The sequence below is a fragment of the Bubalus bubalis genome, chromosome 1 (genome assembly GCF_019923935.1).
Source record: "Bubalus bubalis isolate 160015118507 breed Murrah chromosome 1, NDDB_SH_1, whole genome shotgun sequence".
Classification (NCBI taxonomy): Eukaryota; Metazoa; Chordata; class Mammalia; order Artiodactyla; family Bovidae; genus Bubalus; species Bubalus bubalis.
The window spans coordinates 64,599,335-64,743,513 of record NC_059157.1 but is presented as its reverse complement, the minus strand read 5'-3'; the positions used below and the strand labels follow the sequence as shown (position 1 = coordinate 64,743,513).

At 41.1% G+C, this 144,179-nt stretch overlaps 2 protein-coding genes and 1 non-coding gene across 8 annotated transcripts; 1 reads left to right on the top strand and 2 right to left on the bottom strand.

The window, feature by feature from the left end:
* Positions 1–48,885: 48,885 nt before the first annotated feature.
* CXADR (CXADR Ig-like cell adhesion molecule) lies at positions 48,886–113,676 on the top strand. Of its 5 annotated transcripts, none has more exons than XM_044939928.2 (8): positions 48,886–49,188; positions 72,961–73,127; positions 79,292–79,496; positions 87,491–87,646; positions 88,564–88,686; positions 89,489–89,627; positions 90,637–90,873; positions 113,552–113,676. In XM_044939928.2, exons 1-8 carry the CDS (start codon positions 48,954–48,956, stop codon positions 113,553–113,555), a joined length of 1,266 nt encoding a protein of 421 aa, XP_044795863.2. In that variant the 5' UTR covers positions 48,886–48,953; the 3' UTR covers positions 113,556–113,676. The 5 variants fall into 5 exon arrangements, with proteins under 5 accessions (XP_044795863.2, XP_044795855.2, XP_025137962.3 ...); XM_025282170.3 differs by having other exon boundaries at positions 48,911–49,188; positions 90,690–90,873; XM_044939920.2 differs by lacking the exon at positions 113,552–113,676 and having other exon boundaries at positions 48,893–49,188; positions 90,637–95,138.
* A 618-nt stretch (positions 113,677–114,294) lies between these two features.
* BTG3 (BTG anti-proliferation factor 3) lies at positions 114,295–133,347 on the bottom strand. 2 transcript variants are annotated; one of them, XM_006057433.4, is made up of 5 exons: positions 133,190–133,347; positions 129,584–129,762; positions 125,004–125,141; positions 119,833–120,040; positions 114,295–114,960 (listed from the first exon to the last, which is right to left on the bottom strand). In XM_006057433.4, exons 2-5 carry the CDS (start codon positions 129,754–129,756, stop codon positions 114,721–114,723), a joined length of 759 nt encoding a protein of 252 aa, XP_006057495.1. In that variant the 5' UTR covers positions 129,757–129,762; positions 133,190–133,347; the 3' UTR covers positions 114,295–114,720. The 2 variants fall into 2 exon arrangements, with proteins under 2 accessions (XP_006057495.1, XP_025137975.1); XM_025282190.3 differs by having other exon boundaries at positions 133,119–133,344.
* TRNAK-UUU lies at positions 125,800–125,872 on the bottom strand. Its single transcript has one exon. It is a non-coding gene; the product is annotated as a tRNA-Lys (tRNA).
* Positions 133,348–144,179: the final 10,832 nt, after the last annotated feature.

The following is a 144,179-nucleotide window of genomic DNA, read 5'->3' as shown; positions in this document are numbered from 1 at the left end:
CAAGTTTTTAAAACATGCAAAATAAACAGGAAAGAGAGCCTTTTGGAATTGTTGCTGGGTGACATTTAACAGTCAAGAAAACCGAGGATCACAGAAGTTAAGTATCTTGCCCACAGTCACACAGGCTGGAAGAACAAGGTCTAGCCTGGCATCTAAAGTGAAAGTGAAAGCATTAGTCACTCAGTCATGTATGACTCTTTGCGACCCCATGGACAGTAACCCGCCAGAACCCTCTGTCCATGAAATTCTCCAGACAAGAATACTGGAGTGGATTGCCATCCCCTTCTTCAGGGGATTTTCCCCACCCAGGGATCGAACCTGCATCTCCCGCATTGTGGGCAGATTCTTTACCAGCTGAGCCAGCCTGGAATGTAAAGCAAACTCCAAATCTTTGTGATTCAAAATTTGTTCTTCATATGCAAATATATTTCTTGCTTCAGGCTATGTGATCATTGTAAATAATCGGGTAGGGATGGGAGTAAGGCAAAAGCATTGAGTAATGCCCCAAATAACCAAAGTAAATTGCTTCTAAATAATGAGAGTTCTCATAAAACACTCCACCTGGAACTTCCTCCAAAAGCAGGCCATCAATAAAAAAACAGCAGTGCAAACAAAAATAAAGCCATTTTGCAGAGTGGAAAAAGGAGAGTCATAACAGGTAATCAGAGCTGAGTGCAGCAAACAGAAATATCTAGAACCAATAGCATAATGTGGGTGAAACGTCTGTTTCCAACTGAACTTTGTACAGTTGTACACTGTATACAGTTTCTGCATTTAGCCTGATAGCAGGAAGTTCCGAACCTGGCATGAACCCCTATGATACAGCCTAGGATAAAGACTGGAATAAGAGTTTCAAAAGGATTAGCAGGTGAATCAGAGCTAGAACAATCGAGAGAACAAGTACAGAACTGTTTATCTCACTTTCAATTACAGGTTTTTCCAACACCCTGCTGAGAAAGTGTTGACAGTCAACACCTTTGGGGTCATACATAGTCTAGCTATCTTGGTTCTCATATGTATCCAGAACAATATATCTGTACATGTATTTACATGTCCCTGGTGGCTCAGATGGTAAAGAATCTGCCTGCAGTGCAGGAGACCTGGGTTCGGAAGAATCCCTGGAGAAGGGAATGGCTATCCACTCTAGTATTCTGGCCTGGAAAATTCCATGGACTGTACAGTCCATAGAGTCTCAAAGAGTCGGACACGACTGAGTGACTTTCACTGAAACTGAGTCAGGTCTAGGTTAAACTATAGGCAAAGAGAGGAGCTTCCTGCATAGCTCGGTTGGTAAAGCGTGAGCCTGCATTGTGGGAGACCTGGGTTCAATTCCAGGGTTGGGAAGATCCCCTGGAGAAGGAAATGGCAACCCACTGTAGTATTCTTGCCTAGAGAATCCCATGGAAGGAGGAGCCTTGCGGGCTACAGTTCATGGGATAGCCTAGGTATTTCCCCATATCTGTTCCTTATGTATCATCGAGGAGCTCCAGTTTCTTCTATTCCTTCAGAATTGTTCTAGAAGGGACTAGAGACTATTTTCCATATCAGCTTGGTTTAGTTCTTAGCACCATTTTTTTCTCTCTCCTACACCAACTCACTGCAGTTATTAGAAATGTCTCTGGTCACTTCCAATCTGCTAAGTAGCAGTTGTGATGCCAATGTTTGCTGAGGTTGCTGCCACTGCTGTTGAACTTGCAGAGGTATGCTGTTTGGTGGCCAGTGTCTGCTGGAAAAGGCGACATCTCCTTTTCTCTATTCTTTAAGTCAGATGGCCTAAGTTCAAATTCCAACTTTGCCATTTAATAGGTATATTAATACTGACAAATCTTTGTATATTTATCAAATGGGAATTTTAATAGCCCTTACCTGATAAAGTTGTGGTAATGATATGACATAATGCATAAAGAAAGCTGAGCGTCGAAGAATTGATGCTTTTGAATTGTGGTGTTGGAAAATACTCTTGAGAGTCCCTTGGACTGCAAGGAGATCCAACCAGTCCATCCTAAAGGAGATTAGTCTTGAGTGTTCATTGGAAGGACTAATGTTGAAGCTGAAACTACAACACTTTGGCCACCTGATGTGAAAAGCTGACTCATTTGAAAAGACCCTGATGCTGGGAAAGATTGAAGGCGGGAGGAGAAGGAGACGACAGAGAATGAGATGTTTGGACGGCATCACAAACTCAATGGACATGAGTTTGGGTAAACTCCGGGAGTTGGTGATGGACAGGGAGGCCTGACATGCTGCCGTCCATGGGGTCGCAAAGAGTCGGACACGACTGAGCGACTGAACTGAACTGAATGCATATAGAGCAGTTAGTTAACATTTATTGAGTGCTTATTTTAAACTGTTTTAATCTGTTGGGGCTACTATAACAGAATACCACACACTGGGTCATTTATGGACAACACACATTTATTTCTCATAGTTCTGGAGGCTGGGAAGTCTGAAATCTAAGCGCTCATAGATCTGGTGTCTGTTGAGAGCTTGCTTCCTGATGAGTTATCTTCTCATTGTGTCCTCCCATAGAGGAAGCTACAGGGAACACCTGAGGTCCTTTTTATAGGGGCATTTATTAATCTTAATTTCATTCATGAAGAGATCTAATGAGAGATCTCTCATGATCTAATCTCTTGTAAGAGGACCCACCTTCTCATACCATCATATTGAGGGCTAGGATTTCAACATAGGAAATTTGAGAGGACATAAGCATTCTATAGAATGATTTAAGCAGTATACTGATACTGTCATTATTGGTAAGAAGCAAAGGGAACATGCCACTCTTATACTATATGAGATGCCACTCTCATACTATAAATCTCTGTGTTCTGATATGAAAAGATTACTAACATCAATAAGTTTAAAAAGTAGGTACAAAAAACGTCTGTAGCATGGTCTCATTTACTCGTATGCACAAACATTTTTATATATTTGGGCTTATAGATATAAAACAATTCTGGAAATATAGAAATTACCAATAGGAGAGTCAGTGGCAATAGCTATTTCAGATGTTTTGAAATACTTTGCCAACTTTGATTTCCATAAAACTGTGAATGGACACAATAGACAAAGGACAAACCAATTATTTTTACAAGCTTTAGGAATCAAAATGATACCCAAACTTCTTCCTCCTGACAGTTTACTTATTTTAAACAATATTTAATATGGCAAAATTCCAATGAAAGAACTTGGATAAATCTCTAGGAGTTTGTTATAAAAAGGATCAATGATTATATAATTTTAGGGAGAAAAGGTGCTAGACATTATGGTAAATTCTGTTTACTAAACCTGAACTTAGTTTGTCTTCTCTGGGCTCTTACTAATAGCCCAGAACTGGTAGGGCTACATAGTTATTTAAGCATTATCCGTTTCTTCATGTTCACAAGAGCTGAGAAATAAATTACTTGTTTGTAGTGAAATGGCAACCCACTCCAGTGTTCTTGCCTGGAGAATCTCAGGGATGGGGGAATCTGGTGGGCTGCAATCTATAGGGTTGCACAGAGTCGGACACGACTGAAGCGACTTAGCAGCAGCAGCAGCAGCAGCAGTGCTTCAGACGTGAGAAAATTGAATGTTACAATGAGTTATTTAATAGTATTTCTATATCCCCTCACTTTTGTTTGTCTGACCAAATCATATAGGGACATATTTTAGAACCTCATAGTATAAATAAGGCTGTATATGGTCACCCTGCTTGTTTAACTTATATGCAGAGTACTTCATGAGAAACGCTGGGCTGGAGGTAGCACAAGCTGGGATCAAGACTGCTGGGAGAAATATCAATAACCTCAGATATGCAGGTGACACCACCCTTATGGCAGAAACCAAAGAAGAACTAAAGAGCCTCTTGATGAAAGTGAAAGAGGAGAGTGAGAAAGTTGGCTTAAAACTCAACATTCAGAAAACTAAGATCATGGCATCGGGTCCCATCACTTCATGGCAAATAGAGGGGGAAACAGTCGAAACAGTGAGAGACTTCATTTTGGGGGGCTCCAAAATCACTGCAGATGGTGACTGCAGCCATGAAATTAGTCCTTGGAAGAAAAGTTATGACCAACCTAGACAGCATATTAAAAAGCAGAGACATTATTTTGCCAACAAAGGTCCATCTAGTCAAAGCTGTGGTTTTTCCAGTGGTCATGTATGGATGTGAGAGTTGGACTATAAAGAAAACTGAGCACCGAAGAATTTATGCTTTTGAACTGTGGTTTTGGAGAAGATTCTTGAGAGTCCCTTGGACTGGAAGGAGATCCAACCAGCCCATCCTAAAGGCGACTGGTCCTGAGTGTTCATTGGAAGGACTGATGCTGAAGCTGAAACTCCAATACTTTGGCCACCTGATGCGAAGAAGTGACTCATTTGAAAAGATCTGCTAGGAAAGATTGAAGGCAGGAGGAGAAGGGGACAACAGAGGATGAGATGGTTGGATGGCATCACTGACACAATGGACATGAGTGTGAGTAAACTCTGGGAGTTGGTGATGGACAGGGAGGCCTGATGTGGTACAATCCATGGGGTCGCAAAAAGTCGGACACGACTGAGTGACTGAACTGAACTGAATATACATAAGAAAATGTCTTACAATTAAATTATAAAATAGTTTAATTAAAATATAAAATGAATAAATTAAGAACTTCAGGTAATATGGCCAAATAACAGAATGATATTTTGAAAAGAAAGAAATATTGCAGTCCTAAAGGTAAAAAATTAGAACCAAAACAGTATTAAGTTTCAACTAATGAATTGATACTAAATGGCAAGGGGTAAGAAACACAGGTAAAAGTTACATTACTAAAAGAGATCATTACAGTGAAAGCCCAATGAAAAAGCCAAAGATAGAAGCAACTAGATAGGGGTGAATAGATATGGAAGATAAAGTATAACTGATGTTCTTAAAGTAGAGAATCTAAGAATGCAAGGAACGTTTATTCAAATGTGTAATTCAAGAAATATCCCTGAAGTGAGCCAGAAACTGAAACCACGGAACAAAATATCACCTCCAGAGAAAATCTGACATAGAACATTCAACTCACAGACAAACGAATTTTTCAGGCATCTAGGTCTTGAAAGTGAAAGTGTTAGTCTCTCAGTCGTGTTGGACTCTCTGTGACCCCATGGATTGTAGCCCACCAGGCTCCTCTGTCCATGGAATTCTCCAGGAAAGAATACTGGAGTGAGTTGCCATGCCCTCCTCCAGGGGATCTTCCCAACCCAGGGATCAAACCCAGGTCTCCTGCACTGCAGGTGGATTTTTTACCATCTGAGCCCCCAACAAGCATTCTAGGTTTTAGAGGTAAAGTACTAGTAAGGAAGAGAATTTAGACTGTCTCCTGACTTCTCCATGATAACACTCAGTGCCAGAAGGAAAATAGCAGTAGCAGTGAGCCTCCAAGAAGACCTTCGATGATCCCCATCTCCTGGTCTTCACACTTCTGTGTGGTCCACGCCCTCATTTTAACAAGGTTGGTTATTGTGACCAATAGAAGCTGGCAGATGTGGTGATGTGTCCTTTCCAAGGTTAGGTGACAAGAGGCACTTCAGATGGTGCCCTAGTTTCACTCACACTCTCTCTCGGATGACTCATTCTGGGGTAAGCCAGCTGGTACACAAGGGCCAAGGCAATGAGGAACCACCCAGAAAGGAAGAGTCTCCTGACAACAAATGCCTGAGAGCCATCCTGGACAGAGATCTTGTAGGTCCAGTGAACCCTTGAGATGCCCGCTGCTGTGACCCACAGCTTGAATGCATCTGAGAGATTCTGCGCCAGAACCACACAGCTTAGTCTCCCCCAGGCTCCTGATCCTCAGAAATGATGTTTAATAGTAAGACTTGATATAAATGGCTCACATTTCAAGTAATTTGTTGCACAGCAGTGGATAATTAAAATAATCCTCAAAAATGGAGACAGAGTATGACCCAAGGATAATACCCTGGGTAACCTAAGAACAACCTACTCTGACAAGATGTTATTCAAGAATAAATGTAACAAGCAAATATTTTCATGAAAGAAAATCACGAAGCAATCCAAGCTCTATTAAAAGAACTTGGTAAGAAAAAAAATTCAGCCAGTTAAGAAATTAAAGCAAAAAATTCAGAAACAAAAATCGTGGTGAAAAAACTTGACAGTGAATATTAATTCTGCGAAAATGGAGGCATGACACTACAGACATTTTGCTACAGACTGGAAAAATAAATGTTAAAACTCATACAATGTATAAACTATAATAACAACAACAATAATAACAGTATAAATAACAAACAAGAAGAGTGGGACAAATTGCAGAAGTGGTAAGGTCCTTGATCTTTCTCAGCAGTATGAAAATAAATAAAGGAAACCTCATTTAAAATGAAGTTGAGGGGTTTCCCTGGCAGTCCAGTGGTTAAGAATCTGCCTGCTAATGCTGAGGACACAGGTTCGATCCCTGGTGCGGGAAGATCCCACATGCCGTGGAGCAACGAAGCCCGTGTGCCACAGTGACTGAGCCTGTGCTCTAGAGTCCATGCTCCGCAACAAGAAAAGCCACAGCGAGGAGAAGCCCGTAGACCGCGACTGGAGAGCAGCCCCGCTGGCCACGACTAGAGAAAGCCAGCGCACAGCAATGAATAGCCAGCACGGTCATAAATAGATAAATATCTTTTTAAAATAAAAAATAAAATGAAGTTGGGAGACCCTGAAGGGGATGCTCTCATGCATATCAGTCACCCAGATTACAGATCCGAACAGGAAAAAACACTTCCTGACCCAGCAAGAGTAAGCTGCTTCTCACCTGCAGCCAGGGAGTAACCACCACAGTCTCCCCAGTTTCCTCTGTTCCTCTGTAAAAGCAAGTCACGATCCTCTGTTCTCCAGACCTGCTTATGGTTTGCCACAATTTGCTTGTCCCAAAATGATATTACTCTGTTCTTCTTTAAAAATTCATTTTTCTGACTCTTTTTCTTAAGGCCAATAGCAGGATATTAATTACTATCAGCTAAGATGCAAAGGCTTTCCTGGTGGCTCAGAGGGTAAAGCATCTGCCTGCAATGCAGGAGACCCAGGTTTGATCCCTGGGTTGGGAAGATCCCCTGGAGAAGGAAATGGCACCCCACTCCAGTATTCTTGCCTGGAGAATCCCATGGACAGAAGAGCCTGGTAAGCTACAGTCCACAGGGTTGCAAAGAGTCGGACACAACTGAGCAACTTCACTTTCATTTTTCAAGATGCAAAGGGGCTTCCCAGGTGGTGCTAGTGGTGAAGAACCCACCTGCCAATGTAGCAGACTTAAGAGACGTGGGTTTGATCCCTGGATTGGAAAGATCCCCTGGAGAAGAAAATGGCAACCCATTCCAATATTCTTGCCTGGAAAATCCCATGGAGAGAGGAGCTTGGCAGGCTACCATCCATAGAGTCACAAAGAGTTGGGCACAACTGAAGCCACTGAGTACACTTGCAAAATATAAAGGTTTTATTACAAAATAAACAAGACTTCAACTTCTTTGGATTTTTCAGTGATTCCATGTTAACCTAAAGAGAACTTTTTAGAAAATATTCTCTCTTGTAGTGAAGAACTATGTTTTTAACCAACAACTTAGAGACTTCATTGAAATAAAAAGATACTTAGTTAGGATTTGTTAGGACTGCAGCCCAGGAGACACAAATTTAAGAAGCACTGTTTTCAGCCTGACTCCAAAATGGAGGAGGCTTATAAACGCAAAAGTCTCAAGGTTATAGCTCATTACATGAGTTTTTTATCAAGAATTATAATTGAAGCTGGCAAGAAGAAAAGATGCTTTTAAGTAAGGATTGGTTGGGGTCTAAACAGTTGCATAGTTACAAGAGGAGACCTTGAAACCATAAGGTTGCAGCTGACAGATGTTCTGAATATGCCTGGCGGTGTCCTTGGGTCTGGTACGGTTCAAAGAGAGTTCAAGTTCTCAGTGGTGCAGAGACATGACCCAGACCAGATCCTCAGTGGCTGCCCAACTCCAGTTTTGTATGCTTGAACTGTGATTACTGCATTATAATTTTAACTTGTCAACAACGTCCTGATTTTGAATCTCAACAATTCCTTTAGTTTCACTTTTCTTATATTGTATATTTGAATTAAATTGTATTTAGAAATAGGATTATATAGTCTCATTTGGAGAGAAGTTTATATTTTAGTCTTCCTTCTTACTTTAACTATAAAATGTTTTAAGTGAGATTTGTTGTTGTTGTTTAATCACTAAGTTGTGTCCAACTCTCTACAACCCCATTGTAGCCTGCCAGGTTCCTCTGTCCATGGGATTTCCCAGGCATACTGGAGTGGGTTGCCATTTCCTTCTCCATAAGTGAGGTTTTTGCTAATTGCTAAGTCACTTCAGTTGTGTCCGACTCTGTGTGACCCCATAGACGGCAGCCCACCAGGCTCCCCCGTCCCTGGGATTCTCCAGGCAAGAACACTGGAGTGGGTTGCCATTTCCTTCTCCAATGCAGGAAAGTGAAAAGTGAAAGTGAAGTTCCTCAGTCGTGTCCAACTCTTAGCGAACCCATGGACTGCAGCCTACCACACTCCTCCATCCATGGGATTTTCCAGGCAAGAGTACTGGAGTGGGTTGCCATTTCCTTCTCCATAAGTGAGGTTTACTACTGTGATATTTCTTAATGCCAGAATTTGATGATTTTTTTTTCACTTTCATACTTTTCTGCATTACATAAATTCTTTGTAATATGTATATGTTGATTTTATAATAATAATTGAGTAATTTTTAACAGTAACATAAAATACTAGAAGCATATATAATATGTTTAGTGATTTATTGTAAATGGGAATATTTGTGTTTGTGATTTTCCTCTTTGTATTTTTCAATATCTCAAAACGTGAATGAATAAAGAGTGATTTTTCAAAAAGCAACAAGTATTCAAAAGATTTTTCATAACATGCATGTAATTACTGAAATTTTTTTGTACATCCATTTTATTGCCATATTGACTATAAAAGCAACACATGGTTAGTCTTTAAAAAATGTATACAGTGTAAAAATGTAAACTATAGAAATGCTTTAAAATGTAAGAAAAAGATGTAAACAATCATGACAGTTTATATTCCAGAACATAGTCGTAGGCCCTATAAATAAGCATTTTCTTCTGGTTTCTTATTATGTATATAATCAACTACTATGAATGTCCTCCTGGAGATAGAAAGTGACAATCTGCTCACTGCTGTATCCCCTGTGCCCAGAACAGTGCCCACACATACATGGCACTCAATTAATACTTCCTACTTCAAGTTACCGTGTGAGCTAGCAAGCCCCCTCCTAGGCATATATCCAGAGAAAACTCTAATTCAAAAAGATACATGTGTCCAATGTTTATGGAAGCATTATTTACAATAGCTAAGACATGAAAGAAACTTAAATGTCCATCAAGAGATGAATGGATAAAATAAGATGTGGTTTATATACACAATGGAATACTACTCAGCCATAAAAAGAATGAAATAATGCCATCTGCAGCAACATGGATGGACCTAGAGATTATCATACTAAATGAAGTATGTCAGAGAAAGACAAATACCATATCACTTATATGTGGAATCAAAAATATGATACAAACAAACTTATTTAGAAAATAGAAATAGACTTACTGACAAAGAAAACAAATAATAGTTACCAAGGGGGAGACAGGGAGGGATAAATTAGGAGTTTGGGATTAGCAGATACAAACTACTATATATAAAATAAATAAAGAACAAAAGCTTACTGTATCACACAAGGAATTATATTCAATATGTTGTAATAAACAATATAGGAAAAGAATATGAAAAAGAATATATATGTACAAATGAATCACTTTGCTGTACATCAGAAACACAACATTGCAAATTAACTGTACTTCGATTTAAAAAATAAATAAAACACTTCCTACTTTAATTAACAGATGGTTTTAAATTAAGATAATGCAGTATCTATGGATTTGCATTTCCCTTTATTCATCTATTTCATATATCTAATAAACTATTCCCCATGTGACTAAACATTTTATTGAAACATTTTTATGTCTGCTAATTGCCAAGCATACACAATTCATTTATTTCATGATTTCCCTCCTGTTACACAGTTAAACTTTTTCTAAAATCTGATTCTTACAGAAGTTCAAGAAACAGCCTAGGACACAAATTTTCTGCATATCTATTCCTGATTATTTCTCAAAAAAGATTCTAAACATATAGAATTACTAAATCAATGAACATAAGCATTTTTTAGGTACCATGATTTATTAGTTTATGATATAGTTAAAACTAATATTTGAGAGCTTACATTTTACCAGACATTTTACCAAGATCTTCAGTTATATTGTCTCTCTTAGCTATTACAGTGATACTACAATGTTAATACTATTACTATTCCTATTGTGCAGACAAGAAAACTGAAGTTGAGAGTGACTTTCCTATAAGTCACACAATTAGTAAGTGGTGGACGCAGGACTGGAGACAAAGCAAGGTGACCCCAGGGCCTAACTTTGTCCTCAAAAGTGAAAGTTTGGGAATGTTTGCCTGGGTTTGTCTCTCACACCCACAATTTACTAGCTGTGGGATCTGTGCAAGTTACTATCTCTTTGGCTTTGGTTTTCTATAAAATTGGAGTTTGTAATATAGTACTGTCCATGGTGAGAATTAAATGAGATGATGTACGTGAAAATCTTACTAGTACTGATACATAAGAGGAGCTCTTTTTTCCCCAAGAGGGCCAGAACAGAACTATAATCTTTATCAAAAGTTGACTGTTTACAGAAATTACATCCAAGAAAAACATTTTATAACAAGTACATTAGGGGATCTTTTAGCAACAGACTAAAAGTCTCTCCTGCAGCAAAACATGAAAAGCCTGACCAAAACCTGACGTAAGTTAGTTACCCAGTTGCTATCTTACCTATAAAGTTTTGAATATACCTTGCACATTTTCTATCAAAGCCTCACACATTACATTTCCACCAGAAATGTTGTCAACAGATTTATGCAGCTGAGGATTACACTGGGTTCCAAGAGCGCCAAGAAAAATAATATACAAAGAGATGACCAATATATATAAACGGAACATACTTCCTTTTGCTTGCACAACATAAATGCATCCTAAAGGTGTTATTTGAATTTCCCACACTAAGCTTCCTTTCTATGGCACAGTATTCATTTTGGAAAGAGGAATGTAAGTAAGTAAAGTGGAGAACTGACAGAGTAACCGCGGTAAATCAAACACTTAAAATCAACGTGATATGAAACCTCTGGTTAATAAAGGGCAAAACTGAACTTGTGTGAAATTTTTGATAATTTCATCTTTATTCTATTTTTTTTTCTATATATACAAGAAGCCAGGGGAAGAGGAGAAATAATGGTATTCCTAAGACTCTGCTCAGTGTCTGAACCACTAAGAAAATAGAGGCATATTTAATTTATACATTACTACTTATGTCATTCAATTTTCTCATTCTTATTGCAGTCAAATCAAACATTTTGATGTTATAATCAAAATATTCTCATAATTTATAGACAACTGGCAGTAATGATCTCAAAACTTTTTAAAATGTAACTATATTCAAAGTATTCAAAATTCGATGATGAAAGTACAAAATGTAGAAGATTGGATAAGTACATCCATGAAAATATGGAAATTAAATTAAAGGTAAAAAAAATCAAATAAAATTTCTATATTTTTTAAAGTATTCAAATATGAAAAAATATTCAAAGATGTGTTGAAGTTAAAGGTAAAATACAAACTAGAATTAAACAATATCACAATTTTAAATTAAAATTATTTTTAAATATGGAATTTTTATTTACTGTTTGGAAATTTAATTACATTGTATTCATTGTTTTAAACTAAGCATTTTAAACTAATTCACTGTTTTAAACTATGGACCTAACAGAAGCAGAAGATATTACGAACAGGTGGCAAGAATACACAGATAAGGCAAGGTAAGTCACTCAGTCGTGTCTGACTCTTCGCGACCCCATGGACTGCAACCTACCAGGCTCCTCTGTCCATGGGATTTTCCAGGCAAGAGTACTGGAGTGGGGTGCCATTGCCTTCTCTAAGAATACACAGAAGAACTATACAAAAAAGATCTTCATGACCCAGATAACCACAATGGTGTGATCACCCACCTAGAGCCAGACATCCTGGAATGCAAAGCCAAATGGGCCTGAGGAAGCATCACCACGAACAAAGCTAGTGGAGGTGTTGGAATTCCAGTTGAGCTTTTTCAAATCCTAAATGATGATGCTGCTTAAAGTGCTGTCCTCAATGTGCCAGCAAATTTGGAAAACTCAGCAGTGGCCACAGGACTAGAAAAGGTCAGCTTTCATTCCAATCCCAAAGAAAGGCAATACCAAAGAATGTTCAAACTACCTCAAAATTGTACTCATCTAGCTAGCAAAATAATGCTCAAAATTCTCCAAGCCAGGCTTCAACAGTATGTGAACCGTGAACTTCCAGATGTTCAAGCTGGATTTAGAAAAGGCAGAGGAACCAGAGATCAAATTGCCAACATCTACTGAATCATCAAAAAAGCAAGAGAGTTCCTGAAAAACAGCTACTTCTGTTTTATTGACTATGCCAAAGCCTTTGACTGTGTGGATCACAACAAACTGTGGGAAATTTTCAAGAGATGGGAACACCAGACCACCTTACATGCCTCCTGATAAATCTGTATGCAGATCAAGAAGCAACAGTTAGAGCTGGACATGGAACAACAGACTAGTTTCAATTGGAAAAGGAGTACGTCAAGGCTGTATATTGTCATCCTGCTTATTTAACTTATATGCAGAGTACATCATGTGAAATGCTGGGCTGGATGAAGCACAAGCTGGAATCAAGATTGCTGGGAGAAATATCAGTTACCTCAAATACACAGATGGCACCACTCTAAGAAGGACTAAAGAGCCTCTTGATGAAAGTGAAAGAGGAGAGTGAAAAAGTCGGCTTAAAACTCAACATTCAGAAAACTAAGATCATGGCATCCGGTCCCATCACTTCACAGCAAATAGATGGGGAAAAAATGGAAACAGTGACAGACTTTATTTTTTGGGCTCCAAAATCATTGCAGATGGTGACTGCAGTCATGAACTTAAAAGACACTTGCTCCTTGGAAGAAAAGTTATGAAGCATATTAAAAAGCAGAGACATTACTTTGCCAACAAAGGTCCATCTAGTCAAAGCTATGGTTTTTCCAGTGGTCATGTATGGATGTGAGAGTTGGACTATAAAGGAAGCTGAGCACCAAAGCATCAATTGCTTTTGAACTGTGGTGTTGGAGAAGACTCCTTTGGACTGTAAGGAGATCCAACCAGTAAATCCTAAAGGAAATCACTACTGAATATTCACTGGAAGGACTCATGCTGAAGCTGAAACTCCAATACTTTGGCCACCTGATGTAAAGAACTGACTCATTTGACAAGACCCTGATGCTGGGAAAGATTGAAGGCAGGAGCAGAAGGGAACGACAGAGGATGAGATGGTTGGATGGCATCACCGACTTGATGGACACGAGTTTGCACAAGCTCCAGGAGTTGTGATGGACAGGGAAGCCTGGCGTGCTGCAGTCCATGGGGTCGCAAAAAGTGGGACACAACTGAGCGACTGAACTGAACTGAATGGAAACTAAGCCTAATTCTAGCATTCACTGCCTGTCAAGTTACCAACGTAAAGAATCGTTATCCCATGTCAGTATGTCCAGACATATGTATGCACTTGTATGAGTAACACGAATTCTTCAACCTCACTTGTCACTCTTCCAAATACCATGTGAACACCAAATGGGAACATGAACAGAAGCAAGAAAGCAGAAGCTCCCCAGTAACTGGAAAATGACACATGCATTAAGCAAGGATCTATTGCATTCACACAATCTGAAGGGAAGGACCTGAGAATCTATCTTGTCTCTTACCTGGCATTCCTGCTCTGTGACTCCTCCTCACACCATAAGGCAGAGTGTTTTCCCAAGACTGACAGCAGCAGACCTCAAGGCTTCAGTTTGATCACAGGTGGTCTTCAGTTTCAAGAAAAGGAGGCAGGAGAAGTATCTCTATGGAGCCTGAACGATGTCAGCCACCAGAGTGAATTTAGGGTCACGGACCTCATGGAACCTCATGCCCATGATAATGATAAAGATGCTGTCTTGGGCAGTTCAGGCTGCTACACCAGTGTATCTCAAACTCGGCAGGCATGAACAACAAACATGTATTTCTCCCAGTTCTAGAGGCTGGAAATCTGAGCTGAGGGTGCCAGCATGTTTAGGTCCTCACCAGTTCTTCCTTGGTGCATGCACAGACATTAATTCCTTCTTTTTATAAGGGCATTCATCCCATTGCCATTTCCCCTGCCTTTACTCATCAAGGTCATTTTGAGACTTGCACATCCTCCAAGACGCAGGTACCTGAAACAATATGATGCTTGTCCAAGTTATTTTCCAGGGACCTGAAGTCAGCTGTGACTAGTTGGAACTGAGCTGGTTGAGACTGGATAGGACCACCAACTCTCCAACTGCTCTGCTCAGTGACCTCATGACATCAGGGGACCAGAGATGATGGTCAGGGGACCACCCCCAGATGATGCTGAATGCCCCCCTTTTTTAATGTGCTCAGGCCTGTAGCTCAGGCCTGCACAGAATAACAATTGCCACATCTTTTCCAAACAGCTTTCTCCATGTCTCCATGTTCCCGAGGCCTCAGATAGCTCTGCTTCACTATTTTTCTAAATCTGATCATTTTATTTTATATATTTATCTATTTGGCTGTTTTGGGTCTTTGTTGCAGCACGTGGGATCAAACTTCGGCCCACTGCATCAAGAATGTGGAGTCTTAGCCACTGGACCACCAGGGAAGGCCCCTGCCTCATTATTTTTTACCCCCAAAATACCTCAAGCTCCTTGCCTTGAAGGAAGTGGATCTGAGACTTGCTCTCCTGTCTCCTTATTTGGGTTTGTCTGCCTTGAGTATAAATCCTCTTTTGGTTGCAAATATTGGCATCTCTGGTGGCTCAGACAGTAAAGAATCTGCCTGCAGTCTAGGAGACTGGGGTTTGATCCCTGGATCTGGAAGATCCCCTGGAGAAGGGAATGGCTACCTACTCCAGTCTTCTTGCCTGGAGAATTTCATGGACAGAGGATCCTGGCTACAGTCCATGGGATCGCAAAGAGCTGGACACAACTAAGCAACTAACAGTTTCACTTCACTTTTGGCATCTCAGTGTTTTGGCTTGCTGCATGTCAAAAATGAACCTAGTTCAGTAGGTTCAGTAGGCAGTTCACCCTAGTTCAGGAGGCAGCACCCTCAGGACCTCATTTAACCCCAATGCTTCCCAAAGTGCCTGCGTGTGTGTGCTCAGTCGCTTCAGTGGTGTCCGATATTTTGTGACCCCATGGACTGTAGCCTGCCAGGCTCCTCCATCCATGGGGTTCTCCAGGGAAGAATACTGGAGTGGGTTGCCATTTCCTCCTCCAGGGCATCTTCCTGACCCAAGGATTGAACCCAAGGCTCCTGCAGCTTCTACATTGTCAGGTGGATTCTTTACCACTAAGCCACCTGGGAAGTCTCACAAAGATCTGATGCTACATACCATCACACTGGGGGCTAGGGTTTCAGCATATGAATTTGGGAAGACACAAATATGCCATCCATAGCAGGTACCCTTGTGTTCTTCAAAAATAATTTGTGGATATTTTTGTGACATGTGTGGCCCTCTCCAGTGCGGGACCCAGGGCAACAGTGACTCTTGACCAGTTCTGAGAGTATTACTGCAAGGGAGTGACGATTGCTCCCACCATCAGAGTTTCTGTCCGGAACACCCAAGTTGAGATTCCTAGAGTTAGAGCTGCTAGCACAGAGCCCTTTGACATTCTCAGTAGGTCCTCAAGGACAAGCATTCCTTCAGAGGCCAGAATCTCCAGTGAGAGTTCAAGGGGTCAGCTCTTCCGTTCACAATAACAGCAACTCAAAGAGCAGGAGACCCCAGAAGAGCCGGCTCAGGACAGACAGCAGGGCGAGTCCCTCAGATGCCCTACTTCTCCTGTTTAGTGTCCGAGGCAGCTCCTTGCTCCCACATCTTAGTTCAGAGGCCCTGCTGCATTATTTGTACCTGGGCCTTGGTTGGGACCACCCTCATCCAAATTTATGAATCTACCTGAAATCAAACCTCAGGGAGAAAATGGGGTGGGGAGGGGCAAGGATTGAAGTATTTATCTCTCCCTTTAAGATCCTTGGGCTCCTGATGGAAATGGTTTCCCTCAGAAACGGGCATTAAACGAAATCCTTCTTTTTACCTTTCTTCTGGGCATCACTCATGTCCTCCTCGTATTCAAAAGGCACAATGAACTACCACCATCTCTACTGGTACAAGGAGGGAGTGGTAACATTTTTGCACAAGAAAAGGAAGAAAATATTTATATAGTATCTTCCAGGGTATAAATTTGGCAGATAATCCTATTTGGCAAGTCAGTAAAAGCTTGATATTTATATTTTTGTAATTGAGGGAAGGACTTCCCAGGTAGCTCGGGGGTAATGAATTCGCCTAGAATGAGGGAGACATGGGTTTGATCCCTAGGTCAGGAAGAGCCCCTGGAGAAGGAAATGGCTACCCACTGCAGTAGTCTTGCCTGGAGAATTCCCATGGACAAAGGAGCCTGGTGAGGTATAGTCCATGGGGGTGCAAAAGAGCTGGACATGACTTAGTGACTAAACAACAGATTTAGGGAAACCCTTCAAACAATTCTGAGATATTATCATAGTAATTGGATACATTTGGTAATTCAATGTTTTATCTAGTTAGTGTTCTTGGAGAGTCTCTTTATGGTTTTTCAAAACTAATACCTTGGTTGTTTATTAATGGTTATTATTGATTAATCCCGATGTTGAATGCTTGTCAGGATTCTGGATTTCACCACAGAGAGGCAATCATAACATGTACGTCTTTAAACGTGAGTAGGAAATTTCTTAACACTTAGACAAAGAAAAAAATGAGTCAGTATTTTTATTTCTTCTTGTGTGCACCTCTCACATAAATAGAAATCTTTACTGCGTAGGATATGGATGTTATGCAATCACATTATAAAACACTTTAAAATTATTTTTATTACCTATAATATTTTTTCTGGTTACAAAATTAATGCTCTTTACTGAAAATCTGGAAAATATAGAGGAGCACAGAGAAAAATTAAAATCATCCACATTTTAAAATTCAGATATAAACCTCTCCACATTTTGATGTAATACCTACTAGTATTTTTTCTGCATATATATGTGTACATAATTTATTTTAAAAACTGTGTTCTGAGTATACATTCAGTTTTACAGTTTGCTGTCTTCACTTACTACATCGCAAATTTTTTCATGTTATTCAATATCCTTTTGTGATATTTTATAGTTACTTATTTATTTATTGGCCACTCTGTGCAGCTTGTGAGGATATTCATTCCCTGACCAGGTATCGAACCCAGGCCCTCAGCAGTGAAAGCACGGAGCCCTGACCATTGAACCACCAGGGAATTCCCTGTGATTTTTTTTTTTTAATGGTTGAAGAAGATCATATCATATAGCTCTACTGTTTAACCAATCCCTATTTTTAGACATGTTAAATTATTTCTTATGTTTTACTATTATTAACTCCAAGCAAATTTCTAGAAGTAGAACTTTTGAGCTTAAGTATCTATACATGGTCAGGTTCCGGATATGTACTGCAAATTGCACACAGCCAACCACCAGTACCTTTCACTACACATTTACCTGAAAGTCCTTGTATACTCTTATAAGAAATGCATATTTCCAGCACCTTCCATCATGGAGTGTTACATGCTTTTCAGTACTGCCAATTTCTTTAGTTATTAAAGAGGGGTCTCTCTTTTTTTCTTTTTTATATATTTAATTGCTTTTTGTGTATACCATTTTATTTGAGGTATTTAAGTTTCTTAATGATAGTTTTACTCTGAAAAAATAAACATTAATTATCCTTGTCATATATTTGTAAACTTTTTCCCGGTTTATCATTTTCTCCGAAAATTTTGACATTTTTTGGACATACAGATGTTTTAAATTATTTGTGCTGTCAACCTTATCAATATTCCCCTTATGTTTCCTTCCTTTGGTTTTATGTCATTACACAGAACTGCTCACTCAGTGCAAATTTATCCAGCACACTTATGATCTGTGCACTTTTCCATACTGATATTTCAAAAAAATTTACCACAGATAGTGGAGATCTTCTCTAGTCTATAACATGCATGTGTACACACACCCAATCACACAAATATATATATATATATTTTTTTTTTAACTTTTGAAAATACTTATTCATTTATTTGGGGCTGCGCTCTGTGTCACTGCTGCCAGCAGGCTTTCTCTGGTTGGGGCAAGCGGGGCCTACTCTGTAGCAGTGCTCCGGCTTCTCTTTGAGGTGGCTACTTTTGCTGCAGAGCATGGGTTCTGGGTGCTCGGGCTTCAGTAGTTGCAGCTCATGGGCTCTGGAGCACGTGCTCAGTAGATGTGGTGCGCAGGCTTAGCTCTTCCTCGGCGTGAGGGATCTTCTCGGACCAAGTATTGAACTGGTGTCCCTTGAACCACAAGGTGGATTCTTAACCACTGAACTGCCAGGGAAAATCGGATTTTTCTCCTACTTCTTTAATCCATTTGAGTATATTGCTGTAAAGGGAATTAACTAAATGCATTTTTCCAAACTGTCAATTAATTTTAGCAAAATAATTTTCCTTTGAATAGGAATAAGTTAATACCTATTTCTCACCAAACCTAAGCATCCACATAGGCAAAATGAGTAAGATGGATGGATCTCTTGGCTTTTCTCTGTGTCTGAAGTTCTCTGATACAGTAATATACATGTTGGAGAATAACCTATGGTGATTTAAAATCATAAGCTGAGGAAACACTGAAATTAAATATACTTCATCTAACAAGTCCAGATAGACGTGAATAACCAACCTAACAGCAATTATGTTCAGATTAGCAAAGTCTCAGTTCAGTTCAGTTCAGTCGCTCAGTCGTGTCTGACTCTTTGCGACCCCATGAATTACAGCACACCAGGCCTCCCTGTCCATCACCAACTCCTGGAGTTTACTCAAACTCATGTCCATCGAATTGGTGATATTAAAAAAAAAAGATGCACCTGAAGGTAGAAAAACTGTTTCTTCCAGGCTTGTAAGGGAAGTGGTCCAGGGAAGAAATTACCAGAAGAAGCCAATCTAGCCACACAGCAGCTGAGCAGTTCTTTATTTGAAGGATGACCTGGCAGCATGACAGGACCTTCTCTTCCTTTGGGTAATGGAATTTTCATCTGGTCCTGTGGTTCCTGCACATCCATAGATGCCCCCATCAGCTTCTGACATTGATTTTGGTAGCATGGCAGAATTTGACCTTTATGCTGTTTGTTGTTGTTCAGTCGCTAAGTCATATCTGACTCTTTGCTACTCTGTGGACTGTCGCCCGCTAGGACCCTCTGTCCATGGAATTCTGCAGGCAAGAATCCTGGAGTAGGTAACCATTTCATCCTCCAGAGCAGTAAGGAGGGACCCTACAAATTCATGGAGGCAGCGATGCTCCCATGTAGCTAGAGAATCACCTTCCACCATGGTAACCTGAGGTCCTCTTAACTCTTTGGTCCCTAGAACACGAGGCTTCGTGAATTGGTATACCTACTGTCTGACCTAACACTCAGTGTTAGTTGCTCAGTTCCATCCAACTCTTTGTGACCGCATGGACTGTAGCCCACTAGGCTCCTCTGTCCATGGAATTCTCCAGGCAAGAATACTGGAGTGGGTTGCTGTTTCCTTCTCCAGGGGATCTCCCTGACCCAGGGATCAAACCTGGGTCTCCTGCATTACAAGCAGATTCTTTATTGTCTGAGCCACCAGGGAAGCCTCAACACCCAGGTGTTCCAGGAATTCTAGGTACCAATGTTTATTGAAGACTCATACAGCCTTTAATATTATTGACAAAACAACCCATATTTATTGCTAGGGGTAGGGGTCAATAAAGAAATCTACTTTCCATTTACTACTCGGGACAGACTGCCATTATCAACTAACACTGGTTTTCTGTTAGTTTCTTTAATCTCAGGCATCTTTTATAAAAACTCTAGTATCCCTTGGTGTATACTTCTGCATGGGTCTCATTTTGGGTAAAAGAAGTTAGGAGTGAAAAAATGAAAACTGAACAGTAAGACATAACTGTGCTGTTTTGACTATATTACACTCAAGGGATCTTATAATGAGTTGCATTTTCTACCAAATCAAGGCCTGGTAATCTACTCCAGGAGCACAGAAAACTTGTCTGTCCCTAGCTGTCTGTCCCCAGCTCCCTAATTTACTACTAATGTATGTAATAATATCCACCACAAACTTATTGAGGGGAATAAAGGGTATTTTTAAAGTTTATTTTCTGAATAGGTAATGTATACACACAGTTCAAAATTCAAAAGACACTACACAATATACAATGAAAACAGTTTTTCTCCCATGGTCTCCCAGCCACCCAACTACCCTCCTCAGAAGCAATACCTATCATCAGTGTTTTTCTATAATTTTTCAGAAATAATGATCATAGGCATATACATACTCGTATACATTTCACAGGACTTCCCTGGTGGCTCAGACAGTAGAGTGTCTGCCTGCAATGCGGGAGACCTGTGTTTGATCCCTGGGTCAGGAAGATCCTGTGGAGAAGGAAATGGCAACCCACTCCAGTACTCTTGCCTGGAAAATTCCATGACTGAAGAGCCTAATAGGCTACAGTCCATGGGGTCACAAAGAGTCAGACACAACTTCGCGACTTTGCTTTCACTTTCACTTTCATACATTTCATACAAATAATGGTATATGATAGACAGTTTTGTACCTTGCTTTCTTCAGTTAACAAAAAGATCCTTGATACATCATTATTGCACAAAGAGATAAATATTATTGCATAAAAAGCTGCCTCAATGAAAGATATTTTGGTTTTCTCTCCTAGTAAATATATGAAGTTAGTTAAAACTGATTTTGCCTTCCAGTGAGAACAATTTTGTAAACTAAAAATATGATTAAACAAAAAGATTTGAATTTCCAAGAAGGCAATAAGAGTCTAGAAATTAAATGACTTCCTGGATTGGAGTATATTCTACAATTCAAAATTCTTCCAGAATGCGCTAGGTTTCAGATGGATTCAAGTAGAGTCCTCTCAAAGATCTAAGAGGATATCTCTTCCTCTGAACTTCTGAGTGCTAAAAGCCACAAGTAGAAAGTGCCTACCTAAAATAAAGCCAAACTGAGAAAACACAGAGCCAAATGATATAGCTAAGTCATGATGTGTTCATTTGAACCTCTGGATTCAGCCATGCCTGAATCAGGTCAGGACTAGGGTGAGGCAAGTGAGGCACTCATCTCTGGAGCAAAAGTTGAAGAGGATGTGAACAAAACGTAGTAATCAAAAAAACCAGGATTTTATGCAAATCAAAACTAAAATAAGGTATCATCTCACACTGGTGAGAATGGCCACCATCAAAAAAATCTACAAACAATAAATGCTGGAGAGGGTGTGGAGAAAAGGGAACTCTCCTGTATTCTTGGTGGGAATGTAAATTGCTACAGCCACTATGGAGGACAATATGGAGATTCCTTAAAATGCTAGGAATAAAGCTATCATATAACCCAGTAACCTGACTACTGGGCATATACCCTGAGAAAACCATAATTGAAAAAGACACATGTACCCCAATGTTCACTGCAGCACTTCTCACAACAGCTAGGACATGAAAGCAACCTAGATGTCCATCGACAGACGAATGGATAAAGAAGCTGTTACACATATATACAATGGAATGTTGCTACTCAACCATAAAGAGAAACACATTTAAGTCAGTTCGAAAATGAGGTGGATGAAACCAGAACTTATTATACAGAGAGAAGTAAGTCAGAAAGAGAAAAACAAATATATATTTATGCATACATATGGAATCTAGAAAGATGATACTGACAAACACATTTGCAGGGCATCAGTGCAGATGCACACACAGTGAAGAGACTTGTGGATACGGTAGGAGAAAGGAGCTGCTACTGCTGCTACTGCTAAGTTGCTTCAGTCGTATCTGACTCTGTGAGACCGCGGAGACGGCAGCCCACCAGGCTCCCCCGTCCCTGGGATTCTCCAGGCAAGAACACTGGAGTGGGTTGCCATTTCCTTCTCCAGTGCATGAAAGTGAAAAGTGAAAGTGAAGTTGTTCAGTCGTGTCCGACTCTTAGCGACCCCATGGAATGCAGCCCACCAGGCTCCTCCGTCCATGGGATTTTCCAGGCAAGAGTACTGGAGTGCGGTGCCATTGCCTTCTCCAGGAGAAAGCAGAGGGTAGGACAAATGGAGAGAGTAGCATGGAAACATATACATTACCATATGTAAAACAGATAGCCAGCGGGAATTTGTTGTATAACAGAGGGGGCTCAAACCAGTGGTGGTCTGGGACAACCTAGAGGAGTGGGATGGGATGGGAGGTTGGGAGAGAGGTTCAAGAGTGAGGAAACATGTGTTTACCTATGGCTGATTCATGCTGATGTATAGCAAAACCAACACAATATTGTAGAGCAATTATCCTTCAATTAAAAATAAATGTTAAAAACCAGTATTTTAAATAATATTTTTAAGAATCAAAATTAATATAAAAAATTCCTGATGGAAAAGAATATTGACTTTTTCAATAAAAATAGGATCCTACTCTGTTTTTACACCTACCTCACTTTCTTCCCTCCAATCTCAGATCTGAGACAACCTGCTTAGGTGAGCAGGTAAATTTCTAGAAGTTCTTTTTTTTTTTTTTCACCCAAGTTAATTTTAGTTCCATCATGTCCAACTGGAACAGTCCTGTCTAAAACAGCACTTCATAATGGTATGGCAAATATTGCATGATTTTATGCACACACAGAGCTCAGCAAGTATTTGGTGCATATGTATATATGCGTGTTAGTCACTTGGTCGTGTCTGACTCTGTGCAACCCCATGGACTGTAGCCATCCAGGCTCCTCTGTCCATGGGATTTTCCAGGCAAGAATACTGGAATGGGTTGCCATTTCCTTCTCCAGGGGATCTTTCCAACCCAGAGATCAAACCCGGGTCTCTCGCATTGCAGGCAGATTCTTTACCATCTGAGCTACCAGGGAAGCTGTCAATATAGATGTCAGGTGTTTGGGCTGAAGTTATTCCCTGATAAGTCACCTCTTCTCCCCCACCATCCTGAAATACTCCAAACTCCTACACAAATTTACTACATATATTTTCAAAATTGTAAAACCAGCCCTGTCTACATGGTATCTAAGGGACATTCCCAGGTTCTGTGAGCTGAATTCAACACCATGTGAGTTCCAAAGTCAGGCTGCCCATGAGCTGCTCCCAGCCAATGGCCCCATGTGGTAGGGAAATAAGGTAGGCTCCTTCCTCACCTGGTGACTTTCTCTTGAGGACTCCCCACTGGCTTGGCCAAAGTTTTTGAACCCCACTGCAGTCCAAAACTCTTTCCATCCACCCTTCCTTCCCTCTCTCCTTCACAGAAATCAGATCAGTGTAGTTGTCTGAGGCTTCTCTCAGCTTCCTCTGTTCCATTTCTCTTCATTCTCCCTCACAGGTATTTTCTCCAAGAAATACCATGTGCTTTTAACCCTGATTTGACACCTGATTCTTGAAGGACCTGAATTAACACAGGTCATAATCTGTCTTTTCATTCCTGTCTGCATATTTCTCCCTAAATGACTCAGGCCAAATTTAACCATCAGACTTGTTACACACACACACACACACACACACACACACACACTCAGAATCAAAGGCAGGAAATTCCCTTTCAGTCCAGTGGTTAGGACTTGATGCTTTCACTGCTGAGGACACAGGTTCAAAATTCAATCCCTGGTTAGGGAACTAAGATCATGGAAGCTGTGAAGTGTGGCCAAACCAGAGGCCAAAACTCCTTGGCCACCAGGTCAGCCTTAGAGACTTGGAGGTGTTATATAGGGGAAATTGGGCTGTGGTTAAATCAGACTCTCAGGAACCATGAGTACAGGAGAATTATCGAGAAGCTGAATCATGGGCAATTGTTCCTCCACCTCTGTCTTCTGCTTTTGGCCATAATTTATCTACTTAAATTAGTTAAGAAGTAGGAGTAACCACAGGGTATTCTAGCTTATTTTTCTAAAACACCTATATTCATGAAAGTGTTAGTCACTCATTTGTGTCCAATTCTTTGTGACCCACGGACTGTAACCCACCAGGTTCCTCTGTCCATGGAATTCTCCGAGCAAGAATACTCAAGTGGGTTCCCATTCCTTTCTCCAGGGGATCTTCCTGACCCAGGGATCAAATCCAGGTCTCCTGCATTGCAGGCAGATCCTTTACCATTTGAGGCACCAAGGAAGCACTACTTATATTCTTGGCAGCCCCAAACTGACCCATAAACCAGAGTCCCCATTCCCCACCACCCATCTCCAGTTACTAAGGCACCACATGGAAACCACAGGTCAGGGGTCCCCAATCTCTGGGATCTAATGCCTGAAGATCTAAGGTGGAGCTGACATAATAATAATATAAATAAAATACTCAATAAGTGTAATGTGCTTGAATCATCCCCAAACTATCACCCCTGCCACAGTCTATGGAAAAAATGTCTTCTGTGAAACCAATCTTGGTGCCAAAAAGGTTGGGGACCACAGATGTAGGTCCAACACGTTGCCACCTTTTACTTTCCTCTGGATCTGTAGATCCTCTTGGAAAACAGACACAGAATTCTTATACCTTCAAGAGTTGTTTTACAATGCCTACACTGACCAGCATCTGTTTAACAGAAAGTCTGTCTCGGCAGTGAACCAGATTGCTGCTGCTCTAGCCCCACAAGGTGTATCAGAAACACGGAACTGTGTGCTACTTCCTCACCAGGAGCTCCCCACACATTCCTTAAGACATAACCCAGCGACAAGAGATAGCCAGTGACCCCTGATCCACCACAGCGAGGGAAAGCATGCATACCACATGTGCCAGGTCTATGCCATGCCCTAAACCTCACCAGTAAACCCAAAAGCCTTCTTCTTAACCTACAGTGGGCAGGGAGGGCTATATTTACTGGTTTTGTGGTGTGGCCTTTGCTTCAAAGTCATGATGACACCCTGGCAACTGTGGATATTGTTTCGATAATGGTTCATTTTTCCTAGGTACTGAGAAACTACCAACACTATCATACTTGAAACTGATAATGGTTACTACTTCCGGAGAAATTAGAGATGATTAGCAGTCAGGGCATAAGTCATGATTTTTATTTTTATAACCTTTTATAGTAGACTGAAGCGATTTAGCATGCATGCATAGTTATTGACAACCCCTGTAGCTCAAACAGTAAAGAATCTGCCTGCAATGCAGGAGACCAGTGTTCAATCCCTGGGTCGGGAAGATCCTCTGGAGAAGGGAATGGCAATCCACTCCAGTATTCTTGCCTGGAGAATCACATGGACAGTGAAGCCTGGAGGGCTACGTTCGTGAGGTCGCAAAGAGCTGGACATGACTGAGTGACTAACACACACACACTCACACACACACACTTAGTTACTGAAGTTGGGGCTATATAGTTGCATTATCCACTCAACAAACAAACTAAAATAAAATAGGTGATTGTGCTGTTCCTACAGGAATTTCAGATGGTCTTACTAAAATCAAACCAAGACTCAAAATTCACCCACTAGGGAAGAGACTCACCTTGGTCTGTTTGGTCTGCAGTCACAGACTAAAAGGCTTAAACAACAAATATTTCTATCTTACAGCTCTGGAGGCTGGGAAGTCCAAGTTCAAGGTACCAGAAAATTCAGTGTCTGGAGAGGACCCGTTTCCTAGTTCAGTGATGCCTTCTTCTAGCTGTGTCCTCACAGAGTAGAAGGAGTGAAGTAGATCTTGGTGGTCTTTTATTAAAAGGACTTTAATTCCATTCATGAGGGCTTAACTCCCATGACCTAATTGTCTCCCAAATGCTGCACTTTCAAATACTATCATATTAGGGGTTGGGGTTTCAACAAGTGACTTTGCAGGCAACACAAACATTCACTCTATAGCAACACGACTCTTCAGTCACTAGTATCTCTCTGGCACCACACTTTACAGTGTCTTATTTGTGCCTCCTGCTACAAGAACACATGGGTCTTCCCACTTCACATCTCTGAATCCCTCTAATAATGGCCTTCATTCATCCATCTAGAACATGCTGTCTCAAGAAAACTATGCTTTCTCCCATAAGACTTTCCAAGATAGATAATTCCCTAGCTGGCCCCAGTCACTCTGTATTCACCTTTCAGCAGACTGAGACAAGGTGAAATTTTTCTATAGATCAGCATAGATCCCCAAAGATAGAGCTTCTTTAGCACTTGAGTGGAACTTTACAATCCCAATAAATTGAAAAATGCACTGATTACTTTTTTTGAATCAAATTCTCCAAGTGATTAATAACTGTGAAAAAATCTTAAGAGCCATGCAAAGTACATCATGAGAAACGCTGGGCTGGAAGAAGCACAAGCTGGAATGAAGATTGCCGGGAGAAATATCAATAACCTCAGATATGCAGATGATACCACTCTTATGGCAGAAAGTGAAGAGGAACTAAAAAGCCTCTTGATGAAAGCGAAAGGGGAGAGTGAAAAAGTTGGCTTGATGAAAGCAAAAGGGGAGAGTGAAAAAGTTGGCTTAAAGCTCAACATTCAGAAAACGAAGATCATGGCATCTGGTCCCATCACTTCATGGGAAATAGATGGGGAAACAGTGGAAACAGTGTCAGACTTTATTTTTGGGGGCTCCAAAATCACTGCAGATGGTGACTGCAGCCATGAAATTAAAAGATGCTTACTCCTTGGAAGAAAAATTATGACCAACCTATATAGCATACTGAAAAGCAGAGACATTACTTTGCTAACAAAGGTACGTCTAGTCAAGGCTATGGTTTTTCCAGTGTTTATGTATGGATGTGAGAGTTGGGCTGTGAAGAAAGCTGAGTGCCAAAGAATTGATGCTTTTGAACTATGGTGTTGGAGAAGACTCTTGAGAGTCCCTTGGATTGCAAGGAGATCCAACCAGTCCATTCTGAAGGAGATAAGCCCTGGGATTTCTTTGGAAGGAATGATGCTAAAGCTGAAACTCCGGTACCTTGGTCACCTCATGCGAAGAGTTGACTCATTGGAAAAGACTCTGATGCTGGGAGGGATTGCGGGCAGGAGGAGAAGGGGACGACAGAGGATGAGATGGCTGGATGGCATGACTGACTCGATGGACGTGAGTCTGAGTGAACTCTGGGAGTTGGTGATGGACAGGGAGGCCTGGCATGCTGCAATTCATGGGTTTGCAGAGTCGGACACGACTGAGCGACTGAACTGAACTGAACTGAACTGAACAGATAATGTAGGTGCCTGGTCTATACATATCCTACATTTACTGTCCCCATATGTCCTAGCTCAGTTGGTAAAAAATCCGCCAGCAACGCAGGAGACCTCAGTTCAATTCCTGGGTTGGGAAGATCCGCTGGAGAAGGGGTAGGCTACCCACTCCAGTATTCTTGGGCTTCCCTTGTGGCTCAGCTGGTAAAGAATCCGCCTGCAATGCAGGAGACCTGGGTTCCATTCCTGGGTTGGGAAGATCCCCTGGAGAAGGGAAAGGCTACCCACTCCAGTATTCTGTCCTGGAGAATTCCATGGACTGCATAGTCCATGGGGGTTGCAAAGAGTCAGACATGACTGCGCAACTTTCACTTTCACTTTCTATTTCCTATGGGTAAGAACCAATGGCTGACTGACTGCCTAAGGGCTTCTCCAGGTATGGAGTGTGCTAGGCCCCAAAAGGGCAGATGGGGAATGTTGAGGATTTACTGTCTCCAGGAACAGCCTTGAGCCATTGACAGATGAGAACTTGTGAATAAGCACCCCGGCTCCTCACCCATCATATAGGACAACTCCAAGACCTACCCTCCGTATCTTCTAAGATCTTCCATTAAGATTAACTCATTATTCACAGAGCCAATCTTCTCATCAACATACTTTCTACTGGCTTTTTCCCATGGTTGTCTCACTTCCCCATTTCCCCTCTTGTGTGTCCTGTGACCTACTGAATAAAAACCTATACTCAAATCTGTACCTCAGGGTCAATCTAAGTCAAACCACTACCCTTTTGGTTCCCATATAGCTAATCCATTATGGCCGTCATTTGGGTCATCTATACTCCAGCCAATCAATACTAAAATCAGAAGGCCTGTTAATGGGCCTAGTCCTATATCCATCTTAGGAAGCCTATCCGCATCTCCCTCATCCTTCCTGAAGTGGTTACATTAGACCCTACTTCCTATTCAACCTCACCACGTTCCACACCACACAAGGTAACTTATGGGAAAGTACATTATTCTTCCTGTTATTTTAGGCTTCTATGCATTGCATCACTACTTTAAAAAATCTCAGCAATCCTTTGGGGGCTGAGGATAAAAATGAAAGGAGTGTAAAGGGAGCTGACCTAGGGTATCAGGAGGCTAAGTGTTTATTCCCTCATTCCTTTGAAGATTACAGCCTACTTTGGTTTATTTGTTTCTTTGACTGGAGACTCCTCCTTCTTGCTGCTGTTACTTGGCTCTCACGCTTCCTAAGAAATTAATAGGAGTCTTAGTAGCATTCCAAGAAGTTGGCCCCTGGAATCTGCAGGCGTGTCTTCTGGCAGATGGTTTTTTGCAGTTCTGCAGACAAAACCTAATTATCCTCTTTGAGTTGTCATCTGAGTTTCCATGTGAGTTGCCAATGTTTGTCCATTTGATTCTTCTCCTGTCCATTAAGCAATTTTAGTGCATGAAAGAGCATCTGCAGAAAAAGAATGTCAGGAAACCAACAGCTATTTATTGAGAGCCACATGGGGTACACTCAGACATTCACCAGAAATCCATTTATTTTCTTAATCAAGCAAGTGGGAAACACATAATAATAGAGTAAAGAACTCAACAAAGGTATTACCTAGCACACCTACAGGTCAGTTTGGGAAAATCCTATCATGTTAACAGAGTCCAATGTATGCGCCAAATGCATTTCTATTTGGTCAAGCAGAGTGTACGTAATCTCTATCAAAAATAGCACCACACTATAAGCTATAAATTGGAGTTACCTAAATACTTTGAAATAAGTGCATATTAAATATGTACAAATGCCCTTTCCTCAGTTTTGTTATGTTTCAACAAAGGGCCAACTGCCACCTGGCTCCCTACCCAGCATCTCTTGTTTGTCTAACTCACAACAAAAATTAATCTTCTTTCACTGATTCTCCCTATATTCCTTCCTTGCTTTAGCAACAGCAGCACCAGGAAAACAGAAAATAGACAAGCAAAAAACACCTTAAAATCAGCCAGTTTATTTTTATATACAACAAGGTTTAATATGAAAGTGAAATCACAGAACTTCCCTGGCAGTACAGTGGATAAGAATCTGCCTGTCAATGGAGGGGACACAGGTTTGATCCCTGGTGTGGGAAGATGCCACATGCCTTGGGCAACGGCCCATGTGCCACAACTACTGAGCCCATGTGCTGCAACTACAGAAGCCCAAAGACCCGAGAGCCCACTTTCCACAATAAAAGAAGCCTCCAGCATAAGAAGCCTGCACACCACAACCAGAGAAAGGCATGTGCAGCAATGAAGACCCAGAGCAGCCAAAAAAAAAAAAAAAAAAAAAATGAAATCACAATTGTCAGCGATGACAAGAGTACTTTAAAAAAAAAAAATAAGTGTTAGTCACTCAGTAGTGTCCTAGTCTTTGCAACCCCATGGACTGTAGCCCACCAGGCTCCTCTATCCATCGAATTCTCCAGGCAAAAGTACTGGAGTGGGTAGCCATTCCCTTCTCCAGGAGATCTTCCTGACCCAGGGATCAAACCTGGGTCTCCGGCATTACAGGCAGATTCTTTACCATCTGAGCCATTCGGGAAGCCCATGAAATAAATAAGAGGACTTCTTAAATCTTTCAAGTGCTTTTGAATCAAGGATGCTTAGCTTACTTTTAAGCCCATAAAAGTAGGGACAGGTGAGATCACCTTGACAGCAGGCTCACCTTCACAGTAGTAAGGTTCCTCCTAGGACATATTTCCTAGGTCTTCAGAGCTTGAGTTGTAAGTTGGGATAATTTGTTCTCAATACAAGCAATCCCAAACTAGAAATATCCAATATACCTATGAATGGCTGTCCTAGATAGGGAGTCACCTGGTTATCCAAAGAACAGGCTTTCCCTGCCTATCCCCACTGCCCCTGGGCCCTCTCCACATCATCTTTCTTGTCTTCTTCACTACTGATTAGCAGAACGGGTGGCTGATAAAGGTTCTGTTCCCCAACTCCAGTGTGCTTGTATGTGTGTGTGGATGCTCAGCCGCTCAGCCTTGTCCAACTCTTTGTAACCCCATGGAGAGTACCCAGTCAGGCTTCTCTGTCCATGGGACTATCCAGGCAAGAACACTGGAGTGGGTGGTCATTTCCTTCTCCAGAGGATCTTCCTGACCCAGAAAGCGAACCCAAGTCTCTAGTGTCTCTGCTACCAGGAAATTCTCTGCTACCATTTGGGTGTCCTACAATTCAACTCAATTCTGACACTGTTTACCTGGATAGGCATCAGATTCCACAGGTTAAGAGCTCAGTCCTTCAAGGAGTGCCCCTTCTTTTCCCAACACACACGCGCACACACACACACACACACACCCCCTTCAGAGGCTAGTTGAAAGCTCTTATTATCACCCATGCATCTTACTAACTGGCTATAACCACCTCCATGATGGGTTTAATTAATTTGCTAGAGTAGACTGCAGATGCCAGTCACAAACCCATGTTGTCACCTGTACTTCTGATCAACTGACTATAAAGCAGAGGTTTCCATACCACCCTCCTTAGGTTTGCTAGTGTGGCTCCCAGAACTCAGGAAACCCACTAGATTATCAGTTTACTACAGAAGGATATTAAAGGATATGAAACAACAGACAGATAAAGAGATACAGAGAGTGAAGTCCTAAACAAAGAAGCTTCTGTCCATAGAGTTTGGGGCCTGGCACAAAGGCACATGAAAGAGTTTTGTTTCACCAAGAATTCTTTTGGATTTTTATGGAGACTTTATCACATAAGCAATGATTACATCATTGGCCATTGGTGACTGATTCTACCTACAACTCCTCTCCTCACCCCAGAAATCAGGGGATGGGACTGAAACTTCCAACCCTCTATTCATGGTTAGTTCCCCTGGTAACCAGCCCTCATCTTTAGGGGATTTTCATAAGTCACCTCATTAACATAAACCAAAAGGTGGTACAAAGTTGCTTGTTGAGAAAATCAAGACACTCCACATTTATGCCTTTGAAGCATTTTCAGGAACTGAGAACAAGAAATCAAATTTTGTAACAAAAGATTCTCCCATTGTTCTTATTGCTAAGGAAAATTTCAAGAGTTTTGGAAGCTGTTTAAGTCAGGTACTGTGGACAAAGAGCAAATCTATATGAGTTATATATTCTGATCATCTGAATGATATATACTAAGTTGATTCAGTCGTGTCTGACTCTTTGCAACCCCATGGACTGTAGCCCTCCAGGCTCCTCTGTGCATGGGGTTCTCCAGGCAAGAATACCAGAGTTGGTTGCCATGCTCTCCTCCAGGGGATCTTCCCTGACCCAGGGACTGAAACCTGGCCTCTTGTGTCTTCTGCATTGGCAGGTGGGCTCTTTACCACTAGCGCCACCTGGGAAACCCCATATACATGTAAATGTGAATCACAATATTGCAACTGTTATTGTCCCAAACTCATCAACAAAGTCTCCAAAGCTGCCTGGGATCTGTGGTCCCAGGCTTTCTATTTTTCCTGATTCGCCACTCCTGCTAGTCACTTAACTCTAACGAGGGTCCTTCACTCCAACTTTCCACAGCATCCCCACGAGCATCTAGCCATGTTAGATCACTTATCCCCACCCCAATGATCTACCAATTCTCTCCCTCACTTCTTTAAATGCAAATATAGTCCTCTCTCCCTAAAACTACAAGCAGTACTAGTCTACATCATAAAAATGTGACTTGCTCTTAAACACTGTATGCTCCATTATCCCTGGAGAAGAGAATAAGGTTTGGTATAGAAGTCTTCTCTTCCCTGATGGCTCAGATGGTAAAGAATCCACCTGCAATGCAGGAGACCCAGGTTCGATCCGTGGGTCAGGAAGATCCCCTGGAGAAGGAAACAACCATCCACTCCAATATTCTGGCTTGAAGAATTCCATGGATAGAGGAACCTGGCCAGCTATATTCCATTGGGTCACAAAGAGTTGGACACAGCTGAGCTACTAATAAACAGAATTCTCTCTCCCAATTCTATAATCTGAGCTAGAGATGTTGCTCTACAGGGGTCCTGGGTTGGCCTTGTAAATTCAAGACCCCATAGAAGCATTCTGATGAATGACATTTCATCTGCTCTATCAGGAACACAATAGTCTAAATGGGTGTTTGTGGGCTTTCTGGGGAAATGAGCACGGCCGCTATGGGATTTACACACACTATAAAAAAGAAACTAATTCCTCAAAGGAGTGTAATCTAGGTTCCAAAATCTGGATCTCCAGCCAGGTCGTCTCTCTTTCTGGCACTTCCATTTAGAAGTCCACAAGGTGCCAAAAAGCTAACATTTACACTGCACCAAACCTGCCTGTCCTCTATTCCCTGTTTAGTTAATAGCACTTTATCCACTGATTGTCCAAACCTAGAAACCCGAGATAGCTGTCTGGTTTCCTGTTCCTCACAGGCTCACATTCTGCTAGGCCTTTCCCTGAAATGTGTCCCAAAGCTTGCTCACCCCCACAGCTTGAGTGCAGACTCCAGCAGCCTTTTCTGTGACTATGACAAAAGTTTCAATGATTTCCTTCCTTTGTTTCTCCCTGCTTTCTTCAGATCTACCCTTGGTACTGCCTCTTCCCAAAGTACAGGATTATGACAAGCCCCCACCACACACACAAACACACACCACCTGCTTTCAGAAGATTATTTTTTTTTTAGGTATATGACAGTGAAAGTTGTTCAATCACGTTCGACTCTTTGCAACCTCAGAGACAATACATGCCATGGAATTCTCCAGGCCAGAATACTGGAGTGGATAGCTGTTCCCTTCACCAGGGGATCTTCCCAACCCAGGGATCAAACCCAGGTCTCCCACATTGCAGGTGGATTCTTTACCAGCTGAGCCACAAGGGAAGCCCAAGAATACTGGAGTGGGTAGCCTATCCCTTCTCCAGCAGACCTTCCTGACCCAGGAATTGAACCGGGGTCTCTTGCAGGCAGATTCTTTACCAACTGAGCTATCATGGAAGCCCCTTTTAGGTGTATAATAAATTTTTAAAATTTTATTTTATTTTTTGGGCTCCCTGGGTCTTCATTGCTGTGTATGTTATTTCTCTAGTTGTGGTGTGAGGGCTCCTCATTGCAGTGGCTTCTCTTATTGTGGAGCACAGGCTCTAGGGTGTGAGAGCTCAGTAGTTATGGCATGTGGGCTTAGTTGCCCCATGCTGTGTGGAATCTTCCAAGAACATAGGTGGAACCCATGTCCCCCGCAGTAGCACTTAACCACTGGACCACCAGGAAAGTCCTAAAATAATTTTTTTCATTGAAGTATAATTGACCCGTGGGCTTCCCAGGTGATGCAGTGGTAGAGAATTTGCCTGCCAGTGCAGGAGATGCAAGAGATGTGGGTTCGATCCCTGGGTCAGGAAGATCCCATGGAGAAGGGCATGGCAGCGCAGTCCAGTACATTGCCTGGAAAATTTCATGGATAGAGGAGCCTGGTGGGTTACAGTCCATAGGGTCACAAAGAGTCAGAAGCAACTGAGCGACTGAGCACACACGCATAATTGACCTAAAATACTAAGTAAGTTTCAGGTGCACAGTGTAGTGATTCGATATTTCCATATGTTACAAAGTGGTCACCATGTAGAGAGATTACTGCCCACACCATGTCACTCAACTGGTTAGTACCTCTGCAGCTTTTGCTGGCAAAAAACCCCCAAGCTCTGACGTGAGTCCTACAATAAGGCCAGGGAACAGATGGCTTGAATGCTTCTAGTCTCTCAGTCTTGCTCTATAGTGAGCCCCTCTTGACGGGTCAAATGAAAATGACAAGATGACTGGAGGCCACAGAGACAAAAGGAAATACAAAGAAGAGACCAGTTCTTGGGTTCAAGTGGGGACTCCTGCTACAGAAATAATCATCTGGCTTTTTCGTCTAATCTCAGATTTCCAAAGACCAGAGAGAAATGTTGTGTTGTGATAGCTCCTCTTAATCATAGTTTTTATGCATTCCCCCCTTTCACCACTTTCCTGATTTGTCTCTGGTCATATTGTTAGAATTTAAATGGCTTCAGTTTGAATTAAGTTATTAAAACAGTCTATATATTTTGCTATTCAGATAAATTAGAATAACGACTTAGAATGCCACCATTTTCTTTCTGCTCAAATTCTGTAAGAATTTTGTTCAAATTCCTAAAATTCAAATGAATTCAATAAACAAATATATGTTGAGCCCATATTTAGCAGCAAGCACTAAAATTGGTGCTGGGGCTATAATACTAAGGAGACCAGGTGTGTTTCCTGCCCTCCTGGAGCCTACAGTAGAGAGAGTTGAATAGGCACTTGAGAGTTGGACTGTGAAGAAGGCTGAGCACCGAAGAATTGATGCTTTTGAACTGTGGTGTTGGAGAAGACTCTTAAGAGTCCCTTGGACTGCAAGGAGATCCAACCAGTCCATTCTGAAGGAGATCAGCCCTGGGATTTCTTTGGAAGGAATGATGCTAAAGCTGAAACTCCAGTACTTTGGCCACCTCATGTGAAGAGTTGACTCATTGGAAAAGACTCTAATACTGGGAGGGATTGGGGGCAAGAGGAGAAGGGGACGACAGAGGATGAGATGGCTGGATGGCATCACTGACTCGATGGACGTGAGTCTGAGTGAACTCTGGGAGTTGGTGATGGACAGGGAGGCCTGGCGTGCTGCAATTCATGGGGTCTCAAAGAGTCGGACACAACTGAGCGACTGAACTGAACTGAAACAATCACATAACACGTTCAAGCATAAAACCACAAGTGCTCTGAAGGGGAGGAGCCTGGTATTTTGAAAAACTATAAAGCTGAAATTTTACTCATACCACAGGTCTCCTAGGTAGGGACACCTGATCTGAGGCAGGAAGGATGACTAGGAGATATCTACTTGAGAAAGTCAAGTATTCTAGGCAGAGAGAACAGCTTCTGCAAAGTGGGAGTATGACATGAGCTTGGAGAGGTGGGTAATAGCTCATCCCATTCATAGGTAAGATGTATCTATCATTATCATAAACACAATGGAAGCCCTTCAAGAGCTAACTTTACTGGGAGGGAATGTGCCCTACCATGTGTGATTATGATCTAATCAAAGGGAGGGGAAAGTGCAAGTGTTATTCACTCAGTTGCATCAGACTCTTTGAGACCCCATGGACTGTAGACTGCCAAGCTCCTCTGTCCATGGAATTCTCCAGGCAAGAATACTGCAGGGGAGAATACTGGAGTGGCCATTCCCTTCTCCAGGGGATCTTCCCAACCCAAGGGTTGAATCTGGGTCTTCTAAGTTGTAGGCAGATTCTGAGCCACCAGGCAAGAGAGGGGAACTTCGGAATTCTATCTCTGGGATGCATTGTTTACCCTATAATGCCTCCATGACTCAAGTGTCTTTACCTATAACAAGTTTACTTCAATGAGTGCAGTCTCAAGCTTTGTGAGATATTTTAAGAAACAATGAGTCATAATTGCTGAGCTCTTTGAACTCCTTGGATGAAAGATGCCATACAGCCTATAAATGTAAAGCATTGTTATTACCCATCAGACAGAAAGCTGTCTCCAGCCAGAAAGAAACCAGCAAAATATAAAGTATTTGAGGCTCCAACTACTTATACAACACATTCATAATCTGGGTATAAATTAAATAGGTTTAATGTTGGGTAAACTCAGCATCTTTGATCTAAAATGCCCAGAGCACTCTGCAAACATGAGGTCATCTCTTCTTAAAACACCAGCCACCATAATTCATTCCTGAGAGTTACGACCGAGTTCACCAAGTTTACATTTCTTTTTAAAGGTCGTCACCCAAGGCAGGGTAAAATCCGCAGAAGAGGATATAACCTCCTGGCTTATTCTGCCAGTCCTGTTTGTTTGTTTTTCACTCAGGTAAACAAAAATACCTCAAAACCAAAATATAAACTATAGAACATGGAGATGGGACTTCCCTGGTTGCCCAATGGTTAAGACTTCACTGTCCAATGCAGGGGGTGTGAGTTTCTGATCCCTGCTCAGGAAGCTAAGATCCCACATGCCTCATGGTCAAAAAAAATCAAATGTAGCACAGAACAATAATGCAACAACTTCAGTAAAGACTCCAAGAAAATAGTCCACATTTAAAAAACATTAAAAAAAAAAAAATGGAGATGAAGGAAGAGTTTAAAAAAAAAAAAAGGCAATAAACTTTCCCCCTAGGTAAATGTCTTCTCTCAGTGGATTGCTGTTTCTTTCTTCAGGGGATCTTCCCGACCCAGGGCTTGAACTCGTGTATCTTATGTCTCCTGCACTGGCAGGCAGGTTCTTTACCACCAGTGCCTCCTGGGAAGCCCTTATGTCTTTCTTTAGTACAGGGAAAATTAATACCTTATGTATTGTTGCGGCGTAAGAGGAAAAGTAGAGAAAAGGAACTGTAGATGAAGAGACAATGAGGATAGAGACTTTTGGCAAAAGAAGTAACATAAAGACAGAGATGAGAAGGAAGTCTGCAAGCTGACTCCTCTTCTTTCCTTTCAAACGAAACCTTTAATATTATTGGTATCTTCGGAACAGCTTATCTTAGGGGTGAAGAAAGGGAGGGAGAGAGAACCAAGGCCCAGAGGAGTAAACTTTTCCAGGGCCTGTGAAAATGTTTTCAGTTCTTTTAAAATGATCTAGTCTGGATTAAATTTGTCTCTATATCAACACAGCCATAAAAGATAATATAAATTTTTTTTTTAATTGGTGGGAGAGGTTCATGGAGGCAAAAATACCCAGGGCCTGTGAAAGTTAGCATGAGGCCTTAGAAATGCATTAACTTAGATATTTTAAAGAAAAATTGCTGAGAAAATCATTGACAAGGATTTATTTATTCTACCCAGGCACTGGAGAATCTCATGAAAACAACTGAATATAACGTTTTTCAAGTGATTCAACAAACTGAAAGGAGCCAGCTAAATGAAAACATATGGAGGGCAATCAACAAAGGAAGACATGGTCTGATTTCTCTATATAGCTAATCTAGAGAGCACAGGGTTGTTATTTTATCTAAAAGGGCTATTGAAGCAATGCGAGTGATGAGTCTCATTGAGAATTTATAACTTCAAGCTCTTCCTCGTGCTGGTTTCTGACCCTAATTTACATTAACTGTGCTCTCTGATAAACCTATTGCAAAAAATTATTTTTTAAGTTTTCCTGGATTGGTAGTGCCCCTAAGATCCCAAAAGAAGCTAATACAAATTATCTCTCAAGTAAGGTATTTAAAAAATCCCTCAGATGATTCACACTGCTACTACTGCTGCTTAAGTCACTTCAGTCGTGTCCGACTCTGTGTGACCCCATAGACGGCAGCCCACCAGGCTCCCCCATCCCTGGGATTCTCCAGGTAAGAACACTGGAGTGGGTTGCCATTTCCTTCTCCAAAGCATGAAAGAGAAAAGTGAAAGTGAAGTTGCTCAGTGGTGTCCGACTCTTAGCGACCCCATGGACTGCAGCCTACCAGGCTCCTCCATCCATGGGATTTTTCAGGCAAGAGTACTGGAGTGGGGTGCCATTGCCTTCTCCCGATGATTCACACAAACTTCCACAAATAAGAAGCCAACGATAAGAAATAATCATAGAACATGAAAAAAGAAGCCTAAAATAAGCAAGAACCCGTATAAACAACAAGGAAAAAGATGAGACCCACAGATTTCAAATACAGTAATTACTGTACACCTAATCTATATTCAATATACTTAGAGAAATATGAGAGGTATTTGGAAGTATGGGTAAGGAATAAGAAACCAAACAAATAGGAAAAAAGATTAAATGTCTATAAATGAAAAATGTAGTTGAAATTAAAATCCATTAGGAGAACTGAATAGAAGACTCAACACAATTGAAGAGCAAAGTTGTTAACTCAAAGACAAAATTGAAAAAATTACCTGAGATTTAGCTCAGAATACCAAATACTTGAAAAATAAAAGAGAGTGAGATATGAAAGTTCGAATGAGGAAGTATAATATATATCTAACTGATATCTCAGAGGATGATAAAAGAATATGGGGAAAACAATACTCAACAAAATTTTGAATACTGAGATTTTTCCAGAATTGAAGGATGACAGTAATTCAGGTTCAGGAAATCCTTGGCTGGATAAATAAACAGGAACTCCGAACTTGACATACTGTAATGAAATTAACAAATTCAAGAGAAGATCTTAAAAACAGCCAGATTAACTACAAAGATCATTAGATTAACTTCATTCCAGCAGCAAAGGAAGACAGAATACAGTGGAACAGAATTTTGAAAGCACAGACAGAACAGACTGACAAGACCAAATTCTATACCGAGAACACTACTTTTTAAGAAGGAAGGCAAAATAAAGACATATTTTTAGATAAACAGAAATCATTTCTCAGTAAACAAAGTTTCCTCAGTAAAGGAATTTGTAAAGGACATACTTCTGGAAGAAGGAAAAGAAGTGGTTTGCCTTACAAGAAAAAATGAGGAAGAATGTGAGAATTGTTGACTAAAGAAAAATGCAGAACCTGAGAGTTGTGAGTGAGGTTTTATTTGTGGACCATACTGAGGACTATAGCCTGGGGAGCAGTCTCTCAGAGAGTTACAGGTATCTGTTCTGAGGAAGTAAGGGGAAAGCTAGGATATACATTATACAGCAATTTTCTGTTGAAAAAGGAAAAAAAAAATACACGTGGTCAAACATCAAAATATTACTATTAGTAACAAAAAAAACAGACATCTCAAGTTAGTAATTTTAGTGCTTTGCTATATGTGGGAGGAATATTAATAACCTCAGATATGCAGATGACACCACCCTTATGGCAGAAACTGAAGAAGAACTCAAGAGCCTCTTAATGAAAGTGAAAGAGGAGAGTGAAAAAGTTGGCTTAAAACTCAACATTCAGAAAATGAAGATCATGGCATCCAGTCCCATCACTTCATGGCAAATAGATGGGGAAACAGTGGAAACAGTGGCTGACTTTATTTTGGGGGGCTCCAAAATCACTGCAGATTGTGACTGCAGCCATGAAATTAAAAGATGTTTGCTCCTTGGAAGGAAAGTTATGATCAATCTAGAGAGCTTATTAAAAAGCAGAGACACTGCTTTGCCAACAAAGGTCTGTCTAGTCAAAGCTATGGTTTTTCCAGTGGTCATGTATGGATGTGAGAGTTGGACTATAAAGAAAACTGAGCGCAGAAGAATGATGCTTTTGAACTGTGGTGTTGGAGAAGACTCTTGAGAGTCCTTTGGACTGCAAGGAGATCTAACCAGTCCATCCTAAAGGAAATCAGCCCTAAATATTCATTGGAAGGACTGATGCTGAAGCTGAAACTCCAATACTTTGGCCACGTGACTGGAAGAATTGACTCATTGGAAAAGACCCTGATGCTGGGAAAGATTGAAGGCAGGAGGAGAAGGGGATGACAGAGGATGAGATGGTTGGACGGCATCACCAACTCAATGGACATTAGTTTGAGTAAACTCCGGGAGTTGGTGATGGACAGGGAGGCCTGGTGAGGCTGAAGTCCATGGAGTCACAAAGAGTCAGGCACGACTGAGTGGCTGAACTGAACTGATACATGAGAAGATGCAAGAATCTGGCCTCACTGAAATTATAAGTTAGATATGTTCTTTACTACCCAGGGCCTATAGCCAAAGCACAGAATGCTTCCTGTTTTTCTCCATCCTGAACTACCCTCCAGGTGTACATTGGCGGGAGCGGGGTGAGGGGTAGGGGAGGAGGGTAGTTGCAGTTGTTGATGGCTTGATCCTTGTAGAACTGGAATGGCAGGCAAAATTCTTTGTTTACTGGAATGGCAGGCAACATTCCCTTTCCACAAGACAAATCTAATTAAACAGCGCTATGTAGCAACAACAAAAAAAATGGCAATATATAATTATGAGTTAGACAGAACAAAAACAATGGATTACAATAAATTAGGAGAGGGATTTGGTAGGAGTTAAACCAGTCTAAGATCCTCGTATTATTGGAGAAGAGTAAAGATGTCAATTCTCTTCAGGCCTTAAAATTTTCAATATGCATGGAGACATTTAGCCCCAACTGAGGGCAGACTTTTGAATAAAGAAGGAGAATTAAACACATGCATTTGCCTCTACTCCTCCCAAAAGAAAATCTCAATAAATTATAGTAAATGGAACTTTTAAAAAGGCCTCCAGGCATAGGGACAAAGGTAAAAGCACAGAGGTTAACAATACCAACATTTTAGAAACTGAAAGCAGATGATCAAAGTTTACAGACTGACTGCACTCAAGAAGGTTGAATTCCAAGCCAGCAGTGGTCCAAGTGAAGCTTCAAATAGTTTTGAAACCAAACAGAACCCTGTGGCGTCCTCCTGGGTACAAATACTTTTTGGTCCTCCTGGGTACAAATGTGCCCCCATTCCCTGTTTGTAGGAAATAGGCATCATTCGCTGTCCTTGACCTTCCCTGAAGTCCAAAAGGCAGATTCAAACAGTTGCCAATTAGAAAAATGAGGGAGGGACTTCCCTGGAGAGTCCAGTGGCTAAGACTCCAAGCTCCTAATGTAGGGGGCATGGGGTCTAATCCCTGGTCTGGGAATTTGAACCCACATGCCATAACTAAGGAGTCTGTATGCCACAAGAGTTTTCCTGTTGACACTAGAAGACCCTATGTGCTGCAATTGAGATCCAGCCAAATAAATACATAATCTTTGAAAGAAAGAAAAGTGAGGGAATGCAGAGACAAAGGAGGACCAATCAAGAAACAATAGTGTAGGGCTTCCGTGGTGGCTTAGTGGTACAGAATCCGCCTGCCAATGCAGGAGACATGAGTTCAATCCCTGTCTGGGAAGATTCCACATGCCTCTAAGTAACTAAGCCTTCGAGCCGCAACTACTGAGCCCGCATGCCCTAGAGCCTGTGCTCCACGACTAGAGAAGCCACTGCAAGGGGTGGCCCTCACACTGCAATGAGGAACCGGCATGGCCAAAAAAATAAATGAATAAAATTATGTGTGTTCAGCTCAGTTCAGTCACTCAGTTGTGTCTGACTTTTTGTGATCCCATGGACTGCAGCACGCCAGGCTTCCCTGTCCATCAACGACTCCCAGAGCTTACTCAGACTCATGTCCATTGAGTCAGTGATGCCATCCAATCATCTCATCCTCTGTTGTCCCTTCTCCTCTCACCTTCAATCTTGCCCAGCATCAGGGTCTTTTCCAATGAGTCAGTTCTTCCAATAACGTGGCCAAAGTATTGGAATTTCAGCTTCAGCATCAGTCCTTCCAATGAATATTTAGGGCTGATTTCCTTTGGGATGGACTGGTTAGATCTCCTTGCAGTCCAAGGGACTCTCAAGAGTCTTTTCCAACACCACAGTTCAAAGGCAATTGCTGCTTCGGTGCTCAGCTTTCTTCATGGTCCAACCGTCACACCCATACATGACAACTGGAAAAACCACAGCTTTGACTACACAGACCTTTGTTGGCATAGTAATGTCTCTGCTTTTTAATATGCTGTCTAGGTTGGTCATAGCTTTTCTTCCAAGGAGCAAGCATCTTTTCATTTCATGGCTGCAGTCACTATCTGCAGTGATTTTGGAGCCCCCCAAAAATAAAGTCTGTCACTGTTTTCACTGTTTTGTCATCAATTTGCCATGAAGTGATGGGACCAGATGCCATAATCTTAGTTTCTGAATGTTGAGTTTTAAGTCAACTTTTACATTCTCCTCTTTCAGTGTTATCAAGCGGTTCTTTAGTTCTTCTTTGCTTTCTGGCATAAGGGCAGAGATACCATAGGGGCAGAGATGCCAAGAGATACCAAGAGTAACAGGCAAATTTGGCCTTGGAGTACAAAATGAAGCAGGGCAGAGTTTTGCCAAGGGAACACACTGGTCATAGCAAACACCCTCTTCCAACATCACAAGAGAAGACTCTATACATGGACATCACCAGATGGTCAATAATGGAAATCAGACTGACTATATTCTTTGCAGCCAAAGATGGAGAAGCTCTATATAGTCAGCCAAAACAAGACCAGGAGCTGACTGTGGCTCAGATCATGAACTCCTTTCATTGTCAAATTCAGACTTAAATGGAAGAAAGTAGGGAAAACCACTAGGTCATTCAGGTATGACATAAATCAAATCCTTTACAATTCTACAGTGGAAGTAACAAATAGATTCAAGAGATTAGATCTGATAGACAGACCGCCTAAAGAACTATAGACGGAGGTTCGTGACATTGTACAAGAGACAGTGATCAAGACCATCCCCAGGACAAAGAAATGCAAACAGGCAAAATGGTTGTCTGAGGAGGCCTTAGAAATAGCTGAGAAAAGATGAGAAGCTAAAGGCAAAGGAGAAAAGGAAAGACATTCCCATCTGAATGCAGAGTTCCAAAGAAAGCAAGGACAGATAAGAAAGCCTTCCTCAGAGATCAATGCAAAGAAATACAGGAAAATAATAGAATGGGAAAGACTAGAGATCTCTTCCAGAGAAGGCAATGGCAACCCACTCCAGTACTCTTGCCTGGAAAATCCCATGGACGGAGGAGCCTGGTAGGCTGCAGTCCATGGGGTCGTGAAGAGTCAGACACAACTGAGTGACTTGACTTTCACTTTTCACTTTCATGCATTGGAGAAGGAAATGGCAACCCACTTCAGTGTTCTTGCCTGGAGAATCCCAGGGATGGCAGAGCCTGGTGGGCTGCCGTCTATGGAGTCGCACAGAGTCGGACACGACTGAAGCAACTTAGCAGTAGCAGAGATCTCGTTAAGAAAATTAGAGATACCAAGGGAACTTTCCATGCAAAGATGGGCACAATAAAGGACAGAAATGGTATGGACCTAACAGAAGCAAAAGATATTATGAACAGGTGGCAAGGATACACAGAAGAACTATACAAAAAAGATCTTCACGACCCAGATAACGACTATGGTGTGATCACTCACCTAGAGCTAGACATCCTTGAATGTAAAGTCAAGTGGGCCTTAGGAAGCATCACTACGAACAAAGTTAGTGGAGGTGATGGAATTCCAGTTGAGCTATTTCAAATCCTAAAAGATGATGCTGTGAAAGTGCTGCACTCAATATGCCAGCAAATCTGGAAAACTCAGCAGTGGCCACAGGACTGGAAAAGGTCAGTTTTCATTCCAAACCAAAGAAAGGCAATGCCAAAGGATGCTCAAACTACCGCACAATTGCACTCATCTCAAACATTAGCAAAGTAATGCTCAAAATTCTCCAAGCCAGGCTTTAACAGCACGTGAACTGTGAACTTCCAGATGTTCAAGCTGGATTTAGAAAAGGCAGAGGAACCAGACATCAAATTGCCAACATCCATCGGATCATCGAAAAAGCAGGAGGGTTCTAGAAAAACATCTATTTCTGCCTTATTGACTATGCCAAAGCCTTTGACTGTGTGGATCACAACAAACTGTGGAAAATTCTTAAAGAGATGGGCATACTACACCACCTAACCTGCCTCCTGAGAAATGTGTATGCAGGTCAAGAAGCAACAGTTAGAACTGACGGAACAACAGACTGGTTTCAAATTGGGAAAGGAGTATGTCAAGGCTGTATATATTGTCACCCTGCTGATTTAACTTATATGCATCATGCAAAATGCCAGGCTGGATGAAGCACATGCTGGAATCAAGATTGCCGGGAGAAATATATATATGAAACAGTAGTACAGCCACGGGGCAGGGTCCTGGGGCCTCCTCAAAGGATATATATAACAATATCTTTGAGTTCTTCTGCAGGATAAGGCGTCCATGCAGGTGGAGGATGGTAACAAGTTTGAGAACAAGATTTCTAGATTACCAACCTGCTGTTTAGTCACTAAGTTGTGTCCGACTCTTTTCAACCCCAAGGACTGTAGCCCACCAGGCTCCACTGTCCATGCAATTCTCCAAGCGAGAATACTGCAGTGGGTTGCCATTTCCTTCTCCAGGGATCTTCCCGACCCAGGGATAGAATCTGGGTCTCCTGCACTGCAGGCTGATTCTTTACAGTCTGAGCCACCAGAGAAGCCCAACAAAGGCTGATCTCGTCCCCAAATGACAGTTAGCTTCCTTTTTCTCCCTTTAAAAGTTTTCTTGGTTGAGCAGAATCTTGGGAGTTGGATACAAGTCTGCCTTCTCCCCAGGTTGCTGGTCTCCTGAATAAAGCAACCTTTCCTTTCCAACCAACACTTGTCTGTGAGTGCTGGGTCCCTTACTAAGAAAGGGCAATTCATTTAACAGCTGTGAGTTATCTGTAAGCTAGGTTTGAGGATACCAAACAATCCATAATTTGCACATTCCAGAACTAATGAGATTATCTCACTGCCCATTCTAGGAACATAATTTTCAAGCAGACAGTAACAACAAAGGTTTTTAATGTCAGATTATTTAATAAATTTCAGATTATTGCATAATTTCAGCTACTGCTTATATGAAATAATACACTAGTAAACCAAAGTCTAAAAAGGACTTCAAATAATTTTTTTTTCCCTTTTCTCCAGTTTTAATGTAATTTCTAAAAGAAAAATACTTCACTAAATAGGATAAACGGCTCATTTTAAAGTTATTTAATTCTTAGATATACTCAAGTGTGTGTGCTCAGTTGTGTCTGATTCTCTGTGGCCCCTTGGACTGTAGTTCGCCAGGCTCCTCTGTCCATGGAATTTTCCAGGCAAGAATACTGGAGTGGGTAGCCATTCCCCAATCCAGGCTATCTTCCTGACCCAGGGATCTAACCCTCATCTCTCTCTTACATCTCCTGCATTAGAAGGTGGGTTCTTTACCATGAATGCCACCTGGGAAGCCCTTTTTACTAGTGCTACCTGGTAAGCCCTTTAGAGATGATTCATTTGGAAAAATCTATGTTCAGTAATCTAAAGAAGAAAACATTAATTTAGTGAAATTTACCTTTTAGCAGTACATTCTAAAAGCTATATTAAGACGTAATGATTTGTGAGTTACTGTATGGATATTTACATACTCTATTAATATAGTCAATATACTAATTAACATATGAATCAATTGAACAAATCCTAGGGAACCTACTGTGGGCTATGCTCCCCAGAGTAAAAAAGATGAGCAATGTGCCTTTTGGCCTTCTAGAAATATTCGGGAAAGAGAAGTGATTGATAGGAATGAAAATGCCTACCGCAGAAGGAGGCAAAAAGCAAGAATTGTACGACAAAGTACCAGAATAAAAGAGATTAAGGTAAAAATAATTTGGGGTAATTTCTAAAGATTTCCTTTATAAGTGACTGAGATGACCCTGGAGGGTGCGTTTGATTTCTATGGAAGGAGACACTCAAGGTATTAGCAGCAACTTTATAACAAATGTGTGCTGTTTGGAAGTGATTCACTAGAAGAGTCCTCATAAACAGTCTGAAACTTTAATACGTCCCTGGTGGCTCAAATGGTAAAGAATCTGCCTGCAATGTGGGAGACCCAGCTTCCATCCCTGGGGCTGCCCAGCTGGCTTCCTCCATCCAGGTGGTAACAGTAGTAAAGAACCTGTCTGCCAATGCAGGAGACATAAGAGAGGTGGGTTCGAACCCTGGGTCAGGAAGATCCCCTGGGGGAGTGCATGGCAACCCACTTCAGAATTCTTGCCTGGAGAATCCCATGGACAGAGGAGACTGGCGGTCTATAGTCCATGGGGTTGCAAAGAGTCAGACATGACTGAGGGATTAACAGGTCACAATTTTTTCTCATTTCATAAAGTATAATATGAAGTGAAGTGCCAATTGCTGGTGTGGGTTGCTGTTTCCTTCACCAGCAGATCTAGCCAACCCAGGGATGGAACCGGGGCCTCCCATATTGCAGGCAGATTCTTTACCTTCTGTGTCACAAGCGTGCATGCTAAAGTATAATTTGGTGCATAAAAATTCAACTTCCAAATATTTTATACAGTACCTTCAATTATGGGCTTCCCTGGTGGCTCAGTGGTAAAGAATCCTGAGATGTAGGAGACAAGGGTTCAATCCCTGGGTCAGGATGATCCCCTGGAGAAGGAAACGGCAACCCACTCCAGTCTTCTTGCCTGACAGAGGGGCCTGGCAGGCTAGTCCATGAGGTTGCAAGAATGGGAAACGACTTAGAGACTAACCCATCACCATCACCTTCAGTTATATCCAGTAGAATTCTTGTTTCCTCAACTAACAGGAAGGCCTTAGCCGTTACTCTGGACTCTTCTTAGATCCGCCAAGATTCCACTGGAGACAAGTTAAGCCAGGATTGCCAGACTTGGTGTTCAGGTATTTGTATTTTATAAAAGTTCTCCAATAATTTTAATGTGCAGCCAGGGTTGCAAACCACCCACCTAAATTGCAGGGGGGCAAGTTTGGCCTTCCTGATAACTGTTTCACTTTCTTTGCTGGTTTGATAAATAATAAGACTTTCCCGTCACTTCTTATTAGCTTCCACTTTGACGAGCACTTACTATGTGTCAGGCAACATGCCAAGCATTCTTTCGTGAATTATCTCATTTAATTTTCATAGCTACCTGTGAAAGTATTAGTCACTCTGTGGCGTCTGACTCTTTATGACCCCATGGACTGTATCTTACCATGCTCCTCTGTCCATGGAATTCTCCAGGCAAGAACACTGGAGTGGGTTGCTATTCCCTTCTCCAGGGGAATCTTCTAGATCCAGGGACTGAACCTGGGTCTCCCACATTGCAGGCAGATTCTTTACCAAACCAGCCACCAGGAAAGACCCCATGCTGCTGCTGCTGCTGCTAAGTCGCTTCAGTTGTGTCCGACTTTGTGTGACCCCATAGATGGCAGCCCACCAAGTTCCCCCGTCCCTGGGATTCTCCAGGCAAGAACACTGGAGTGGGTTGCCATTTCCTTCTCCAATGCATGAAAGTGAAAAGTGAAAGTCAAGTCGCTCAGTCGTGTCTGACTCTTAGCGACCCCATGGACTGCAGCCTACCAGGCTCCTCCGTCCATGGGATTTTCCAGGCAAGAGTACTGGAGTGGGGTGCCATTGCCTTCTCAGAAGACCCCATGAGGTAGGTGCTACTTCTAAGTTACTTGCCCAGTTATGCCCCATTCCAGAGCCCAAGAACTCACCCACTGTTTTTCTCCTCTAATTCACTTCTGATAAGGAACTCCTGGGAACACCAAAGTCTCTCAGTAGTTTATTGTCAGAGACAGTAAAACTCTGCCTGCAGTGCAGAAGACCTAAGTTCGATCCCTGGGTTGGGAAGATCCCCTGGAGAAGAGAATGGCAAGCCACTCCAATATACTTTCCTGGAGAATTCCACGGGCCGAAAAGCCATGGTTGGCTACAGTCCATGGGATCACACAGTCAGACAGGGCTGAGTGACTAACATTTTCACTTTTAGTTATAAATAAACATTAGTTGCAAAGACCAACCAAGGAGAAGTAGCAAAATAACAGAAGAACAAGTATGGCCAGCCCCGGAGGCAGAAGCAACATCACAGGGCTGACAGGGAGAGTCTGGTGATTCAGACCTCATTCCCAGGTCTCCCAGTCACCGCCCTCTTCCCCACCCCCAAGCCTTTAGCCGTCCCTGCTTATCTCCACTTTTCAAACTCACTGATCCTTGGCCAATCTCAGGGCTGGAATAACCTTTAAATACAAGGGAGGAAACCCAATCTGGGTATTTCCCAAATTAGCTCAGTCATTATTGAAGACTCGGAAAAGCCTCTAGCCTTCTAGTACAACAGCCCAAAGGACCCTACCTTATGGGAGCAAATGCCCAGGGGCTGCCCAGTTGGCTTCCTCCTCCGAGGTGGCGCTAGTGGGAAAGCTTCCCTGGTGGCTCAGACTGTAAAGAGTCTGCCTGCGGTGCGGGAGACAGGGGTTCGAGCCCTGTATCGGGAAGATCCCCTGGAGAAGGAAATGGCAACCCACTCCAGTATTCTTGCCTGGAAAATTCCATGGATGGAGGAGCCTGGTGGACTACAGCCCATAGGGTCCCAAAGAGTTGGACACAACTGAGCGACTTCACTTCACTAGTTTTAAAGAACCCGCCTACCAACGCAGGAAACATAAGAGAGGCGGGTTCGATCCCTGGGTTGGGAAGATCCCCTGGGGGAGGGCATGGTAACCCAGTCCAGAATTCTTGCCTGGAGAATCCCATGGACAGAGGAGCCTGGCGGGCTACAGTCCACAGGGTCGCAAAGAGTCGGACAGTTCAGTTCCGTTCAGTCACTCAGTCGTGTCAGTCTCTTTGCAACCCCATGAACCTCAGGACGCCAGGCCTCCCTGTCAACTAAGCACAGAAGCCCACTGCGGGAGCCTTAGGTGGGAGAGCCCGCCTCAGCAGCAAATCTCCAGAGGTAGGAGGCGTGGCTGGAGGCTCCTGCCCCTTCTCCCCCGAGGGTGGGTTAAGTGCAGGCTGGGCTAACTGCTTTAGCAGCCCTTTTGCGTCTGGGGTCAGGTGGGCGAGGGTTGTCTCGTGCCTTGCCTTTAAGCAAGGGTGCGACAGCAGTTTCAATCTTCTGGTGAGAAGAGATGGTCCGACCCACGTGCACCAACCCGCTTTAACTGAAGGCATGGAGGCGTGGATCCAGGCTCCGGCTTGGGGCGAGTGGCTGCTGGAGCACCTCAACTCCCGAGCTCCCGAGGGCAGGAGTGCTTTCCCGGGAGGGTTCCCGGGGCTCCGCGTTGCCATAGCAACCCCACGCACCCGACGGGGATGGCGCGGGCTGTCTGGGCTTCGCTACTACCGGAAGTGACGTATTTCACCTGCCGAGCGAGGGCGGGGTGGGACCGCGCTGCGAGGTGCGGCCGCCGCCAGCCAGTCGGGAGCTCGCGAGGAGACGGGAGACTGAGGCCCCGGGGTGAGAGCCGCCTACCTGCCGTCGTCTCCCACGGCCGGGCCGCCACCATGGCGCTTCTGCTGCGCTTCGTGCTCCTGTGCGGAGTGGCGGGTGAGTCGCGGGGGCGGTTCTGTCTCTCGGGTCCTCCTCGCCTGGCCAGCCCTCGGGCGCTCGCTGCCCGCGGCCACCCGGGAACAATGAGGCGTGGGGGAGGGGGAGATTTGGGGGCGCTGCGGCCGGCGGTGGCGGTGCGCGCCGAATTGCGCCGGGGTGGTTTTGCAGGACCCGACGCGCGAGCCGCGTAGGTGGGGTCGCTGGGAGGGGAGCCAGGCGGGGACGTGGGGTGCCCGGTGGGGGAGGGGAGGGCAATGTATTGGGGGGGTACCGAGCCCCGGGAAGAGGGGGCGGCGGCGGTGGAGAGGCGCCCCGGGCGCAGGCGGGTGGGCGCGGCGTACTGGGTGCGCCTGGCGCTTCTCCCTGACTATTCTTTGCTGCCGGTACAGGCTTTGCTTTATTTGCTCTCGCCGTTTCCCATGTTGGCTGCTGTGCCGTGTCCGTCCAGGGTTACCCGATTTCAAAAGCCTTGGGCATCAGCGGATTTTCAGGTGTCGAGCTGCCCAAGCCAGGAGACCGAATCACAAACGCCATGATTAAATGTTACACTGAGCTTCTCAGCGCCTCTGATCCTCCAGGCTACCTCCAGGAAAGAGGCGCAGAGCGATCTGTAGGCTGAGCATTCTCGGTCTCTGAGAAAAGGAGAGCTCGAGCTGTACAACTAGACGGTAACTCGGAGAAGTAAACCGTGGAAAATCGGAAGTAGGTTCCAGAAAAAAAATGCAGTATTGATTTCGGCAGTCGCCGGGCCGAGTGCAAAGGAGAAATTAGTAACCTTGAGTATAATGTTTTGATTAATGTTGATGATAAGATAGGATGACTTATACGGGGTAATTCCGAAAGGATCCGCCAAGTACATGCTCGACTGAGCCTTTGTCAAGGGAGGGGGAAAGGGCTTTTAAAATAATGTGGACAAAAGACGTGGTCATTTGATAGTTTTAAAAAACGGATTTGTTTCCATGTCCGTGCTTTAGCCTACTGATCTTGTTATGTCAAAGTAAGCGCTTGTCGCATTGTAGAACCAAAAGATTTCAGTAAACCACCCACAACAAAACATCCATCGGTGGGACCCTAGGACGCACACTTTGTGTAGCCCCGGAAGGATAATTTTAAAGCGCTCTGAAGCTGGATGGAGTGGCCCGTTGTGTTGGGATGGCTCTCTGCTTCCTGTTAAAACGTTAATTCCATTGTTGGATGCCACAGCTGTGAGCATTACTCATGGGATCAACATTCTATTAACAAGTCTAATTTTCGATCTGAGTCTATATAGCATTACCTCCACCTTTTTAATGTTTGTCATTTCGACATGGCTGAAATGTAAAAGCTTCCGGAAAAAGATGAAAGATCAGTAACCATTTTAGGTGATAGGTTTTCACCTTGTTTTGGTCTACAACTAAACCGAAGAAGTTGAGAACATTGTGATCTCTGTGGAAAAAAAGGAGAAAAATGTTTTAGGCTACATCTAAAGCAGAGGAGTGGAGGAATATAAACTTTATAGAGGATTCTCCCTCCCCTTCCCCCAACCCCCGTATGAGGATAATTTCATTTTTTCTGGATGCCTCACTTTGGTAGGCACAATCTAAACCCAGGATATTTTGATAGGTATAGAGTCCTGCTGCTTGTAAACTGCACGCTATGGTACAGTGTACATCTCTTTAAAGGACTATTGTCTTCAACTAAACTAGTTGTACTTCAGTTTTCCTGTTTAAGCAACAACTCAAAAACTGTAATTAATATATGGCTTTGAGTATTTCTTCAGATACTTCTCGACACAAGAAATTTATTGCCATGAACTCAGTTTGAGAGGTAACACAATTGGAATCTGTTTTACAGTTGGCAACATAAGGTGGAGGCTGTCATTAAAAATGAGCCACTAGTAGATCTTCCTCTAGCGTTGTCTCTGTGGAGTGCCAAGTTTTGTGGCGTGCTCTGGTTGCTGGTGGAACACTTTTCATTGCCTTCCGAGTAGCAAGTCGTTCCACTAGTAGTTGCGGTAGGAAGAGTAGTAGCAGTAATAGTAAAAGTAAGGCTTGCTTTTGCAGTTCTTAAATGCCAGGCACTGTTGTAAGGGCTTTACATACACTTATTTAATGTACCTTGCAGCCCTGGAGGATATGTATTGTAATGATCCCAGCTGCACAAATGGAGAAACTGAGGCACAATGTGGTTGTATAACTTTACTTGCCAAGATCGTAAATTTCCTCCTGAATCCCTGCTTTTATCACTGTGCTATTACTTTCCTCTTTGATTTCCTCTGATCAACACCCTAAATTAATGTCACTGGTTACCTGTCATTTATTAAGAACTTGCTGTTGGTTTGACCACATGCCAGGTATTGAGGCCTTTTATTAATAATTTCATCTTAGCCGAATATTTTCGGACACTCTAAGAACACGAGGATCCAGGGCTTGGACTGGTGTTGCAAGCTTATGGCGCATGCCCCAGCGGCATTGTTGTCTCCTAGGGATGGCAGTGTTAAAAATTTGAGGTGCTGCTGCTTTTCACAGTATCAGTCTGAGTGAGAGTAAAGCACTGGCCAATGAGTCTGGTCTCCAGACTACTTGTTAGCCATTCAGTGACAGCAGGACCCTGTTCTCTGTGAGCCTCAGTTGGTTTATGTGTCAAGAATACTTATTGCTTTGCTTTACCAGGAGTATTTTCCTTTACTTAAAAAAAAAAAAAAATGAAGATTATTAGATGTGAACTTTATCCCCTCCATATGCCTGTCTCTTAAGTACATTCCTGTATTTACACCACCACTAAAAGTCCCCATTATACCTGGGCAAAAGTTGCTTTTCCTCCAAGGCAAGCCACCCAGCATTGGCTCCTTACCCTAACTGTTGTGGGGTTTCCGTAAAATTACCCAATATATCTCACTGCACTGGGTCGTGGGCCTTATCTGTGTTGCTGTTCACTGTTACAGTCCCAGTGTTGGCTTGTGGTGTAGCACATAGCAAGTGTTCAGCAAATGTTGAAAGACCAGATGTTTTCAGCCTCTTTGCCACTAGGCTTAAGGATATGATTCAGCTGTCATCAGTTACATCCCTCATTTTCTCCTGGTCTCACCCCCCTACTTCAGTAGTCAAAGGTATCAATCATCATGTGCCAAATCCATCCATTTCTTTGGAGCTCCATGACACCTGTTTGGGCTCCTTCCCACTGTGTTCTCCTGCCCTTCTCTGCCTTCTTCACTGCATCCCTTAAATGTCAGCCTCCCCCATGATTTGACCCGTAGCCGTCTTCTCAGTCTCCATCTGAAACCTGGATGACTTCATCTATCCATCACTGCATTCTCAAAATAGTCACTAGGGACTTTAAAATGTTGCTGGCTCACCTCTCCTTTGATTTCTGGGCCACTGTTTCCAACTGCCTTCAACATTCAGCCTTCCACTTTGCATGCGCTTGAGTACCTGAGACTCTGCAGGTCCTCATCTGAACTTAGCGTTAGTTAACTGATTAAATGGTCCAGTCATTCAAATATTTATGGCCTGCTGCATACTGTGGTTGTGCTGGATATCCCAACAATTGTACAGGATTTTGCAAGATGCGCAAGATTTGATGGAGCATTCCCAGCAGATAGAGATCTGGAAGGAAACTCAACTTGCCTTGGGAGCTGAGATGTTCAGGGCAAATAAGGCATCTAACTAGCCCTTCTTTTGATGTTCACCTGAGTCAGAGGGACGTGTGGGGTGGAGCTTGAGGTTTTGCATGTTAACAGGTTCCACGTGATGTCATTGATGACTGCACTTTGGGCAAAGGCCTGGAGACTGTGTAGAGAGCTTAGGGGAGAATCGCTGTCTGTCACATAAAGTGTTGTCTTGCCCCTGCCGCCCAGGAGTGGCACTAAGAAGCTGGTGGAGGTGTTAAAGAAGAGAGCCTGTATACTGAGAGTGATTCTCTTGAAGAGTGTAGAGCTCCACAGTAGATCTGGAGGCAGGGAGAACCACAGCCCCAAGGCAGGAATCCATTTGGGATGACCTGGACATGTGCAGCCCCTGGAAATACAGCAGGAGTGGCGCTGGGCCCCCTCTTTCATCTGAAAAGTTGTGCTGAGGGAGATGCAGTGGAGCCCAGTATCTGGTTGAATGAGTGAGCAAGAAAAAGCTGGAGGCAAGGAGTAAGGCTTCTGGCTTGAGTGAGTGGTGATGTCACTAATCTACAGGGAATCAAGAAAAAAGAGGCAAATCTTGGATGACTGAGCTTTGGACCAGTCGTATTTGCCCTGGATGCCTGAGGGGAATGGAGATGAAAGAAATCCAGTGGGAAGATTCCAACAAAGGACTGGATCTCAGGAGAGAGGCGGAGATGGGTGGTACAGAATTGAGACTCACTGCTGATAGTTTGGCATCTATGTCAGGTTAACCAGGAAAAGCAGGTAGGAGAAGAGAAGGTGAAACGTGAAGCTGGGGAACATCAGGGTCTTGCTAGATGGCGGGAAGTGAGGAGCTGGGGACGGGAAGGAATGATGGGAATGTCGGAGAACTAGAGGATGAGGGGGTCCCAGAAAGTGATGAAGAAATGAGACCAGTGGGTCTTACATTAGGAAATTGTTGAGAACGTTTGGGAAGTTACTGATTCTAGAGAGAGGACAGTTCCTGTACTGAGAGTAAGGCTAGATTTTAGTACGTTGAGGAGTGGACATCAGGTAAGTAGAGAATGTACTTAGAGATGTGCTTTTCACTTGCCGTTGGTTTGATAGTGCATGTTGCTGGGACTTTGCTGGCGGTCCAGTGGTGAAGACTCCATGCTTCTATTGCCGAGTAGCAAGGGTTTGGTCCCTGGTTGGGGAGCTGACATCCCGTATGTGTGTGTGCATGCTCAGTCATGTCCGACGCTTTGTGACCTCATGGACTGTAGCTCTTCTGTCCATGGGGATTCTCCAGGCAAGAATACTGGAGTGGGTTGCCATTTCTTCCTCCAAGGGATCTTCCCAACCCAGGGATCAAACTGGCGTCTCCTGCATTGGCAGGCAGATTCTTTTACCACTGAACCACCTGGGAAGCCCTTTTCAGATCCCACATGCCACCAAAAGACAAACACAAAAAAGTAAAAACAACAACAAACAAACAGTGCCTGTTGCACATGTGGCCTTAATTTCAGGGGACGTAGCAGACTCCATGGGAGAATGTAGAAACCAGCAGATAAGGGCTCTAACTTGTAAGTGTATGTTTAATAAAGCGTGTGTTTATACACACACACATACACATACACTTTTTCATATTCTTTTCCATTCTAGGTTATTACAAGGTACTGAATATAGTTCCTTGTTCTATACAGTAGGTGTTTTTTGTTTATTTAGAACTCTCATTTCCAACCACCCCCACTTGGAACCTTGTTCACATGATTCTTCCTTGAAACAGTGTATTCCTCTTTACACTCACTTTAGGACTCTGAACCCTTTGGCTTCCCATCTCATTTGTCTCTTATGTAAGGATTCCCATCAACTTTAAGGAAGCTTGAATATCCTTCCTGACATGCCCTCAACCCTTATATCCGTTATATCCCTCCTTAAGCACTCCCCTGTCTCTCTTTTCTCCGCCAGATCTCTTGAAGGAGTTTGCTGCATTTGCTGACTGCAGTGACTTCCTCCATGCTCATTCCTGTAGAAGCTCATTTTCACCCCCCTCCCCCTGTGAAACTGCAGTTGCCTCCGTGGCTGCATCGCGCAGCGGGCGTGTCGCACTGTCACCCTCTTAAAGCGAGGATGGCTCTGTTGACTAAGCTCTTTTCCCCTTGAGTCGTCCCTCATCGTCCTTAGCAGATCCACTCTCCTCCCTCTGCCTAAATATCCGTTTCTGGCTTCAGTGACCATTTCTGTCCCTACAGCCTCCAGGTGGTCTCTGCTCTCACTCACCCGAAGCTTTGCCCATAACGTCAAACCACTCACTCAACAGCGCTGCTTACACTTCGCACGGGCACCACCAATCAGTCGAACCTGTCTCCACACCACTGTTCTCTCGCACATTAAATGGCATTTTCAGCCATCAGACTCCCCAGGCAGAAGTCTAGGCACCTTACTTGACTTTTCCTATTCTCTCCCCAACTTACACCCATGTTTCTAGGTCACTTGAATCCTTCCAGCCACCACTCGTAGTTCAGAGTACTGCCATCTCCTAAGATGGTTGAAATAGCTTTCTAAGTGGTTTCTCATTGAGTGAATAAATGGGGAAAGATGGACCAGGCAGGAATTTGTGCTTGTTGGCTTCAGAAGAGACCTGGAGCAGGGGCAAGAGCATTTGAAGATCCAGAGTGGATGTGTCATTTGAAGAGGTGAGCAGTGGGCCCCGTGTCCTGCACAGGCTTGCTTTGTGTGTCATTTCTGCCGTGTGGGCAGTGTTGGGCTGAATTTGTATTACTCTTCCAGTCTCATCGTAATCCTCTGCTTGCAGCCTGTTCTCCTCCTCCCTTCAGTCCCTCCTTTCCTCTATCATACTCAAGTGTAAGTAATTAGGTAAAGGCAAGAGTTGAGACTGGGAGCTTTTGCTTTTTTCAAACTTTTTATATTGTATTGGGGTGTAGCCAATTAACAACGTTGTGGTAGTTTCAGGTGAACAGGGAAGGGGCTCAGCCGTACATGTACGTGTATCCATTCTCCCCCAGACCCCCTCCCATCCAGGCTGGCACGGAGCTTTGAGTAGAGTTCCATCTGCTGTACAATGGGTCCTTATTGGCTATCCGTTTTGAATATAGTAGTGTGTACAGACCTTCCTGAACTCCCTAAGTATTCCTTTACCCTGCTTCATTTGGTGGCCAGCAAGTAATGGATGTGAACTTTAATTTGATAATTATTAAAGTAATTAACAGGCTTCCCTGGTGGCTCAGACAGTAAAGAATCTGCCTGCAATGCCAGAGGCCGGGGTTCAGTCCCTGGGTTGGGAGGATCCCCTGGAGGAGGGCAGGGCAACCCATTCCAGTATTCTTGCCTGGAGAATCCCCATGGACAGAGGAGCTGGGTGGGCTAAAGTCCATGGGGTCACAAAGAGTTGGACACGACTGAGCGACTAAGCACACAGCACAAAGTAGTTAATTATTTAAGTAGACTGAAAAATAATTAAAAGTTAACTAGAATGAGCTTATGGCTTTATCTTACTGTCTTTCATCCACCTTGCTTTTTAAATGATTTATTAAAATATTCACTTATTTATTTATTTTGGCTTTGCTGGATCCTATTTGTGTCTCCAGAGCTCTTCACTGTGGCATGCACATTGATCTGGTTCCCCAGCCAGGGATCAAACCCAGGCCCCCTGCATTAGGAGCACGGAGTCCTACCCACTGGACCACCACTGAAGTACCTTGCATTTCTAAAGAAAATAATGTTGTAGAATAATTGTTAGATTGGTTTTGAAATTAGATTGTTAAGAGTGTGATGCTAAGTGGAAGTAAAGAGCAGTCACCTTCTCTAGCTCTGGCTCCTTTATCTTCTACCTAATTTCTTCAGTGGGGCCGAAATTACAAATGGCAGAGAGTGAGGGGGTGGGGCACTCACCCTGGCACAGTGATCTATGCAGGATGCTGGTAGTTCCTGGTTTGGTGATCTCTTGGGAGCCTGTTATCGGTGTTCTTTGTAATTTGTTCAGTTTGTTGACTCCATTACTGTCTCCACACGAAAGAAAATAGGCAGGAAGTTGAAAATGTTTCTGCATTGAGTGGCAAGATGGTGACTTAAAGGGACATTTTATCTCTTTAGTCCTTTTCCACTGGTTGTAGGCTTTCCCTCCCCTCATGGACTCACCCTTTCTGGTTGCTAATAATGAGTTAGCCAGTTGAAGTTTAAGCCTTAAAGGCCTTTGCTTGACTCAGCAGTATTTGCGGTTCATTTTAATTGGCAGGATTCTGGTAGAAGAAAAGATGATTGCCGGCTCTGTTGAACAAGAGAAGGCAGGATAAGGGACAGTAACAGCCTATTTTTAGGGTGGGTGTGAGATCGGGGACATAGTTCAGTTTGTCCTTTGATAGTTGGTGAGAAAAAGGATTAATAGTCACATTAACCCATGTTTACATACTGAGACAATGCACTTTTCTTTAGAGACTATTAAATCACTTCCATTCTTTCAAGGGTACTTTACAGATTGGAGTGGGAATAACTTTGTTTCATTTATTTCTAAAAAATATCAATAAAACTGTGTTTAGATTTCTAGAAGAAGCAACAGAACTCATCACGGTTCCCTTTTCACTTCCCCATAGTGTCACTGTATGTTCTATGTGAGTTTTATAGGTTCTCCGAAGGAAGAAACACCGATAAAAATGCTCTCAAGGAATCTCAAGGAATATGCAGATGCAGTGAAATCAAATGTGCTGCACCACATCTTTGTTGAATTGTTAGAGTGACTCGAGTTGACCCTCCTCAGTCTCTCAGACTCCCCAGTGGAGTGCTTTGAACTCGTGAATACCAGGCGATTCCCAGGGGGGTTTTCTTTAATGAACCAGACAAAAACTTTCAAGTGTTTTGTGCGCTGGATAGTTCTACAGTAAGAATTGAGAAGCCTCTTTGACCTACTTGGTTGTACAACGTGAAATCTGAGACTTAGAGAAGGAACTGGTGACTCGGGGCTAGAAGAGTATCTTACTGTGTTTTTAAAGACAATTTCACACGCATCTCATTTGAGTCCAGTCTCCTGACAGCCTATGAGTAGGAGGGACACTGTTTTTTGTTTGTTTTTTTAAATAGGAATCAAGTCATAAAGCCAAGGCCTAAGTCCAATAAATTATGGCATCGGTCCAGACAGTGCCATCCTAGTAGAAACATAATGCAAGCCACATATGTCATTTAAAATGTTCTGGTAGTCACATTTTAAAGTGAAAAGGAAAAGGTTGAAATTAATTTAAATATTAATTTTGTTTAATCCAGTATATACAAAATACTAATTTTATATGTGGTCCAACTGAACATCAGTAACATTTTTTTTTCATACTAAGTCTTCAAAATCTGGTCTGTGTTTTACCTGCAGCACATCTCAGTGTGCACTAGCCACATTTCATATGCTCAGTGGTCGGGTGTGGCTACCACGCTGGTTAGCACAGGTCTAGAACCTGGAGCTTTAATTCCAGTCACCCTCCACTATATTTAGTTTCGGAACATGCTACTGATTAAAATAGCATGGGTGTGGTGTGCCATCAGAACAGCTTCTTCAGTGGGAAGTGCCTTTAGAATTGCTGTCATGAGATTTTATCTAAAATATTTGTATCACATAATATTCCTATCGGCAACAAGTTAAATAAAAGTCTCACTTCATATTTAGTTTCGTAAAATCATCAGAGAATTATATAAACTGTCTTTATTTGATAGTTATATGCATTTGTATTTTAGGTATAAGGCAAAAAACCAAATATAGGGGAAAAATAATATTTTTAGTTTGCCTTTGAGGAAAATAAATGCATTTATGGAAATATCAGAAGTATGAATAGAGTGGTCCCTGGTGATGGTTGCTAGGGAAATTTGAATTCATTTGGGGATATTAGAAAGGAAATCATGCCAAGATTGAAGCAGTCAAGTTAAATATACTTACAACAGAAATTTTTTTTTTTTTGGTAACCTTTTCCTTATTAACTTAACGGTTTTTCGTAAGATCAGTTTATTTGCTTGTTTTGCTATAATCTCTTTGCTTTTTTACTTTCTGTGATCTCTAAGACACTTCACCCGAGTTTTTGTTGTTGTTTTCGCCAAGTACTCACTTTTTCCTCTTTCATGTTAATTAAAGGAAGAAAAGAGAGCCTGAGGTTTTTTTGAGCAAGGAGGCAAAGGCAGATTTCTTAAAATGGAGCAATACATACTATTCTCTGAAGGTGATGAAAATATTCACCATGGCAACGGATCTGCTTTACCCATAATGCAAAATACTCAATTTGCATTTGTTTTGCCAGAGAATTCTGAAATTAGCATCTCTCTATTAGAGAACATGAGGAAAGTAGTATACTACGTAGACTGAAAAAGGCTGAGACTTAATTTTAATCAAGAAATGAAATTTGAGTTCTTTCCTTAGATGAATCTGTCTGTGTGCCCTTGAGGAGAGGAGGAAGGAGTGGGTCGCAGTCCAGCTCCACAGATACAATCTGCTCACATTCCTGACTCTCCCGTTTGGCTTTACATTGTAATTTGTGCTTTAAGTGCTCCTGATTTATAAGTTACATATTCAGTTTGTCATACAGGACCACAATCGCCGTGGAAGAAGTTTGGGGGAATAAATAATATGTACATGTGGGTTAGGTATGGCAGTAGGTTCTTTTGGAAACAGGAGGAAGATGTCGTTCCAATACTGTGGGCAAGCTTCAGTCTGGAGGAGGGTGACTGGCATTTAATCCTGAATAAAATAAATAAAACCATAAATGAGTAGATAAGTAAATGAATAAAGAAAAACAGGTACAGATTAGGGCAGATGTGCTATGTGATGTAAAAACCATATGGTTTTCTGATTATTCTCTTGAGAACCCACTGACTTCTCCAACCCATTTCCCCCTTCACCTTGTATGCCAGCCCTTCCGCCCACTGTTCTTACTGTCCATTTGGTTACAGTTTTTTTTTTTAAGTACATTTTTATAAAGCATCAGAAATTTAACGGGTGGAGCCCACAGAGAGGCTTATTGGGTCTTAGTTCCCTGACCAGGAGTGGCAGCAGGCTCGCCAAGTCCTAACCACTAGACCACCAGGGAATTCCCAGAACATCATGTTTTTTTAACAAAGACAAAATAAAGACAAATTTTCTGCTTTAATTCCTTCACCTTTTAAAATTCATTTTTAAATAAACCTTTGACTGCCCTGCTGGCTCAGACAGTAAAGTGTCTGCCTACAATGCGGGAGACCCGGTTTCGATCCCTGGGTTGGGAAGATCCCCTGGAGAAAGCAGTGGCAACCACTCCAGTATTCTTGCCTGGAAAATCCCATCGACGGAGAATCCGGGTAGGCTACAGTCCATGGGATCGCAAAGAGTCAGACACGACTGAGAGACTTCACTTTCTTTCTTTTCTTTCACTTGTAGAAAAGCGTGCTGTGCTGTGCTTAGTCACTCAGTTGTGTCCAACTCTTTGAGACCCCGTGCACTGTAGCTTGCCAGTCTCATCTGTCCATGGGGCTTCTGCAGGCAAGAATATTGGAGTGGGTTGCCATGCCCTCCTCCAGGGGATCTTCCCAACCCAAGGATTGAACTCAGGTCTCCCACATTGCTGGCGGATTGTTTACTGTCTGAGCCACCAGGGAAGCCCGAAAAGCATTCAGTTTAGAGCATTATTTACCAGTGAGAGAACATTATCACAAGGCAGACACATCTATACAGTTATAACCCAAGTCAAGAGATAGAACAAAACCCACCATCAAAAGTCCCCTCATGCCCCCTGCAGTCATTTCCAGCACTGCCTTCTCATTTCTAATGGCGTAGATCGGCGTTGACACTGAATACACAGAATTATACAGTATGTGTTTTTCTGCCTAAACCTGGCTTCCTGTCACGTTTGTGCAGTTGTTTCTGTTAGGTAGCTCTAGTTTATTCATTCGCTCTGTCATATGGTATTCTGTCATGTGACTGTACCACAGCTGATTTACCCATTCCACTGTTGATGGACATGTTTTTCCTCTAGTTTTCTGCTCTCGTGAAAAATCTGGCTATGACGTTCTCAGCCACGTGTTTTAGGGCACATGGTAACTATGAATGGCATTTCTGGGGTCTTGGTTACACATCTGTTTAGCTTTAGGTGATGCTACCACACATTTTCCAAAATTAATTGTACCAGTTGACACTCCCTTCTGTAGAGACGAGACTGGCTCCAAATCACGGCCTTTCTTCATTTTGTTCTGGTGAGTGTGTAGTGCCACATCATTGTCGTTTTCTTTTTTCAACGCTCTTATTATGGCAAATTTCGAATATATATAAACTAGAAAAAAATGGTATGATGTTATGATATAAAATGGTATTTATCATACCAAAAAATAGTAGGATAAATGTCTTTGCTCCTCTTCATCAGCTATCAGCTCACCTCCGTTGGACTCATGGTACCATTCTGCAGTCTTTCCACTCTTCTCCCATTCCTTTTCACATATTAAAGGTTTGAACCAGTCTCCGAAAGCCTCTCTTAGTTTAGTCACTCAGTTGTGTCCAGCTCTTTGCCACCCCGTGGAGTGTAGCACGCCAGGCCTGCCTGTCCATCCCCAGTTCCCAGATCTCGCTCAAACTCATCCAGTCAATGATGCTATCCAACCATCTCATCGTCCTCTCTTGTCCCCTTCTCCTCCTGCCTTCAATCTTTCCCAGCATCAGGATCTTTTCAAATGAGTCACTTCTTCCTATCAGATGGCCGAAGTATTGGAGCTTCAGCATCAGTCCTTCCAATGAATATTCGGGACTGATTTCTTTTAGGATTGACTGGTTTAATCTCCTTGCAGTTCAGGGAACTTTCAAGAGTCTTCTCCAACACCATAATTCAAAAGCATCAATTCTTTGGTGCTTAGCTTTCTTTATGGTCCAGTTCTCAAATCCATACATGACTACTGGAAAAACCATAGCCTTAACGATGGACCTTATTGGCAAAGTAATGTCTCTGTTTTTTAATATGCTGTCTAGGTTTGTCATAGCTTTTCTTCCAAGGAGCAAGCATCTTTTAATTTCATGGCTGCAGTTGCCACCTGCAGTGATTTTGGAGCCCAAGAAAATAGTCTGTAACTGTTTCCATTGTTTCCCCATCTATTTGCTGTGAAGTGATGGGACCAGATACCATGATCTTAGTTTTCTGAATGTTGAGCTTTAAGCCAACTTTTTGACTCTCCTCTTTCACTTTCATCAAGAGGCTCTTTAGTTCTTTTTCACTTTCTGCCATAAGGGTGGTGTCATCTGCATGTCTGAGGTTATTGATGTTTTTCCCAGCAATCTTGATTCCAGCTTGTGTTTCATCCAGCCCAGTGTTTCTCATAATGTACTATGCATGTAAGTTAAATAAGCAGGATGACAATATACAGCCTTGATGTACTCCTTTCCCAATTTGGAACCAGTCCGTTGTTCCATGTCCAGTTCTAACTGTTGCTTTTTGACCTACATACAGGTTTCTCAAGAGGCAGGTCAGGTGGTCTGGTATTCCCATCTCTTTCAGAATTTTCCACAGTTTATTGTGATCCACACAGTCAAAGGCTTTAACATAGTCAATGAAGCATAAGTAGCTGTTTTTCTGGAATTCTCTATCCACATTTTTTTCTGCCTCTTATATTCTAGGTAATTACTCCATGTCTCTCCTTTGTTACAGCAGAAGAAATGTCCTTCCCTCTAATCTCATTTAAAATTGTCTTATCCCTTTTTTCTAGGTCTCATTGTTTCCTTCAGTCTCTGAGTGTTCTGTGTATTTAACCTCCCATTCCCCTTTCCTTCTGACTTTATAAACATGCTCTACATTTCTCACTTCAAAACAACCTTTCCTTGATGACATATCACAGTGCTATTTTTCTCCTACTCTTAAGAGCCACGTTCCTCAAAATAGCAGTCATTTCTGTCTCTGCTCACATACTCAACTTCTGTAGTTAGAAATATCCCTCCCCCACCTGGAGTCTTTAATTAAAAAAAAAAAAAAATCAGATTTGGTCTAGGTCGCCAGTGAGGTTCTGATTGGCAAATCTAGTGTATATGTCAGTGTCCTTTATTTACATAACAGATTTTGAGTTCTGTATCTAAGGTGCTGCTCAGTGTGAGGGATAAAATATACCTTCCCAACACTACATGAGTTCATTTCCTAGTAGGAATGACGGGTTTTGGAAGACAACAGCAAGTTGTCATACTGGATACTGTTTATCAAAAGGATGATACCTAAGAGCTTTACATGCATTATTGTATTTAATCTCTATGTGGAAATAAGCATTCTTCTTGCTAATGCTCACTTTATAGTGGAAAACATCAATACATAAAAGACTAGAAACTTGCTCTCCCTAAGCATTTGGTAGGGCTTCCCAGATGGCGCAGTGCTAAAGAATCCGCCTGTTGATGCAGGAGACCTGGGTTTGATCCCTGGGTCAGGAAGATGTCCTGGAGTAGGAAATGGCAACCTACTCTAGTATTCTTGCCTGGAACATCCCATGGACAGAGGAGTCTGGTGGCCTACAGTCCATGGGGTCACGAAGAGTTGGACATGGCTGAGTGACTCAGTACGCACGCATGCAAGCATTTGGTAACCTCAGTTTGAATTATAGCACAGCTCGGACTTCAGAGCCCGTGCTACTTGTAGGCAGAACTGCTTGCACAATTTCGCCTGCTCATATTTCAGAAATGTCTGCACTTGCTGTGAGGTAAGCCCAGACAACTGTCACTGCTGGCCTGGAGTTGTGCAGGGAGGGGAGGGGATGGGTGTTGGGGGAAGGCTTCCTGTTGGTTGGTTGCTTGATTGATGGTCTACACTTAGGACGTATTTAGATCTGAAAGAGATACTTTAGTTTAACACCCTTAATTTATGTTTGAGCCCTGGAGAAACAACATGTCCAAAGTGATAGAGCTTTTTTTTATGACAGACTTGACAACAGATCCTAGTCTGGTATATCTCTTGTTTTAAAAACGGGTCAGCCCATACTCCTGAACTTTGTGCTACCGAAAATGCTGTCTTCTTGGAAATCTAGTATAGGAGGGGAATAGCGAAAATCCCAAACCTTCTTCCACCACAGTGACTGAAAGGGCATCTAATAATGTACTCACTGTATTATTTTGTAGTGATTTTTAAAAGGAAATCTCTTAATGTCCAAGGGTATTGACTCATAGACTTCTACTTGCAGGGTGAGTGTGGCTTGGGAGCCAGTCTACCTCGATTTGTATCTTGCTCACTTAGTAGCTTAGGTACCTCTTATCGTCTCTGTTTCGTCACTGCTTGAGATAATAGTAGTAACGCCCTCAGAGTTGTTATGAGACTTGAAGGAGTTAATGTGTATAAAATATTTTGAAAAGTGCCTGGCACATAATCTATCATCCATGGTGGCTCAGACAGTAAAGAATCTGCCTGCAGTGCAGGAGACCTGGGTTCAATCCCTGGGTCAGGAAGATCCCCTGGAGAAGGGAATGGCTACCCACTCCAGTATTCTTGCCTGGAAAATTCCATGGACAAAGGAGTTTGGTGGGCTACAGTGCATGGGGTTGCTAAGAGTGAGAAACGACTGAGCGACTAACCCTGGCACTTAATAGGTACTCAGTCACTGCTCATTACTATTTATGGTTAAGGTGATGGTTTCCCTATTTCCATCTCAGTTTATTTTCTGGGCACTTGCTTTTTGATTACTCATTGTGGGTGGGGAGCTGAGAGTTGATTTTTAAAAAACAGCCTAGAAAAGCAAATAAGTATACCTAAAGTTGTTTCTCATTGTTATTAACTTATCTGACTCTCAGTATTATTTTCTTAGCTCAACAGTACCTATTAACACCCTGTACTGAGTAACACATGGGAATTAACTATAACTCCACGGACAGAGGAGCCTGGTGGACTGACTGAAGTCCATGGGATCACAGAGTTGGACATGACTGAATGACTAGCACACACACACTAGGCAGCGCAGAGGGTAATTTCTACCTCCCAGTGTTTCTTATCTCTTCCTGAGCAATGTTTAAAGGCCTAGTTGGAGTAGTTAACTACCCTTAATGTAGAGTAAGTTTTTCTTTTTCTTTCCTAAAAAGAAACCGTTAGTATTTGGGTGACTTTTAACATTGCTAATCCCAAAGCAGCTCCCTGGTGAGAAGGAAATGGGCAGATTAGATTTAGGGTCAAGGAAAGGGTCTAAATAGCTTGGCAGTTGCATTTTTGCAATATTTAAAACAGAGTTTAAAGCGTCCCAGTGAGTTGCTTGCTAACCCAGACATCTGATTTGTAGTATTTGTTAATCAGACATACACAACAAAATTATACTTGTCCCAATCAACTTCTTAAACATACCACTTCCTGATTTTCCCAGTTTATTTTTTAACATTGCCCTAATGAATCGTTTTTGAGTGTTTCTGCGTTTTTATGTAAAGTTCCTGAACTCCATATTCTGAACTAAGCAATACAACTGAATGCCTTCTCTATTTGAAATAGTAACCTTTATGACATTTTTGATATTTCTCACAAAAGTCAATATCAAATAAATTCTTTATAAAAATTGACACTAAGATCATCATACCCCTTTTCAAGCAACCAAAGAATTATGCCAGACCTTTGGAAAATGAAGTTAAATTACTCTTATTTTTATTCCTAGTTTCTCTTTTTTGTTTATATCTTTGGAGTGACTCCAGATATTTTGAGAAAACATGCATAAGCGTATAACATTTTTCTCATTTTGCTTCATGTTGTTCTGGAGGTAGTGGCAAGACAGACAAGCAACTTTTTCTTCATCCCTAGTTGTGATTTTAGTGAAGTGAAAGTCACTCAGTCATGTCCGACTCTTTGTGACCCCATGGACTATACAGTCCATGAAATTCTCTAGGCCAGAATACTGGAGTGGGTAGCCTTTCCCTTCTCCAGGGATCTTCCCAACCTAGTGATGGAACCCAGGTCTCCCACATTGCAGGTGGACTCTTTACTGGCTGAGCCACAAGGGTTATGATTTTAGAATATTCACAAATTAAAGTTTTAATGTCATCTTTCTTTCATGTTAACATAAATTTACAGGCTTCCCAAGTGGCATGAGTGGTAAAGAACCCACCCGTCAATGCAGGAGATGTAAGAGATCCCTGGATGGGGAAGATCTCCTGCAGGAGGACATGGCAACCCACTCCAGTATTCTTACCTGGAGAATCCTGTGGACAGAGGAGCCTGGCAGGCTACAGTCCATGGGGTCGCAAAGAGTCAGACACGACTCAAGTGACTTACATGCAACATAACTATATAGTTGAATCCATGTTAATTTCTTATCACATCAGCTAATATTTCTTGTGATGTGAATATTAAAGCAATAAGCATCAGTCTTTGCTCCTGTTAGCATACAGTCAGGTTTGCTCAGCTCCCTCTGAGCTCCATGCATTCCCAGTGGCTTCGCTGTTCCTTTACTCTGCTAGATACACGTCTGCCCATGGCCCTCCTTCCCATGACTTTCCCAGAAGGTTTCATGATCTTTTCTCCCATCAGCATTCCTCTTGCAAACAGCTCCTTCACCTTCACTCTGCTGAGAACTCCCTCTCTGTGCTTAAACTAAGCAGTTTCTTCTGAGGCAGGTCCAGGGTGTGTTGAATAAGGCTTGAAACGTGCCCTCCAGAGATGAAACCCTGGGACCCTGTTAAGCAACTGAAAGTGTGTGCTTAAGGGTGTGCGTGCATGCTCAGTTGTGTCCGAGCCTGCCAGGCCCCTCTGTCCATGGGATTTCCCAGGCAAGAATACTGGAGTGGGGAGTCACTTCCTCCTCCAAGCGATCTTCCCGACCCAGGGGTGGAATCTGTGCCTTGGAGTCTCCTGGATTGGCAGATGGATTCTTTATACCCCTGAGCCTTCGAAGAAGCCCTCAGGTAAGGGTGGGAACTTGCTACCTGCAAGCAGTAGAGGAGCAGGTTGTGTAATTGCCAGCGGGAAGCAATTAACACTGCCTGCGGGGATCTGGGGGGAGGAGGCCACTGGTGAGAGGTGTTGAATGGCTGCCAGGTGCTTTCAATGGGAGAAGGTGGGCCTTGCAGACAAGGGAAATGTGTGCAAACACAGATGCTCCACAGTGTGTATGCACTTAATTCTGTCTTCCCCCTTTGGTGCTTCCTCTGGTATCTGATTTCCTTTGATGATTGGCCCCTGACCAGAATGCCTTCACTGTTGTGATTCCATCTTTGATAGAAAAAGACCTTAACTTATTTTCACCGGCTTTTAGCTGCACCTTGTTAACTTTTCTTCACTACTTTGAAATGGAATACCTTTCATTTGGGTAGACTCTGTTTCCTTCCTCTTACACAAAGGAACTACATGCTTGTGCCGTAGCTTTTCTTTTCCTTATTTTTAACCTGAGCACTAGAAATTTTGCTCCGCTAAAGGAAATCAATGATAATCAAGAAGCTTTGGCTTCTAAGTCAAATGTGAACTGTTCACCTAGGGTGTAGGGTGGGAAGTGGTACCAAGTCCAAGTTTGCTCTGCTCGCTGCACAACAGGCCAATGAATCCAAGACAGGAGGAGTTGAGGCAAAGAAGAGACTTTATTCAGGGAGCTGGCTGACAGAGGATGGCAGGCTAGTGCCTCAAAATAACCATTTTATCGGGGTGTGGATACCAGGTTCTTTTATAGATCAGAGATGGGGGTAGGTGAGGAAGCAAAGTAAAAATACTATTAATCTTGGAAACATCTCCTAGAATAGTAAGCCTCAGGCAGGGATGTGTTAATTTCTTCCTTCCTGCCATGCACAGGTGGACAGGGTTCTGAACAAAGGCACTCTAGTTTAACAGGCAGGCGGAGGGGCAGAAATCTCAGGGGCAGGCCATTCTGTATGATTATAATAACAAAAGCAAGTTAAAGAAACAGTTCCAACATGGAGTCAGTATTGGCTTCTTCTCTGCAAAAGAGCCCTTCCCAAATGTCACTAGTGGTAAAGAACCCACTTGCCAGTTCAGGAGTTATAAAAGACGCGGGTTTGATTCCTGAGTCTGGAAGATCCCCTGGAGGAGGGCATGGCAACCCACTCTAGTATTCTTGCCTGGACAGAAGAGCCTGGGGGGTTATGGGCCTTCTGGTCCCCACCTGGTGGGCAGCCCACCAGGCTTCGCCATCCCCGGGGTTCTGCAGGCAGGAACACCCGAGTGGGTATAGTAAAGAAGCAGCCTCAGTAAAACAGGGTAAGTGCTCGTGATGGAGGCCTTATCCAGTCAGTCAGTCAACAGATAAGGCCTCCATCACGAGCACTCACCCTCTTTTACTGAGGCTGCTTCTTTACTGTGTGTCCTTCTGAGGCAGTGCGTGCATGCTTAGGAGCTTTGGGCATGTATGACTCTGCATTGGCTTTTCAGTTGTTGGACTGCTGTTTTTGGATTCAGTCTCTTGTTTAGTTGCTCAGTCATGTTTGACTTTGGGATCACAAGGATCACAAGGTCCTTCTCTGTGCATGGAATTCTCCAGGCAAGAAGACTGTAGGTTGCCATTCCCTTTTCCAGGGGATCTTCCCAACCCAGGGATCGAACCCGTGTCACCTGCATCGCAGGCAGATTCTTTATCACTGAGTCACCAGGGAACCCCTTAATTGGGCACAAAGAATGCTTTCTGGGGAAGGGCCTGGCCTGAGACCAAACTAACATAATTGCCCTAAAAGGTGGGCTTGATCAGGGAAGGCAGTGTTGTAAAGTGTGTGGGTGCTCAGTGCTGAGGTACACACGGAGAGTGGGGGTACTGAGCAGCTAAAGGTGGGGAGGTTCCTGGTCATAAAGGGTGCTGAGGAGAATAAAGGCATCTGAGCTAGTGTGGACCCACAGAGGTTTTCAGACCAGGCAGTGATACAGTTTAAAAAGCAATGTGTAGTGAACACTCTGGGTGAAGTATGGAGATGGTTGGAATGAAGTAGAGTGGGTGCAGGGAAGACCTCAGGCTTAGCCTATGGGAGAGATAATAGATGCCTGAACGTGTTACGGAATCCGAGCTCAGCCTGCTCACTGCATGGCAGGAATTCGGAATTTGGAGATTAGAAAAAGCAAGCAGAAAACCCGGAGATGTTATTTCAGTCTCTGCCAAAAAGGGACATGACTCAGCTAGTTTATTTACATAATCCAGTACTGAGCTCTTACTAACAAGACTCTGCAAACACTTAGGGTTGATCATGTGCTACATATTTCATCACATTCTGAATATAAGGTTGTATTTCATCACATTCTGAATATAAGGTTGAGTAAAATTGTTAAGAAGGTTTGTTACGTGATTTAGTTTAGAGATCATGTTTGAACTTGAAAGTAGTTTAGGAGTTAAATTAGCCCTCATGTGCTGCATACATAGAATTGGGCAGTATTAAGAATATCCAGAGACGCTACATGAGACCAAGTGTCTGCCTTGTCGTCTACAGTTTGTGACTGATGCATGCATCAATATTGAAAAACATGCCTGCATGCCGAGAGGCCCCTTCAGAGTTGCTAGGAAACCCAATAACTGTTTTGTACCATCTTGAGATTTTAATTCCTTTCTAGTGTAACACAATGAAGAGTAGTTGAATGTTTTAAACATTTTTGGAGAAAGAAGTACTGCAGGTCTTTAAGAGTCTGTTTAAAATTTCTTATAGCGGTATACATATTAAGGAAATCTCATTATAAAACTCACCCTTCTTAAAATCTCTGTTGTGAAAAATAACTGCTAACAATTTGTCTATCCAGATCACTTGTATACACATGTAACTGTTTTCTAAGATACTCTTTGAAAGAGAAGTAATTTTATGTATCAAACAGGGAAGAATGGATGATACTACCATGAGAACAAAGTTACATTTCATTCTAATGATGGTAGTGTCATGCTGAGAACATGAATTAGGAGGATTGGAAGTTTTGCTCACTTTAGATGCCTCAGTGATGCCTCTTAACTTTTCCATTTGATTTTTATGAAATAAAAACTTGAAGCACAGAGTAACTAGGAGGTTTTAATTATTTTTTCTATAGCAAATTTCATTCTTAGATATTTTGCCTTCATATTTTTGAGCTGTCTTGATTCATTTGAAATGGACTTCTCTATCTTACGTCATTTCTGTGGTATTCATTCCCAGGCCAATTAGATGCAGGCAACACTTACAGGAGCTGTAGATAGGAGATCTTCAATAGCAGGACCTTCTGCCAAATTAATGCTCTTTTTCAACATTCCTAAAATTGATCAAACTTACAATCCAGTCACCAGTTATTTTCTACTAATATGCAAAGAATCCAGCAAGAGATAAATGCCACAATTTCCCCAAACCCTGATGGAGCTAATGGTGAATCAGGGTATACATTTTTAAAATTTTCTTAAACATACAAGGTGGTATGGGAAGGTAAGCTCACTGACGTCTGGAAGATGAGGCAAAAACCATGGAGCCTGAGTCAATTTCACAGTAAAGTTTATAAAAGGGAAAATAAAAAAATAGTATACACTGAGTGCCAAATGAGTGATAATACAGATAGCAGAAAGTAAAGTACTGTGAGCATTCCAGAAAGGCAGAAAGAAAAATCATTGTAGGCTGAAGAGATAGCAGAATGCCTTAAGTGAATGAAGCAGGACTGGAACTGAGCTATTAGAAATGATAGAAAGTATTCATTCAGAGAATTGAATGTTAATCGGGAGAATTAGCTGTAATTATACACCTAAGTATCAAATCATACCATCTAAACTAGAAATGTGTACATGAAATGGAGATTGGGGTAGTATGGACTTTGGGGGATGGTAAGTAGTTCATTTGGGCTGAATCAGAGATTTTGGATGGCATATCATTAATATTTGCTGTTTAACAAACCAACCCAAACTTGAGAGGCTCTAAAACAACAATCGTGTGTTAGTTCACGATCCTGTCCGGGCTCAGTCCTGGGGCTGCAGGTGGCTGGTGTGGGGCTGGGCCTGTGTTCCAGGGTGGCTGTGTGTTGGGCACTGGTAGCTGCTGTGCTCACACCTCAGCTCTCTCTCCTGTCATGCACATGGTGGCAGGTGGCAGGGGTCATAGTGGGCCAGAGTGGGGGCTCAGCAGAACTCAGGCCACAGGCTATTGGCCAAAGCAAGGCCAGCCTCTCGTTTAGGGGAAGTTGTGCAGAGAGTCTGTGTCCAGTGTTTGTTGTTTTTTTAAATTATTTTTGGCTGTGCTGGATCTCTGTTGCTTTGTGGTATTTTTCTAGTTGCAGCAAGCAGGGAGCGCTACTCTCTAGTTGCGGTCCACTGGCTTCTCGCGGCGGTTTCTCCTGTGGCGGAGCACAGGTTCTAGGGCATGTGAGCTCAGCAGTTGCGGCTCCAGGGCTCCAGAGCACAGGCTCAGTAGTTATGGCACACAGGCTCAGTTGCCCTGCAGCATGTGGGATCTTCCCAGACCAAGGATCAAGCACGTGTCTCCTGCACTGGCAGGCAGATTCTTTACCCCTGAGCTACCAGGGAAACCATGTGTCCAGTTTTAATTTGCTGTTTGATGAGTGCACTTAAATGTGATAAAAGCTTAGGATGGTGCATGAACACAAATGGTCTTGAATGTAACTTGAGTTTTCTTTCATTCTCAAATCTATTGGCTTCAGCCTTACTAACATTTTATTATAGCTGATAATCCATGTGTAATTAAACCTCTTGTAAGGGCTAATAGGAAGGATCATATAATGGCTGATAATACAATTCTTCATTTTGGCTTGTTCTGTTGGAATGTATCATTGGAAAACCAGTGATGAAATCATTGTGGAGAATTAGGCCTGGATTTACTTTTAGTTTTGCTCTGTGTTTATTTTTACAGTGTGAACGGGGAGAGGAGGGTAGACGGGAGAGAGGCAAGCCCCATGTATCATCATCTTAGCACTTGGGGCCCCTTCTTTCAGCCCTGAAAGTCAGGGTTGGATGATGCAGAGGTCAAAGTGGTAGAGCTGCTAAACAGAAACCATTGTGTGCATTTGAAACTTCAGATCTGCATTCATTACACATTTGACTTTACACATAACAAAATGTTGGGTTATCACAAGGAAAACATACAGTGACAGACTGGTGCTGTGCAAACTTTTATAGTGTAAATAGTAAGAAAAAAAATTAAGGTTTGTGTAATAGTTCATTTACAGACTGAATTTACATTTTATGTTAAATTGTTGGCTGTTCAAGCCGCAGTCTTACTATAAGGCATAAGTAGTGAACAGATCTATTTTTATGTGTGTGATTAAACTAGATTTTTTTTTCCCTTATAGGTAAGAAAGAGCATCATTATATTCATAGTTTGTTCCATCTTTTATGCATGTAATGGATACTAGTTTTGTTACAGTAAGTCGTTAACCATAAGGAGGAGACTTTTTTCAATTCTTATGGGATTGTACTGAGTTTAAACCATCTCACAAAATCAGTCAGAAGAAACTATGTTGGAATTTTTGTTTGGAGCTCTGGACATCTATTTTTGCTTTTAGAGAGTTTTTAAATATTGCTATTCAGCATTAATTCTCTTAGTAATCTAAGTGGACGTTTCATAGAATACAAATTTGAAAATAAGTTATAGAATTTTAAGATGTCTTCTTAAAATTATATAATAACTTTGACTTTTTCAGAAGGGAAATAGGAAGAGATAAAGTAAGAAGGGTCTTATAGATAATATTGAGGTCAACATTTTGGTATGTTTAAAACTATATAAATTGACAATGTTTCTTCTCCTTTTGAATTGTCATCAAAATTTATTGCTTAGAAATATTTTTAAGCATTCAGTAAAAGTCACAAAATCAAATTTAATAAAAATTTTTATTTTGTGTCCAGAACCTTGGACACAAAATGTGTCAGAATTCATCAGCATGTGCCCAGTGATGGGAATTCCAAGTGTGTTTCTGACACCATGGCAAGCATGAATTAATGTGGCCTTGAATTAGACTGATGTGACGGACCTTTCAGAGACTCTAGCCAGGTTCAGTTTTAAACACCTCCCTGGATAATAAAAATCCTGTTAGGTTCTTCCAACTCATGTGAGAATGCTGTTATTCCAAATAATATTGGGAAGTTTCCAGTGCTCTGAAACGAAATTGTATTGAATAGGATGTGTATTAGTATTTCTATTTCTACAGAGGCACACACACACAAACTGGGGCCACTGAGTTGGAGTTTCATTACTCTGGTCCCCAGTAAAGTCCTGTTTCCCCCACCCCCTGTGGTCCCTCTGAACAGTTGAGGTGTCCTGAGGGTGCTGCCAGCCTGGGAGCAGATGCTCAGTCCATTTGTGTTTCATTTTCTAGATTTCATCAGAGGTTTGAGTATCACTACTCCTGAACAGATGATTGAAAAGGCCAAAGGGGAAACTGCTTATTTGCCATGCAAATTTACCCTCGGGCCTGAAGACCAGGGGCCTCTGGACATCGAGTGGCTGCTGTCACCAGCCGATAATCAGAAGGTGGATCAAGTGGTAAGTGCTGCTCGCTCGGCAGATGTCGGGGGAACCTGTGTTTGGTATCTGTCACTGTGTTGATACCACAGGTGGGGGGACACGGGGAGCTGTGGAGAAAGCCTGAGACTTCCTTGGCTTGCAGTGTAGGGGAGAAAGGTGGATGCTTGGAAAGTAAGCACCCTGATGTAATGGAGTGAAATGGATAAGTGACCTCAGATTTCAGAGGAAGGAGAGGTCACCAGACTTCTTACAGAGGGCTGCAAGGAATAAGGGGAGCTTGAGCATGTTCTGAAAATCTGGCCTTGGAAGTGTGTGTGGCCCAGGGGCCTGGGAGGCATGTAGGGAGCAAGCATGTTAGTCTGCAGGGAAGTGCGTGACATGTCAGGGGGTGCCGGGGTAAACTGAAAGTTGTGAAAGGTTAGAGAGAATTAAATTTCCAAGTTTCACACAAGGATTCCATCACCAGTATAAGGGTCAAGTCTAACAGAGGAGTGAAGGTACGTATTATTAGTCTATTTCCCATATTTTTGCAAGTTAAACATCCTGTGTGTGAATGCCTTAAAAAACAAAATAGCAGTTGGCCCTCCAGATCTGTGAGTTCTGCATTGGTGGATTAAACCAATCATAATTGAAAACATTCAGGAAAAAAAAAATTCCAGACAGCAAAACTTGAACTTGCCACATGCCAGCAACAATTAACATAGCACTTACATTGTATTAAATATTCTAGATAAAGGTAATCTGGATAAAGTATATGGGATAATGGATAAGTGACCTCAGATTTCAGAGGAAGGAAAGGTCACCAGACTTAGAGAAGGCTGCAAGGAAGAAGAGGAGCTTGAGAATGTTCTGAAAATCTGGCCTTGGAAGTGTGTGGCCCAGGGGCATGGGAGACGTGTACGGAGCAGGCATGTTAGTCCGCAGGGATGTGCGTGACATGTCGGGGATGCCATCATAGGTCATCTAGATAAAGATATGAGAGGATGCATATGCTTTACCATCTCATAAGTATGTCAGACTTCCCTGGTGGCTCAGTGGTAAAGAATCCACTTGCTAATAATGCAGGAGACACAGGTTCGATTCCTGGTTCAGGAAGATCCCCTGGAGAAATAGCAACACCTGCTCCAGTATTCTTGCCGGGAAATCCCGTGGACAGAGGAGCCTGCTGGGTCACAGAAGGGTTGAATACGACTTTAGTGACTAAACAACAACATATGTATGCCATCTTATTTGAGGGAGCTGAGTATCTATGGATTTTGGCATCTGAGGAAGGGAAGGGGAAAAGGGAGGAGGTCCTAGAACCACCCCTCAACCCCATGGTTACCGAGGGATGACTGTATTGTTACAGAATTTTTTCTAGTTACACCTTAACAGGGACCTAATGTAGAAAACCCCATTACTCTGTGACCCATAATCAGAGGCATTTTTATAAAGGTGATCAAGGAATTAAAAAAATAATTAAGGCACGCTTGGTCAGCGAAGGCAGGATACAAGTGAAGGGGTTTTTATAAGCTGTTCTCTTGTATGCTATTCTGTAAGACAAGCTCAAGACTTCTGTTAGTCACCAGTTTCCATTAACCCTGTGGGGTGCGATTTCAGCCCCATCTGCAAATACATGTATACACTGTGCCTTTTAATGGTACCATAATATTTCACTTCATTTAGAATGCTTTATATTAGCTTTGTCTGACATACTTAAAAATACGTCGACGTTAACAAATACTATTAAACCAGGGAGAGAAAAAGAAGTTCAAATATTTGGAGTAATGTACTATATATATATATATATTTGGAAGAGAAATTTTTACTTGTTGTCCATATTTAAAAAGGGGGTTATCCAGGCAGTCAGTGGCTGAATCAGTGCAGTTAGGTAATTAACTGTTTTTGGCAAATACAAGTAGTGTGCCCATGATGTTTTTGTGAAGGAAAAAATTAAGGTGCTTTCCTGAGTTGTAAATGGCTGGGGCCACTCCCTCCAAGGATATATCTCTACCCTGATTCTGGTATGAGAACTTCCTTCTCTCCCTGAAGGAAAAGAAGTTGAGCCCGACTCCTCTTGTCTACTCAGCCCAGATACCCTGTCCCCCTCTCATCTTGCTCTTCATTCCTCCCCTCTTTCCATGACAGTGCCCACACCCTGAACTCAGGCTTCTGCCTGAGCACCTGCACGCCCCTCATTCCTTTGCCAGTGAAGTGCCCACCTCCTTTAGAATCCAGGACTCTGGTTGCATGGTTAAGATGCGAGAATGGAGAGCACAGATCCTGGCTTAAGGCTCTGGGGTGAAGCCCTGTGACACGGCGCCTCTTGAGACCAAAAAGGCCAATGTGTCCTGCAGCCTCGTGTTTCCATTCAGGGAAGGAGCATCCAAGGACTTCTGTCCTGAGTGGGAGGCCCAGCCTCACTGTCCACAGGACCTGAGAGACAGATGTGATAGTGGGTGCTGGGCTGAAGTGTCCATTTCTGGTTAAGACACCTAGCCTGTAACCTAAAGCACAGTAAATAAGGCCAAAGAAAGAAGGGTTAGGGAGAGACTGATGCATAGGAGGATGTGCGCACAGAATTACAGCTGTATTATAACGCTCGCTAAATCCTTCTTGTAATATTTTTAAGCTAGCAGGCAGTGTGATGGGGGCCTGGGTTGGAGAAATTTCCCTCCTCATTGCCTATGTGATCTCTTTAATCAGCAATTATGATGTACTCATGCACTTACCATGTGCTGGGCTTTATATGCTTTATAAACCCTGGACAGGGTTTTATATACTTTAATTATATATACCTACTTAAGTTTTAAAACAACACCCCAGAATGAAGATCGTTATACATTCTAGGAGGAGGAAAAGGAGGCCCAGGAATTTGAAGGAGCATGCCCAGGGTCACGTAGCTGGCAACAGACACAGCGGGGGTTTCGAGCCCAGATCTCCCCTGACTACTCCTCCCACCCCCCGCTCTGACCCTGTCTGGATTATCTCTTGCAGTATCATGTACTGCCTCCCATATTTCATAAGCCTCTGTTTCCTCATATGTAAACTAAGAACAGGTACACCTGCTTTTCAGGGTTGTGATAAGAATTTTCTGAAAATACTGTATGCTTTAGTGTTTTCTGAGTCTACAAGTCATACAGAAATGTTCATGCATGCAGCCTGCAATGCCAGACTGGATGGATCTGGTTTGCATCGCAGCCGTATGATTGAGAGAGTTGGTCTGTGACAGCCACTGCCTTCCGCAGGGTTAAAAGGTTAAATGTGGATCGTGCCTCCATCCCCATTGGGCTGTAAAGAAGAATCAAAATTGCCTGGTACATGTTACTTCCCCATTTCTTAGCTACTGTTCGTAAAATTTTTTTCATGAGAACATGACCAAGTTAGTTTACAAAAATGACTGACCGTGAAGACACATTTGTCAGGCCCTCTTTGAAAGGCTGGGCTTCCAGGTGGCTCAGTGGTAAAGAATCCGCCTGCCAATGCAGGACACTCCAGTTCGATCCCTGGATCAGGAAGATCCCCTGGGGAAGGAAATGGCAATCCGCTCCAGTATTCTTGACTGAGAAATCCCACGGACAGAGGATGCTGGCAGGCTGTGGTTCATGGGTTCGCAAAGAGTCGGACACAACTTAAGGACTGATGACTAGGGCCTCCTAGAAAGGCGTGTGTGTGTGTGAAAATGAGGGGTCCAAAGTATCATGGGTTGCACTTCCTGGCTTTTCATAACAGGAGAGTCTATTGGTTAATACAGAGGAAGATACACTTAAGGAGTTCTCAGTACTGCTGTTGACAGTTGGATGTGGGCAGAGATGGAGCAAATAAAGTGATGGCTTGTGTTTACGGAGCAAGTCAGCTGTGGACCCTTCAACCGCTTTTATTTACTTAGCAAGCTGATATTGGGTGCTTCCTCAGTGCTGACTCTTAATATGTATCCAAAAGATCTTCAGTGAATTAGGAGCGGGGTCAACATGGCAGAGGAGGTCATGAAAGAAAACCCAAGTCTGTGCTCTGGAGAAATTCCTACACATAATGCCAATTCTTATCTTACTGAACATACGAGCTAAATGGTCTGCAGGATGTATGCTATAGTTTTCTGATTATTATTTAAGTTTGGTACTATTGCTCTTTGGCCCTTGGGTCTCAGATGGCCAGAATGAAGGACTTCATGAGTGAATAAAACCTATGAAGTACTTAAATTAATTTTCAGTTCAGTTGCTCAGTCATGTCCGACTCTTTGTGACCCCGTGAATCGCAGCACACCAGGCCTCCCTGTCCATCACCAACTCTCAGAATTCACTCAAACTCATGTCCATTGAGTCGGTGATGCCATCCAGCCATCTCATCCTCTGTCATCCCCTTCTCCTCCTGTCCCCAATCCCTCCCAGCATCAGAGTCTTTCCAGTGAGTCAACTCGTTGCATGAAGTGGCCAAAGTACTGGAGTTTCAGCTTCAGCATCAGTCCTTCCAATGAACACCCAGGACTGATCTCCTTTAGGATGGACTGGTTGGATCTCCTTGCAGTCCAAGGGACTCTCAAGAGTCTTCTCCAACACCACAGTTCAAAAGCATCAATTCTTCGGCACTCAGCTTCTTCACAGTCCAATTCTCACATCCATACATGACCACTGGAAAAACCATAGCCTTGACTAGACGGACTTTTGTTGGCAAAGTAATGTCTCTGCTTTTGAATATGCTATCTAGGTTGGTCATAACTTTTCTTCCAAGGAGTAAGTGTCTTTTAATTTCATGGCTGCAGTCACCATCTGCAGTGATTTTGGAGCCCCCCAAAATAAAGTCTGACACTGTTTCCACTGTTTCCCCATCTATTTCCCATGAAGTAATGGGACCAGATGCCATGATCTTTGTTTTCTGAATGTTGAGCTTTAAGCCAACTTTTTCACTCTCCTCTTTCACTTTCATCAAGAGGCTTTTAGTTCCTCTTCACTTTCTGCCATAAGGGTGGTATCATCTGCATATCTGAGGTTATTGATGTTTGTCCTGGCAATCTTGATTCCAGCTTGTGCTTCTTCCAGCCCAGCGTTTCTCATGATGTACTCTGCATAGAAGTTAAATAAGCAGGGTGACGATATACAGCCTTGACGTCCTCATTTTCCTATTTGGAACCAGTCTGTTGTTCCATGTCCAGCTCTAACTGTTGCTTCCTGACCTGCATATAGGTTTCTCAAGAGGCAGGTCAGGTGGTCTGGTATTCCCATCTCTTTCAGAATTTTCCACAGTTTATTGTGATCTACACAGTCAAAGGCTTTGGCACAGTCAATAAAAAATTAATTTTAGTGATAGTTAAAAATGAATCGAAGCCTACAGCAGTGGTTCAGAGAACTCAGTGAGGTTAGGAAGGGTCTTTGCCTTTAGTCACTGAAGATTAATTGGAGGTCCTGTTAACCAGGCTGGGCAGACACATCTTAACAGGTTTCTGATTTTATATGTTATAGCCTGGAACCTTCAAGTGCCCCCAGCTTAGTATAGTAAGATAAAACAATGTCTTTGTTGTTGTTATTGTTGTTAAGTTCCATAGGTAAATTATCATAAGCCCTCTTTGGGGAGTAGTGATGGTGGTTGATAACCTATTTTATACCGTTGATTGGCATACTTCTTTCTCTGAGGCAGCTGAAAAACAGTGTATAAGAATTCACAAATCCACGCACTTGTGGGTCTCACCAAATGGCTCGCCTAGAGGGCTGTATTATTTAATCATGTTGGGTCTTGGTTTCCTCATCTGTAATGACCACGAGGGACCATACTTAAGGATCATATTGGCCTCTTTCCGTTTTCTTGAGAGCTCATTTGGAGATTCTAGTAGGGGAGCACAAGTACTCTTTATACCCTTGACTGAAGACCGATCCTCCTCTATCGGGGATGGTCTTCATCTCCCACCGAATGTGCAGCTTCAGGAGGGGCGCTCCTGGAGTGGTGAGGGAGGGAGGGGCTAATCTAGCCAGCCAGATCAGCTGAATCAGCCCTGCCGATCAGTGGGCTGACAGATGTCACAAACAGATCGCCCTCACATCCTCCTTCCTTTTTCTTAACCTGTGGTTTGAATAATTGTAGATTCCTCAGGATATTGTGTTCTTTTTTTTTGGATCCTTACAGTACTGTGGTGTATCTAGAACTCCTTTAACAAGACAGGGAGTTCACTTGCTTGCTTCTTTTCTCATTGTCTTATTTTGACTTTCTTTCAGATTATTTTATATTCCGGAGACAAAATATATGATGACTACTATCAAGACCTGAAAGGACGAGTACATTTTACAAGTAATGATCTCAAATCTGGTGATGCTTCAATAAATGTGACAAATTTACAGTTGTCAGATATTGGCACATATCAGTGCAAAGTGAAAAAGGCTCCTGGTGTTGGAAATAAGAAGATTCAGCTGACAGTTCTTGGTAAGTTATTTGTATCAGTGTTCCTTATTAACAGCGTAAGGGATCACAGTACTATAGTAGCAGCATTTACGTGAGACAGAACTTAGAATTCTAGGGTAGTGAGTTTAAATATTTGACATACTGTCCTCAAATAGCATAAAGCTGGCAATTTTTTTTCTTATATAGAAAAAATAAGTGAACAGCTTCTTCGTGAAGTTCGTGAAAGCCTTTGAAAGTAAATGAAGGAGTTCTGTGATATGGGAGATGAACTGTAAGGCAGGGGTAGGGGATCCAGACTTTTTGCCTTGTTCTCAGGTTTGCCCTGGGAATTAAATAGAACCTCTTCATTGCCTGGGCCTCAGCCTACATTTTCAAAGCATAAAAATGATAATCATTAAATCTCTGTGCAGTCTCATTCAGCTCAAAATTGTGACGTGTGCTTTAAGCTTTATCAAACCGCATATCCCAAGGAAATAAATGAGATTTCTATGATGAATAATTGGAGTATTTAGAGTAGAGGAGATGGAATATTGTAGCTGGAATATTGAACTGGGGTAAGGCCATTAGATCTCGGACAGTCCTTTAACCTCCCTGAGCATCCTGAGTTTTTCATCCTTAAAAGTAAGGAGGTTAGACAGATGGCCACTAGGATGTAGCTCTCCAGGACAGTTAAGAAGAAGAAGAAGTATAAGCTGCTTTGTGAACATCATACACTGAAAAGTTTGTTATCCTTCTCTAGATTTTGTGGTCATGCACAAGCACCCTTAAGCCCTGCAAACTGAGAAACTCTGAAAGGTACTGCTCAGAAATATACTTCTCAAATCTTGCTGTGGTAGCTTTGCCCAAAAGTACAGTGCGCTGCCATGTAGAGAATCTCAACAGTCTGGCACTATTATATGACAGTAAATTCCCGTGTGACCTAAGGTGTCAGGTTTGGGGGATACTTGGGGACCCACTTTACATAGGAAATGCTGACTGCTGAAATTCCTTTCCGTATCCCTGGAAATAACTCATCTGCACAAGTCTCCCTCACATCAACTTCTGCCTTTTGTTCCTTTTAATTTAGAGAACTGAGCAGGGGTTAAGTGTGTCGGATTCCAGACTTACTTAGAGCAGGTCAGTTCAGTTCAGTCCACTCAGTCGTGTCCCACTCTGTGATGCCATGAACCACAGCACGCCAGGCCTCCCTGTCCATCACCAACTCCCAGAGTCCACCCAAACTCATGTCCATTGAGTCGGTGATGCCATCCAACCATCTCATCCTCTGACGTCCCCTTCTCCTCCTGCCCTCAATCTTTTGCAGCATCAGGGTCTTTTCAAATCAGTCAGCTCTTCGTATCAGGTGGCCAAAGTACTGGAGTTTCAGCTTCAGCATCAGTCCTTCTAATGAACACCTAGGACTGATCTCCTTTAGGATGGACTGGTTGGATCTCCTTGCAGTCCAAGGGACTCTCAAGGGTCTTCCCCAACACCACAGTTCAGAAGTATCAGTTCTTCGGCGCTCAGCTTTCTTCATAGTCCAACTCTCACATCCATACAAGACTACTGGAAAAACCATAGCCTTGACTAGACGGACCTTTGTTGGCAAAGTAATGTCTCTGTGTTTTAATATGCTATCTAAGTTGGTCATAACTTTCCTTCTAAGGACTAAGTGTCTTTTAATTTCATGGCTGCAATCACCATTTGCAGTGATTTTGGAGCCCCAAAAAATAGCCAGTAGAGACTAATTTTTGTGCATCCCAGCGACAACTCCCAAGGTTGTCGTGGTTGATAAGGCAGTCTTCTGGCAACATCGTCGAGGGCGTCCTGGTAAGAGGCACTCCATGCTGAGTGGAACTCATTCAGAATATGAAAGCAAGTGAACCTGAAGAGGAACCGGGAAAGGCAATATGGTAACATTGGAAATTCTAGCCTTTTGTGTCTACATTCAGCAAACGTGGAGTTGCCTTTCTTTTTTATAAATGTGAAAGCTGGTAAAAGTTTAATAACTTGTCTGAGCTCTTATCCCAGAACGTGGCATACCTGAAATTATAATTCTGAGTGTATCTTCTTTGGGGCTTCCCTGGTGATTTCAGAGGGTAAAGAATCTGCCTGCAGTACAGGAGACATGGGTTGGATCCCTGGGTCGGGAAGATCCCCTGGAGGAGGGAATGGCCTCCCACTCCAGTATTCGTGCCTGGAGAATTCCATGGACAGAGGAGCCTGGCGGGCTACAGTCACTGCTTTCCAGGAAGTGTTGAGTTAGGATATATATGGAATTTTAACTGGTTTCTGATATACCAAGCAGATGATACATATTTGTCAGAATTATTTACTGTGGAGTCCCTGTTTGATGCGGGCAGGTACACTGGGAAGGATGTGATTGGCACATGTTCCCAAAAGAGGTGTGGACAGATACTCTGTGTATCTGCGTGTGTGTATGTGTGTGAGAGAGAAAGATCTCATAGGGGCTGTCGTAGACTCTGGCCAGGCACACCTGAGGCAGCAGCCGTGACTGTCGGGCAGGAGGGATGGCCTTTTACATTAAACCTCACACCTCTGACCTCTTCGTCCTCAGCGTGGATGGGTGGAAACACTGACACTGTAACTCCTTTTGTTAGCTCTGTCTGGGATCACCATGGCCAAGCAAGCCCTGGTGTCAAACCAAGGGGGGAGGGAGAGACTGAATGAGGGGTGAGGGGAGAGAGGGGACAGTGGTGGCCGAAGGGGGAAGCAGGGATGACCTCTGACCTGGTGAGACTGTCTCAGAGCCAGAGGAGAATTTCTTCATCTCTCCTCCATGTTTTCAGATGAGTCAGGACCACTGTGGCAGAAAACACTAGAAGTTTCTCTTGCAAGTGAGAGCTGGATAGAAACTTGTTTGCTTTTTTCCTGAAAATACTGCTTAGGCAGTCTGGAGGAAAGATTAAACAAAATGCCTTATAGAGACCAGACTGTCCAGTGGAGCTTTTGATTGCCTCACTGTCAGAGGCTCGGCCTGATACTTCGATTTGCTCGTCTGAAATCTGTAGATGCCACCATGGTGTCCCCATAGTAATGAAAACTTGTTTGGGGACTTCCCTGGTGGCCCAGTGATTAAGACTCTGAGTTCCCAATGCAAGGGTCACAGCTTCGATCTCTGGTTGGGGAACTAAGATCCACATGGCACAGCCAAAAAACAATTAAAAAAAAAAAGAAAGCTTGTTCAGAGCCCTGGTTGCTGTACAGACATAAACGGGGATGACTGTTAGCTGCCTGGCTGTGAGGGGTGGCGTGTTGATATCCCATGCTCTGTTGCTAGGGCCCGCCCTGCTCTTTCAGATGCGCCAACTGTACGTGTGGATGCAACTCAGTAAAGAAGCTGGACGGGGTGATGATGACAAGGGTTAGTACGGGGGCTGCTCACTGCCGGCACCTTCCCTGGGAACTCCAGAAAAACCTGTAACTGGGACCTTTTGGTGTAAATAGACTTGGCTGTTTTGTATATGGTGTACTCAGACTGCACCCGCACCACGAGAAGGGCATGTGCAGGGATTCAGTCAACACTGGGATTTGTTTTTTTTTTTCACTTTTTATTCTGAAATAATTTTAGTTTTACAGACAAGTTGCAAAACTAGCAGAAAGTTGATGAGAGTGTACGCATTACCTAATTTTTCCTAATGATAACATTTTGCAAAATCATAATACAACTACTAAAACCAAAGATCCAACCAGTCCATTCTAAAGGAGATCAGCCCTGGGATTTCTTTGGAGGGAATGATGCTAAAGCTGAAATTCCAGTACTTTGGCCACCTCATGCGAAGAGTTGACTCATTGGAAAAGAGTCTGATGCTGGGAGGGATTGGGGGCAGGAGGAGAAGGGGACGACAGAGGATGAGATGGCTGGATGGCATCACTGACTCGATGGACGTGAGTCTGGGTGAACTCCGGGAGTTGGTGATGGACAGGGAGGCCTGGCGTGCTGTGATTCATGGGGTCGCAAAGACTTGGACATGACTGAGTGACTGAACTGAACTGAACTAAAACCAAGAAATTAGTATTGAAGCTATACTATTAACTATGGGCCTAATTTGAATTTTACAGCTTCCCATTAATAATGCCTGTTTGTTCCCGGGTCAAGTCGAAGGTCCATGCTGAATTGATGTCCCCTTTAGTCTCCTCAAGTTAATGTCAAGGGGCACATGTTGTTCTGTCTTATTGTTAACCATGATCACTTGGTTTAAATTTTATCTGATAGATTTCTCCATTATAAAATTACTAATTTTCCCTCTGAGATTGAAAAATACCCCCCCCCCCCAAATCCCCAATACCAGCTCTTTGAATATAAAACAAAAATTTGAAAACTTAAAAAAAATCCCAGTCGGAAAGCCACTTTGAGACTTTGAAAATATCCTTTCTCCTCAAACTTTCTGCCTATTGATTTTTAGCATCTATGCATGGATTTCACCAGAAGTCAGGGTATTTTGAACCAAGCAAAAATAGTATTCCTGGGTGGATCACATGATGATAAAAGTATATTCTGTCCCAAATAGAGATTTGGAGTATTTTGTGTCGTCTGAGGTGGTGGGCCCCTAGCTTGCAGGGATGATGACACAGCATCCCTAAATGGGTGGGGTGCCAACCGAGTGCAGGTTGGAAGTCATAGATCTTTAACTGAGAAGGATTATTTGTTGGTTTTGTCACTAAACATGGTGACAGATGTTCTGAGGACAATGGCTGAGTATCCTGGAGCCCCAGACCAAAGAAATGTTAGATGATAAAACTGGATCTTTGTTCCCTTTCTGGTTTTATCTTTCAGTCCAGCAAGGTGGCATGAATAAAGAGTTAATCTTCCCTGTATCGGGATGGGTAAAATTATAATATGGTTAGTGGTTGGGGTTGCCATGTAAAAGGCTTGCACTTTCTCCTCCCTTTGGAAAGCAGGTAGTCACCCCTAGGCAGGGTTTCCCAGGTGTCACTAGTGGTAAAAAGCCTGCCTGCCAACACAGGAGACATCAGAGACTCGAGTTCAGTCCTTGGGTTGGGAAGATCCCCTGGAGGAGGATATGGCAACTCATTCCAGTATTCCTGCCTGGAGAATCTCATGAACAGAGGAGCCTGGTGGGCTACAGTCCATGGGGTTGCACAGAGTTGGACACGACTGAAGCAACTTAGCACACCTGCACTCCTAGGTGACACTCAGAACTAGTGTTGGTAAAATCTTGCTCTGTTGTGGATGGAGTATCTTGAAATCTCACACTCAGTGGAACCCTGACTTCCTGAGCAGCCACTATAAATAACTGCCCTTTATTGGATATATTTGGGAGGGGGACATTTTCAGTAGAAAAAAGTTTAGGGTTAGAATGCTGTATTACCAATAGATGCTTGATGTCTGAAGCATTGCTTCAGTATCTCACTTACTGCTCATCTGTGTAATAAAGGATTTATTGGTAGTTTGAAAAAATGGAGAACAAGACTCATTTTGTTGAAGACTCAGAGGATGAAATAATTGTGCAAAGCTGATTCAAAAGTCCAAATGATGTAGTGTCCAAGGCGACTGATAGATGTGAAAAAGAAACAGATTTACTTAGGAAAATCAACAACACAGTTAAATGCATCTGTTGATCCTTATTAAAAAGAGTAAGTTGAAACAGAATAACAGACAAAGGGGAGAAATCCAATTGAATTTTAGAATTATCAAGAAATGTGTGAAATGAGACCATGATCAACACCCTTATTTAAAGAGACCCCACTGGGTATGACAGACCCTGTCAGCCAGATTTGGAAAACAGTTTGATATTTTCTTATAGAGTTAAACATTCACTAACCTGATGTGAAAAAGGAAAACATGTACCAGCACTTACAAGCAGCATTGTTGTTTATAACAGTGCAAAACTATAAAACCCATTCACATTTATTCTTAGTAGTGAAAAAATAAAAGCCCAACCAGGACTTGAAAGACTCAACAAAGAAAAAGCAGTCCTGCTATCTGTCAGACTGGGAGGATGGCTGCAGACAGTCAGGTCGAGGGTCTATGGGAAGGTTGCTCTCCCAAGGGTGTGGAGCATTGGTAAACTCTGGCCCATGGCTGTCTCCTCACTGTCGCCCCCAGGGACACTGGCACTGCACCTCCTGTCCTGGGGGGCTCAGGTTGCTGGATTGTCCTCGACTCCAGTTTAATCCCCGCTTCTCCTAATCCTGCTGCAGAAACGGCAGCAGATTCAGAACTGGTCTCTGCTCTTGAAGACTCTTCTCCGAACCTTCAGACTTTCTCGCTGCCTTGTCCAGTGACATGCCACCGCTTCTCACAGTGCCTCCTCGCCAGTCCATCTGATTCCTGCTGACTTCACACCTGCTCCTGGTCTAACTGGGCTTTGGTAGTAACCCCCAGACAGAAACAGCATTCATCAATATCTGAATGAAAAAGCAAATTTATGTTACAGTCAATGGGATCCAACTCAACAATAGGAAAGAACAGATAACTGATACATATACAACAACATGGATCAATTGGATCAATCTCAAAGTGAAGAGGAATTAAAGAGCCCCTTGATAAGGATGAAAGAGGAGAGTGAAAAAGCTAGTTTTAAAGTCAGCATGCCAAAAAACTAAGGTCATGGCATCCGTTCCCATCACTTCATTTCAAATAGAAAGGAAAAAAATGGAAACAGTGGCAGACTTTATTTTCTAGGTCTCTAAAATCATTGCAGACAGTGACTGCAGCCAGGAAATTAAGATACTTGCTCCTTTGAAGGAAATTTATGACCAACCTAGACAGCATATTAAAAAGTAGAGTCATTACTTTGCCAACAAAGGTCCATCTGGTCAAAGCTATGGTTTTTCCAGTAGTTATGTATGGATGTGAGAGTTGGACCATAAAGAAAGCTGAGCACCAAAGAATTGATGCTTTCAAATTGTGGTGTTGGAGAAGACTCTTTGAGAGTCCCTTGGACTAGAAGAGGATCAAACCGGTCAGTCCTAAAGGAGGTCAACTCTGACTCCATTGGAAGGACTGAGGCTGAAGCTCTAATACTTTTGCCACCTTGATGCAAAGAGCTGACTCAATAGAAAAGACTGATGCTAGGAAAGATTGAGGGCAGGAGGAGAAGGGGGCGACATAGTCTGAGATGGTTAGATGGCATCACCAACTCAATGGACATGAAGTTGAGCAAACTCCAGAGATAGTGAACAACAGAGGAGCCTGGCGTGCTGCAGTCCATGGGGTCACAAAGAGTTGGACACAACTAAGCAACTGAAAAACAATAACAGAAGCCTTATGATGAATAAAAGAAGCAAAAGTACATACTGTGTATTCCATTTATGTGACTCACAGAGAAGCAGAACCAACCTATAGCGATTATGCAGTTCAGCAAGAGGGTATGACCTACCAAGGTGTTAACTAGGATTGAGGTGGGTTGCATGTAATGGAGCTATTAGCAGCTGCTCTAAACAGTACCCCAGAGAGACCTGGAGTATAACCTCAGAACTGCCTTTTTATAACACTGCTCTCTGGGGGGGTTGGATTGCTATAACCATGGAATGTAATTGGCCCTTGCTGCTCTTATGTGAGTTGTCCCTTTTATCAGCATACCTTATCATAAATCCCCTGACTGTGGGCCAACAGATGTGACAGTGCACACACACTCCAAGGGGACCACATACTCCCGGAAAACTACGCTACGTGTCAAGCTCCAAGTAGAAGAATAGGTTTAGGACTGGAGGGGAAGCGTCCTTGGGTCTGAAGCAGCCCAGCCCGCATCATTCTTGCTTCTTTCAGATGTGCCCTGTAGGAGGGGCCCAGACCCGCGTCTGAGCTGCTGCCTGGCCTCTTACGCAATGGCTGCTTGCCTGAGCTCATTCTCGCCTGTTCTGAGCTGGACGCAGCTAAGGAAACTGGCATTGGCCACCTGTTTTAGTCTTTCAGTCTTGTCTGCTCTGAACCCAGGACCGCTGCTCTTGATTTAGCGGTTTGCGACATGCTATGTTTGTTTAAATCAACATTAGAAACACACGTTCCGTTTTCCTGTATAAACTTATAACTTGATGTCTTTTCTTAGTTAAGCCTTCAGGTATACGATGTTATGTTGATGGATCAGAAGAAATTGGAAATGACTTTAAACTCAAATGTGAACCAAAAGAAGGTTCACTCCCACTACGATATGAATGGCAGAAGTTATCCGACTCACAGAAACTGCCCACCTCTTGGTTACCAGGTACTGCTGATTATACAGCTTGATTCTGTGCCATCGATTTGAACTTAAGCCTGGTAGGATTTGTGCATGTATGTATAGATGTTTTAATCTCCAAAGCCTACCCTTTCCTAGACAGAGAAATCGGGATTCTAAGGGTATTCATGTTCTATAATGACAACTTGGTGTCATGCAGTATAAATGAAGAGACATTTTATAACTGTTTAGGATATTATAATTGATTTCTTTGGTGTGTATTTTTAATTACCAGTAATATTGATGGAAACTTTCTTACCATAAATTAGTGGCCAAGCTGCAAGGAGAGATGGATCTTGAGTGTTTTGGCTGGATTCAGGTTGAAGATATGGTTATTTACACATGGCATGTCTGTAAAAACAAAATAGCTGTGTGACACTAACCACAATGATTCGAATTGGTTAAATCTGATCACTCATCTATGTGTTACAATTAATCTATTCAAACTGATTAATCCCCCTCCACGCCCTGTCCTCCAGTAGGATCTCTCTCCACCTCTTGTCTTTTTTCAGACTAAGAGGCTGAAAGGGGGACCCCATCTACTTTTCTGTTTCTTCTGTCTGGTGGGATGAGATACATTTTGCAGATCTTGTTGCTGCATCTAAGAGCTTTCATGCCACAGAGTATTTTTTTTTTATAATCAGTGTGGCTCTGTTTCAGCAAAGACTTTGTGCCTGACCAAAGGGTTCATGATTACTTTGGCTCTGACATGAATGAACCGGAGGCGCAATGGTTTGCATTCAGGAGACATGCACGTGTCTTGCTGCGTTTGTTCTGCGGCTCACTTGAGTTTGTCTCACTTTTACTTGGATTGTCAACCAAGTAGGGTTTGCCTTACTAGAAACTCAGCAGTCTGTTATTATAAAAATGGGTTTTGCTCCCTCACCCCCTCTTTCTTCCCATAGAAATGACATCACCTGTTATATCTGTGAAAAATGCCAGTGCCGAATACTCCGGGACATACAGCTGTACGGTCAGAAACAGAGTGGGCTCTGATCAGTGCCTGCTGCGCCTGGATGTCGTTCCTCGTAAGTATCTTCCCTGTGCTCTGATAAGGTGGTTTCGTGATGTTTATGCAGTCACCTTTGGTTCCATCAGCAAGTGTGTGTGATGGGCAGTGGCATGCTGCCTTTGAGCAAAGCACTCTGGCTTGGTTACTCGCTTTTTTAAGACATGGAAGGGAAAGAAGTACTACATTTTATTAATAAAACCTTCATTATTGTAGCACCATTATGGAGGCAAGAGTTGTCAAGTTAATTCTTTTCTTTTTTTCAAGTTAATTCTTGTACCATATTTAGCCAATGTAAGTAAGGCGTCCTGGTGGCTCTAGTGGTAAAAAAATCCGCCTGCCGATGCAGGAGATATAAGAGATGCAGTTCAGTCCTTGGGTTGGGAAGATCCCCTGGAGGAGGGCATGGCAACCCGCTCTAGTATTCTTGCCTGGAAAATCCCATGGACAGAGGAGCCTGGCGGTCCATAGTCCATGGGGTCGCAAAGAGGTGGACACAACTGAAGTGATTTAGCATGCATGCAACTAAGGACAAATTATTTAGAACATTCTTATGCCAACCTAGCTGTGAATAGTAAAATCTTTCAGAGTGATTTTATTGTTTTTATCCTTGAAATAGATTATACAGTTCAGAAGAAAGTTCATTTAGTAGATTTTCCCCCAACCAGAAAAAGCTAGCTAATTTGTCTCTTAAAGTTAATATATACAATGAAATCAATCTGTTATTGTGTATCATTACCTTAAATATGACTAGGTAAAAAGTATTTTTGTTTTGTGTTGTTTTTACTATTATTTATTTTCTCATTAACATTTTATTCTAGCTTCAAACAGAGCCGGGACAATTGCAGGAGCTGTTATAGGAACTTTGCTTGCGCTCGCGCTTATTGCTCTTATTGTCTTTTGCTGTCATAAAAAGCGCAGAGAAGAAAAATACGAAAAGGAAGTTCACCATGATATCAGGTAATTAAGTGACACAGGAGTTGACTGATATACTGAATTTATTACATCATTAAAGCATTAGTTCTCTTAACCATCTGAAGCATTTGGCCACATGAGAACTGGATGAAAGCTGTAGCTTTTCCCCTTAACAGATTTGAAAGCATTTTAATACTTATTTCAAGTGTGTGGAGCCAACTAACCTCTCCCCTACTTGGGGCCCTACTTTAAGAACCACTGCTGAATGGTTATCTCAAGGCTGTTTGCCTTCTCCCATTAAAGTACAGGCATGAAGTTTTCAAGAAATGAAGATGTTAAGGTTGGTTAGTTTGTTTTTTAAACGTCTGATTGTATCTAGTGACGTAGCTAGTTAATAGATCTGTTGGTAATGTGATTTAATTTTTTAAAAATATTCTAAACCAGTAGATCTTAACTAGAAGTGAATTATAACACTGAATTATAGATCGTGTAAAAATAACAACATATGACCAAAGTAACACCCAGAAAATTGACATTTGCTGAGTCTGGGGTGGGGTCTGGCACTTTTCTTTTTGAAGTGTACCAGAAGTGACTCAGATATATATTCTGTGTCAGTGCTTATTATGAAAATTCTTATGCCTGCTTCTCAGTTTTTGCAAACTTAAATCTGCTAAGTTTTCAGCTAAAGTCTTAGATGAGTAGCTTTCATAATAAAAACAATATTTTATCTTTTTTTTTTTGGTTGAAATATCTGTCAGTTTATTGACTATGGAGTATTACACGACTATAACCAGATTATTTATATCAGTGATACTAGAATATGAAAATATTTGAGGTTTGTTCTTTGTGAGACAACATTATAGAGTCATGCATTTTTGTAAAACCCACATTTCGTTGTGTGTGAAGATGGAAACTCTGTATTGATAAACTTGGGCCAAACACACAGTTGCTGACATTATGCCTTCCTGTGCTTGTTTTCTGTGTGTCACTTGCACTTTTACACACTTGATGCTTAAATAGCGGCTCTTCCCTCATCCCTACCCATGATTCACAGCTCACATAGTCTAAGATTTTTTAGAAACGTTCTTTGGGATCTTCGCTTTCTAGAGAAGACGTGCCTCCTCCCAAGAGCCGTACGTCCACTGCCAGAAGCTACATCGGCAGCAATCACTCATCCCTGGGATCCATGTCCCCGTCCAACATGGAAGGATATTCCAAGACTCAGTACAACCAAGTGCCAAGCGAAGACTTGGAACGCGCTCCTCAGAGTCCGACGCTCCCACCCGCCAAGGTAGCGGCCCCTAATCTCAGCAGGATGGGGGCGGTGCCTGTGATGATTCCAGCGCAGAGCAAGGACGGGTCCATAGTGTAGAGCCTCTGTGCCCGTCACCCATGCTCTCCTCTGGAAGTATGAACACCCGTACATTTTGCTACCAGCCTCAAAATAGGTGGGAAAAAAAAGCTAACCAAAAACTGTAAGAATAATACATCAAAAAGGTTTGTTTGGTTATACTGAAATAGTAAAGGCATTGAAGTTCTGAGGACAGATTCACTATCTAAATAATATTTCCTTTAAGAGCTTGACTTTATAGGTTTCTGAATATCAATACTTAAGTCAGATGTGGCACTTTGAATATGAAATCAGAGGTGAAGAAAAAATTGGTGAACTTTCGTGCACACCAAGTTGATACTTGAATCATCTGAAATTTCTGCCGTTGTCTTTAGATTGCTTTTTTTTCCACGTAATTTATGTGACCCGATAGTGTTCCCCAAACCCCCTCAAAATCGGTAAAGAAAGATTCATGGCAAAAAGACTTACATGCATTTATGTTTGTTCGTGTTTTCACTTCTTTGAAAGCTTTGTGTTTGAAATGTCTCTAATAACTAGGAAACACTGCAGGGTTCTAGAAATCACCTAGTTCCGTGTCATTCATAAGCCTTGGATATGAAATGACTTCTTAAGTATTTAATGGATAGATTGCTGTGGGTGGCAGGGACATAGTAGGCTCTTTGGTATGCTAGATTAAAGGAGCATTTATCTGATTCGTTTAGAAAATTTGCTGTTACCTGTATACAGTGAGGACATTCGTGGTGCAATAGTGAGGATGGATTTTGTTGGTTAATGTTCCAGTGCCCCGAGGCCTGTGGTGGTCTGCAGAACAGTGTCCTGCTATCAAAGATGTAGAGTATTTTGCAGTTCCCAAGTAAATGCTGGCCCTGCGCTTTAGGTGATATTTTCCTAATAAGAAAAAAAATTATAACTCATTTATTGTTTGGCAATTACAGATTGTCATTCTCTAAATTATTGGTTCTAAATTGAAGAATTTTTTGTTTTCCTGGTTCGGTTCGTGTTTGTGATGGTGTTGCATAGTATATATTCTAGAAAGGTAATCTGAAATTTACCCTCTTGAATGCAGTTCCTGGAGGATATTTTCTTCATAGACTTAGAATGATGAACTACATTTTAAACTAGTAAGTGTCCTCTGTCAATTCTGTATTTCAGACTTGGGAGGATGTACAGTTGCTATTGTATGGCCAACATGTCTTGTGTAGTTTCAGAAATTCAAGTTGAGCTTGGAAAAGTTTGTCTTAGTTTTGTGGAAGTGACTTAATCTTTTTAAAAGAAAAAAAGAGAGAGAGAAATGAAAGGAAAAGGAATTAGAAAAATACTCCTACTGCCAAATGTGTTAAATACTGTTTTAGTAGATGAAAGTGAATTTATTGTATTTCCCTTAAGATTGTGAGGGAGTGTGGATTTAGTAGAATGAGCCAACAGTTTCTTTATAGTAATAAGGTCTGCAATAAATTATTTCACTAGCTCTAAAACCTTTTCCCTAGATTTTAGTAGGGAGTTGGTTTCTGTTCATCTCTTTGGGTGCTGTGGTGGTAAATGCTACATTATACATTAATGTTGGCATGTATTTATGATTAGGCAGAGTATTGTATACATTTTTTAATGGCAAATTAAAGCTGAATGTGTAATGGATTCGTGTATAGTTTTACATATTTGGAAGCATTTTTAACATAGGTTTTTAACGTTTCATAATGTTGCTTTTATACTTACGTTAACATTTTCATCCGTGCCTTTTGGGTAATTTAGTTGTATTATGAATTTCTGGTGCCTATGAGCTAGCTATCACCTGAAAGGTGCTTAGAGGTGAAGGTACTGGTCCTGAAAGTGCATCACTGTGATACCTGTCTATCCTCATACCTTCAGTCTTGCCTCTTCCTCTTCTTTTTGGATACAAGGTAACTGATTGTGTTACTCATATAAAGTTTTTAAAATGTCAACATCCCCTACACTCTTTGACTGTGTTTCTGATTTTATAATAATAACTATTTTTGAATATCAGAGCTCTGATCTGTTTTATATGAATAAAATGTATAAGGTATTATAGAAGTAAATAACCGAGCACAGACATTACTAATAAGAATTTTGGTCTTTCCTGGTCCCAGTTTTGTAATGAAAAGTATGCTATCAGTATAAGTAGAAATCCCTACAAAAAGTGGACATATGTAAGGCTTTCCTTACCTTAGACTTTGTAGTTAATCTGGGATTTGGCTGTAGAATCTCTTCCGAAAGTGCTTTTCAGGCAAGAATCCTGGAGTGGTTGCCATTTCCTATTCCAGGGGGTCTTCCCTACCCAGGGATCAAATCCGCGTCTCTTGCGTGTCTCCTGCATTGGCAGGTGGCTTCTTTACCACGAGTGCCATCCGGGAAAACCCCATTGTTTTCTCTTCCCTTAGACTTCGCAGTTAATCTATGATTTGGCTGTAGAGTCTCTTCCAGAATGCTTCCTTCCAATTCAGGTCCATTACCACCTACAGCCTGAGAAACAAGCTCAGGCAAAAAGGCCACTGTCATGACCTCAAGAGACCTGTTAGATGTGGTTGAGTTTAGAGGACAGAACTCAGTTTTCAGTTTATATCTCCAGCCACTCGTAAATTTCAGTGAATCCAAAAGTCAGATAGTACTGATAACTTCCTAAATAATTCTGACTGATAGTTTCCACTGAACTAGAGATCAAATATTTGTTCTAGAATTACTGTTGGTAATCATCAAGCAAGTCAACAAAAGATGATTATTCAAGCATTTTCAAATGTCAGTCAAGGACAGCACTGAACCATCAAAGCAAAGCTGTTCCATTCCACTTTGTACCTAAGAGATTGACACCGTCTTTTTGAGTTAGTTGGGGTACCTTTAAAAGAAATATAGAGGTTATAATTCTGTATTTTGAATATGTAGGTTACAGGTGTTTGTTTTCATATGGCAACCTTACTAATACTTACCTGTTTGGAGATCAAAAGCAAAATTTATTAAACTGGCCAGCTATTCCAGGCAGGTAACCTTTAAATTTGGGCTGTCATGGAGTTGTTACAATGGAAGCACAGACTGAGTGTGTCTTATGGGGACGTTAATTCAAGAAACACAATTAGATTATTGGTATGAAGACATGGTTCTTACTAAAAAGATGATTTTTAGGATTGAGTTCTGGAAATTTGTAGCAGGTGAAGGGGCAGATAAGACAATTTGATTAAATATGAAAAGAATTCATTGCATGAAGTTGGATATCCAGTCCTGTAATGTATGGCTTCTTAACTATTCTCTGTCTTTCTGTGTGCGTGCAGCATGTAAATTTGAAGTTATATAAATGTTGAAAGTTTTTTTCTAATCTTTTTTCATCTCCATAGTGTTTAAGGCTTTCAGATGGCCTTATTCCAGTGTGCAAAGAAAAAAATTTCATATTTTTTGTGGTTAATGCTTTGATGTGTCATGTAAGGAGTAGTTTGTAGAAAATGTTGGCACAATTTTAACTTTTTAGTGGCTTGTGACATATTATATATATGTGTATATATATATATCTTTATAATATTTCTGTGTTTAGTAGTATAAATGTTCTGGGCAAGTTTTAATATTTCAAATGCCTTTGGATATTCTTGCAATAAAGGCGATGTGTTCTGTAGTTAGACCTTTTTTACTCATTTGACACTAAAATGGTTCATAACTGAGCACAAATTCTACCTAATAGAAACAGGAGCGAACAATATATACATTGGTGAATTGTGGTTCTGTTTGTCTTATGAAAGGTAACACCAACACACATTTGTGGTTTTGGCTTCTCACTGTTAATTAAAATCTAGTTTTGCAAAATATCCTAGTTGTGATTTCAGAGTGTGGTAAATGTCATTTGAGTTTGGTTTAGACCTCAAACACTAAAAGCTCCAAAGAACTCTGTTTTCTACTAACTTATTTTATGACACAAGCGTTGAGAGAGCCACAATTCACTGATTGTCCTTCTCATCCTAACTGTGAATTTTTGTGACACACACACTTGTACTACTGAGAAGAAATATTTTGACACTTCACATATGCAAGTAGAGAACTGCGGGTGTCAGTTTCAAAAATGATTTTTTTTTATATTTCAAGTTTCTGGCTTAAATATCCAATGGTGCAGATTTTGAAATTTGTAAGAACAAAGTTTGGTTTCACAAAAGCCAAAAACTTGCTCTAGTTTTGTGACTTTGTGTACTTTGAAAATAAAATCAAGAAAGCAATTTTTTGTCTCATGGTGTGGCTTCATTGTGCCTCTTATTTTTTTTTAAAAAAGTCTACTTTATAACGTTTCAATATTACTGTTCTCCCTGCTTTCTTGAGCCAGGGTTTCTTCCCCTGCACCCCCCTTGCATCTTTTATTAAACAAAGTAAAGATCAGAACAATCACACATCAATGAAAACTTATCCATGAAAATTTCTCCAGTCCTGTGCATCTATTTGACAGTGTATAACTATGTTTTTGGGGTTGAAGCCTCCAAAATTCCATGGAGGATCATGTCACAATTATAGTCTAAACTCAAGAGTTTTCAGATACATTAAAAATATGTTCAGGATGGGGAACACATGTATACCTGTGGCGGATTCATTTTGATATTTGGCAAAACTAATACAATTATGTAAAGTTTAAAAAAAAAAAATATGTGTACAGTGACTTCCCTGCTGGCCCAGTGGTAAGCCTCCATGCTTCCCATGCAGGGGGTTCAGGTTCAGTCCCTGGTTGGGGAACTAAAATCCCCCATGCCCCATGGTACAGCCAAAAAGAAAAGATGTTCATGCATATATGTATTAAATACACATACATCTAGTTATGCTTTAAAGCTATTTTCATTGACTCTAAACAGTGATTTCAGAAAAAATGGGGTAGTAATGCTTTTGTAAGAAGATATTTTGAGAAATATTTCGTTTTTACTATAGTTTCTCAACCTTGGCTCTTTTAACATTTGGGGATGGATGATTCTTGGTTGCGGGGGACTATCTGTGCATTGCCGATGTTTAACAGCATTGCTGACCTTTACCTGCAAAGTGCCCATAGCTCCTGCCCTCCCCGCCAAGAGGTGACAACCAAAAATGTCTTCAGTGTTGCCAAATAGTCACTGAGGTAGGACAGAACCACCCCTGGTTGAGAATCAGTGGTTTATACTAATGTGAAGCTTTCCACTCACATGAAAAGGAGAGCATAGAGTTTGGAGTCAGACATATCTGAGTACCATTTATTACTAGATGCTTTACTTCACTTCAGTTGCCTGGTGTTTAAAACGGGGATAAAAATACCTGCATCACATGGGATGTTGAAAGATTTTAAAGAAATAAAATTGATATAACGATGAAAATTCTTTGCATTTATCCCTGTTTGCTGGGATGCTGATAGTGAGGCACAGATTTTCAGAGCATCAAGATTACAGTAATATAGGCTTAGTGAAACTACTAAGTATAATTCAGTGCTTTTCATTTAGATCATATTTTAATCATGCATTTCTGAAGGCCAGATCATACTTCTGGATAATTAAGTGCCAAATGGCAAAACTGTTGAAATTGAGACAAAATTTTTGTCTCAAGTTTGAGCATGAAATAATTTGTTGTTAAATAAAAATGGTTCAACTCTAAGGTGTAAACAAATGTAATTTCTAAATGTGGCAAAGGCAGCTGAAAAAGATCAGGAAGCCAGCGCTAGAAATTCAGCTGTTTTTCTTGCTGGTATTTCTGATGTAGAAATCATATGGGATTTGTTGTTTTTCTACTTATATGATTTTTCTAAATTTTTAAACCATTTACAGGGGAAAAAGTCATCCTAAGATAACTGCAGAGAAAGTAGAATTTCCAGAGTTAATGAAGCACTGAGAAATAAATTTTAGTCCAGTTAACCAAGGACTAGGTTCTCGATCAGTGTGTTTCTTGTTTTAAGTGCTGAGCTTGGAAATTCTAACTCTATTGGAGAAGGAGAGGAGGTGAGAAGAAGACACAGGAAATTACAGAGGTGACATCTGATGTTAGCTGCCAAGAAAGTGCTAAAAGCTGTCATCATCTTGACTTTGTCTTTCCCTAAGTCATTTGTTGTCGGTGGTCCTAGCGGATTGGTTGTCTTAAAGTGTAAATCTGATCATATTGAAATTTAAACCAGATCATCTTAACCTGATATAGAAGGTCTCTCATGACCATTCCATTTCTCTGTGCTTTATTTTTTGTGCAGTTCTAGGTGCATCTCGGTGATAGCCATACTCCAGAAATAAGGGGCAAGGCCTCATAACTTTGTGAACATGCCATTTCCTCAACCAGAAAGGAGCCCAGCCTTGTTGATCTGCCCAGTGCATATTTGCCTGCCCATGTCAGTCCACACTCTTGTCTCCTTGGAATCATTTTTTCCTATTCACAATCCTGCCCCTCAACTCAAGCTAAACTAGGGGTGCAGGACCCTCAACATTGCCAGTGTGGGTCTTTATGGCACAGAACCTTTTGCATTCTGACTGTTCAGCATGCTCAATATATCTTCTTGATGAGTTTGACTGACCTTTATCCCCAGTTCTTAATTCTAATTTGCATATTGCTTAGTAAATGCTGAATAAATTTTTGGAAGGGACGTTATGGGCATGTGTCGTATGTTTCGTAAGACAATTGGCCTGATTTCTTCCAAGAAGGCAATATCAAGAGGAAAAGGGTGAGTAAGTGTGGTGATGGAAAATTCTGCATAGGGCTTAAAAAGATAATTTGTGCAAATAAAGACTAGGTGAACTGACTCAGTAAGAAACAACCTAGTTATTATACCAACCTAGAGCGGTGGAGAAGCATTGGAGAAATACATTTCTAAAACCCTCCTCAGAGATTCTGAGTAGGTTCAGGTAAGGTCAGTGGGTCTGTGTCTCTCCCAGGTTATTTTCAATAATCACCCAAACTTGGGAAATTCTGAATTGTTTGGAAAACTGTGCAGATGACTGGTGTCCATGCTACGTCACTTGTGGTAGAATGGTTTTTCTTGAGCTTCATGAACTTTCAGAAGTATTTGAGTCCACCTTCAGTGAGACCAAAAAACTTAAATGATTTAGATACCATGGCCTAATTTGAATATCAACATAATATTTCAGAATTTAGGGAAACCTACTTAGGTAAATAAAGCACCATATCTTAGAAGATTAAATTTTTAATGAAAAAAAATTTTTTTAGATGACATTATGTCAGTTGTTTTCAAGTCTCTGAAAATGATTAGTCTCCCGAACAGACCTGGTCATTTATGATTAATTCTGTGAATAGTTGTATTAGTTTGCTGGGGCTGCCATAACAAAGTACCACGAATTGGGTGACATAAGAAACAGAAAGTTACTGTCTCACAGTTCTGGAGGCTAAAGGTCTGAGAGCAAGGTTATGGTAGGATTGGCTCCTTTTCCAAAAAATTTTGAAGTATAGTTACTGGATTTCCAATGTTGATTTCAGGTGTACAGCACTGTGATTCAGTATTTTTTTTTATAGATTATACTCCATTCAAAGTTATTATAAAACAATGGCTGCATATCCATGTGCTGGATGATGAATACTTGTAAGCTTATTTTACACATAATAGTTGGTACCTCTCAATCCCATACTCCTCTCCTCCCCTTCTCTCTGCTGATAACCACAAGTTCCATATTTGTAAGTCTTTTTGTTTTGCATATATATTCACTTGTATTAGTTTTTTATTCCATGTGCAAGTGATATCATACAGTAGTGGTCTTTCTCTGACTTAATTCACCAAGTATAATATTCTCCAGGTCCACCCACATTGCTGCAAATGGCAGAATTTCATTCTTTTTAATGGATGAGCAGTATTCCATTTTATATATATATATGAGGTTTTATATATATATATAAATATATGAAATATATATATATGGATATAGATATATATATATGGTGGTGGGTTAGTCATATCCCACTCTTTCCAACCGCATAGACTGTAGCCCACCAGGCTCCTCTGTCCATGGGATTTCCCAGACAAGAATACTTGAGCAGGTTGCCATTTCCTTCTCCACATCTTAATCAATCATCTGTTGATGGGCACTTGGGTTGCTTCCATGTCTTGGCTATTGTAATAGTGCTGTTAATGAACATTAGAGTACACTTGTCTTTTCAAATTTGTGTTTTCATTTTGTTTGACTGTATACCCAGGAATGGAATTGTTGGATCACATGGCAATTCAATTTTTAGTTTTTGAAAGACTTCCATACTATTCTCGATAGTCAGTCAGTCAGTTCAGTCACTCTGTCTTGTCCGACTCTTTGTGACCCTGTGGACTGCAGCATGCCAGGCTTCCCTGTCCATCATTAAGTCCCAGAGCTTGCTTAAGCTCATGTCCATCGAGTTGGTAATGCCGTCCAATCATCTCATCCTCTGTCGTCCCCTTCTCCTGCCTTCAATCTTTCCCAGCATCAGGGTCTTTTCCAATGGGTTGTTTCTTTGCATCAGGTGGCCCAAGTTTTGGAGCTTCAGCATCAGCATCAGTCCTTGCAATGAATATTCAGGGTTGATTTCCTTTAGAATTGACTGATCTCCTTGAAGTGCAAGGGACTCTCAAGTTTCTCCTCCAACACCACAATTCAAAAGCATCAATTCTTCAGAGCTCAGCTTTCTTTATAGTCCAACTCTCACTTCCATACATGACTACTGGAAAAACCATAGCTTTGACTAGACGGACCTTTGTTGGCAAAGTAAGGTCTCTGCTTTTTAATATGCTGTCTAGGTTTGCCACAGCTTTTCTTTTAAGGAGCAAGCATCTTTAATTTCTTGGCTGCAGTCACCATCTGCAATGATTTTGGAGCCCAAGAAAATAAAGTCTGTCACTGTTTCCATTGTTTCCCTATCTATTTGCCATGAAGTGATAGGACTGGATGCCATGATCTTCGTTTTTTGAATGTTGAGTTTTCAGCTAGCCTTTTCACTCCTCTTTCACTTTCATGGAGAGGCTCTTTAGTTCCTCTTTGCTTTCTGCCATAAGGGTGGTGTCATCTGCATATCTGAGATTATTAATATTTCTTTCAGCAGTCTTGATTCCAGCTTGTTCTTCGTCAAGCCTGGTGTTTCATATGATGTACTCTGCATATAAGTTAAATAAGCAGGGTGACAATGTACAGCCTTTTCCATAGTAGCTAAATATTTTCATTAGTAGCTGTATCAATTTACATTCCCATCAGCAGTGTACAAGGGTTCTGTCTTCTCCACATTCTCAGCAACATTGATTTGTAACTTTTCAGTGATAGCCATTCTGACAGGTGTGAGGTAATGTTGTGGTTTTGATTTGCATTTTTGATGATTAATGATGACCATCATATCATGTGTACCTTTTGGCCATTCGTATGTCTTTAAAAAAGTATCTATTTAGGTTTTCTACCCATTTAAAAAAAATATTTATTTTTAATTGAAAATTAATTTACAAAATTTTGTTGGTTTCTGCCAAACATCAACATGAATCAACCAAAAGTATATATATATATATATGTATCCCCTCCCTCTTGAACTTCCCTCCCATCTCCCTCCCCACCCCACCCTTCTAGGTTGTTAGCCCCTGTTTGGGTTCCCCAAGTCATCCACCAGATTCCCACTGCCTGCCCATTTTTAATCAGCTTGTTTGTCTGTTTGATACTGAGTTGCATGAACATTTTGTATACTTTGGATATTAAACCCTTACCCATCTTATTGTTTGCACACTTCTCTTTTAGTAAGATGTCTTTTTGTTTTGTCAACAGTTTCCTTTGCTGTGCAAGAGCTTTTCAATTTAATTAGGTCCCAGTTGCTTGTTTTTGCTTTTGTTTCCTTTGTGTTAGGAGACAGATCCAACAAAATATTACAATTTGTTTCAAAGAGTATTTTCCCTTTCTTTTAGGAGTTTAATGGTTGCTTTCCTTTAGGAGTTTAATGGTTTCTGGTCTTATATTTAGGTCTCTAATTCATTTTTAGTTTAGTTTTCTGTATGGTATGAGAAAATGATCTAATTTCATTCTTTTACATGTAGCAGTCCAGTTTTCCCAGCACTGCTTACTGAAGAGACTGTCTTTTCTCCATTGTGTGTTCTTGCTGCCTTTGTCATAGATTAATTGGCCATAGGTGTGTGGGCTTATTCTGGGTGTTCTATCCTGTTCCACTTATCTGTTTTTGTGCCAGTACCATATTGTTTTGATTATCATAGCTTTGTAGTATAGTCTGAAGTCAGTGAGCATGATTTCTTCAGCTTTGTTCTTTAGCCTCAAGGTTGCTTTGGCTATTGGGGATCTTTTGTGGTTCCAAATAAATTATAGGATTTTTGTTCTAGTTCTGTAAAAAATGTCATGTGTGAAATTATCCTTCAATTGAAAAATATAAAATTTTTTTTAAATGTCATGGGTATTTTGATAGGGATTGCATTGCATTGATAGATTGCCTTGGGTAATATGGACATTTTAACAATATTTCTCCAATCCATGAACATGGAATTTCTTTTCGTTTAGTTGTGTTTTCAGTTTCTTTCATCATTGTCTTATAGTTTCAGACTATAGGTCTTTCATCGCCTTGGTTAAGTTTATTTCCAGGTATTTTATTCTTTTTGATACAGTGGTAAATGGGATTCTTTTTCCTAAATTCTCTTTGTGATAGTTCATTATTAGAGTATAGAAAAGCAACACAATTCTGTACATTAATCTTGCATCCTAAAACTTTGGTGAGTTTCTTTCTTAGTTCTCATAGCTTTCTTGGTGGAGGAGGTTGGTTCCTTCTGATTGCCGTGAGGGAAGCCCTCTCTCCGTGGCTTGTGGTTGGCTGTCTTCTCTCTGGGTCACTTCAGATCACCGTTCCTCTGTGTGTCTGTCACTGTGCCCTAGATTTCCCTTTTTGTAAGGACACCAGTCATTGGATGAAGACCCAACCCTAATGACCTTATTTGAACTAATTGTGTCTTCAACAACCCTATTTTCAAATAAGGTAACATTCTCAGGTACTGGAGATTAGAACAGCAACATACGAATTTGGGAGCACACAATTCTACCCATAACAGTAATGATGATTGGAAATTGTGAAGTAGAACTAATAAAATAGTGGAAGTTGGACAGAATACATTCCCAGAAAGTTTTCCTTTTTTTCTTAGTTGGTAGTGGTATGCTAAAAAAATATCAGCACCTAAGTAACTATGCCAATATAGTTTTTTCATAGTTTTCGGTCTCCCCCATTCTTAACCCAGGAGTATACTATCTTTATTTCAGAGATGGAATGACCATAATACACTATTAACCTCACATCTGCTTGTCAGGTGAAAGAGATTGATGAAATGATTATGGGTTGTTTTCTTATGAATCTTGCTGACAAGGTGAAACTATTTTTCCAGGGAAATCGATTTTTAAAGTTCTGTATTTCAAGTTGCTAATACAGTTTTTTTGTGAAATGAACAGCTTTTTTTCTTTTTTAATGTTTCAGATAGATAGTGCACGTGATATAGAGTGAAATGTAAATCACCTTCTCATTCACATTTTTCAGTTCCTGTCCTCAGTTTCCTTCAAGAAACATAACAGAATTTTTTGTTAATTTTTTAAATAAGTAGTTCATTAATGGGGTATAAAATTCATAAGGTATAAGAGCATGTAGTGAGAAGTATGATCAGCTTCTTATTTATCCTTCTAGAAATACTTTACACTTATAGAGATACATGTCTGTATTTTTAATACTTATTTAAAAAAACTAATAGTAAATGGATTGGCCATAGGGGTATGAGGGAATATTGAGTGGGAAATGAAAACATTGAATCCTGTTTCTATTAGAATTCATTGGAATCTATGCAGGATGATAGTAGGCAGGTGAATCCTGAACCTGGATCTAAATAGAAAACTCAGGGCCAGAGATACAAGTGTGGCAGTCATAAGCATGAAGACAAGAATAGATCATGACAGAGAAATAATAAAGGTGGGGATTGGAGCCCTGACTCTTTGAGTGTTTGAAAGTTAAGCTAAGGAGATCAGTTTTTAACATGTTGAGTTTGAGAAGTTTGTTACGTGTATTAATGAAGTGTTGGATGGATACATGGATATGTGGATCTAGAGTGTGAGGGGTGGGCTGAAATGGAAGTCATGCGTGTGAAAACTTTGGAGGTTACTCAGGAAGTGATGTAGGGGACAATGAGTGACCAGACCAGGCACTTCACTTATGGAACTAGAAAGACAATGAAGGGGGGAAAAGTGTATGTGTGTGAAAGGTTTGATATTGTGGGAGTCCCTGTCAGCCGGTGGAGAGCTAGTACTCCTGGGAACTTTGGAAGAGCTGTTTCAAAGCATCTTTCTGTTCCTGTTGAGAAGGTTTTTCTGGTATTTTGAAGAGTTTCTGTTCCTCAATTTTGGATTTTTATTTTTTAGGGGATTGCTGCTTTAGTTGGAGAGAAAAGTACCCAAGAGGGATCCATCTAGTGAACACATTTTATTTGGTATTACAGGCAGTCAGTGTAGGTGTGGGGTGGGGGTGGGGCCTTCAGACAGGGTAACACTATAAGATGAGTTTGGAAGACAACTTGCTTGGTTCTATCTGGGTAACCTTAGACAAAACACTTTACCTGTATTCTCCTTTTCCTTAACACTACAATAATAGGACCAACTTTGTGGAATTTTTCTGAAAATGATTAGTCCATCTGAGGCACTTAGGCTAGCACATCGGTGCTCTGTAAGCATTGGTTGCTGTCATTACGATTATTACTGTGTTGTAATAACAGTATTTGCCTCATACCTTTTGGGATTGGGTGACTGTATCCCTTTCCCCAAGACAGTTCTGTCTTTGCCTGTTATCTCACTGTCAATACATACAGCAAGAGATGTTTTGCTCTAGAAAATGTCTCAGTTTGGACAGCAAGATCTGCCATTACCCTGGCTTTGACATGTATGGAGTCATGGTGATGTAGTACTTGGCATGAAGAAAGGAAATGTCTGTATTCATTTTTTCTGACACTGTTCCATGAAGAGCAACACCAATATATTTACATATAATTAAATTTCCTTTATGTTTAGGTTATTCCTACAAGTCGAGAACATGCACCAGTACTACTACAATGCGTGGGATTGTCCCATGTGTTTCGTAGGAATATTTACCAGTATGGAAAGTAGTGAAGACGTGTCAGTTCCAAAATTGGTTTAACTCATTACACCTTCTAAATTTGATTTCATCTGACTTGAATGGTGGAATATTTTGAAAAACTCTTTCCTTATTAAGATAGCATGGTAACAACAGTAAATGAGTTGTAAAATAATTTCACCTAAATGACATCACTACCAAAGACCTTTCTGTTCTATTTCTCTTCTAGTATATTTAATGTCCCTATTAAAGTAAACGTCCTCTATTTGATTTCTTTCTCCTACATGATATTCTATCATATTTGTATATCTTCAGTTCAGTTCAGTCGCCCAGTCAAGTCCGACTCTCTGCAACCCCATGAATCAGCACACCAGGCCTCCCTGTCCATCACCAACTCCCGGAGTTCACTCAAACTCACGTCCATCGAGTCGGTGATGCCATCCAGCCATCTCATCCTCTGTCGTCCCCTTCTCCTCCTGCCCCCAATCCCTCCCGGCATCAGAGTCTTTTTCCAGTGAGTCAACTCTTCACATGAGGTGGCCAAAGTACTGGAGTTTCAGCTTTAGCATCATTCCTTCCAAAGAACACCCGGGGCTGATCTCCTCTAGAATGGACTAGTTGGATCTCCCTTCAGTCCAAGGGACTCTCAAGAGACTTCTCCAGCACCACAGTTCAAAAGCATCAATTCTTCGGCACTCAGCTTTCTTCACAGTCCAACTGTCACATCCATGCATGACCACTGGAAAAACCATAGCCTTGACTAGACGGACCTTTGTTGGCAAAGTAATGTCTCTGCTTTTGAATATGCTATCTAGGTTGGTCATAACTTTTCTTCCAAGGAGTAAGCATCTTTTAATTTCATGGCTGCAGTCACCATCTGCAGTGATTTTGGAGCCCCCAAAAATAAAGTCTGACACTGTTTCCACTGCTTCCCCATCTATTTGCCATGAAGTGATGGGACCAGATGCCATGATCTTCATTTTCTGAATGTTGAGCTTTAAGCCAACTTTTTCACTCTCCTCTTTCACTTTCATCAAGAGGCTTTTTAGTTTCTCTTCACTTGCTGCCGTAAGGGTGGTGTCATCTGCATATCTCAGGTGATTGATATTTCTCCCAGCAGTCTTGATTCCAGCTTGTGCTTCTTCCAGCCCAGCGTTTCTCATGATGTACTCTGCATAGAAGTTAAATAAGCAGGGTGACAATATACAGCCTTGACATCCTCCTTTTCCTATTTGGAACTAGTCTGTTGTTCCATGTCCAGTTCTAACTGTTGCCTCCTGACCTGAATATAGGTTTCTCAAGAAGCAGGTCAGGTGGTCTGGTATTCCCATCTCTTTCAGAATTTTCCACAGTTTATTGTGATCCACACAGTCAAAGGCTTTGGCATAGTCAATAAAGCAGAAATGGATGTTTTTCTGGAACTCTCTTGCTTTTTCCATGATCCAGCGGATGTTGGCAATTTGATCTCTGGTTCCTCTGCCTTTTCTAAAACCAGCTTGAACATCTGGAAGTTCATGGTTCACGTATTGCTGTTAAAAGTATATATATATATATATATCCATTTTAATAGCTGCATGATGTCTCATTAAGATGATCCTCTATAATTCCTTTTTTTCCTGACTTTTGGACCTAGAAGTTGCTTCTGATTTTTTGGTTATATGTAATTTGATTAGCATTCCTAGAGTCTTCCTCATTCTTTGAGGTATTTCAGAGCCTAAGTATTAGAACAGTGGGTTGTTAGGGCAAGTTAAGTTGTGGGATTTAAGTGAAAGTACTGTTGTTTCTTATACAACTAAACTAGATTATTTCACAAGCTTCTTTTTGTGAATGCAAAGCACAATTTGAGGAACCTAAAAAAGTGAAAGTTTTGGCCTTTTTAAGGTGAAAAAGTGAAGTTCTGCCCTTTTTAAGCCAAAGGCATATATATATATATATATATATATACATTAAATCTGAAAGAAAAAAAAAGGTGTGGGGGGGTGGAATCACTCAGGAGAGAGTTGTGTGGGATGAGAAGAGGACCTGAGTCAGCCCTCTGGAGCACAGCAGACTGAAACAGAAACCATTCTGGGAATGAAGTCATTCATAATGACGGACCAGTTCTGGTGGAATGGTTGTCCCAACCCTTAGTTCTATGGGTTGAAGCATGCATGAGAGCTGAGGAGGATCTAGAAACATAGTTAACATTCAAAACACACCCCACTCAGATTAAATCCTACCAAGTCCAAACTGTTCTTGTTTCTCTTCCCACGATATCCCCACCAGCTCTTGAGATGTCTGATTCATAAGATGCAACTTGAAAGCTATATTAGACTGTTCTTTCAATATTCTTGGCCATGAAGGGAAGGAGGAAGGCAGAGGAAACAGTAACTAGAGTTGGGTAAAGGTTAGCTACTTTGTGAGGCTGCGGAAAAGGAGTCTGGAAAGAGGAAGGGGTCAAAACGGAATGTGGGTAGGATTGAGTTGACGAAATCAAAGAGAACGTCTTCTGAGATTGAGGGGAAAAGTCAGTGAGGTTGGGGGCAGATTTAATGGGATTGTGACTGTGGATGGAATATAATTAGATAGTCTCACTTTTCTCCAGGAAGTAAAGGTGAGGTCATACTCTGGGAGGGTTGGGGGTGGGTGGCTAGGTGGTAAGAGGACTGAGGAAGGAGATGAAATTAGAAAGTTTTGGTTGAAGAATGGGAGAAGGAGGAGGCTAACACACACAGAAAAGGGACCTCAGATAATCCTGAGAGAGCAGATGCGGTTTCGACCATGAATGTGTTATGCCTAGCCTGTTTAGCATCTGGTACTAGAGCTGACTAAAATTAAGTATTCAGTGAAAGTGTGCTTGTATGATTTGTTTCAGCTCTGTTGCTTTTATAAAAAGAAATATCCTTTTCCATTCATTTACTACTTGCTTGGTGAGAACTGGAAGCATCTAACCTCAGGAAGACCTGAAGAGGTGCTTATTGCTCAGTCACTAAGTTATGTCCAACTCTTTGCAACCCCGTGGACTGCAGCACACCAGGCTTCCCTGTCCTTCCCCAACTCCTGGAGGTTGCTCAAACTCATGTCCATCGAGTCAGTGATGCCATCCAACCATCTCATGCTCTGTCTTCCCCCTGCTCTTGCCCTCAATCTTTCCCAGCATCAGAGTCTTTTCTAATGAGTTGGCTCTTTGCATCAGGTGGCCAAAATATTGGAGCTTTCAGCATAAGTCCTTCCAATGATTTTTGACTGCTTTAGATAGAAATAATCTATCTGATATTTGAAGTGAGTAGATGACCATTTCTCTATAGTTAACCTTTGTTCAGACAAAAGTTGATTAAAACTCTCCGATTCAAAGTTAATCTTCTTAAAACACTTCAGTACACTCCCTTGCTCGAAAGTTTTCCTGGACAATATCTAACTTAAAGTCCACACTCGGCCTACCTTTAAACTTTCACAGCTAGCTCTCCACTGCAACATTTACTCTATGCTTATGCCTGCATATATGTACATGTATATTGTGTGTTCATTTGCTCAGTTGTGTCTGACTCTTTCCGACCCCATGGACCGAAGCCTGCCAGGTTCCTCTGTCCCTGAAATTCTCCAGGCAAGAATACTGGAGTGTGTTACCATTTCCTCCTCCAGGGGATCTTCCTGACCCAGGGATCAAACCCAGGTCTCCTGCACTGCAGGCTGATCTTTACCAGAGTCACCAAGGAAACTCCACATATGTGGTTTTTTTTTAAATAATGTTTTATGCACACTTATTTTTTTAATTTAACAAATCCTCTCAGACCATCCTATGTCTATTTATCTATTATCTATCATTAATATATCTATCTGCTGCTGCTGCTAAGTCACTTCAGTTGTGTCCGACTCTGTGCGACCCCATAGATGGCAGCCCACTAGGGTCCTCTGTCCCTGGGATTCTCCAGGCAAGAACACTGGAGTGGGTTGGCATTTCCTTCTCCAATGCATGAAAGTGAAAAGTGAAAGTGAAGTCGCTCAGTCGTGCCCAACTCTTAGTGACCCCATGGACTGGAGCCTACTAGGCTCCTCCATCCATGGGATTTTCCAGGCAAGAGTACTGGAGTGGGGTGCCATTGCCTTCTCCGATATATCTATCTAAAATAATCTTATTTTCAAAACTGTATAATATTACTTCAGAGTGCTACACTGTAACTTACTTACCCAGTCTCCAATTGGCCACTTAAGTTGGTCCCATCTTTTTGATACAATGAGTAAAATTATAAGTAGTAGTTGTCTATATATCAGTTTTCTTATGTGCAAATTAAACTTTAAACTTCCAGAAGGGAGAGGTATGAGTAAAGCCTATTTTGATAAGCTGTCATTACAATATCTTCTTTAATTAGTGTAGCAGCTTATGCTTGCAACAGATAAGAGTGCTTTACTTATCTCCTTCCAGTTCCTCACCAATACTCTTATCCAGCATTTTTTATCTTTCCTCATCTCTGAGAAGAAAATTTTGTCATGGCTTAAAATTCTATTTCTGTGTAGTTAATTGAGCATCTTTTCCTATGTTTAAAAACCATTTGTGGTTTTGAGAACTATGTTCATATGCTTTGCCCATGTTTCTTTTATATCACAATTCTGCTTATTTGGTGTGTGTATTGTGTGTGTTAGTCACTCAGTCATGTCCGACTCTTTGTGACCCCATGGATTGTAGCCCGCCAGGATCTTCTGGCCATGGGATTCTCCAGGCAAGAATACAGGAGTGGGTTGCTATTCCCTTCTCCAACCCAGGGATGGAACCCAAGTCTCCCACATTGCAGGCAGATTCTTTACTGTCTGAGCGGGAGCTCTTAAATATTACAAAAAATAGCCCTTTGTGATACGAAATGCACTTTTTTGTTCCTTTTACCAGGTTACTCTTTTTCTTTCATTCTGCATATGGTCTTATCCTTTTCTGACCATGTAATCCCAATCCTTTCTAAGCTCTCCTCCTAATTTTTTCCTTCTTGAGATTGTACCCTCCAAGGAAACTGAGGGTTCCGTCTTCACCTGTCTCCTCTCTGTAAGCAGATGTCACACTTCTCAAAGACAGATCATGTTTACATCTACATGATCAACACATAGTAGATTCTCAGTTAAACTTTGTTGATGGAGTAGGAAATGGCAACCCACTCCAGTATTCTTGCCTGGAAAATCCCAGGGACAGAGGAACTGGTGAGCTACAGACCATGGTATCACAAAGAGTTGGATACCACTGAGTGATTAAGCACATGCACTCAAACTTTGTTGATGATAATTGGAGCAGTTCTATGTTCATATCAATTCATTGCCACAAGTGTACCCATCATTGTGTATTTCTTGGTTTATTTATCCTTGGTTTCTTCAAGTTTATGGAGGTTTTGCCCAGAGCAGTTTTATGGAATTAGCACAAACTACCGATGGTGAACATGAGTTATCTTGCACTTGAAAAAGATGTGTTGGTCACGTTAGGTCAACTGTCACGTTGGCTCCTGGCACTGTGTTCTTTATATGTTGCTAAGTAGGACGTTTTTCCTCATGGCGTCCCAGAACTGTCAACAGTGAGAACATTTCTGGAAACCAGTACAGTGACCTTGCAATTCTGAGAGGAGACTGTGATGGTGAAGATCCAGTAGTCCCCCCTTACCCCTGGGCATACAGTCCAAGACCCCCTTGGACACCTGGATCTGCAGATAATACTGAACCCTATGTTTACTGTGTTTTTCCTATACATACATACCTGTGTTACTGTTTCATTTATAAATAGGCAAAGTAAGAGATTAATAACATAACTAATAATAAAGTAGAACAATTACAACAATATGCTATAATAAAATTTATGTGAATGTAATCCCTCTCAAAAATCTTATTGTACATATTTAATGCCTTTTCCATTTAATAAATACCTGCCCCTCTCAGTGGCTGTAACTTGGCAGTTTGAAGTGTTACAGCAAAACCAGCACATTTTTCTTCCTTTTTCACAATTTACGGATGAAAGATTTATTCTTCCTGTAGATGTTAGCAACCTCAGTTTTTTCTTATTAAGTAAGTTTTACATTTTCACTTAAAGGAAGCACTTTATGGCTTTTCTTGGGCATATTACAATTATCGCTACACTTGTTAGAGCCATCATGAAGTAACACAAAGGGTTACCGGGACATGAATGTTCATCTGATGACTGAGAGGGTCACTAAGTGACTAGCAGGTGGGGTACACAGGACAAAAGGATGCTTCATGTCCCAGGCAGGATGAACAGCATGGCGCAATATTTCATCACACTGCCCAGAACTGTGTAGTTTAAAACTTATGAACTGTTTATTCATAACAGTAATATTAAATGGAAAAATGTTTGGATCGTGGTTGACTGCAAGTAAGTGAAACCGTGGAAACTGACACCGTGCAGAGGCCTACTGTGCCAATGATTTGAAACCTTTTGGACAATCAGCCCTCCATCATTCAGTCTCCACCAGCCTTTTGACCTCCCGATAAGGGGGAAGATGATTTATATGTTCACAGAAACAAAAGAACACAAAGCAAGATAATTACATGAAAGGAAATGTAATCTGTGCCTTGCCAACTTAAAGATACAGTCTGTTACATCCAAGACACTGGATAGTAGCCAACAGAACTTGATGAACACATGTTTTTGTAGGTTTGATTTTTTGGTGTGTGATTTTGTAGCATTTTAATTTTCACAATATTATGGGCAAAAGATTTGTAATATAGTTAAGTGAAGAAAATTCAAATAGCAGTTAAATTTGATAAGTCAAACAACCCCCAAGATATCCTTGGGCTATGTTATCTAATTCAGTATCATTTTGTGAGAGCTTCCCTGGTGGCTCAGTGGTAAAGAATCCACCTGACAATGCAGGAGACTCAGGTTCGATCTCTGGGTCTGGAATATCCCCTAGAATAGGAAAAGCCAACTCGCTCCAGTATTCCTGCCTGGAAAATTCCATGGACAGAGGAGCCTGGTGGGCTACAGTCCATGGGGTCACAAGGAATTAGACATGACTTAGCAACTAAACAACAAACATCATTTTATGAAAATATCAAGATTCAGAAAGGTTTGGATTTACCAAAGCAAGCAGAAATGAAATTCAGGTCTCCTAATTCTATTCTTTTGGCTGTGTGGGCTTCTCTAATTGTTGTGCACTGGTTTAGTTGTGGCATGCATATGAGATCTTAGTTCCCCAACCAGGGATCAAATCCTCTTCCCCTGAATTGCAAGGCAGATTCTCAACCACTGGACCACCAGGGAAGTCCTGATATTAGATGACTGACTGTATATTGCTACATTTTAAATATTTAAAATGTTTATTGGGTAGATCATTTGTAATGGTTTCCCACCTAAACTTTTTGATTGGCAATCCTAATCATGCTAGGGAGGGTAATTTTACAGTAAATCTGCATGCCAAATCCCTGTAAGAGAGCTTGCATTTTAGTTTTTTCTGTCCAGATTTCAAAGTGACTATCGAACATCCACAAGCTGTCTTTTCAGAATTATTTACGAAATAATTTGATGTTATCAGCTATCAATATCTGACTTTAAATATGGTCTGTATTAACATTGGCAATATTAGGAAACATGAAATATTTCACTTTAACTCAGGTGAAAAAATTTAAGTTTACATTTGTCATGTTCCAGTCACTTTAGACAAAGTTTATAAATTTTAAATACTTTTATTTTTAATCAGTAAATTTTATTTCATGTCTTTATATGTGTTTGATGATCAATAAGATTCAAAAACAAAACTTTTTTTCATTGAATTTAGTGCAACAGTCCTATTTTTCTGTTGAAATTTTACAGATTAACTTGACTCTTAAGAAATTTATCATCTATAGACTTTCTGTATGTAAATTAAACTGGCAGCTCTGAAACAAATTTGCTCATTTATTTCTGGACTTCAAAGGAATACCTCCCTGCCTGCAACCACCTCCAACAAAGGAGATATATATTTAAATAATGTGGCTAAAAAAAAATTTCCTGTAGAGATCAGTAGCTTACAACACAATATTGTAAAGTAATTAGCGTCCAATTAAAATAAATTTATATTAAAAAAGCTTCAATAAACAATTATGGACAAATAAATAAAAATAAACCTAGAGGGGGAAAAAAGAGATCAGTAGCTTAATAGCTAATTATAAAGACTGGTTAAATCAATTAAGGTACATAAATATGAATACCATGAAAATATTAAAAATCATGTTTTAGGAAAAAAATCAATTACGTAAGAAAATGTTCCACATTTTCAAACTGTGAGACCATAAAATGAGTATATTTCATAACAACAAAACAGAAGTTTATAAAGTAAAAGCTCCCTCTTTTAAATATCCCCATCCACTAAAATAGTAACTCAGCTACTAGATAAAATACTTTGCTAGATAAAGTAGTTATCTCAGCTGGAACTATTATAGTTAATTTTGATCATCTTTTTCTTTGTGCTTTTAGGTACTTTTATTTTCCTAAATGAACTATACATTTTTTTTTTTAGCAAAAATGATTCCAGTAAAGCAATGTATATAATAACAACTTTGGCATACTTAACATTCTCCATTACAAGTAGTAATTTCTGTATGTAGATGTCTAAGAAAAAGAGTGATTTAAACTATAACCACGAATACTTTTCCTTGGCGAAGGGAGATTATTTATAATTACAACCTTTAGTTTGGAAGTTGGAAAAAGAACATCTGATGCCCTCTTGTGGCCAATAATAATTTTGATAAAGTGATTTTCATTGAAATCCAGTCTAAACTACGAGAATAATACCATAGCTCAGTCGGTAAGGGGCTTCCCTGATAGCTCAGTTGGTATACAATCCGCCTGCAATGCAGGAGATCGTGCCTGGTTCCGATTCCGGGGTTGGGAAGATCCACTGGAGAAGGGATAGGCTACCCACTCCAGTATTCTTGGGCTTCCCTTGTGGCTCAGCTGGTGAAGAATCCACCTGGGTTAGGAAGATACCCTGGAGAAGGGAAAAGGCTACCTACTCCAGTATTCTGGCCTAGAGAATTCCAGGGACTGTTTAGTCCATGGGGTTGAAAAGTCAGACACGACTGAGCGACTTTCACTTCACTTCACTTCAGTTGGTAAAGAATCTGCCTGCAGTGCAGGAGACCTGGGTTCAAGCCCTTAATCGGGAAGATGCCCTGGAGAAGGAAATGTCAACCCATTCCAGTATTCTTGTCTGGAGTATTCCATGGACTGAGCAGCCTGGCAGGCTACAGTCCATGGTGTCGCCGAAGTTGGACATGACTTCGCCGTTAACTAGCGCTACTGAAGAGCACAGTAACATTGAAACCAGAAGTCTCTGAGGTTTAAAGGTAAATTTTCTGTTGAGATTGCAGACATTTTGAATACCACATACCCTGAGAGCTATGTATCTTTATGATTTGTGCACTTTTCTGGTAGTCTGTTCTCAACAGAATTTATTACCAGGCAACAGGAATATCTGGAACAGCCAAGGACATCCAATGTTTATTAGCAAGTGTTGATTTTTCTGATCAAATAATTTAGGACTAGAAATTTAAAGATGTGTATAATGAGAAAGTGTAATCATCTTTTTCGGGGAAAAAAACCCAATTTTTTTTTAAATCCAAATTTTTCTGTCTCTTTTTGTTTTTGTAGTTGAAGTACACTTACGAGACTGATGGCACTACAGTGGTATAAATACGAAGGACCACTGAAGAATCTGAAGTACTGTACTGTTTGACTTTATTTTAGACCACTAATAAAGACTTTTAAAAATTCCATCGAATAGCTCAGACTGTAAAGCGTCTGCCTACAATGTGGAAGACGCGGGTTCAATCCCTGGGTCAGGAAGATCCTCTGGAGAAGGAAATTGCAACCCACTCCAGTACTCTTGCCTGGAAAATCCCATGGACGGAGGAGCGTAGTAGGCTACAGTCCATGGGGTCCCAAAGAGTCGGATACGACTGAGCGACGTCACTTTCACTTTAATAAAGACTTTAACGTGTTGAAGAAAAAAAGCACAAGGCAAAGCTTAGAGCATCTACAAGAACATTTCTGCTTTATGCAGTGGCACTAGGCATAGTCAGATGTCTTATCAACATTTGTACAGGCCAAATTCCAGGCTAAGAAAATCCTATGTATAGTGACTTTGATGACTGAAATGTTTCACTGTATTTATATTTTCAATTAGGTACTACGAACAAATTTTAAACTTTTTATATGAATCACTTGCTACTATAGCCTTTGGGAAAGTTATGGTTAATAAAAAATTAATTTTTTAAAGAAAAATGGAAATTGCTACATGGCTTTTTCTTTGCTAAATATTTAACTAAACACTGCAGTGAGATATCCCTTTCACTCTTCTCTGTTTATGTACAGAACAGAAGCACACATTGTCATGCCTCAAACTACTTTTTATTTGCAACTACATGATTTTATGCAATTCTTCTAAACAACGACATAAAATAGATTTCCATGTGTATAAATAACTTACATACTTTCCATAAAGTAAATGCTCAAAGGTGCTAGATCATCCACTCCTACAGTATCCTCATAAGCAACAGAGCTGATGCACAATATATAAATACTCAAGTTTAATATTAAAAACTCAGGCACTTGACTAACTTTTATAAAGTTTCTCAAACTATATCAATATATCTAAAGTGCATATATATTTTTAAGAAAAGATTATTCTTAATAACTTCTCTATAAAAATAAGTTTGATGGTTTAGCCCATCTAACTTTACTACTTTAAGTATGAACTTTTAATGTGTAGTCAGGCTTATTCTACCTTCGCTCAACATGACACCAACAGACAAAAGCAGCTAGTGAGGTGCTAACATGTGAGGATTAATCCAGTGATTGCGGTCACAATGCATTCCTGGAGGAGGTACCCATGTTACTGGAATTGGGCGATATGGTTTATTCTTCCGTCCCTGATTTGGATAACCAAATGGAATGGGAGGAGGGTAGTGACTTTGATTGCCATTCCCTCGATACATTATTGGCTTTTTTCTGGGCAGTGGGTGCCACATTGGAAGAGGTGGGAATATTAATTCCGAAATCTGTAGGGAAAAGAAAATGGTAAATCAATAAAAAAACAAACTCACTCACCCACAACCCAAAGAGTAGCTCTAAGGGACATTCCCTACAGTCAAGTCTAAATATGTTAAAAACTTCAAATATAGTAGTGATCAGTATTTTTCAAATGAACAAAAATTAATAAACTCAAACACACCCCTTGAAAACCAGGTATTCTCTGGCTGTGTCAACCAGAAAAGATGAAAACACAGAATGAGTAGAGGCCTGTAAGGACACATCATGTTTAAGACCGCTGGTGTCCGAAGCTGGCTGAAGAGTCACCTATGAAGCTTTTAAACACAAAAATGTCAGTCCTGTTCTACTGAACAGTATTAACAAAATTTTAGGAACAGAGGCCAGGTATTTTGATGACACTCTGCAGGTGATTCTAATGTAGCCAGTTTAGCATTTTGGAACAACAGTCTTAGATTATGCTGTAAGTCAAGTGGGACCTCAAGTTCACATTATGCAAAATGTTTTCAGCAGTCTTGGACCTCTCTGCTCAGAATACTGTGCCCTGTGACTATGACTTTCAGAGTTCTCTGATTTCTCATCTGCTCTTAGCATAGGGATTAAAAAATTTATATTCTGTATATCAGCACTACATTCAGGATAGAAAATTCAAAAGGCACGAAGTTGTATATAGTGGAAAAAAAAAGTCTCTCTTTATCTGATTACCAGGTACCCTCTCAGAGGCAGCAGACACACTAATCAATTTTTTGATTACCTTTAGAGAGATTCTATGAATATACTTGTGTGTACATCAATATACACATTAAATATCCACAATTCTGCATACTGCTTCTATACTCAAATACATATCAGAGACATTCATATATATAATGACTTTTTCCATAAATCTACAGCTAGACAGTAATGCCGTGACTATGCCATAACTAAATTAAGTGGTATCTTGTTGATAGGACATTTCGGCTGCTTTCAGTCTTTTAAAAAAACAATGCACAAAAGCACACAAAACAATGCTGCAGTGAATAACCTTAGCATGCACAGTTAATTCTTGATTACCTACAATGGGGAAATGAAAAAATTTATTACGAGTTCCAACTAATAACTGACCTATACTAAAAACCAATAGTGAAGTGGAATGTTTTCATTTCTTTCTACATTGGGGTCCTGGTAAGCTTTTAAAACTCAAAAAGTAGACACAATTCTGGAACAATGATTCCCACAAGCAACCACTGTTCAAATTTCTATCACAGACTGAGTTTTCCCTGTTTGTGAACACCATATAAATGGAAGGTATATATTCTTTTGTGTCTAGCAATATTCTTTTTTGGGGGCTGTAACACATGACTTGTGGGATCTTAGTTTCCCTACCACGAACCAAACTTGTGCCCTTGGCAGTGAAAACAAGAGTCCTTAACCACTGGACCACCAAAGAATTCCCTGGCAAAATTCTTCTGCTCAACAGAATGTTTTTTAGGTCCTTCCGCACTGTGTCTATTATGAAATCTGTTTTATTGTTATTATCCTACGGTATAAATGAATATATGACTATCTTCCCCCATTCACTTGTTAATGGATATTTGTTTTTTTTTACTGTTATAAACATTCTAGTAAGAGGCTTTGTAGATATGGTTCTTTTCATTTCTCTTGTTAAAATACTTAGGAGTGGAACTGTTGGGTTATAGGGCAGATGCATATTTAAGTGCCAAGCAGTTTTCAAAGTGATTGTACCATTTTTTACACTTCCATCAACAGTTTATGAGTCCAGCTTCTTCACATCCTTGTCAGCACTTGGTACTGTCAGATGTTTTAATTTTAGCCATTCTGAAAGTAGTGTTTCACTGTGGCTTAAATTTATAATTACCTGATAACAAATAAGGCTGAACACCTTTTTCATTTGCTTACTGGCCATTTATATAACTTCTTTTGTACAAGTGTTTTTTCACATCTTTATACCCACTGTTGTTATCTGGATCATTTGTCTTTTATTGTTGATTTATAGGACTGATTTTTAAAGTATATTCTGAAAACAAGTCCTTTGACAAATATATGTATTGAGAATATTTTGTTCCAGCCTATACTTCTGCCCATTCATTTTCTTTACGGTTTCTTTTGATGGGCAAAGATTTTTAATTTTGGTGAGGTCAAATTTAATAACATTTTTGGAAGAAATCTTGGCCTATCCTAAATAATAAAGGTATCTCCCTATGTTTTCTTCCAAGTGTCAGAGATTTAGCATTTATGTTTAGGCCTGTGACCCATTTAAAATCAGTTGTTGTTTTTTTTTAATGTATGGTATAAGGTAGCAGTTAGGGTCACTTTTTAAAAAATAAATGGATTATCCAATCGTTTCAGTACCAGTTCTTATCGATTTTCCCCACTGTATTGCTTTGGCACTTATTAAAAAAATTTTTGTACGTAAGGAGTCTACAATCTGTTCCAATAATATATTTGTGTATCTTTAAACCATTACCACAGGGATTGCCTAGTGGTTCAGTGGTAAAGAATTCATCTGCCAGTGTAGGAGAGGCGGGTTGATTCCTGGGTGGGGAAGATGCCCTGGAGAAGGAAATCATAACCCATTCCACTATTCTTGCCTGGGAAATCCCATGAACAGTGGAGCCTGGTGGACTATAGTCCATGGGGTCACAAAAGAGTTGGACACGACTTGGCGACTAAACAACAAACCATTAACACACTGTTTTGATAAACATAATGACTTGATATTAGTGTGAGATCTCTGACTTGATTCTCCTTTCTTTCAATTTTATCTAGAAAAAAGCCTTTTGGGATTTTGATAGCAAGGTGAATCTGTAGACCAATTTGGGGAGAAATTACATAATCTTCATTCTTAGTGGAGAATTATCTTTGGAGGTTCCTTTCAGAAAACACAGACCCCTATCAGAGAACAAAGACCCCCAAGCTAGAAATTATTTTGTCTGTACTTTGATAACCTCTTTTTTTAAGGTTCTTCTTGGTAAAGCCAGATTCAAGATGAAAAAAATGGACGGGTAAAAAAGATCTTAAAGTGGACCATCTGCTCCAACTTTCTACACAATGACTGTTAAGAGCTGAACTATGCTTCTCCATTATGAAATGTTTTGTGAATGTAATGTCGAAAAGAACTGTTTTATTTTAAAAGCACATAAAAGACACGTCCCTTTTTATGCTTTTTTGTTAGAATTTTATCCCAGTAGTCTTTCAACAAGGGGGAAAACAAGTACAATTGAATTTTAAAAGAAAATCTAAAAATTAAAGGTCAATTTACTTGTAAAAATTAGTAGCAAGAAGTTCAATTTGGGATTCATATTCTTGCTTTACTGAGTAACAAATAAAATTCTGAGATAAAATTACCACACATCTCAATGAATTGCAAGTAATTTAACAATGGTAATTTGTAGCATATAATGCATCACACAGACGGAAAAAAAGTCCAAAATATTTATGTCAGTGGTCTTAAAATGATCCCCGAAATACAAATATTATGTTTACTTATCTATATAGGGATTCTATTGGGAAGGATACAAAAATAACTGGTAATGAACACCTTCATGCAAGGGCATAAGACTGGTGGTTGGGGAAGAGGAGGACCTGTCACTGCTGTACTCTGGCTTTCCAGGTGACGCTAGTGGTAAAGAATCTGTCTGCCAGTGTAGGAGACGTTAAGAGATGTAGGTACAATCCCTGGGTTGGGAAGAGTCCCTGAAAAAGGGCATGGCAACCTCTCCAATATTCTTGCCTGGAGAATCCCATGGACAGAGGAGCCTGGTGGGCTACAGTTCATAGGGCTGCAGAGTCAGACACAACTGAAGTGACTCAGCATGGATGCACATACTGTTTCAAGTTAATTTTTTAAAGGTTCAGTCTCTAATACTCATGATACTCTGATTTCTTACTCATTAAGATCTAAATTCTAATTTTAGGCCAAATCAAACCATACCAGAAACCTGTTATGTTTAATTATATCTAATTAAGGCCAACTTAATAAAAACAGGTATATTTAAAAATAGACTCAAAATCAGAAAAAGTACATGTACAGAATAAGGCTCAACTCAAAAGATTTTTCATTTTTTTTTTTTACTTGAAAATATTTCCTGTTGAGAAGTACTGTTAAGAATTTTACAAACTATAATACATTAACTGTTCTTTGGTATGTGGGGTATAAGTAATAAATAAGTGAACAAAGTACACATCTGACTGCTATGTGTTAGTTGCTCAGTTGTGTCCCACTCTTTGTGACCATATAGACCACAGCCTGCCAGGCTCCTCTGTCCATATAATTCTCTGGGCAAGAATACTGGAGTGGGTTGCTATTCCATTTTCCAAGGGATATTCCCAACCCAGGGATCGAATCCAGGTCTCCTGAATTGCAGGCAGATTCTTTATCAAACAAACCAGCAGGGAAGCTCTCATGCTTGCTATATGATTCTTTACTTGTTAAGGCAAAGAAAGATATTGTTTTGGCTTGAATGAAAAATTAACTAAAGAAAAATTTATTGATGTTTCTCTTTAACCACAGGGAGGGAGGAACATGAAAGTTAAACCTAAAGTTACAAATTGGAAGAGTTAAAGGCTACAAAAAAAAAAAGTGGCTGTTTCTGAAAGCACTAAGGATTTTAAAACATCAGATATGTTTTATTTCCATGATTCTTCCTATTCTTTTTGAAATATATTTATCCTACATATTGAATAGTAAAGCAGACCTTTGATAAAATGACTCAGGATGCCTATTCTCATCTCAGATGAAACAGCTTCCCCTTAGTGTGGAAAGGCAAGAACTGTGATCTAAAATCTCAAGTCAGAAACCCTGGGCAATATGAGCAGGACTACCCAGGATGACCTTGCAAGCCCTGCTCAGGACCTTCAGTATGGAGCCACTTCATGGTTACCTGGTACACAGGGCTGGGGGTCGCAGCCACAGAATTTGGTTTCACTTCCATTTCCTTACATGTTTCTTCATCTGAAGAGGAGGATCCTGAATGATAATCAGAGGTAACCTTATCAAGGGCCCTGGTAACTTTCTTGGAAATCTCATCCTTGTTCTCATCCTCATTTTCAAAGCTGGCAACAATGAATGCATTATTTTTCTCTCCATACCTAAGAATAAAAAAATCCAAAAACAAAAAACTTAGAACCCCTGAAGTTATATCAACAAAGCAACAAATGTCCATAAAAACAACTGAACAGGTCTGGACATGCCATCAGTCCCGGGCCAAGAAGGAACCCTTCCAGAACTTGATTCTACATATATAGTATGTTAACCCAGCTCCATGCCAACAGGCAGGCGACAATTTTCCAATCTATTAACGTACCAAAAAAGTGACCTCATTCATTCTCTTTTCCGATTTTATTTTTTACTGCCCCAAGAGAAATTCATTGATTACATTTTTGTATGCACCACTGAAATTGGCCATACATTAATGTATTGGACATTTACATTAATACAGTAAAACTTCCTAATGAATTTTTAATTGACCCCTATATTGTAGATCATAGTAATTCAAGTCAAAAATCAACTAGATATTTCTTATGGGATTTACTTTTACTGCAATTAAATTAAAAAAGGGGCCTATGTTTCCTGTATCTACACTGACAAAAATGAGAACTGAGGGAACTGTTGAGGTTAAAGAGAAAAAGAAAATACAGCTACTGTTGAGGAAAATAAAAGGATTTTTCTTGAATTACACTGCTGATTTCACAGAGATTCCTATGATAAATGTTCACTTCTTTTAAGCAGTTATTTTTTATTCTTCCAAAACATTTTTAAAGCCTTGATCTAAGAAAAACTGTCAGGATATCTAACTTTGGCTATTGGTTACTAGGAAAAAAAATTCTGCGATCAGGGGAAAATAGCATAATACACAGTAAAACTAGGAGTTTTCATTGAGAGGACAGAGAAGAAACCGACAAATCCATTCAAATAAATTAGACATCATAAACACTATGAAACAATTTCTAGGAAGTGTTAGGACAAAGGAAATAAACTCTTAAGCAGTCTTACACAACATGTAATTAAAGTTAAACAAATGATTCCAAGCTTACAAAATATAAGAATGACTTCAAAAGAAAAATAAGGTTAACTATGATGTCAATTAATTTCATTTCAAGATAACTCGTCTCAAATTATTTCTGAATCAGGATATTTACAATTAAGTAAAAGGCCTAATTACAACAAAGTCTATGAAAGTTTAAATAGCAATCAAGTAGTCTCATAGGTGAGTTCTATTTCTTTTAGCTGTGCTATCTTCTATTCTCATGGGCTGAATGGGGCCATAAATGCAATCTAAATACAGTATATAATTCCCTTTTTCTATTCTCTTTCAGTCTATCTCATAAACTGCTATAGAATGGTGTAAAGTGCACGAGACATGTTTTTGGTTCTGCTCTGCCATGTACTAGCTGTAACCAGGTACAAGTTATTCAGTCTCTCCAGGCCTTAGTTTCTTATCTGCAGGATGAGGAAGCTGGAAATAGTTGGACAGTGGTTGTTCTTCAACTGGTGATTCTTCTTAGAAAATGCCTGAACAACTGGGTGAGTTCTTCACAACACAGAATTCATGAACTACAATTTCAACTCAGGCAAAACAGAAAGGCAAGAAATCTGAGAAAAAACCCTCAGTAGAAACAGAAACCTAAACCAAGGGCAGACATCTAAATGACTGAAGGATCAGCTTTATTAACTCAGATTTCTTTGACACTTGAGCTCAATTAGGTTTTGCATTTTTCCCTTGGTAGTATTTTGGCATGAGGGCTCTCTTCAGGGTAAGTGAAACGGCTTACTATATTACCGTAATATCAGAACATGCAATTAATCCCTCAGAATTAGTAAGGGACAAGTTTTAAACTTTACAATTTAAACACACTGCTAAAACATTAAGACCAACTGAGTTAATTTGAAAAATATCAATAGTATCTAATGCTCTTTATCAGGAAAAGAAAGGATTACAGAAATTACAAACAAAAAAGAAGTGTAGACTACTGAGTAGATAATAACATGCCAGCTATTTGCAGGATTTCTCCTTATAGGAAAGATCTGTTTTCTATTCAGTATAATCTGAAGTATTTCACGAAGTGATAACCTTTCTAACTATATAACGCTTTTGCATTCTTCCAGTATCTATCCTGATGGAATAATTCTATGAAGAATGTTCTGAGTAGATTTCACATATTTTTTACAACCACAGCCTTTAGTATACAATGATTTATTATTTTTAATTACTCACATTATTTATTCAACTATGTAACTGCTATATCAGTTTTAATTTTCAGAATATTCCCAGTTTGGATTCAAAAGCACTAATAAATATCTCAATTTCCTTTATTAATTTATAGCAATCATCTCTACCCAATTACTAACACTTTGTTTCCTCTGGGATTTCTATCATCACTTAATGAACATTCTAAAGATAATTTCTATTAACTGTGAAGAAACTCACATCATAGTCAATTTGGGGCAAAATTTTGATCATACAGAAAACAATGCAAGGATTTTCTTATACTAGCAAGATGAGAAAGCTCAGTAATTTTTCATTATCTGGTATTATCAAATAATGAAGTATTCACTTAAGTAAAACAGAATGTCCACGTAACTAAAGCTCTCATCTTCAGGTGTCAAGATACGGTTTAAGCATTTCAAATAAATATGACCAAAATGTTCATGTAATTCACCAACTTCTTAAACATCCTTGGATACAGAAACTTTCCCCTAATGATTTAAGACTGTTGTATTAAATATTCCTTATTTGACAGTGTGATAATATATTTGGCTTAACTCTTGCTTTTTTGCTCCCACTTCTATGTTAGACTATAACTTTTTTTGTAGATTTATGACAACAGTATCCTAGGGGACTGGTTCCAGGACCATCCCCTCCCCCTCCTCTCCCAGTGTGAAAATCTATGGCTGCCCAAGTATTGTACCTTAAATAAAATGGCAAGGTATTTGCATACAACCTGCCCACATGCTCCCATACACTTTAAACTATCTCTAGATTACTTATCATATCTAACACAATGTAAATATTATGCAGATACTTTGAATATTATGTAAATAGTTGCATAGCCTGGCAAATTCAAGTTTTGCTTTTTAGAACTTATCTTTAATTTTTTCCCCTCAAATATTTTTGAACTAAAGTTGGTTGAATGCGTGGATATGGAACCCTCAGATATGGAAAGTCAACTGTATTTTCAACAGTCCCCCTTCAAACGTTATGTAAGTCTTTATGGCTTAAAAAACTATACAACTAAAAAAAAAAAACTATACAACTAACTTAAAGAACTGTGCATGAAGTAAGAGTAAATCAGGATCAAAGTATAGGCCCTAAAAAAGTAAGTATTTCAATATAGTTATTTTTGTGATAGCTATTTCTTGTATACTGAAAAAAGTCTTCTGCAGGGATTCAGTGGACCAAGTCTACAAAACAAAGTCTGACCCTGGCCTGAGGTAAGTCCGTCCTTAGTCCCAGACTCTAAAAATTGTCTGACCTTCTCAGACCAAAAATTGCTGCTATTCCTTTTTATGAGAAATAAGTACTGGAAAATCTACCTGCCTCCAGTTTTCCAAAGCAATAAGCTTATATAAGACACCAGCTTATATCAAGCAGCTCCAGGGTGGTCCAGAAAATTGTTGCAGAACAACCATGTATTTATCCAGCATGTCTTCCTCACCACTTTCATTGATGAAGATCAAGTCACAGCCTATGACCACCTTTAGAAGATATTAGGGTTATATCAAAAGCACCTCTACTACAATCAATGGGTAAACTGTACCTCTAAACCAAAGAGAAAACCCTAATGGAACAGCTGTAGGAGATCACTCACAGGGGGTTCCACGCATCTGTTTATCATGTCTGGAAACATCTTTCCTACTTCGTCATCTAGTCAGTCAACTGCAACTCCTTCCCCACTCAGCTCAAGTATCACCTACTCAATAAAATCAGTCCTCTGTATCTATGGGTTCTGCATCCGTGCATTCAGCCAACCACAGACCAAAAATATTGGGGGGAAAAATCTAGAAAGTTCGTAAAAGAAAAACTTGAACTTCTTCAATTTAAGGCAACTATTTACATAGCATTTACATTGTATTAGGTATTATAAGTAATCTAGAGATGATTTAAAGTAAATGGGAGATTATACACAAGTTATATGCAAATACTGCACTATTTTATATAAGGGACGTGGGCATCCGAGGATTTTACTTCTGGCTGTGTATGCACGTGTGTGTGCATGTGTGTGGTGAGGAGTGTCCTGGAACTAATCCTTCACTGATATACCAAGGGGTGACTACAGTCTTCCGTGAGGCAGTAACTTTCTCCTTTGTGCCACCAACCAGGGCATCTTGTACATATTTCTATTATAGCATAAATCTCACTCTGTTGTTATCTGCTTATTCTTTCTTCTCCCTTATTACACTTTGAACTACCTGAAAGAATAATGTCACTTTCATTTCCACAACTAAGAATGCCTGGTCCACAATGAATGCTTTTAAAGTGAATGAAGTTCAGCTTATACCTAACACACCTAGCTTTTACAATTCTGCTCATTAGGAGACAAGAAATAATTTCCATTATGAAAATAAAACCACAAAAAGTTCACTCAGCCACTTAAAAGCCAAAAGGGGAGGGGGGATGGGGTGGTGGGGGGAGAGGCAAGAGTAGAAACAAACAGCAACAGAGACCAACCAAAAGTAATTATCCAGTATTATTTGGGATTAGCAACTTTCCTAGTTTGAAGAGGGGAAAGACAAGGGCACTATCAATGCAAGAAGGTAATAATTGACCTACAGGGAGTCAAGGTATCTAAATTCTACAATAAACTTGGTAAAGCTCTTCAAAAAAAAAACCCCTACTCTATCATTTCTTAAGTTTCTTTAGTTGTAAAACAGGAGTGTAACCAGTCTTTTACTATCACCTCCTAGAAGATTAGTTCACAAAATTCACATCTGAGAAAGCCAAACAACCAGCTCCTGGCCATTAAGATACGTGTATAGGCAATACCTGAGAGAATTTCATAAAAATCAATTCCAGCATGGTGATCAGTTCAGTTGCCAAACTCAAGAACTCACCTACAGCACACCTCACATGGGTCCACCCATAGAGTGAGTTCCTTTGGCAAGCCCAGGTCACTGTACAAGATGCAGCTGTTCTCACAGGCTTTCAGGACATCAGGATCAACTCTCTGAAACTTATTGACACGAATGCATCTACAAAAAAGTGGAGTAATGTTAATAGCTTTAAATAAAATTTAAATCAGAAACTTAGTTATATCTACTAGTATTTGCCAACATGAATTAAAAAAAATAAAACCCTGGTAAAGAACTCAGGAATACCTATCCTAAATAGATAACAAATCTGAACTAAAGGCAAAGAGACAGCAGCAGCATCAACGCTGCTGTCTACCCAGCCTGGTAGAAGGAAGAGGGCATCTGCATGAGCACAGGGAAATCAGAACTGGCTCTACCTCATTTCAGATAGTAACTACTCAACCTCACATGTACTTCAACAAGCAAGGAGTATGAAAGTTGCATGAAATTACTTAGAACTTTGAATGCAAAAAATTAGCCAAATTCCTATATAATGTTTTAAACAATATTCAGAAATTTTTGTGACAAGTTTTGCTCTGTTGTTACTTTGCTTAAGAAGAGTATCCTTTGCCTTACCTATAACTGTTCTCTAATACCAAATCAGTCAAGGACACAGAACCATTTATATCATGTATTAAGAGTAAAATATAATCCAAAAGTGTTACTGGCTTATTTAAGTTGTGTTACTCAAGGGTTTTCTTATTTTTTAGTTAGCAAAAAAGTGAAAAAATTCTAAACCAATAAAGACTGTTCCAGCACACAGTTTATAGGATCTTAGTTCCCTGACCAGGGATCAAACCTGGGCTCACAGCAGTAAAAGCACAGAGTCCTAACCACTGGACTACCAGGGAATTCCCATCTGTCCCATTTTTTATTTTAACTCAAGAAGTACCAACCACAGCTACCTAACAGAATGCTCAAAGATGGCTCTCAGTATGAATGCAAAAATACCTCTTAAAATAAGTATCCTGCTTACATAGAGAAATTTTTAGTTATAATGATAGTATTTACTGCCTACAACTAAGAAATGAACCAAGAGAATCCAGGTTTTCGTACTAATCCTGATTTATAGTGTGAAAGTATGAAAGTAAAAGTGTTATGTCTCTCAGTCATGTCCAACTCTTTGTGATCCCCATGGACTGTAGCCCCCAGGTTCCTCTGTTCAAGAGATTCTTCAGGTAAAAATACTGGAGTGGGTAGCTATTCCCTTCTCCAGGGGGTCTTCCCATCCCAGGGATTGAATGTGGGTCTCCTGCACTGCAGGCAGATTCTTTACTGTCTGAGCCACCAGAGAAGCCCGTGATTTACAGGGTGAATTTAGATTAAATCATTTTACTTCTTCTTCAGACCCAAAGCTTTAAAATATAGAAAATATAAGTTAGTTGACAAATATTGATAATAGTACTAACTATAATACTGTAACATCAAGAGAATAATGTGTTTATATTTAATTAGTCAATTTCCATTTTCATTTAAAACAGTGAAAAAGTTCTCATTAGATAATAGCTAATATATATTTCTAAGTAATAATAATAACAACCCTTTTGGAAAGTTTTCTAAATACTTTGTATGTATGGCCATATGTATGTATGTATGGAGAGTTTTCTATATACTTTGTATGTATGGCCATACCTTGGACATTGTGGGTTGGTTAAAGACCAGAGCAATAAAGTGAGTATCAATAAAGCCAGTCACAAATTTTTGATTTCTCAGTGTATATAAAAGTTATATTTATACTACACTGTAGTCTATTAAATGTGTAATAGCATTACATCTAAAACACAATATACATAGCTTTATGCTAAAAAATGCTAACCATCACCTGAGCCTTCATCGAGTCTCTGTAACATCAAAGATCCCTTATTACAGATCACTGAAACAAATATAATAACAAAAAAGTATGAAACACTGTAAGAATTACCAAAATGTGACAGAGACGCAAAGTGAGCAAATGTAATTGCAAATGTGGCGCTGATAGACTTGCTCAATGCATGCTTGCACAAACCTTCAATTTATAAAAACCACATCTGTGATATAAAATAAAGCAAAGTACAATAAAACAAAGTATGTCTATATTAACTCTTTAAATTTTCACACTGATCCTGTGAGTTACATAATATTTTCTTCATTGCAAGAAAGAAAGGAGGCAGAGAGAGTTTGAGTAACTTGCCCAACATTACCCAGCAAGAAAGTGAATGCAGGGTTCAGATCCACAACAGATGCCAAAGTTCATCTTATTAAACAACCCAATTAGGCCTATATTTATCGTAACATCACCATTAACAATTTAGCAAATTCAGAGTAAAAATTTAAAACTAGTTTAAAACATGTAAGAAAATCTTTGTTCCTTTCTATGAGATGGTCTTATGTTATAGATTCTAATGTTGTGTAGGTTGATTCAAAAGTCCCACGTGCCCAGGATCAAAATCAGTTAAGGGTAAGGAGATAGATCTTATATGTACACATGTATGTGTTTTTTAACACACAGTGAAGATGTAGGCTCTAAGCTCAAAAAAAAATATGTAAATATAAAGGCTTAGAGACTCTGTTTCAACAAAATTTGCATACCATACATATTTCTATGCTTTTTTTTTTTTCACTCTAGATACTGTGACTACTTACCCATTAGCCACTCTTCAAAAACAAGATTTTAAAAGTTGCATAAAAATAGTCTATCATTTTCTTGACAGTGTAGTGCTTTCCAATTTTTTGCAATTATAAAGTTTAAGAAATATCCATATTCATATATATTTGTCTGCATTTCTGATTATACTTCTAGAATTGATTTTAGGAGACTCAGTTTTCAAAGACTATGAATATTTTTACAGATCTCGGTAATGTTGCCAAATTGCCCTTATTTGTATATGTTGCAGAGAAACATACTAATTTATAAAAACTTTAGAAGAAAAAAAGAACACTTCCAACCTACTCTATGAAGAGTCTAATAACTTTGGTTAATTCTATAGTCTACTAATTTTTATAAAAGAAACAACCCACTATTAACTCTAATAGTTTTCTACTTCAAAGATGGCTTCAAAATGACTCAATAATGATAGTTCTGATTACATGCCAATTTAATCCTGTTTGGCTAACTTTTTCCCTCAAGTTTTTGAAATTAATGGAAATGAAATTGTACACTGTCTGATCTTTAAGCATTTATTTGACAGTGTCTCCTTTTTCAGTAACAGTACAGTGGCTTGGCACTACCAAAAGCCTTAGTCCAATGTCAATTACATCAGTGTAAAAAGCCTCAAGAGCTCTAATTCATAAAAGCTGTTCACTTTATCAGAAATGAAGATGTGCAGGAAAAAATTAAGAGAATCAAGTGAGAGGATAAAAAACAATAACTTGAATTACATCCACATCTCTACTTTCACTCACCACATTTTCCAGTATACTAGGAAACCTCTTTGGATAAAAATGAGAGAGAAATATATCAATTACTTTGATTCTTTTCAACAGATCACATGCTTACCTTGCTTTTCACAAATGAAAACTAAACAAGTCATATTTTCACCTCCTTTGCACACTGAATAGTCATACACTTGACAAGAACACAGTGACTAAAAGAAAATTCTTTTTACTGTGAAGTGCTGATTTGCGGAGGAATCTTTAGGGGCAGCAATATGCATAAATAAAAGAATTTATATTCATGACAGTCACAACTGTTCCACTTTTATTTTTTGGTCACATCCACAAATGGGACACAGTTTGACAGCTGAGTTTAGTAGAACATTCTCAACTCAGGTTCCCAAGTAGTCACATAAACACTAAAGAGAGAACATGCCAGGACATGTTTTACAGGAGTCTGCTCTTCTTTAAACTGTATATGGAACTTATAAACTGGAGTACAAAAGACAGCTGGGAGTGAGAACTGCCTTCACTCTCAGAGACAAGGCAGTGGTCAGACTGTGGTGTAACAGAAAGCTCCTAAGAATTTAGGGTGAGTTAGACCTGAATTCAAATTCCAGAGCTAGTATTTACCATTTGCGAATCATAGGTAAGTTACCTTCATCTATAAAATGGTTACACTGGCTTCTACTACAACGAATTATGCACAGTACAAATGAAATCATTCCTGTGTCAAGAACATATCAGGTGTCTAATAATCTTATTTCTCATTTGCCAGAAAACTTTTAATATGTCACATGTAATTTACTTTTAGATACAAGGAACTCATTTCTCTCAACTCTTACCATGCCTTCTTCTAAATGATAGTTTTAGGGGTCCTCTACAATTGTGAAAATCCTCAACTACCTGTGATACACAAAGAAAAACACTCAGGAGTCACACTATGACCACAAAACTAATTCCCAGGAGTCTACAGATTGGCATCCCAAGTCCAGGCAGTAGGAGTCCCAACAACAAATGCTTGTATTTTAAAGTGAATAAATAAAAAATAAATGAGCACTCCTGAGCTGGGTATGATGCAGATAAACTGTGAAAGACATGGACAGGACACCATCACTCCTCTGGCCCCTAACCCTAACCCTAACCCTTTGAGGAGCTGATGATCATCCTCTTCACTCAGTCCAATTCAAATGTCCAAGCTAATCCTTTACCTGTAGGCTTGTCCTTTTGATGGTTTTTCCGGATACCAGTGATTTTTATATTTTTCTTGAAGTATCAGGGTCAATTTCTCAGCAAACCTCTCGACAGCTTCTTTTTTCAATTTATCATGTTTTCGAACTAGTCTTGTGAAAAAGAAGACTACAGCAGCAATTTCGTTCTTCATTTTCTCCTGCAAAGATAAAATAGTTTTTCTCAAAAAAGCAGAAACATCAAAATTTGAAGATAAAGCTCTGTGAAATATACCTCCTTTACAGCCCCCTTTCCTCCTCCCAATTTTATCTCGTGTTTCATTGGCTGATATCTGGAGCAGGGAACAGTCACTAATTTATGCCATAAAGACCTTATTATTAAATACTGCTTAAGAATTTTATCACCTTTGTAAGGAGTTCACTAAAGAGAGCACACCAAGTTGTTCCTGTTAGCTAAAATAAAAATCAGAGAAGTACATTGTAGTACTCAGAAGTACTACAATGATACCACTATAAGCTTTTACTACATGCATAAATATTTAACTACAATAAATCAAGTTTAAAATTCTAAGAAATAACTTGTACTTTAAAACATAAAAAAGTCCACTTTAAAATCCAGTATTGTAGAGCCAATATAGAAAACAGTTTAGCAGTTCCTAAAAAGGTCATATATATATGGCTACCACATGACCCAGCAATTCTACTTCTAGCTCTGTATCCAAGAAAAATGAAGCCATATGTTCACACAAAAACTTGTACACAAATGTCCACAGAAACATTATTCATAATAACCAAAAAGCAGAAACAAACTAAATGTGGAGCAACTGATATATGCATAAATAAAATGTGGAATATTATTCAGCAACAGAAATGACAAACTGGTAGGTGCTACAACATGTATGAAACTTGAATATATTATGCTAAGGGAAAGAAGCCAAAAGACCAAATACTGTATAACACTATATGAAATGTCCAGAATAAGCAAATCTATATAAACAGGAAATAGATTAGTGGCCTAGGGGTAGGAGAATGCGGGAGAAGTGATGTCAGTGAGTATAAGATTGCCTTTTGAAATGATGAAAATGTCCTAAAATTGACTGTGGTGATGGTTCTACAACTTAGTGAATATACTAATACCAATGAACTGTACATTTTAAATGTGTGGATTATACAGTGTGTGAACTATATTTCAACGAACCTGTCATACACAAAGATCCACCACCGAGCTTCTGTAAGTATTCTTTCAGGACCAGAGACATAGGTATATATGACCAAAAAACCCAGCTCTATCAAAGCATATTTAAGAAAGTGGAAATTCAGGATCATTCATGGAAAACCAAACTAAAAGGAATAATTAGAGATTCAGCTGCATTTTGGAACTGCCTCAAGAAGGATTCTTTTTAAACGTCAGATCTGATTTATCATTGATTAATCCATAAAAGCAAAAACCTTGTACTGGATATCTTGTACTGGGATTGTTTCAATGTATATTCTGTCTTTACCCGATGAGCTCATTCATTTGGCTGCTGTAAGTAACTTGGAGTTATCAGATGCTGCATTTACTAAGCAACACCACCTTTTCAGAGCCAATTATTAAAGACATACAGCCCCTGCTATGTTTGGTGTAAAAACTGACTAACCTAGCCTATAGTTCTTTCAGATTTAAAAACTAAAGCTGATTCTGTTAGCTTCCTTTTTCTTTTCCCAAACTTCCTCTTAAAGTCTGTCTTCGTAGTATGATTCCTTTCCTCCTTGTGCAAATTCAAACAAGGGACATCAGTGTGAAATAAATTCTGTATGGTATTTGAGAAGTATGCTGGCAGCCATAGCTACCCTGATCCTAGATGGGAAGACACCCAAACCTTCCTCCTGGAACCCTAGAATGGGTTTCTTCTATGGCCAGCAGCACACAACCCCAGCCCTCTCCAACTGCTGTGCAGCCTCCTGCTGAAAAAAACGTCAGCCATTTCCACGTATAAAGCTATATTTATACTCCACCACGTTATGATAGAAAAGAAAACCCGCTGCAATTTAATATATGCTTTGGGATGAAACTTGCTGATGGAACTACATCAGCCTCCACCCCACCAAAGAAAACAAGGAATCACGCTAAAGAAATATACTCCATCCCCAACTAACTCATTTTCTTCATTCAATTTGCCAACTCTGCTCTACATATCTGAGTGTGGGGTTTTGTTTTCCTTTCCTGCCCCCCTCCACCCCCCCTCGGCCCTCTGTTTCACATTAGAAAATAAAAGGAAGAAAGGAAGGAAAGAATCACTTAGTGGTGGCTTTGGGTTGTAACACAAGATGAGTCATATGGAATTTTTTTTTTTTTTTCACTTTTGAAAGAATAGTGCCTGAATTGCTGACAATTTAACCCACCCTCACAGGTCAGTATTCCAGGAGGATCCGAAGGGTACCCCCCAGAGGGGAGAGTTATAAAGTCAGGAAGCAGAACCCAGCAGGGCCCAGAAGACCCGAGGTACGCAAGCGAAGTATCTCGAGTAAGGGGCAGCAAACCCTCCACCCACACTCGGAGCGAAAAGCTCCCATTTTAAATCTCGCACGGTGACGTCATCCGGGGACGTAGTCACCGCGGCAGCTCCTCAAGTTCTACTTTGTTCCACAGTCTCCTCGGCTCCCGGCGGCGGGCCGAGAACCCCAAGGAAAACCCAGCCCTGCCTGCCAGGAGTTTATAACTTTGTACTTTTCCCTCCTTGTAACGAGAGGCGAGTCGAGCCCGTTTCTGGAAACAAGTATTTTTCCGGACAGACTTTCCCCAGGTTGAGGGAATCCCAGCCGCGGGGGGCGGGTGAGGAGCCTCGGACCAGCCCCGCGGAGCCACAAAGCGGGCTCCAGACCCCAAGAGGCAGGATTCCCGCGGCGCTGGGAGGTGGGCTTTTCATGCCCCGGCAGCCCGCGGCCCGGGACTGGCACGGGGCTCTTGACGAGCGCTAGGTGAGGGGGCACCCCACGTATCCACCCACTCCTGGAAGAACCGCCCGCGAGCGCGTCCAACTTCTGCAATCGCGGTTTTTCCCGAGTTAAGGGGGCAGGGCCCCGAACCCCGTTCCCTTCCTCCCCCGCGAACAGTCGCGCAGGGTCCGCCGCCCCCGGGCAGGTTCCAGCCTTCGGAGGCCCGGGTTCGGGAACTCGACTGCCCTCAGGCGCGACCTCCCTCCACCCCCGACACAGCAAGCCGGGTCTCCGGGTCCAGAAAACCCACGGCCGCGCGAGGAAGGCTGTCGCCCACCCCGAGCGGAAGGTAACGCGCTGCGGAAACGTGGCAGGAGCCTTTAGGCTGCGTCTCCGCCGTCGCGATGCCCCTGAGGGTCTCGCGGAAACCCTCGAGGACCGCCCCCTGCAGTTCCCAGCCCTTCCTTCGAGCCGGGCCAGAGCCGATGCAAGCCTGTTCGACCCAGCACTCCTCGCGGTCCCCCCACGCACTGCCCGCCCGCGAGGCTTCGACGTGGCCTCCTGGGCGCCCGGACCACCCTCCTCCCGCTGCCCTGAGCCCCGCCATGTCCGCCTCCTCCTGGCCCAGTCCCCTCACCGCCGCCGCCTCCGCTCTGGGGCCACAGATTCGGCGACCCCGACAGTCCCCGGGCCGGGAACAGAACGTACCGCCTTAGCGGACAGGCGCTCAGTGGTAACGAGCGCTGCAAGCCTCGTCAGGCTTGTGAGGCTCCCGCGTCGTCGGGCTGCCAAGCGCGCGCTGAGAGGGCGGGCTGGCTAGCGCGCGAGAGCTAGCGAACGCGGCCCAGAAACGACGCGCGGGGGGCTCGCGGGCCGGAAGAGGGGCGGGGCAATGACCCGGGAAAGGGATGGCGCCGCTCAGGACTGGCTCGCGCTACTAGGGGGAGGAGCCTGAGGCGGGGCTTCGCCTCGGCCACGCCCCCGGGGCGCCGGCCTCGCGGCGCGGGCGGCGAAGCACCCTCAGTCGTATCACGCGCGCGGCAGACCCTCCAGTCCGAAGACCAGGGCAACAACGCCATCGGCTTCCCCTTTCCGGAAAGAATGGCACTGAGGGTCTAGCGGACCCTCGCCAGCCAGATCCACCTGCCGCAGCCCCTTTGGGGGTCGCGTGGGCCACTTCCCCTCTGCTGCTGGGGTCTCTGCTTCTTCCTCTCGTGTCTGCTTGTTGCCCTGCGCCCTGACACTCCGTGGCGGGGAGGGCGAGTCTTAGACCCTGCTCTGTAGAGGCCCAGCTCTCTAGTCCCCGGGCTTGGGGGGCGGCGGTGAGGGGTGCGAGTAGGGGCCGTTTACACAGATCAGACAGAAGGCAGACGTTGCTTTTGTGGACAGAACCTCTTCATTGGTTTGATAATTAGGGGCACGTCAGCTGTGCAGCCTCCTGGAGACATTTCAGTTTGTTTCAAAGTCCTAGTTGGGCCGCTCCCTGAGCGGTGGGTAGCTCCCTGAGAGCAGGGACTGCCGCCTGCTGACCTTTGTGTCCCAACCTCACACAAAAGAGGGTCTCCTGCACAGAAGAGGGTCTCCAGGAATATTAGCTGAATGAAAACTTGAGTCCAAGCTTTCTATTTCCCAGACACTTCTAGTCAAGGACTTCCACATGCAAAATTTAATCTTTGACCAAATACATATGTGAAAAATGTATATTAACTTTCTGGGGGAAAAAAAAAAAAAAAACATCTTCCTAACGTTTCTTACTGGCCCCATGGTATTCGTTTTGTGAAAGCACTTTAATACATTAAACAGGCCAGAAAAATACAAGATATTTCTACTTTTTTCTTTTAACTGAAAACTAGCTTTCACTGTTTCTAGCCAAAGCATAATGCAAATTACTCAAGAACTTATTGTTCAAGTTATATGTTGACCAGATATTTCACTGCCTGCCAGGCCTGGGAGCATGTTCTCAGCCCAGTTCTATGAATATTTTAAGTTTACATTACTGGTGGTGAGTGTAGCCTATTTGCAAATTCAAAATGCTAATATTTTAGCAGTAAAAAAATATGCGATTCCCAAACCAGTACAATAAAACTGTGTGTGTGTGTTTGTATAAAGTATACTGTTCTAACTGAAGCTACTCACCGGTCAATTTAAAGAGGATACTTAAATTCACACCCTAGTCTATTCTAGGAGATACGAAGGTGTTTTCATTCTAATCTCATAACTGAGGTTATTTTACTGTTGAAGCCTTTTCTGTCTACAATTTAATAAAATAGCTAGGCAGTGACAAACACTACTCAGAACTTGTCCAGAAATTTCTATAGCTCAAGATTAGTATTTTGATGTTTTTTAACAAATCTGTGACCCATATGGTCCAGTCTTAGAGCACTACTATATTCAAAACACACAGGAATACCTGAAACCCAATTTCAAAATCCAAAAAATTCTCATAGCCTTGAAACTGGGAAGCAGGTAATTAACAAACTATCTTAAACACTTCTCTCATCAACCGTTCTTACACAAAGTAACTGATTGTGTGCCTCTTTTTCAAACCACCCTACTCTTCTTCAGTTCTGGCTGTGTGCTTTAGATCTTTCTCCCTCAGCTCTTTCCTCTTAATTCAGAATCACACAAGCCCAAAAGAATTGGTCTCAATGCAGGTCCCTACTCTAGGAGGCTGGAACAGGGGACCAGAGCTGATACAAACAATTACCCATTCATATGGGTTTTTTCCTTTCACAGTTGATTTCTTTTCTCAGTTCACTCTAAATGTTCACTAAATCGTGTATTAATAAATGTAGTTTTCTTTTAGCACAAGCTGTTTCCTTTGAGAATGAGCCACCTAAATGAGCCTAGGGCAAGGGCTGTATAATCACACACATAAAGTCACAGAGACCATGATTCAACAATTACCAAAATATCAAATCTGTTATTCCTTTGAGCTCAGAGAAATTCAGCATTGAAAGCACAACAGTCTCAGGTACCATCTTCTCAATCCACATTTCTAGGGGAAAGTGTGCAGCCTTTGAGGGCCTTTGGAGGTCTACCAAGTGGGATTTAAGACTTTTTAATTCTAAAAACACTTCAACATATTACTTCAAAAATTTCCAGGACCTAACCACTTGGATGAATTAAAAGAAACTAAATCTGCTTTCTTTGCTTCAACTTCTTAAATATCCATAAACTGGCAGTAGTTTAAAACAACATAAGCATAAAGAAAATTTGTAATCTTCATTATTTTCTCCATTACATCATGCAATAAAACTGACTTCCAAGAGTCACAACACAAACTCTCTTGATGAATGAGGCAATGGAAACTGGGCAAACCAACATCTTATTTTGAGTTGCATTAACTCTTAAAAACTTCCTCCCTGTCCCAAATATGGTCTATCTTTTTTGGGAAAAAAAAAGGTTTTGGTTAAGCTTCTCAGTTTATTAGAAGTTGGTTGTTATGTTATTGTTTAGTTGCTTAATTTGTGTCCCACTCTTTTGAGAGCCTATGGACTGCAGCCCATCAGGCTACTCCGTCCATGGGATATCCCAAGCAAGAATCCTGGATTCCTGCCATTTCCTTCTCCAGGGGATCTTCCCAACTCAGGGATCCAACCCACGTCTCCTGCATTGCAGGTGGATTCTTTACCACTGAGCCACCAGGGAAGCCCATGGAAATTGCTTAGGATTTGTCAGTTCATATGAATTGGCTTAAGAAAATCTGTGTGTTTAGTCATTCAGTCGTGTCCGACTCTTTGTGACCCCATGAACAGTAGCCCACCAGGCTCCTCTGTTCATGGAATTCTCCAGGCAAGAATACTGGAGTGGGTTGCCATCCATAAGAAAATCTATAGGATATAATATTTAGGTAAGCTGCACACTCTGAACTCAAATAGAGCTTCATACTGGAAACTTCTGGTATAGGATTTCCCTGCTTGCCAGGAGAGGTGCCAGTGTTGTTGGATTCCTTGCACAATACTCTCTTGTTCTTCACACCAGCAGAATTTACTATTAGTAAACGGTATATAAACTCCTACCCCTATTCAATATAAGGAAAGTAAGAATAAAGATATATTCATTAAGCAAAACATTCAGAAATACTGTGAAAGAAAGAACTGTTTAGAAACACAATTGTGTTAGGGTTCTCCAGAGAAACAGAACCAAGAGGATACATATATGGCAAAAGAGATTAATTTCAAGGAATTGGCTCATGTGATTGTGGGAGTTGGAAAGTCTGAAATCTGTAGGCCAGGCCAGCAGGAAACACAAAAGAGTCAGAGCTGCTGTCTTGCGTCCAGAGTCAGAAGGGATTTTTATGTTAACCTGTTGAGGAAGGAGTAATAATCCTTCTACTCTGGTAAATCTCATTTATTTGCTCTGAAGACCTTCAAATAATTGAGTCCCACCCATGTTATTGAGGGTAATCTTTTCTTGAACTCCTAGTTATAAATGTTAACCAACATCTACAAAATACCAGTCACAGCAATATCTAGGCTAGTGTTTGACCAAACAACTGGACACCACAGTCTGACCAAGTTGATACATAAAATTAACTATCACAACTACCTACATTCAATAGTATTTCCTCAGTAGGTTTAAAAATATAAATTCCCTTAGTGAACACTGTAAAGCTTGCTTTTAATAAGAAAACAAATCCCCTCGTTTTTATTTTTCTTTGCTCTTTTCAGTCAGTTGTCTGGTGATGGGGAAGGGTGGGGGTGAGGGAGAGAGGATTGGATGTTGGTCTTCAGGTGCTCGAGTCTGCTTAGTGATGTCACATATCTATGCTAGAGTACTGGGGACAGGACCTTGTGTCCATTCAAGAAGATCTAAAGATGAGCAAATGAGTTGCTCACAATCTAGTGGAAGATAGAGATGTAAACAATCCACCTGACATGTTACATGTTAACATATGCAGAGTACATCATGAGAAATGCTGGGCTGGAGGAAGCACAAGCTAGAATCAAGATTGCCAGGAGAAATATCAATAACCTCAGATATGCAGATGACACCAACCTTATGGCAGAAAGTGAAGAAAAACTAAAGAGCCTCTTGATGAAAGTGAAGAGAGTGAAAAGTTGGCTTAAAGCTCAACATTCAGAAAACGAAGATCATGGCATCTGGTCCCATTACTTCATGGCAAATAGATGGGGGAAAAGGGGAAACTGTGGCTGACTTTATTTTTTGGGGCTCCAAAATCACTGTAGATGGTGATTGCAGCCATGAAGTTAAAAGATGCTTACTCCTTGGAAGGAAAGTTATGACCAACCTAGGCAGCATATGAAAAAGCAGAGACATTACTTTGTCAACAAAGGTCTGTCTAGTCAAGGCTATGGTTTTTCCAGTAGTCATGTATGGATGTGAGAGTTGGACTATAAAGAAAGCTGAGCACAGAAGAATTGATGTTTTTGAACTGTGGTGTTGGAGAAGACTCTTGAGAGTCCCTTGGACTGCAAGGAGATCCAGCCAGTCCATCCTAAAGGAGATCAGTCCTGGGTGTTCATTGGAAGGCCTGATGCTGAAACTGAAACTCCAATACTTTGGCTAGCTGACTCATTGAAAAGACCCTGATGCTGGGAAAGATTGAGGGCAGGAGGAGAAGGGGGCAACAGAGGATGAGATGGTTGGATGGCATCACCGACTCAGTTCACATGGGTTTGGGTGGACTCCGGGAGTTGGTGATGGACAGGGAGGCATGGCGTGCTTTGGTTCACGGGGTTGCAAAGAGTCGGACACGACTGAGTGAATGAACTGGAACTGGACATGTTACAAGTTGTATTATAAAGTCCCACAAAAAATATATAGGCAATAGTGATGTAGGTATATAAAAGGGTGTGGATGTGATTGGGACCCCATCCGAAAGGAAGTTTCACAGACTTGAAAGGCAGCATTGCAAACCTTCCTTGCTACTTTTTCAGTTCAGGTGGGTGGAGGGGGAGAGACCATAAGCATAAAGAAATTGCTCCCAAGGCAGAGTCACTCCTCTGATGCAGCAACATCAGTTGCACCACAAAGATAGCTAGAATTAGTCAAATTCACGCAGCATGTCCTGACACTTGATGGCTTAATTAGGATGATTATGGGTGAACTTTTAAAATCTGCTTTGTCAGCAGATGATCCCATGAGATGTTACCATAAGGAGTATGTTTCCATCCCTCACTCAGCCCAGGAGAAGCTCAAAACATGGAGCTAAAGTTAGTACATTAATAGTTTGTGATGTGGTCGGTGAAAATATTTTGTAATTGTGTCTATAGGAGTACTTTAGGTACTTTAGTACTTTAGATAATTGCAACAGGTCAGGGTTTTTTTTTCTATTAGGTTGTTGCAAAAGTAATTGCAGTTTGCATTGTTGAACTTTGCTGTTTGATATTGGAATATATTCTTAAATGTGGTTATGTTTTATACCATTTTAATCCTCATTTCTCACTTTATTTTTTTTGCTAATGATATTACTTGATGCTTATTTTATATTTATTTTAAAGTATAGAAATGATGTTAGACAAAAAGCAAATTCAAGTGATTTATTTTATTCAAGTTCAAAGTGGGTCATAAAATAGCAGAGACAACTTGCAACATAAACAGCCATTTGGCCCAGGAACTGCTAATGAATGAACAGTGCAGTAGTGGTTCAAGAAGTTTGCAAAGGAGATGAGAGCCTTGAAGATGAGGAATGCAATGCTGGCCACAGGAATTTGACAACTATGAATTGAGAGGGATCCTCTTACAACTACCTGAAAAGTTGCTGAAGAACTCAGTGTCGACTATTATATGGTCATTTGGCATTTGAAGCAAATTGAAAAGGTGAAAAAGCTCAATAAATGGGTATCTCATGAGCTGACTCCAAATTTAAAAAAAAATTGTCAATTTGAAGTGTTATCTTCTCTTATTCTGTGCAACAACAATGAACCATTTCTCAATTGGATTGTGATACGTGATGGAAAGTGGGTTGTATATGACAACTGGCGATGACCAGCTCAATGGCTGGACAGAGATAGAAGCTCCAAAGCACTTCCCAAAACCAAACTTGTCCCCCAAAAAACATCATGGTCACTGTTCGGTGGTCTGCTGCCTGTGCAATCCGCTCTAACTTTCTGAATCCCAGCAAAACCATTACATCTGAGAAGTATGCTCAGCAAATCGATGAGTTGCACCAAGAACTGGAGCCGGCATTGGTCAAGAAAAGGCCCAATTCTCCACAACAATGCCTGATCGCACGTGGCACAACCAGTGCTTCAAAAGCTGAATGAGTTGGGCTATGAAGTTTTGCCTCATCCACCATATTCACCTGACCTTGTGCCAACAACTACTTCTTCAAGCATCTTGACAACCTTTTGCAGGGAAAGTGCTTCCACAACCAGCAGGAGGAGAAAATGCTTTCCAAGAGTTCACTGAATCCCGAAGCATGAATTTTTATGCTACAGGAATGAACAAACTTACTTCTCATTGGCAAAAATGTGTCGATTGTAATGGTTCTATTTTGAGCCGAGTTATAAAGATTTAAAATTCATGGTCCGAAACCACAATTACTTTTTCCCCAAACTAATACGTTGTAGGAAGATTGCAACAACTCTTTGTGATACAATAAGTTTTATGTATAGGACACACACATATGTATTTACACACAGATATATATTTGTATATTTGTAATACTTATAGATAGATATCTATATAACATATATGTATAAATAAAAACTTTATCTCTGAGAGAGAGAATAAGACAGAAAATGAGAGAGTCATGATACAAAGAGAAAGATTTATGACAGAGTTAAGTTTTTTTTTTTTAAGTGTTTTTATACTAGCCTAGTATGAAGGCTAGCCTAGCTGAAGCTGAAGCTCCAAATCTTTGGCCACCTGGTGCAAAAAGTCAACTCATTAGAAAAGACACCAATGCTGGGAAAGACTGAAAACAGGAGGAGAAAGGGACAACAGAGGACAAGATGGTTGGATAGCATCACCGACTCAATGGACATGAGTCTGGGCAAACTCAGGGAGGGACTCAGGTGAGGGACAGGGAAGCCTGGTGTGTTGCAGTTCATAAGATTGCAAAGAGTTGGACATGATTGAGCAACTGAACAACAAAATACTAGCCTAGGGCTTTCCAGGGGGCTCAGGGGTAAAGAATCTGCCTGCCAAGCAAAAGATGCAGGTTTGATCCCTGTATCAAGAAGATCCCCCCAAGAAGGAAATGGCAACGCACTCTAGTATTCTTGCCTGGAAAATCCAATGGATAGAGGAGCCTGGCGGGCTACTGTTCGTGGAGTTGCAAAGGGTCAGATATGACTTAGTGACTAAAAAACAACAAATACCAGCCTAAAGTGCTCACAAATACATTTTTTTTTTTCAGAAGGAAAGTTGGTGAGAGTAAACTAGCTATGACCCATACCATGACTAACAGCTGACACACAATTGTGGCAGTATGTGTGGAAGAAAACAAAGAGTAGAACAAAGCTGCTGGGTTGGTAATTTTCTGTGTTTTTTTTTTTTTTTTTTTTTTTTTTGCAGACATGTAAACACTCAATTCTCATAGGGCTGAGGTACCAAAAATGAATTGAAAAACAATACCCCTCACCAGATGTTAAGCATGTTATATAAAAATGGACATAATTCTAGGATGTTAAAATGCCTCAGAGCAACAGGGTAATATACTTTACTGGGTTTTTGATATGGGTGTGTACCTTATGCTGATTTCACTGGGCTTTTTCAACTCTTTGTTTTGTGTTTAATTTAGAAGACCTAACTAAAATTAAGTGATGACTGTGTATTTGGGGTTTTCTGTGATAATATGGGTTTTACTCAATTTTCTTATTTTTTAGGACAGGGAATTCGTTAAACATGTAACTAAATATTTTTAAAATATTTTAGTTTCTGGGATTAGTCTTATATTTGTATTTATAAATTAAAAAAAATAGCATCTAGGAGAGAGTTTTAAAAAGGGGCTTCCCTGGTGGCTCAGATGGTAAAGGATCTGCCTGCAATGCTGGAGACCTGGGTTCAGTCCCTGGGTCAGGAAGATCCCCTGGAGAAGGGAATGGCAACCCACTCCAGTACTCTGGCCTGGAGAATCCCATGGACAGAGGAGCCTGGCAGGCCCCAGTGTGTGGGGTCACAAAGAGTCAGATACATGACTGAGCGACTTTCAATTTGACTTTCCAAGCTAGGAAGTACCATTCTTCTCTCTTTGTACTCTTTTCCATGGCATTTGAACTCATCATCTTAAGACTTTGGACACTGTTGATGAGAGAGAGCTCCCTAATGAATAGTCGTAGCTCCAGATAGTTCTCTGAACTCTAGACTTTTGCATGTAACAGTTCAATGAACATCTCCACTTGGAGTCTGATTGGCCTTTCATGTATATGTTCCAGGATGAACTCTTCTCTGCCCCTGGTCCCCAGTCCCCCTCTAGACTTGCTCCTCCTGCATTGTTAGTCATCTCAGTACGACCCTTCTACCCTTGCCACGGGCCAGTGGTTTTGGAATCAACAATGACTCCTCTCTCGAAAGCATGTCATGGGCCATGTGTGCGTGCATGCATGCTTGGTCATGTCTGACTCTTTGTGACCCTTGGGACTGCAGCCCACCAGACTCCTCTGTCCATGGGACTTTTCAGACAAGAATACTAGAGTGGGTTGCCATTTCTATGAGCCAATCTTCTTGACTCATCCTTTGATTTTCTACTCTTTTTGAGCCACTCAGATGGCAGTTTTATATACTTCAGCCTGATGTACCCAGACTCTGAAGTCTTTTCTCTCTTATAGTTTCCCCAGGTTTATATGGTTGTGTCAACTACGACAGCATCCATCTAACTGGATTCTGACACAGGATAGTTCAAAGTGATCCTTTCACAACGTAAGTTTGATTATGTTATGCCTGCCCCAGTCCCCCTCTGACTCCTCATTTCACCCACAGTAAAAGACAAAGGGCTTCCAATGGTCTACAAGGCCCACAGGAGCTGCCCTCATGTTTACCTTCTTCTAATCCACGCTTTTTAACGCTTGCTTCATCTCCTATTACGTTCCTCCTCATTTCTTTTTTTTTTGAACTACATAATTCTTTTTTTTTTTTTTTTTTTGGTTTGCTAGGTCTTTTGTTGTGTTTGGGCTTTCTCTGGTTGCAGTGAGTGGGGACTACTCCTCACTGTTCTCATTTCGGTGGCTTCTCTTGCTGTGGAGCACAAACTCTAGGTGCACCGGCTTCAGCATTTGCAGCACAGGGGCCCATTAGTTGTGACCCGCGCATTGTAGAGTGTGTGGGCTCAGGTCGTCGTGGCGCAGGGCCTTAGCAGCTCCACAGCATGTGGAATCTCCCTGGACCAGGGATCGAACCTGTGTGCTCTGCATGGGCAGATGGATTCCCATCCACTATACCACCAAGGAAGTCCTCCCCCATCATTCAATCCATTGTTGTGGTCTACGACTTTTCAATTGCTGCTTATGGCCCCAAAGGCCACAAATTGCCACAAATTTAGCAGCTTAAAACAATAAAAATTTATTATTTCACAATTTTGAAGGTCAGAAGTTGGGTTGGTTCAGCTGGTTTTTCTGGTTGTTAGAGACTTGGGCTTGATGTTTGTAGGACTGAGGTCTCTGTTTCCTCTCTGGCTGACAACCAAAGGCTGCTGTTAACTCTCTAAGGCCTCTCTCCTCACTCAGGGGACCTTACATGTCAGAGCCAGCAACATTGTGTGGTTGTATTCTCACACTAGGAATCTCTCTGGTTTCCTTTTCTGCCAAATCTCTCTTGCTGCAGCCAGAGGAAGTTTTCTGCTTTTAAGGACTCTTGTAATTAGATGTGTGTGAGTGGGGGAGTGTGGGCCGGGGGCCTGCTTCCCAGGTGGCTCAGTGGTAAAGTACATGATTATGTGGGACTCACCTGGATAAACCAGGATAGTCTATTTTAGGATCTCAAACTTCAATTCCATCTGCAATGTTCCTTTGCCATATAATATAGCAAATTCACCCCAGTGGCTCAGTAGTAAAGAATCTGCCTGCAATGCAACAGATGCAGTTTCTATCCCCTGGGTCAGGAACATCCCCTGGAGGAGAGAGGGCAACCCATTCCAGTATTATTGCTTGGGAAATTCTGTGGACAGAGGAGCCTGGTGGGTGACAGTCCATACGGTCACAAAGAATGGGACACAACTTAGCAAGTGAATAACAACAACACAGCAAATTTACAGGTTCTGGGAGTTAAGACATGGACCTCTTTGGGGAACTATCATTCTGTTTACAGAGGGCCTCTTGGATAAGCATGCCTCCATCTCATGGCTCATATACTTGCTGTCCTGTTACCTGAAACATTCCTCTTCAGATAATTACACAACTCATTCTATCACTTTGTCCAGGTCTCTCAGTGGAAGATCTGTTATCACCATATCCTATCAGCTTCTTTGATCAGCCTTTAAAAGAAACCTCTCCTTACTCTTTCTTTCTCTTTAACCTGCTTTTTTTTTTTTCCTTTGTCTCACCAGTACCTGACAAAAGAATATAACCATTAACTTCTCTGTTTTCTCCCTCACTCAGCCACATCCTTTGAGATCAGGGACTTTGATTTATTTACCATTGGATTCCCACTTCCTACAGCAGTTCCTGGCACATGGTAAAATGTTCAATACATATTTGTTGTATTAATGAAAATCACTAAACAGACCCAGAGACCACTCCATTAATCATCTCTGAGAAAAATTAGTCAAGTAACTCTGAATTGGCCTACTAAT

Excerpts from the sequence above, each read along its gene's own strand:
- CXADR (XM_006057431.4), top strand. The coding sequence starts at position 48,954 with ATGGCGCGGGCTGTCTGGGCTTCGCTACTACCGGAAGTGACGTATTTC. Across the intron at positions 49,189-72,960 it reads GCTCCTGTGCGGAGTGGCGG|ATTTCATCAGAGGTTTGAGT; the intron begins GTGAGTCGCGGG and ends TTCATTTTCTAG. Across the intron at positions 73,128-79,291 it reads ATCAGAAGGTGGATCAAGTG|ATTATTTTATATTCCGGAGA; the intron begins GTAAGTGCTGCT and ends ACTTTCTTTCAG.
- BTG3 (XM_006057433.4), bottom strand. The coding sequence starts at position 129,756 with ATGAAGAACGAAATTGCTGCTGTAGTCTTCTTTTTCACAAGACTAGTT. Across the intron at positions 125,142-129,583 it reads TCAAAAGGACAAGCCTACAG|ATGCATTCGTGTCAATAAGT; the intron begins GTAAAGGATTAG and ends ACTTTTTTGTAG. Across the intron at positions 120,041-125,003 it reads CCATGTGAGGTGTGCTGTAG|GTATGGAGAGAAAAATAATG; the intron begins GTGAGTTCTTGA and ends TTTTATTCTTAG.